Source organism: Salmo salar, chromosome ssa25, assembly GCF_905237065.1.
Source record: "Salmo salar chromosome ssa25, Ssal_v3.1, whole genome shotgun sequence".
Taxonomy (NCBI): Eukaryota; Metazoa; Chordata; class Actinopteri; order Salmoniformes; family Salmonidae; genus Salmo; species Salmo salar.
Genome location: NC_059466.1, coordinates 39418833 through 39563011, shown reverse-complemented (window position 1 = coordinate 39563011; position 144179 = coordinate 39418833). Strand labels below are relative to the sequence as shown.

The following is a 144179-nucleotide window of genomic DNA, read 5'->3' as shown; positions in this document are numbered from 1 at the left end:
GGGGGAGAGGCAAGCGCTCCTCCCTACAGGCTGACTGGCATGAGGAGGACTGGGTAAGGAGACATTGATCATTTTCTGTTCAACAATTGAGAATAACAATATTGTATAGAATGTACAGTCGTGGCCAAAAGTTTTGAGAATGACACAAATATACATTTTCACAAAGTTTGCTGCTTCAGTGTCTTTAGATATTTTTGTCAGATGTTACTATGGAATACTGAAGTATTCTCAATGGGATTAAGGTCTGGGGAGTTTCCTGGCCATGGACCCAAAATATCAATGTTTTGTTCCCCGAGCCACTTAGTCATCACTTTTGCCTTATGGCAAGGTGCTCCATCATGCTGGAAAAGGCATTGTTCGTCACCAAACTGTTCCTGGATGGTTGGGAGAAGTTGCTCTCGGAGGATGTGTTGGTACCATTCTTTATTCATGGCTGTGTTCTTAGGCAAAATTGTGAGTGAGCCCACTCCCTTGGCTGAGAAGCAACCCCACACATGAATGGTCTCAGGATGCTTTACTGTTGGCATGACACAGGACTGATGGTAGCGCTCACCTTGTCTTCTCCGGACAAGCTTTTTTCAGGATGCCCCAAACAATCGGAAAGGGGATTCATCAGAGAAAATAACTTTACCCCAGTCCTCAGCAGTCCAATCCCTGTACCTTTTGCAGAATATCAGTCTGTCCCTGATGTTTTTCCTGGAGAGAAGTGGATTCTTTGCTGCCCAACTTGACACCAGGCATCCTACCAAAAGTCTTTGCTTCACTGTGCGTGCAGATGCACTCACACCTGCCTGCTGCCATTCCTGAGCAAGCTCTGTACTGGTGGTGCCCCGATCCCGCAGCTGAATCAACTTTAGGAGACGGTCCTGGCGCTTGCTGGACATTCTTGGGCGCCCTGAAGCCTTCTTCACAACAATTCAACCGCTCTCCTTGAAGTTCTTGATGATTGGATAAATGGTTGATTTAGGTGCAATCTTACTGGCAGCAATATCCTTGCCTGTGAATCCCTTTTTTGTGCAAAGCAAGGATGACGGCACATGTTTCCTTGCAGGTAACCATGTTTGACAGAGGACGAACAATGATTCCAAACACCACCCTCCTTTTGAAGCTTCCAGTCTGTTATTCGAACTCAATCAGCATGACAGAGTGATCTCCAGCCTTGTCCTCGTCAACACTCACACCTGTGTTAACGAGAGAGTCACTGACATGATGTCAGCTGGTCCTTTTGTGGCAGGGCTGAAATACAGTGGATATGTTTTTGGGGGATTCAGTTTATTTGCATGGCAAAGAGGGACTTTGCAATTAATTGCAATTCATCTGATCACTCTTCATAACATTCGGGAGTATATGCAAATTGCCATCATACAAATTGAGGCAGCAGACTTTGTGAAAATTTGTGTCATTCTCAAAACTTTTGGCCACGACTGTATATGCAATGTTTTTTTCATATTTCATCCCTCTATCTTTTTGTCACGCTCTCCCTCCACCCGCCCCTCTGACCCACTTTCTCTACCCTCCAGGAGAAGGTGTGGTTAAATGTAGATAAGAGTCTGGACTGTGTGATCCAGAGGGTGGAAAGACTGCTGGCCAAAGACAGGCTGCAGAGTGACAGCAGCAGTGAGGATGTGTTCCTGGATGCTCAGCAGCTGACCAACGCCACTACTAAGAGAAGTAAACATACACATATGTTCACATGCTAGTAGAATGGATCTATTGAAGTGCAATAGGCTATTTAACTAGACATTGTTGCATCTCCTAATTTTCTAACTAACTGATTGAGGGAAGGTATTTCAGTTTTTTATTTGTAATGCATTTGCAAAAATGTCCAAAAACCTGTGTTTGGGAATGATTGATGGATGGGTGGATGGATGGGTGGGTGGGTGTTTGGGTGGGTGGCTAGTTGTTTGGGTGGATGGATGGATGGATGGGTGGGTGGGTGGGTGGGTGGGTGGCTAGTTGTTTGGGTGGATGGATGGATGGATGGATGGATGGATGGATGGATGGATGGATGGATGGATGGATGGATGGATGGATGGATGGATGGATGGATGGATGGGTGTTTGGGTGGGTGGCTAGTTGTTTGGGAAGATGGATGGATGGATGGATGGATGGGTGGGTGTTTGGGTGGGTGTTTGGGTGGGTGGGTGGCTAGTTGTTTGGGTGGATGGATGGATGGATGGGTGGGTGGGTGGGTGGGTGGGTGGGTGGGTGGGTGGGTGGGTGGGTGGGTGGTATGTATTGGTTTAGAAGTTGAGGTTAGGGGATAAAAGGGAATGTGTGTGAATCCCATGAGGTATCCATGGAAACAGGGAAGCCTTCTGGATACACCCTGGATCGTCATCTTCATCACCTCTTCTTCCTCCATCATCATCATTGTCATCATTCCCTCATCTGAGCACCACATGTCAATCAAACCATGAAAGACAAAAGCACTGTAGGTTCATGGCCACTTTGACTGTTCTATACTGTAACATCATTCTTTAACTAGCAGACATAAACACTGGTGTTATAACACTGGTGTTATAACACTGGTGTTACAACACTGATGTCATAACACTGATGTTATAACACTGATGTTATAACACTGATGTTATGCTCTTCTCTCCCCTCTAGACAGCAACCCAGACATAGAAAAAGAAAAGCCCTGCCCAGGTAAGAGCAAGATTGTGTGTGTGTGTGTGTGTGTGTGTGTGTGTGTGTGTGTGTGTGTGTGTGTGTGTGTGTGTGTGTGTGTGTGTGTGTGTGTGTGTGTGTGTGTGTGTGTGTGTGTATACTGTATAACCTCTCTCCTGTCTGTACCAGGTGAATGGAGTGAGGCGCTGTACCCTCTCCTGACTACCCTGTCAGAGTGTGTGTCTCTGATGAGTGACAAGGCTAAGAAGTCCATGGTGTTCCTCCTAATGCAGGACAGTGCTCCCACCATCGCCATGAACCTCACGCTACAGTACAGAAGAGATGTGGTCTTCTGTCAGACGGTGGGTTTACATACACACACGCGCACTCGCGCGCACAGGTACACCCACGCGCAGGTACACACACATGCATGTGTGTGTACACACTCACACAACACCACTCTTGCACTGCAGCATAACTAGATGGATTTAATTGCTGTTCTATAATATACATTGTTATTGTATTGATCAATAACATTGTTATTATAGATGTTTGACAGATGATTATATAGATGATTATAGTTGTATAGGTTATTGACAGTTGTATTGGTGTTTTCCACTGTGTAGCTGTCAGCTCTGATCTGTGGCTTCGTCATCAAACTGAGGAACTGTCTCTGTGACGACGGCTTCCTCAGGCAGCTCCACACCATCGGCCTGCTGGTCCAGCATGAGGGCCTGCTTAGCACCTATGGTAACCTCCTGCCTGTGTGTGTGTGTGTGTGTGTGTGTGTGTGTGTGTGTGTGTGTGCGTGCGTTCTTGTGTTTTCTTTAATGAAAACACACACACACATGATTATGTTGATTTGAAACTCACTTTATTTATTTTTTTAATGACCACTGAAACCTACTCTGACCCCTTACTCTTAAATGATGACCACTGAAACCTACTCTGACCCCTTACTCTTAAATGATGACCACTGAAACCTACTGTGACCCCTTACTCTTAAATGATGACCACTGAAACCTACTCTGACCCCTTACTCTTAAATGATGACCACTGAAACCTACTGTGACCCCTTACTCTTAAATGATGACCACTGAAACCTACTGTGACCCCTTACTCTTAAATGATGACCACTGAAACCTACTCTGACCCCTTACTCTTAAATGATGACCACTGAAACCTACTCTGACCCCTTACTCTTAAATGATGACCACTGAAACCTACTCTGACCACTTATTCTCTTCAATCTTAAAGGGGATGAGCTGGCCATGTTGGAGGACATGAGTGTTGGCGTGATGGACCTGCGGAACGTCACCTTTAAAGTCACCCAGGCAACCTCGGTCTTCGGCCCAGACATGCTGCCTGTCATCACCGGGAACCGGGACGGCTTCAACGTCAGGGTTCCGTTACCAGCGCCGATGTTTGATGCGTTGCCGCGGGAGATCCAGAACGGCATGCTGCTGCGGGTGCAGCCTGTTCTCTTCAATGTGGGAATCAATGAACAGCAGACACTGGCAGAGAAGTGAGTGAACAAGAGAGGAGAGGGGAGGAAAGATGAGGAGAGGTGATGGAGGGAGGAGAGGTGATGGAGGGAGGAGAGGTGGAGGGGTGATGGAGGGTGGAGGGGTGATGGAGGGTGGAGGGGTGTTGGAGGGTGGAGGGAGGAGAGGTGATGGAGGTGATGGCGGGAGGAGAGTGGATGGAGGGAGGAGAGGTGATGGAGGGGTGGTGGAGGGAGGAGAGGTGATGGAGTGAGGAGAGGTGATGGAGTGAGGAGAGGTGATGGAGGGAGGAGAGTTGATTGAGGGAGGAGAGGTGATGGAGGGAGGAGAGGTGATGGACGGAGGGAGAGAGGAGTGGTGATAGAGGGAGGGAGGAGAGGTGATGGAGGGAGGAGAGGTGATGGAGAGGTGATGGAGGGAGGGAGTACCAGCAGCACAATGTAAGAGGGGTAGTCAAAAGGTGTGTTACCATGGCAACGGCAGCCAGCCGATATTTGTGGTGATACCATTTGATTGATGAAGGTTACCTCCAATAATCACGAGGCGCTTGTTATTGTGCCTTTTCTAAGCTTGTTTATTAGACATGCCAGTACAGACTAGAAATGACGTGTTTACAGCCAGTTTTAACAGAAACGATGAAGGAGACTGAGAGAACATTAGGCCTACTCCCTATAGATAGACTGTAAGAAATGCTGATGTGTTGTAGATTGTCTGTCTGTCTGTCTGTCTGTCTGTCTGTCTGTCTGTCTGTCTGTCTGTCTGTCTGTCTGTCTGTCTGTCTGTCTGTCTGTCTGTCTGTCTGTCTGTCTGTCTGTCTGTCTGTCTGTCTGTCTGTCTGTCTGTCTGTCTGTCTGTCTGTCTGTCTGTGTATCTATAGGTTTGGAGACACGTCTCTTCAGGAGGTGATAAACATGGAGAATATGGCTCGTCTCAGCTCCTACTACGACCAGTACAAAGAGGTCCTGCCTGAGGACTGTGAGTCATACACAACCTCATCTTAACCTCAACCCCTAATTAAGTGGTCAACAACCGGGTTCCTAAAATGTACGTCAGTGCAATAATCCTCTCTTCTCTCTCCTCTTCAGGCCTCCCTCGTACCCGTAGTCAGACCAGTCTGCCTGAGCTGCTGAAGCTGCTCGATCACAACATCAGTGCCAGGAAGAGCAAGAACGTAGAGATCCTGTGGCAGGCAGCGGAGGTAGAGACATTCTCCCCTTTTTCTCTCTCTCTCTCTACAAGATCCTATTTTCTAGCACTCTGAATGAGCTGAAGTCTTTGCCTGACTCTCTACTCTCACCCGTTCTCCTCTGCCCCCCCTTCTTTCTCTCTCTCTCCCTGTATCTCGCTCTCTCCCTCCCCAGGTGTGTCGGCGTCTGAACGGCATGCGTTTCACCAGCTGTAAGAGTGCTAAGGATCGTACAGCCATGTCTCTAACCCTGGAGCAGTGTCTGATACTCCAGCAGGAGCACGCCATGGCCCCACAGGTCTTCTTCCAGGCCCTCGACTGCATGCGCAGGTGAGCCAGCCACACAACTGCCTGAACAAAAAGAGACAAGACATTGTAACGTCTACCATGTAGAATTAGAAGAAAATAAAGAATTCTGTCCATGTTTATAACTTCATGTAATATAACTCCATCTCCATCTTATCTTTTAAACCCTCCCCCTATCCTCTCTCCTGGCCTCTTCCCTCCCCTCCCCCCTCTCCTTCTCTCTCCTCTCCTCTCCTCCCCCTCTCATTCTCTCCACCCTCCTCTCCTTCTCTCTCCTCTCCTTCTCTCCGCTCCCCTCCCCCCTATTCTTCCCTCTACTCCCCCCTTCTTCCCTCCTTCTCTTTGCTCTCCTCTCCTCCTTCCGACAGTGAGGGCTGCAGACGAGAGAACACCATGAAGAATGTAGGATGTCGTAAATACGCCTTCAACTCCCTCCAGCTGAAGGCCTTTCCCAAACAGTACCGCCCCCCTGAGGGCACCTATGGGAAAGTAGATACCTGATTGGACAGCTGCCCATCTCTCGAAGTAGCCAATAGAAGGGGACAGAGACTAGACAATGTCAACGTCAACAACAACATAAAAGCAAAATAACTTAATGAAAGCAACCGACCACTTTATATAGTGCTGACTCACTGTTGATGTTATCTGTGGTAGATTGATAGCACTTCCCTCTCCTTTGGGATTAGAATCTCTGCGTTATGTCATGAGAATCACTACACGCACACAACAACAAGTTAAAAACAGCTTTTCAAATACATTGTCACAGATTGAATTGATGTAAAAGCCCTTTAATTCTAGAGCTGCTGTTTTAGTTGTATTTATCATGTGGCCTGGGTTCTTACCGCTGTCTCTCATGGAACTGTAAAGTGAAAATTAAACTTAAGTACATTTAAAGAGAACAAAACCTTTGTGTACAGAGCATCAATGTGTTATTTGCTCATGATTATACACAAGGATTAGATGTAGACACTTGTATCTATGATGTATGAAGACCTATCCCAAACGTATTTGATAATGCAGCTACTGGACAGGGTTAGTGCAAAATGGTGCACCACTATCCTGTGTTTTAGTTTTTCTACTGAGAGTCATACAGTTACAGTGGTCAAGGTTCATCTTTCCCTTGCCACTGCATGTTTATTTTATGTTTTATATCTTGTCATTGAGTGCATGGTACAATGCTCCACTATATTAGATGCAAGGATGGATGGGGTTCACACACAACAAAATGAATCCAAAAACAACTCAATTAAAATATATGCCCACATGCTTGTAGATTGTATTCAACTGAAAAATAACATGGTATCCAAATCTTGCACTCCCCGAACCCCTGTCTGTTCATAAAGTAATGTTTAGATACATGACCTAGATGGTAGGCATATTAACTTTAAATAAAACTATAGACTCAGCCAAACTATAACATATTAGCTTAGAGTAAGGAACAGTGTTATAAGAAATATTATGTCGGCAGCTTTTCTCTGCGAGTTTCATCTCATCTCTTTTAAGAATCCCAGAGGAATACTACAACACGGATAGAAGCTAACTCACTCTGACGCTGCAGAAGGCGCCTGGCTGACTGGAACACCACAGGAGCAACACCACAGGAGCAACACCACAGGAGCAACAAAACACTGCTTTATTATTTGTACAACCAATGGAGATAAATTGAAGTGTCTTACTGTTGAATACATTAGATAGAAAAGGCTCACATTAGTATTGTACTTTTGGATATAATGGACTGGTACATTGCATAGAAAGAAGTCTGTTTAAAATGGACAGTGTTGTGCGTTAAATTGTACTGTGAACCCCTCACTAGCTTCTGTTTCCTTGTTTATCTATGGCTTTTATTGCACATTACAGAGACAGTTTATTTTTATTTAGGAAAACATTTTTAAACGTTATTTTGCTGAATATTCTTGATGCTGATGCACTGAACATTTCTGAAAAAAGTTGCCAAAATGCTGCGCGTTTTATCCATTTAATTTTACATGTCATCTATTTTTCTTTGTATCTATTGAGCCACACACTTTCAGGTAAAAACATCTGTATCTGTACAGGTACAGGCTTTGCTGTAAAATGTGCTTTCGCCCTAAACTCTGTAACTTGAGCTATTAAAATATGAGCAGTAAACTGTTTCACCATATTCTGTGACATGTAAAGTATACCTCTGGTCTTTATATCCTGTCTGTCTGTGACATGTACAGTATACCTCTGGTCTTTATATCCTGTCTGTCTGTGACATGTAAAGTATACCTCTGGTCTTTATATCCTGTCTGTCTGTGACATGTAAAGTATACCTCTGGTCTTTATATCCTGTCTGTCTGTGACATGTAAAGTATACCTCTGGTCTTTATATCCTGGCTGTCTGTGACATGTACAGTATACCTCTGGTCTTTATATCCTGGCTGTCTGTGACATGTAAAGTATACCTCTGGTCTTTATATCCTGTCTGTCTGTGACATGTAAAGTATACCTCTGGTCTTTATATCCTGTCTGTCTGTGACATGTAAAGTATACCTCTGGTCTTTATATCCTGTCTGTCTGTGACATGTACAGTATACCTCTGGTCTTTATATCCTGTCTGTCTGTGACATGTAAAGTATACCTCTGGTCTTTATATCCTGGCTGTCTGTGACATGTACAGTATACCTCTGGTCTTTATATCCTGTCTGTCTGTGACATGTACAGTATACCTCTGGTCTTTATATCCTGTCTGTCTGTGACATGTAAAGTATACCTCTGGTCTTTATATCCTGTCTGTCTGTGACATGTACAGTATACCTCTGGTCTTTATATCCTGTCTGTCTGTGACATGTACAGTATACCTCTGGTCTTTATATCCTGTCTGTCTGTGACATGTAAAGTATACCTCTGGTCTTTATATCCTGTCTGTCTGTGACATGTAAAGTATACCTCTGGTCTTTATATCCTGTCTGTCTGTGACATGTAAAGTATACCTCTGGTCTTTATATCCTGGCTGTCTGTGACATGTACAGTATACCTCTGGTCTTTATATCCTGGCTGTCTGTGACATGTAAAGTATACCTCTGGTCTTTATATCCTGTCTGTCTGTGACATGTAAAGTATACCTCTGGTCTTTATATCCTGTCTGTCTGTGACATGTAAAGTATACCTCTGGTCTTTATATCCTGTCTGTCTGTGACATGTAAAGTATACCTCTGGTCTTTATATCCTGTCTGTCTGTGACATGTAAAGTATACCTCTGGTCTTTATATCCTGTCTGTCTGTGACATGTAAAGTATACCTCTGGTCTTTATATCCTGTCTGTCTGTGACATGTAAAGTATACCTCTGGTCTTTATATCCTGTCTGTCTGTGACATGTAAAGTATACCTCTGGTCTTTATATCCTGTCTGTCTGTGACATGTACAGTATACCTCTGCTTTATATCCTGTCTGTCTGTGACATGTAAAGTATACCTCTGGTCTTTATATCCTGTCTGTCTGTGACATGTAAAGTATACCTCTGGTCTTTATATCCTGTCTGTCTGTGACATGTAAAGTATACCTCTGGTCTTTATATCCTGTCTGTCTGTGACATGTAAAGTATACCTCTGGTCTTTATATCCTGTCTGTCTGTGACATGTAAAGTATACCTCTGGTCTTTATATCCTGTCTGTCTGTGACATGTAAAGTATACCTCTGGTCTTTATATCCTGTCTGTCTGTGACATGTACAGTATACCTCTGCTTTATATCCTGTCTGTCTGTGACATGTAAAGTATACCTCTGGTCTTTATATCCTGTCTGTCTGTGACATGTAAAGTATACCTCTGGTCTTTATATCCTGTCTGTCTGTGACATGTAAAGTATACCTCTGGTCTTTATATCCTGTCTGTCTGTGACATGTAAAGTATACCTCTGGTCTTTATATCCTGTCTGTCTGTGACATGTAAAGTATACCTCTGGTCCTCATATCCTGTCTGTCTGTGACATGTACAGTATACCTCTGGTCTTTATATCCTGTCTGTCTGTGACATGTAAAGTATACCTCTGGTCTTTATATCCTGTCTGTCTGTGACATGTAAAGTATACCTCTGGTCTTTATATCCTGTCTGTCTGTGACATGTAAAGTATACCTCTGGTCTTTATATCCTGTCTGTCTGTGACATGTAAAGTATACCTCTGGTCTTTATATCCTGTCTGTCTGTGACATGTAAAGTATACCTCTGGTCTTTATATCCTGTCTGTCTGTGACATGTACAGTATACCTCTGGTCTTTATATCCTGTCTGTCTGTGACATGTAAGGTATACCTCTGGTCTTTATATCCTGTCTGTCTGTGACATGTAAGGTATACCTCTGGTCTTTATATCCTGTCTGTCTGTGACATGTACAGTATACCTCTGGTCTTTATATCCTGTCTGTGACATGTAAAGTATACCTCTGGTCTTTATATCCTGTCTGTCTGTGACATGTAAAGTATACCTCTGGTCTTTATATCCTGTCTGTCTGTGACATGTACAGTATACCTCTGGTCTTTATATCCTGTCTGTCTGTGACATGTACAGTATACCTCTGGTCTTTATATCCTGTCTGTCTGTGACATGTAAAGTATACCTCTGGTCTTTATATCCTGTCTGTCTGTGACATGTACAGTATACCTCTGGTCTTTATATCCTGTCTGTCTGTGACATGTAAAGTATACCTCTGGTCTTTATATCCTGGCTGTCTGTGACATGTACAGTATACCTCTGGTCTTTATATCCTGTCTGTCTGTGACATGTAAGGTATACCTCTGGTCTTTATATCCTGTCTGTCTGTGACATGTAAAGTATACCTCTGGTCTTTATATCCTGTCTGTCTGTGACATGTACAGTATACCTCTGGTCTTTATATCCTGTCTGTCTGTGACATGTAAAGTATACCTCTGGTCTTTATATCCTGTCTGTCTGTGACATGTAAAGTATACCTCTGGTCTTTATATCCTGTCTGTCTGTGACATGTAAAGTATACCTCTGGTCTTTATATCCTGTCTGTCTGTGACATGTAAAGTATACCTCTGGTCTTTATATCCTGGCTGTCTGTGACATGTAAAGTATACCTCTGGTCTTTATATCCTGTCTGTCTGTGACATGTACAGTATACCTCTGGTCTTTATATCCTGTCTGTCTGTGACATGTAAAGTATACCTCTGGTCTTTATATCCTGTCTGTCTGTGACATGTAAAGTATACCTCTGGTCTTTATATCCTGTCTGTCTGTGACATGTAAAGTATACCTCTGGTCTTTATATCCTGTCTGTCTGTGACATGTACAGTATACCTCTGGTCTTTATATCCTGTCTGTCTGTGACATGTACAGTATACCTCTGGTCTTTATATCCTGTCTGTCTGTGACATGTAAAGTATACCTCTGGTCTTTATATCCTGTCTGTCTGTGACATGTAAAGTATACCTCTGGTCTTTATATCCTGTCTGTCTGTGACATGTAAAGTATACCTCTGGTCTTTATATCCTGTCTGTCTGTGACATGTACAGTATACCTCTGGTCTTTTTATTCGGTCTGTCTGCCTGCATGCAGGGACGCACGTGCACACACACACACACACACACACACACACACACACACAATTCTAAATGATCTTGATAAGGCGTCTTTAAGACCTTGAACTGTCTTTCTTTCCCTTTTTAACCTGTCAGTCGCTTAGTAGGCTTAACTGCTTTAATTCAGCTGTTGCATAGCAAACAACGTTTTAAACAATGTTCTCTGATTTACTCCTGTAAAATAAGGAGCTCATGCATTGTAATATAATTATGCATTAGCCTATGTGTTTTATCCACTGGAGAGAGATAGATACATACAGTCTACTACTCAATGTGGAGGGCATGAGCGGCAACACCAAACACTGCCTCGCTCAAGCTTGACAAGCTCTACCGTCCGGCAAGGGCTTGGGAAGTAGCTACATTGTAGCCAATGTCAGGGTGACAGTCACCTTAAACACTCGCATACAACGCTCGAAGCAACAGTTCACCCGTTATGAATCATTTTTTAATAAAAAAATAAACAATTATCCGTTTAATAATTGTACATTTCAAATTATTTGTGTACAACTAACAGTGAAATAGGACTCACTCATCTGTCTCAACAACATAATTCAAAACTCAATGTAGACCTACTGTAGGTAGTTGAGTGGTAAGAAATGGAAGAAAACACCGCTCAATCAAAAATGACTATAGTAGAGCGCTTTCGACACAGCCACTCTTTTCCTTTTGACCCACGCACTCTCCCCATACTCCGTTCGACGTATTGGGTTGCAGCTACCACCTTCTCCAAACTACTCTGCGGACTGCAGCGCCACTGTTGCTGCAATTTGAGGACAGCACGTGCAATAGCGAATCTGCCTGCCTAAATATTCGCTGCCTCACTGGCGACAGTGGCGAGACAGCCCGGTAGTCGATCAATGCGATTATCAAGTTTGCATATTGGAGGAGCATTGGAGTGTGGTGCATATGTACGCTTTAAATTAATAACATAAATTTAAAGTGTAGGCTTGTGGACAGTCGACTATATCGGGGTAGTAGGCCTATGCCACAAATTCAAAGGCTGTATACAGTCGTGGCCAAAAGTTTTGAGAATGACACAAATATTAATTTTCACAAAGTTTGCTGCTTCAGTGTCTTTAGATATTTTTGTCAGATGTTACTATGGAATACTGAAGTATAATTACAAGCATTTCATAAGTGTCAAAGGCTTTTATTGACAATTACATGAAGTTGATGCAAAGAGTCAATATTTGCAGTGTTTACCCTTCTTTTTCAAGACCTCTGCAATCCGCCCTGGCATGCTGTCAATTAACTTGCCACATCCTGACTGATGGTAGCCCATTCTTGCATAATCAATGCTTGGAGTTTGTCAGAATTTGTGGGGTTTTGTTTGTCCACCTGCCTCTTGAGGATTTACCACAAGTTCTCAATGGGATTAAGGTCTGGGGAGTTTCCTGGCCATGGACCCAAAATATCGATGTTTTGTTCCCCGAGCCACTTAGTCATCACTTTTGCCTTATCACCAAACTGTTCCTGGATGGTTGGGAGAAGTTGCTCTCAGGATGTGTTGGTACCATTGTTTATTCATGGCTGTGTTCTTAGGCAAAATTGGCAGAGAAGCAACCCCACACATGAATGGTCTCAGGATGCTTTACTGTTGGCATGACACAGGACTGATCGTAGCGCTCACCTTGTCTTCTCCGGACATGCTTTTTTCCGGATGCCCCAAACAATCGTGAAGGGGATTCATCAGAGAAAATGACTTTACCCCAGTCCTCAGCAGTCCAATCCCTGTACCTTTTGCAGAATATCAGTCTGTCCCTGATGTTTTTCCTGGAGAGAAGTGGCTTCTTTGCTGCCCTTCTTGACACCAGGCCATCCTCCAAAAGTCTTTGCCTCACTGTGCATGCAGATGCACTCACACCTGCCTGCTGCCATTCCTGAGCAAGCTCTGTACTGGTGGTGCCCCGATCCCGCAGCTGAATCAACTTTAGGAGACGGTCCTGGCGCATGCTGGACTTTCTTGGGTGCCCTGAAGCCTTCTTCACAACAATTGAACCGCTCTCCTTGAAGTTCTTGACGATCCGATAAATGGTTGATTTAGGTGCAATCTTACTAGGAGCAATATCCTTGCCTGTGAAGCCCTTTTTGTGCAAAGCACGTGTTTCCTTGCAGGTAACCATGATTGACAGAGGAAGAACAATGATTCCAAGCACTACCCCTCCTTTTGAAGCTTCCAGTCTGTTTTTCGAACTCAATCAGCATGACAGAGTGATCTCCAGTCTTTTTCTTGTCAACACTCACACCTGTGTTAACGAGAGAATCACTGACATGATGTCAGCTGGTCCTTTTGTGGCAGGGCTGAAATGCAGTGGAAATGTTTTTGTGGGATTCAGTTAATTTGCATGGCAAAGAGGGACTTTACAATTCATCTGATCACTCTTCATAACATTCTGGAGTATATGCAAATTGCCATCATACAAACTGAGGCAGCGGACTTTGTGAAAATTAATATTTATGTCATTCTCAAAACTTTTGGCCATGACTGTACATTCTGCTGGTGCAGACTTTGTACATTCAGGGCACGTGCTGAGCTTTATTGCCTGTGACAGGTTGAATGCCACTACTGGTTTTATACACATTGGGCTCTCTTTTAAATAATATGGATGTGTTTACACAGTACAACTCTGTAGCTTATACCCAGATTAGTCTGCAGACTCCAAATCAGAATTGAAGCCAATCAGACTGTTCTGCGTGATCATTCAGTCACTGTTGGTCTCCTCTAGTTTATCATCACTGACCTCACAACTCCTGACTCTGGTGTCGAGTTGGGTAAATAAATCACAGTGTATAGAAGACCATACCTCAGTTACATTTTAGTAAAAAAAAAAATAAACATGACTACTTACACAACGACTTAAAGACGTGGTCCGGAACTTTGGCGACTACTAAGTATTTTTTAAATCTCCCGCTTTGGGCTGGATGTGTTAATGTGTTGTTCATTTCATGCATAATTTATGGGCAGAATGACTGTTTTACCTCAATTAGCCACGAAAGCTCCAGTTAGAAAGCTTTCTGGAAGCTGTGCCAATTTCCCTCCATTTTCCCACACTTTGGCCAGCATCCCAGCAATTCGAGTTCTAGCCAATGAGCTTCAGCCCCTCGCCATTTGAGTGACAGCTAGCAAGATGCACAAACAGCAGAATGAGAGAGAGCAATGAGGTGGTGCACATATGTGACGTAGTACGCAATTTTCGGGGACCACTTTTGGCTCATGGGTGCTACTTTCAGAAGTACTGGCTCAAAAGTATCCAAAAGTATTGGAGAATCTATTTAATTAAAGATTCATTTTAGGCAAAAATGGGGGAAAAGGGGCGGATCCTTAACATGTTTTAATGTATCACAGTGGCTAGGTTATATTTGATCTGTATCTGTGTTAATGTATCATAGTGGCTAGGTTATATTTGATCTGTCTCACCCTGTGTTAATGTATCATAGTGGCTAGGTTATATTTGATCTGTCTCTGTGTTAATGTATCATAGTGGCTAGGTTATATTTGATCTGTATCTGTGTTAATGTATCATAGTGGCTAGGTTATATTTGATCTGTCTCTGTGTTAATGTATCATAGTGGCTAGGTTATATTTGATCTGTATCTGTGTTAATGTATCATAGTGGCTAGGTTATATTTGATCTGTCTCACCCTGTGTTAATGTATCATAGTGGCTAGGTTATATTTGATCTGTATCTGTGTTAATGTATCATAGTGGCTAGGTTATATTTGATCTGTATCTGTGTTAATGTATCATAGTGGCTAGGTTATATTTGATCTGTCTCTGTGTTAATGTATCATAGTGGCTAGGTTATATTTGATCTGTATCTGTGTTAATGTATCACAGTGGCTAGGTTATATTTGATCTGTCTCACCCTGTGTTAATGTATCATAGTGGCTAGGTTATATTTGATCTGTCTCACCCTGTGTTAATGTATCACAGTGGCTAGGTTATATTTGATCTGTATCTGTGTTAATGTATCATAGTGGCTAGGTTATATTTGATCTGTCTCTGTGTTAATGTATCATAGTGGCTAGGTTATATTTGATCTGTCTCACCCTGTGTTAATGTATCATAGTGGCTAGGTTATATTTGATCTGTATCTGTGTTAATGTATCATAGTGGCGAGGTTATATTTGATCTGTCTCTGTGTTAATGTATCATAGTGGCTAGGTTATATTTGATCTGTCTCTGTGTTAATGTATCATAGTGGCTAGGTTATATTTGATCTGTATCTGTGTTAATGTATCATAGTGGCTAGGTAATATTTGATCTGTATCTGTGTTAATGTATCATAGTGGCGAGGTTATATTCGATCTGTATCTGTGTTAATGTATCATAGTGGCTAGGTTATATTTGATCTGTCTCTGTGTTAATGTATCACAGTGGCTAGGTTATATTTGATCTGTATCTGTGTTAATGTATCATAGTGGCTAGGTTATATTTGATCTGTCTCACCCTGTGTTAATGTATCATAGTGGCTAGGTTATATTTGATCTGTATCTGTGTTAATGTATCATAGTGGCTAGGTTATATTTGATCTGTATCTGTGTTAATGTATCATAGTGGCTAGGTTATATTTGATCTGTATCTGTGTTAATGTATCACAGTGGCTAGGTTATATTTGATCTGTCTCACCCTGTGTTAATGTATCATAGTGGCTAGGTTATATTTGATCTGTATCACCCTGTGTTAATGTATCACAGTGGCTAGGTTATATTTGATCTGTCTCACCCTGTGTTAATGTATCATAGTGGCTAGGTTATATTTGATCTGTATCTGTGTTAATGTATCATAGTGGCTAGGTTATATTTGATCTGTATCACTGTGTTAATGTATCACAGTGGCTAGGTTATATTTGATCTGTATCTGTGTTAATGTATCATAGTGGCTAGGTTATATTTGATCTGTCTCTGTGTTAATGTATCACAGTGGCTAGGTTATATTTGATCTGTCTCACCCTGTGTTAATGTATCATAGTGGCTAGGTTATATTTGATCTGTCTCACCCTGTGTTAATGTATCACAGTGGCTAGGTTATATTTGATCTGTCTCACCCTGTGTTAATGTATCACAGTGGCTAGGTTATATTTGATCTGTCTCACCCTGTGTTAATGTATCACAGTGGCTAGGTTATATTTGATCTGTCTCCGTGTTAATGTATCATAGTGGCTAGGTTATATTTGATCTGTATCTGTGTTAATGTATCATAGTGGCTAGGTTATATTTGATCTGTATCTGTGTTAATGTATCATAGTGGCTAGGTTATATTTGATCTGTATCTGTGTTAATGTATCATAGTGGCTAGGTTATATTTGATCTGTATCTGTGTTAATGTATCATAGTGGCTAGGTTATATTTGATCTGTATCTGTGTTAATGTATCATAGTGGCTAGGTTATATTTCATCTGTCTTACCCTGTGTTAATGTATCATAGTGGCTAGGTTATATTTGATCTGTATCTGTGTTAATGTATCACAGTGGCTAGGTTATATTTGATCTGTCTCACCCTGTGTTAATGTATCATAGTGGCTAGGTTATATTTGATCTGTATCTGTGTTAATGTATCATAGTGGCTAGGTTATATTTGATCTGTATCTGTGTTAATGTATCATAGTGGCTAGGTTATATTTGATCTGTATCTGTGTTAATGTATCATAGTGGCTAGGTTATATTTGATCTGTATCTGTGTTAATGTATCATAGTGGCTAGGTTATATTTGATCTGTATCTGTGTTAATGTATCATAGTGGCTAGGTTATATTTGATCTGTCTCTGTGTTAATGTATCACAGTGGCTAGGTTATATTTGATCTGTCTCACCCTGTGTTAATGTATCATAGTGGCTAGGTTATATTTGATCTGTATCTGTGTTAATGTATCATAGTGGCTAGGTTATATTTGATCTGTATCTGTGTTAATGTATCATAGTGGCTAGGTTATATTTGATCTGTATCTGTGTTAATGTATCATAGTGGCTAGGTTATATTTGATCTGTCTCACCCTGTGTTAATGTATCATAGTGGCTAGGTTATATTTGATCTGTCTTCTGTGTTAATGTATCATAGTGGCTAGGTTATATTTGATCTGTATCTGTGTTAATGTATCATAGTGGCTAGGTTATATTTGATCTGTATCTGTGTTAATGTATCATAGTGGCTAGGTTATATTTGATCTGTATCTGTGTTAATGTATCATAGTGGCTAGGTTATATTTGATCTGTATCTGTGTTAATGTATCACAGTGGCTAGGTTATATTTGATCTGTCTCACCCTGTGTTAATGTATCATAGTGGCTAGGTTATATTTGATCTGTCTCACCCTGTGTTAATGTATCACAGTGGCTAGGTTATATTTGATCTGTATCACCTGTGTTAATGTATCATAGTGGCTAGGTTATATTTGATCTGTCTCACTGTGTTAATGTATCACAGTGGCTAGGTTATATTTGATCTGTATCTGTGTTAATGTATCATAGTGGCTAGGTTATATTTGATCTGTATCTGTGTTAATGTATCATAGTGGCTAGGTTATATTTGATCTGTATCTGTGTTAATGTATCATAGTGGCTAGGTTATATTTGATCTGTATCTGTGTTAATGTATCATAGTGGCTAGGTTATATTTGATCTGTATCTGTGTTAATGTATCATAGTGGCTAGGTTATATTTGATCTGTATCTGTGTTAATGTATCATAGTGGCTAGGTTATATTTGATCTGTCTCAGTGTTAATGTATCATAGTGGCTAGGTTATATTTGATCTGTCTCACCCTGTGTTAATGTATCACAGTGGCTAGGTTATATTTGATCTGTCTCACCCTGTGTTAATGTATCATAGTGGCTAGGTTATATTTGATCTGTCTCACCCTGTGTTAATGTATCATAGTGGCTAGGTTATATTTGATCTGTCTCTGTGTTAATGTATCATAGTGGCTAGGTTATATTTGATCTGTATCTGTGTTAATGTATCATAGTGGCTAGGTTATATTTGATCTGTATCTGTGTTAATGTATCATAGTGGCTAGGTTATATTTGATCTGTATCTGTGTTAATGTATCATAGTCGCTAGGTTATATTTGATCTGTATCTGTGTTAATGTATCATAGTGGCTAGGTTATATTTGATCTGTCATCTGTGTTAATGTATCATAGTGGCTAGGTTATATTTGATCTGTATCTGTGTTAATGTATCATAGTGGCTAGGTTATATTTGATCTGTATACTGTGTTAATGTATCATAGTGGCTAGGTTATATTTGATCTGTATCTGTGTTAATGTATCATAGTGGCTAGGTTATATTTGATCTGTATCTGTGTTAATGTATCATAGTGGCTAGGTTATATTTGATCTGTATCTGTGTTAATGTATCATAGTGGCTAGGTTATATTTGATCTGTACTCTGTGTTAATGTATCATAGTGGCTAGGTTATATTTGATCTGTATCTGTGTTAATGTATCACAGTGGCTAGGTTATATTTGATCTGTATCTGTGTTAATGTATCATAGTGGCTAGGTTATATTTGATCTGTATCTGTGTTAATGTATCATAGTGGCTAGGTTATATTTGATCTGTATCTGTGTTAATGTATCATAGTGGCTAGGTTATATTTGATCTGTATCTGTGTTAATGTATCATAGTGGCTAGGTTATATTTGATCTGTATCTGTGTTAATGTATCATAGTGGCTAGGTTATATTTGATCTGTATATGTGTTAATGTATCATAGTGGCTAGGTTATATTTGATCTGTATCTGTGTTAATGTATCATAGTGGCTAGGTTATATTTGATCTGTATCTGTGTTAATGTATCATAGTGGCTAGGTTATATTTGATCTGTATCTGTGTTAATGTATCATAGTGGCTAGGTTATATTTGATCTGTATCTGTGTTAATGTATCACAGTGGCTAGGTTATATTTTATCTGTATTACCTGTGTTAATGTATCATAGTGGCTAGGTTATATTTGATCTGTATCTGTGTTAATGTATCATAGTGGCTAGGTTATATTTGATCTGTATCTGTGTTAATGTATCATAGTGGCTAGGTTATATTTGATCTGTATCTGTGTTAATGTATCATAGTGGCTAGGTTATATTTGATCTGTATCTGTGTTAATGTATCATAGTGGCTAGGTTATATTTGATCTGTCTCACCCTGTGTTAATGTATCATAGTGGCTAGGTTATATTTGATCTGTCTCACCCTGTGTTAATGTATCATAGTGGCTAGGTTATATTTGATCTGTCTCACCCTGTGTTAATGTATCATAGTGGCTAGGTTATATTTGATCTGTCTCACCCTGTGTTAATGTATCATAGTGGCTAGGTTATATTTGATCTGTCTCACCCTGTGTTAATGTATCATAGTGGCTAGGTTATATTTGATCTGTATCTGTGTTAATGTATCATAGTGGCTAGGTTATATTTGATCTGTATCTGTGTTAATGTATCATAGTGGCTAGGTTATATTTGATCTGTATCTGTGTTAATGTATCATAGTGGCTAGGTTATATTTGATCTGTATCTGTGTTAATGTATCATAGTGGCTAGGTTATATTTGATCTGTATCTGTGTTAATGTATCATAGTGGCTAGGTTATATTTGATCTGTATCTGTGTTAATGTATCATAGTGGCTAGGTTATATTTGATCTGTCTCACCCTGTGTTAATGTATCATAGTGGCTAGGTTATATTTGATCTGTATCTGTGTTAATGTATCATAGTGGCTAGGTTATATTTGATCTGTATCTGTGTTAATGTATCATAGTGGCTAGGTTATATTTGATCTGTATCTGTGTTAATGTATCATAGTGGCTAGGTTATATTTGATCTGTCTCACCCTGTGTTAATGTATCATAGTGGCTAGGTTATATTTGATCTGTCTCACCCTGTGTTAATGTATCATAGTGGCTAGGTTATATTTGATCTGTATCTGTGTTAATGTATCACAGTGGCTAGGTTATATTTGATCTGTATCTGTGTTAATGTATCATAGTGGCTAGGTTATATTTGATCTGTATCTGTGTTAATGTATCATAGTGGCTAGGTTATATTTGATCTGTCTCACCCTGTGTTAATGTATAATAGTGGCTAGGTTATATTTGATCTGTCTCTGTGTTAATGTATCATAGTGGCTAGGTTATATTTGATCTGTATCTGTGTTAATGTATCATAGTGGCTAGGTTATATTTGATCTGTATCTGTGTTAATGTATCATAGTGGCTAGGTTATATTTGATCTGTATCTGTGTTAATGTATCATAGTGGCTAGGTTATATTTGATCTGTATCTGTGTTAATGTATCATAGTGGCTAGGTTATATTTGATCTGTATCTGTGTTAATGTATCATAGTGGCTAGGTTATATTTGATCTGTCTCACCCTGTGTTAATGTATCATAGTGGCTAGGTTATATTTGATCTGTCTCACCCTGTGTTAATGTATCATAGTGGCTAGGTTATATTTGATCTGTATCTGTGTTAATGTATCATAGTGGCTAGGTTATATTTGATCTGTATCTGTGTTAATGTATCATAGTGGCTAGGTTATATTTGATCTGTATCTGTGTTAATGTATCATAGTGGCTAGGTTATATTTGATCTGTATCTGTGTTAATGTATCATAGTGGCTAGGTTATATTTGATCTGTATCCTGTGTTAATGTATCATAGTGGCTAGGTTATATTTGATCTGTATCTGTGTTAATGTATCATAGTGGCTAGGTTATATTTGATCTGTCTCACCCTGTGTTAATGTATCATAGTGGCTAGGTTATATTTGATCTGTATCTGTGTTAATGTATCATAGTGGCTAGGTTATATTTGATCTGTATCTGTGTTAATGTATCATAGTGGCTAGGTTATATTTGATCTGTATCTGTGTTAATGTATCATAGTGGCTAGGTTATATTTGATCTGTATCTGTGTTAATGTATCATAGTGGCTAGGTTATATTTGATCTGTCTCACCCTGTGTTAATGTATCATAGTGGCTAGGTTATATTTGATCTGTATCTGTGTTAATGTATCATAGTGGCTAGGTTATATTTGATCTGTATCTGTGTTAATGTATCATAGTGGCTAGGTTATATTTGATCTGTATCTGTGTTAATGTATCATAGTGGCTAGGTTATATTTGATCTGTCTCACCCTGTGTTAATGTATCATAGTGGCTAGGTTATATTTGATCTGTCTCACCCTGTGTTAATGTATCATAGTGGCTAGGTTATATTTGATCTGTATCTGTGTTAATGTATCATAGTGGCTAGGTTATATTTGATCTGTATCTGTGTTAATGTATCATAGTGGCTAGGTTATATTTGATCTGTATCTGTGTTAATGTATCATAGTGGCTAGGTTATATTTGATCTGTCTCACCCTGTGTTAATGTATCATAGTGGCTAGGTTATATTTGATCTGTATCTGTGTTAATGTATCATAGTGGCTAGGTTATATTTGATCTGTATCTGTGTTAATGTATCATAGTGGCTAGGTTATATTTGATCTGTATCTGTGTTAATGTATCATAGTGGCTAGGTTATATTTGATCTGTATCTGTGTTAATGTATCATAGTGGCTAGGTTATATTTGATCTGTATCTGTGTTAATGTATCATAGTGGCTAGGTTATATTTGATCTGTATCTGTGTTAATGTATCATAGTGGCTAGGTTATATTTGATCTGTATCTGTGTTAATGTATCATAGTGGCTAGGTTATATTTGATCTGTATCTGTGTTAATGTATCATAGTGGCTAGGTTATATTTGATCTGTATCTGTGTTAATGTATCATAGTGGCTAGGTTATATTTCATCTGTCTTACCCTGTGTTAATGTATCATAGTGGCTAGGTTATATTTGATCTGTATCTGTGTTAATGTATCATAGTGGCTAGGTTATATTTGATCTGTCTCACCCTGTGTTAATGTATCATAGTGGCTAGGTTATATTTGATCTGTCTCTGTGTTAATGTATCATAGTGGCTAGGTTATATTTGATCTGTCTCACCCTGTGTTAATGTATCATAGTGGCTAGGTTATATTTGATCTGTATCTGTGTTAATGTATCATAGTGGCTAGGTTATATTTGATCTGTATCTGTGTTAATGTATCATAGTGGCTAGGTTATATTTGATCTGTATCTGTGTTAATGTATCATAGTGGCTAGGTTATATTTGATCTGTATCTGTGTTAATGTATCATAGTGGCTAGGTTATATTTGATCTGTATCTGTGTTAATGTATCATAGTGGCTAGGTTATATTTGATCTGTATCTGTGTTAATGTATCATAGTGGCTAGGTTATATTTGATCTGTATCTGTGTTAATGTATCATAGTGGCTAGGTTATATTTGATCTGTATCTGTGTTAATGTATCATAGTGGCTAGGTTATATTTGATCTGTCTCACCTGTGTTAATGTATCATAGTGGCTAGGTTATATTTGATCTGTATCTGTGTTAATGTATCATAGTGGCTAGGTTATATTTGATCTGTATCTGTGTTAATGTATCATAGTGGCTAGGTTATATTTGATCTGTATCTGTGTTAATGTATCATAGTGGCTAGGTTATATTTGATCTGTCTATCTGTGTTAATGTATCATAGTGGCTAGGTTATATTTGATCTGTATCTGTGTTAATGTATCATAGTGGCTAGGTTATATTTGATCTGTCTCACCCTGTGTTAATGTATCATAGTGGCTAGGTTATATTTGATCTGTATCTGTGTTAATGTATCACAGTGGCTAGGTTATATTTTATCTGTCTTACCCTGTGTTAATGTATCATAGTGGCTAGGTTATATTTGATCTGTATCTGTGTTAATGTATCATAGTGGCTAGGTTATATTTGATCTGTCTCTGTGTTAATGTATCATAGTGGCTAGGTTATATTTGATCTGTATCACCTGTGTTAATGTATCATAGTGGCTAGGTTATATTTGATCTGTATCACCCTGTGTTAATGTATCATAGTGGCTAGGTTATATTTGATCTGTCTCACCCTGTGTTAATGTATCACAGTGGCTAGGTTATATTTGATCTGTCTCACCCTGTGTTAATGTATCACAGTGGCTAGGTTATATTTGATCTGTCTCTGTGTTAATGTATCATAGTGGCTAGGTTATATTTGATCTGTATCTGTGTTAATGTATCATAGTGGCTAGGTTATATTTGATCTGTATCTGTGTTAATGTATCATAGTGGCTAGGTTATATTTGATCTGTATCTGTGTTAATGTATCATAGTGGCTAGGTTATATTTGATCTGTATCTGTGTTAATGTATCATAGTGGCTAGGTTATATTTGATCTGTATCTGTGTTAATGTATCATAGTGGCTAGGTTATATTTCATCTGTCTTACCCTGTGTTAATGTATCATAGTGGCTAGGTTATATTTGATCTGTATCTGTGTTAATGTATCATAGTGGCTAGGTTATATTTGATCTGTCTCACCCTGTGTTAATGTATCATAGTGGCTAGGTTATATTTGATCTGTATCTGTGTTAATGTATCATAGTGGCTAGGTTATATTTGATCTGTATCTGTGTTAATGTATCATAGTGGCTAGGTTATATTTGATCTGTATCTGTGTTAATGTATCATAGTGGCTAGGTTATATTTGATCTGTATCTGTGTTAATGTATCATAGTGGCTAGGTTATATTTGATCTGTATCTGTGTTAATGTATCATAGTGGCTAGGTTATATTTGATCTGTATCTGTGTTAATGTATCACAGTGGCTAGGTTATATTTGATCTGTCTCACCCTGTGTTAATGTATCATAGTGGCTAGGTTATATTTGATCTGTATCTGTGTTAATGTATCATAGTGGCTAGGTTATATTTGATCTGTATCTGTGTTAATGTATCATAGTGGCTAGGTTATATTTGATCTGTATCTGTGTTAATGTATCATAGTGGCTAGGTTATATTTGATCTGTCTCACCCTGTGTTAATGTATCACAGTGGCTAGGTTATATTTTATCTGTCTTACCCTGTGTTAATGTATCATAGTGGCTAGGTTATATTTGATCTGTATCTGTGTTAATGTATCATAGTGGCTAGGTTATATTTGATCTGTATCTGTGTTAATGTATCATAGTGGCTAGGTTATATTTTATCTGTATCTGTGTTAATGTATCATAGTGGCTAGGTTATATTTGATCTGTATCTGTGTTAATGTATCATAGTGGCTAGGTTATATTTGATCTGTCTCACTGTGTTAATGTATCATAGTGGCTAGGTTATATTTGATCTGTCTCACCCTGTGTTAATGTATCACAGTGGCTAGGTTATATTTGATCTGTCTCACCCTGTGTTAATGTATCACAGTGGCTAGGTTATATTTGATCTGTCTCACCCTGTGTTAATGTATCATAGTGGCTAGGTTATATTTGATCTGTATCTGTGTTAATGTATCATAGTGGCTAGGTTATATTTGATCTGTATCTGTGTTAATGTATCATAGTGGCTAGGTTATATTTGATCTGTATCTGTGTTAATGTATCATAGTGGCTAGGTTATATTTGATCTGTATCTGTGTTAATGTATCATAGTGGCTAGGTTATATTTGATCTGTATCTGTGTTAATGTATCATAGTGGCTAGGTTATATTTGATCTGTATCTGTGTTAATGTATCATAGTGGCTAGGTTATATTTGATCTGTATCTGTGTTAATGTATCATAGTGGCTAGGTTATATTTGATCTGTATCACCCTGTGTTAATGTATCATAGTGGCTAGGTTATATTTGATCTGTATCTGTGTTAATGTATCATAGTGGCTAGGTTATATTTGATCTGTATCTGTGTTAATGTATCATAGTGGCTAGGTTATATTTGATCTGTATCTGTGTTAATGTATCATAGTGGCTAGGTTATATTTGATCTGTCTCACCCTGTGTTAATGTATCATAGTGGCTAGGTTATATTTGATCTGTCTCACCCTGTGTTAATGTATCATAGTGGCTAGGTTATATTTGATCTGTATCTGTGTTAATGTATCATAGTGGCTAGGTTATATTTGATCTGTATCTGTGTTAATGTATCATAGTGGCTAGGTTATATTTGATCTGTATCTGTGTTAATGTATCATAGTGGCTAGGTTATATTTGATCTGTCTTACCCTGTGTTAATGTATAATAGTGGCTAGGTTATATTTGATCTGTATCTGTGTTAATGTATCATAGTGGCTAGGTTATATTTGATCTGTATCTGTGTTAATGTATCATAGTGGCTAGGTTATATTTGATCTGTATCTGTGTTAATGTATCATAGTGGCTAGGTTATATTTGATCTGTATCTGTGTTAATGTATCATAGTGGCTAGGTTATATTTGATCTGTATCTGTGTTAATGTATCATAGTGGCTAGGTTATATTTGATCTGTATCTGTGTTAATGTATCATAGTGGCTAGGTTATATTTGATCTGTCTCACCCTGTGTTAATGTATCATAGTGGCTAGGTTATATTTGATCTGTCTACCTGTGTTAATGTATCATAGTGGCTAGGTTATATTTGATCTGTATCTGTGTTAATGTATCATAGTGGCTAGGTTATATTTGATCTGTATCTGTGTTAATGTATCATAGTGGCTAGGTTATATTTGATCTGTATCTGTGTTAATGTATCATAGTGGCTAGGTTATATTTGATCTGTATCTGTGTTAATGTATCATAGTGGCTAGGTTATATTTGATCTGTATACTGTGTTAATGTATCATAGTGGCTAGGTTATATTTGATCTGTATCTGTGTTAATGTATCACAGTGGCTAGGTTATATTTGATCTGTCTCACCCTGTGTTAATGTATCATAGTGGCTAGGTTATATTTGATCTGTATCTGTGTTAATGTATCATAGTGGCTAGGTTATATTTGATCTGTATCTGTGTTAATGTATCATAGTGGCTAGGTTATATTTGATCTGTATCTGTGTTAATGTATCATAGTGGCTAGGTTATATTTGATCTGTATCTGTGTTAATGTATCATAGTGGCTAGGTTATATTTGATCTGTCTCACTGTGTTAATGTATCATAGTGGCTAGGTTATATTTGATCTGTATCTGTGTTAATGTATCATAGTGGCTAGGTTATATTTGATCTGTATCTGTGTTAATGTATCATAGTGGCTAGGTTATATTTGATCTGTATCTGTGTTAATGTATCATAGTGGCTAGGTTATATTTGATCTGTCTCACCCTGTGTTAATGTATCATAGTGGCTAGGTTATATTTGATCTGTATCACCTGTGTTAATGTATCATAGTGGCTAGGTTATATTTGATCTGTATCTGTGTTAATGTATCATAGTGGCTAGGTTATATTTGATCTGTATCTGTGTTAATGTATCATAGTGGCTAGGTTATATTTGATCTGTATCTGTGTTAATGTATCATAGTGGCTAGGTTATATTTGATCTGTCTCACCCTGTGTTAATGTATCATAGTGGCTAGGTTATATTTGATCTGTATCTGTGTTAATGTATCATAGTGGCTAGGTTATATTTGATCTGTATCTGTGTTAATGTATCATAGTGGCTAGGTTATATTTGATCTGTATCTGTGTTAATGTATCATAGTGGCTAGGTTATATTTGATCTGTATCTGTGTTAATGTATCATAGTGGCTAGGTTATATTTGATCTGTATCTGTGTTAATGTACCATAGTGGCTAGGTTATATTTGATCTGTATCTGTGTTAATGTATCATAGTGGCTAGGTTATATTTGATCTGTATCTGTGTTAATGTATCATAGTGGCTAGGTTATATTTGATCTGTATCTGTGTTAATGTATCATAGTGGCTAGGTTATATTTGATCTGTATCTGTGTTAATGTATCATAGTGGCTAGGTTATATTTCATCTGTCTTACCCTGTGTTAATGTATCATAGTGGCTAGGTTATATTTGATCTGTATCTGTGTTAATGTATCACAGTGGCTAGGTTATATTTGATCTGTCTCACCCTGTGTTAATGTATCATAGTGGCTAGGTTATATTTGATCTGTATCTGTGTTAATGTATCATAGTGGCTAGGTTATATTTGATCTGTATCTGTGTTAATGTATCATAGTGGCTAGGTTATATTTGATCTGTATCTGTGTTAATGTATCATAGTGGCTAGGTTATATTTGATCTGTATCTGTGTTAATGTATCATAGTGGCTAGGTTATATTTGATCTGTCTCACCCTGTGTTAATGTATCATAGTGGCTAGGTTATATTTGATCTGTATCTGTGTTAATGTATCATAGTGGCTAGGTTATATTTGATCTGTATCTGTGTTAATGTATCATAGTGGCTAGGTTATATTTGATCTGTATCTGTGTTAATGTATCATAGTGGCTAGGTTATATTTGATCTGTATACTGTGTTAATGTATCATAGTGGCTAGGTTATATTTGATCTGTATCACTGTGTTAATGTATCATAGTGGCTAGGTTATATTTGATCTGTATCTGTGTTAATGTATCATAGTGGCTAGGTTATATTTGATCTGTATCTGTGTTAATGTATCATAGTGGCTAGGTTATATTTGATCTGTATCTGTGTTAATGTATCATAGTGGCTAGGTTATATTTGATCTGTATCACTGTGTTAATGTATCATAGTGGCTAGGTTATATTTGATCTGTATCTGTGTTAATGTATCATAGTGGCTAGGTTATATTTGATCTGTATCTGTGTTAATGTATCATAGTGGCTAGGTTATATTTGATCTGTATCTGTGTTAATGTATCATAGTGGCTAGGTTATATTTGATCTGTATCTGTGTTAATGTATCATAGTGGCTAGGTTATATTTGATCTGTATCTGTGTTAATGTATCATAGTGGCTAGGTTATATTTGATCTGTATCTGTGTTAATGTATCATAGTGGCTAGGTTATATTTGATCTGTCTCACCCTGTGTTAATGTATCATAGTGGCTAGGTTATATTTGATCTGTCTCACCCTGTGTTAATGTATCATAGTGGCTAGGTTATATTTGATCTGTATCTGTGTTAATGTATCATAGTGGCTAGGTTATATTTGATCTGTATCTGTGTTAATGTATCATAGTGGCTAGGTTATATTTGATCTGTCTCACCCTGTGTTAATGTATCATAGTGGCTAGGTTATATTTGATCTGTATCTGTGTTAATGTATCATAGTGGCTAGGTTATATTTGATCTGTATCTGTGTTAATGTATCATAGTGGCTAGGTTATATTTGATCTGTATCTGTGTTAATGTATCACAGTGGCTAGGTTATATTTGATCTGTCTCACCCTGTGTTAATGTATCATAGTGGCTAGGTTATATTTGATCTGTATCTGTGTTAATGTATCATAGTGGCTAGGTTATATTTGATCTGTATCTGTGTTAATGTATCATAGTGGCTAGGTTATATTTGATCTGTATCTGTGTTAATGTATCATAGTGGCTAGGTTATATTTGATCTGTATCTGTGTTAATGTATCATAGTGGCTAGGTTATATTTGATCTGTATCTGTGTTAATGTATCATAGTGGCTAGGTTATATTTGATCTGTATCTGTGTTAATGTATCATAGTGGCTAGGTTATATTTGATCTGTATCTGTGTTAATGTATCATAGTGGCTAGGTTATATTTGATCTGTATCTGTGTTAATGTATCATAGTGGCTAGGTTATATTTGATCTGTATCTGTGTTAATGTATCATAGTGGCTAGGTTATATTTGATCTGTCTACTGTGTTAATGTATCATAGTGGCTAGGTTATATTTGATCTGTATCTGTGTTAATGTATCACAGTGGCTAGGTTATATTTGATCTGTCTCACCCTGTGTTAATGTATCATAGTGGCTAGGTTATATTTGATCTGTATCTGTGTTAATGTATCATAGTGGCTAGGTTATATTTGATCTGTATCTGTGTTAATGTATCATAGTGGCTAGGTTATATTTGATCTGTATCTGTGTTAATGTATCATAGTGGCTAGGTTATATTTGATCTGTATCTGTGTTAATGTATCATAGTGGCTAGGTTATATTTGATCTGTCATCTGTGTTAATGTATCATAGTGGCTAGGTTATATTTGATCTGTATCTGTGTTAATGTATCATAGTGGCTAGGTTATATTTGATCTGTATCTGTGTTAATGTATCATAGTGGCTAGGTTATATTTGATCTGTATCTGTGTTAATGTATCATAGTGGCTAGGTTATATTTGATCTGTCTATCTGTGTTAATGTATCACAGTGGCTAGGTTATATTTGATCTGTATACCCTGTGTTAATGTATCATAGTGGCTAGGTTATATTTGATCTGTATCTGTGTTAATGTATCATAGTGGCTAGGTTATATTTGATCTGTATCTGTGTTAATGTATCATAGTGGCTAGGTTATATTTGATCTGTATCTGTGTTAATGTATCATAGTGGCTAGGTTATATTTGATCTGTCTCACCCTGTGTTAATGTATCATAGTGGCTAGGTTATATTTGATCTGTATCTGTGTTAATGTATCATAGTGGCTAGGTTATATTTGATCTGTATCTGTGTTAATGTATCATAGTGGCTAGGTTATATTTGATCTGTATCTGTGTTAATGTATCATAGTGGCTAGGTTATATTTGATCTGTATCTGTGTTAATGTATCATAGTGGCTAGGTTATATTTGATCTGTATCTGTGTTAATGTATCATAGTGGCTAGGTTATATTTGATCTGTATCTGTGTTAATGTATCATAGTGGCTAGGTTATATTTGATCTGTATCACCTGTGTTAATGTATCATAGTGGCTAGGTTATATTTGATCTGTATACCCTGTGTTAATGTATCATAGTGGCTAGGTTATATTTGATCTGTATCTGTGTTAATGTATCATAGTGGCTAGGTTATATTTGATCTGTATCTGTGTTAATGTATCATAGTGGCTAGGTTATATTTGATCTGTCTCACCCTGTGTTAATGTATCATAGTGGCTAGGTTATATTTGATCTGTATCTGTGTTAATGTATCATAGTGGCTAGGTTATATTTGATCTGTATCTGTGTTAATGTATCATAGTGGCTAGGTTATATTTGATCTGTATCTGTGTTAATGTATCATAGTGGCTAGGTTATATTTGATCTGTATCTGTGTTAATGTATCATAGTGGCTAGGTTATATTTGATCTGTATCTGTGTTAATGTATCATAGTGGCTAGGTTATATTTGATCTGTATCTGTGTTAATGTATCATAGTGGCTAGGTTATATTTGATCTGTCTCACCCTGTGTTAATGTATCATAGTGGCTAGGTTATATTTGATCTGTCTCACCCTGTGTTAATGTATCATAGTGGCTAGGTTATATTTGATCTGTATCTGTGTTAATGTATCATAGTGGCTAGGTTATATTTGATCTGTATCTGTGTTAATGTATCATAGTGGCTAGGTTATATTTGATCTGTCTCACCTGTGTTAATGTATCATAGTGGCTAGGTTATATTTGATCTGTATCTGTGTTAATGTATCATAGTGGCTAGGTTATATTTGATCTGTATCTGTGTTAATGTATCATAGTGGCTAGGTTATATTTGATCTGTATCTGTGTTAATGTATCATAGTGGCTAGGTTATATTTGATCTGTATACTGTGTTAATGTATCATAGTGGCTAGGTTATATTTGATCTGTATCTGTGTTAATGTATCATAGTGGCTAGGTTATATTTGATCTGTATCTGTGTTAATGTATCATAGTGGCTAGGTTATATTTGATCTGTATCTGTGTTAATGTATCATAGTGGCTAGGTTATATTTGATCTGTCTCAATCTGTGTTAATGTATCATAGTGGCTAGGTTATATTTGATCTGTATCTGTGTTAATGTATCATAGTGGCTAGGTTATATTTGATCTGTATCTGTGTTAATGTATCATAGTGGCTAGGTTATATTTGATCTGTATCTGTGTTAATGTATCATAGTGGCTAGGTTATATTTGATCTGTCTCACCCTGTGTTAATGTATCATAGTGGCTAGGTTATATTTGATCTGTATCTGTGTTAATGTATCATAGTGGCTAGGTTATATTTGATCTGTATCTGTGTTAATGTATCATAGTGGCTAGGTTATATTTGATCTGTATCTGTGTTAATGTATCATAGTGGCTAGGTTATATTTGATCTGTATCTGTGTTAATGTATCATAGTGGCTAGGTTATATTTGATCTGTCTACCCTGTGTTAATGTATCATAGTGGCTAGGTTATATTTGATCTGTATCTGTGTTAATGTATCATAGTGGCTAGGTTATATTTGATCTGTCTCACCCTGTGTTAATGTATCATAGTGGCTAGGTTATATTTGATCTGTATCTGTGTTAATGTATCACAGTGGCTAGGTTATATTTGATCTGTATCTGTGTTAATGTATCATAGTGGCTAGGTTATATTTGATCTGTATCTGTGTTAATGTATCATAGTGGCTAGGTTATATTTGATCTGTATCTGTGTTAATGTATCACAGTGGCTAGGTTATATTTGATCTGTCTCACCTGTGTTAATGTATCATAGTGGCTAGGTTATATTTGATCTGTATCTGTGTTAATGTATCATAGTGGCTAGGTTATATTTGATCTGTATCTGTGTTAATGTATCATAGTGGCTAGGTTATATTTGATCTGTATCTGTGTTAATGTATCATAGTGGCTAGGTTATATTTGATCTGTCTCACCCTGTGTTAATGTATCATAGTGGCTAGGTTATATTTGATCTGTCTCACCCTGTGTTAATGTATCATAGTGGCTAGGTTATATTTGATCTGTATCTGTGTTAATGTATCACAGTGGCTGGGTTATATTTGATCTGTATCTGTGTTAATGTATCATAGTGGCTAGGTTATATTTGATCTGTATCTGTGTTAATGTATCATAGTGGCTAGGTTATATTTGATCTGTCTCACCCTGTGTTAATGTATCATAGTGGCTAGGTTATATTTGATCTGTATCTGTGTTAATGTATCATAGTGGCTAGGTTATATTTGATCTGTATCTGTGTTAATGTATCATAGTGGCTAGGTTATATTTGATCTGTATCTGTGTTAATGTATCATAGTGGCTAGGTTATATTTGATCTGTATCTGTGTTAATGTATCATAGTGGCTAGGTTATATTTGATCTGTATCTGTGTTAATGTATCATAGTGGCTAGGTTATATTTGATCTGTATCTGTGTTAATGTATCATAGTGGCTAGGTTATATTTGATCTGTATCTGTGTTAATGTATCATAGTGGCTAGGTTATATTTGATCTGTATCTGTGTTAATGTATCATAGTGGCTAGGTTATATTTGATCTGTATCTGTGTTAATGTATCATAGTGGCTAGGTTATATTTGATCTGTCTTACCTGTGTTAATGTATCATAGTGGCTAGGTTATATTTGATCTGTATCTGTGTTAATGTATCACAGTGGCTAGGTTATATTTGATCTGTCTCACACTGTGTTAATGTATCATAGTGGCTAGGTTATATTTGATCTGTATCTGTGTTAATGTATCATAGTGGCTAGGTTATATTTGATCTGTCTCACCCTGTGTTAATGTATCATAGTGGCTAGGTTATATTTGATCTGTATCTGTGTTAATGTATCATAGTGGCTAGGTTATATTTGATCTGTATCTGTGTTAATGTATCATAGTGGCTAGGTTATATTTGATCTGTATCTGTGTTAATGTATCATAGTGGCTAGGTTATATTTGATCTGTATCTGTGTTAATGTATCATAGTGGCTAGGTTATATTTGATCTGTATCTGTGTTAATGTATCATAGTGGCTAGGTTATATTTGATCTGTATCTGTGTTAATGTATCATAGTGGCTAGGTTATATTTGATCTGTATCTGTGTTAATGTATCATAGTGGCTAGGTTATATTTGATCTGTATCTGTGTTAATGTATCATAGTGGCTAGGTTATATTTGATCTGTCTCACCCTGTGTTAATGTATCATAGTGGCTAGGTTATATTTGATCTGTATCTGTGTTAATGTATCATAGTGGCTAGGTTATATTTGATCTGTATCTGTGTTAATGTATCATAGTGGCTAGGTTATATTTGATCTGTATCTGTGTTAATGTATCATAGTGGCTAGGTTATATTTGATCTGTATCACTGTGTTAATGTATCATAGTGGCTAGGTTATATTTGATCTGTATCACTGTGTTAATGTATCATAGTGGCTAGGTTATATTTGATCTGTCTCACCCTGTGTTAATGTATCATAGTGGCTAGGTTATATTTGATCTGTATCTGTGTTAATGTATCATAGTGGCTAGGTTATATTTGATCTGTATCTGTGTTAATGTATCACAGTGGCTAGGTTATATTTGATCTGTATCTGTGTTAATGTATCATAGTGGCTAGGTTATATTTGATCTGTCTCAGTGTTAATGTATCACAGTGGCTAGGTTATATTTGATCTGTCTCACTGTGTTAATGTATCATAGTGGCTAGGTTATATTTGATCTGTCTCAGTGTTAATGTATCATAGTGGCTAGGTTATATTTGATCTGTCTCACCCTGTGTTAATGTATCACAGTGGCTAGGTTATATTTGATCTGTCTCACCCTGTGTTAATGTATCATAGTGGCTAGGTTATATTTGATCTGTATCTGTGTTAATGTATCATAGTGGCTAGGTTATATTTGATCTGTATCTGTGTTAATGTATCATAGTGGCTAGGTTATATTTGATCTGTATCTGTGTTAATGTATCATAGTGGCTAGGTTATATTTGATCTGTATCTGTGTTAATGTATCATAGTGGCTAGGTTATATTTGATCTGTATCTGTGTTAATGTATCATAGTGGCTAGGTTATATTTGATCTGTATCTGTGTTAATGTATCATAGTGGCTAGGTTATATTTGATCTGTCTCACCCTGTGTTAATGTATCATAGTGGCTAGGTTATATTTGATCTGTATCTGTGTTAATGTATCATAGTGGCTAGGTTATATTTGATCTGTATACTGTGTTAATGTATCATAGTGGCTAGGTTATATTTGATCTGTATCTGTGTTAATGTATCATAGTGGCTAGGTTATATTTGATCTGTATCTGTGTTAATGTATCATAGTGGCTAGGTTATATTTGATCTGTCTCTGTGTTAATGTATCATAGTGGCTAGGTTATATTTGATCTGTATCTGTGTTAATGTATCATAGTGGCTAGGTTATATTTGATCTGTATCTGTGTTAATGTATCATAGTGGCTAGGTTATATTTGATCTGTATCTGTGTTAATGTATCATAGTGGCTAGGTTATATTTGATCTGTATCACCTGTGTTAATGTATCATAGTGGCTAGGTTATATTTGATCTGTATCTGTGTTAATGTATCATAGTGGCTAGGTTATATTTGATCTGTATCTGTGTTAATGTATCATAGTGGCTAGGTTATATTTGATCTGTATCTGTGTTAATGTATCATAGTGGCTAGGTTATATTTGATCTGTATCACTGTGTTAATGTATCACAGTGGCTAGGTTATATTTTATCTGTCTTACCCTGTGTTAATGTATCATAGTGGCTAGGTTATATTTGATCTGTATCTGTGTTAATGTATCATAGTGGCTAGGTTATATTTGATCTGTATCTGTGTTAATGTATCATAGTGGCTAGGTTATATTTGATCTGTATCTGTGTTAATGTATCATAGTGGCTAGGTTATATTTGATCTGTATCTGTGTTAATGTATCATAGTGGCTAGGTTATATTTGATCTGTCTCACCCTGTGTTAATGTATCATAGTGGCTAGGTTATATTTGATCTGTCTCACCCTGTGTTAATGTATCACAGTGGCTAGGTTATATTTGATCTGTCTCACCCTGTGTTAATGTATCACAGTGGCTAGGTTATATTTGATCTGTCTCACCCTGTGTTAATGTATCACAGTGGCTAGGTTATATTTGATCTGTCTCTGTGTTAATGTATCATAGTGGCTAGGTTATATTTGATCTGTATCTGTGTTAATGTATCATAGTGGCTAGGTTATATTTGATCTGTATCTGTGTTAATGTATCATAGTGGCTAGGTTATATTTGATCTGTATCTGTGTTAATGTATCATAGTGGCTAGGTTATATTTGATCTGTATCTGTGTTAATGTATCATAGTGGCTAGGTTATATTTGATCTGTATCTGTGTTAATGTATCATAGTGGCTAGGTTATATTTGATCTGTATCTGTGTTAATGTATCACAGTGGCTAGGTTATATTTGATCTGTATCACCTGTGTTAATGTATCATAGTGGCTAGGTTATATTTGATCTGTATCTGTGTTAATGTATCATAGTGGCTAGGTTATATTTCATCTGTCTCTGTGTTAATGTATCATAGTGGCTAGGTTATATTTGATCTGTATCTGTGTTAATGTATCATAGTGGCTAGGTTATATTTGATCTGTATCACCCTGTGTTAATGTATCACAGTGGCTAGGTTATATTTGATCTGTCTCACCTGTGTTAATGTATCATAGTGGCTAGGTTATATTTGATCTGTATCTGTGTTAATGTATCATAGTGGCTAGGTTATATTTGATCTGTATCTGTGTTAATGTATCATAGTGGCTAGGTTATATTTGATCTGTATCTGTGTTAATGTATCATAGTGGCTAGGTTATATTTGATCTGTATCACTGTGTTAATGTATCATAGTGGCTAGGTTATATTTGATCTGTATCTGTGTTAATGTATCATAGTGGCTAGGTTATATTTGATCTGTATCTGTGTTAATGTATCATAGTGGCTAGGTTATATTTGATCTGTATCTGTGTTAATGTATCATAGTGGCTAGGTTATATTTGATCTGTATCTGTGTTAATGTATCATAGTGGCTAGGTTATATTTGATCTGTATCTGTGTTAATGTATCATAGTGGCTAGGTTATATTTGATCTGTATCTGTGTTAATGTATCATAGTGGCTAGGTTATATTTGATCTGTATCACCCTGTGTTAATGTATCATAGTGGCTAGGTTATATTTGATCTGTCTCACCCTGTGTTAATGTATCATAGTGGCTAGGTTATATTTGATCTGTATCTGTGTTAATGTATCATAGTGGCTAGGTTATATTTGATCTGTATCTGTGTTAATGTATCATAGTGGCTAGGTTATATTTGATCTGTATCTGTGTTAATGTATCATAGTGGCTAGGTTATATTTGATCTGTATCTGTGTTAATGTATCATAGTGGCTAGGTTATATTTGATCTGTATCCCTGTGTTAATGTATCATAGTGGCTAGGTTATATTTGATCTGTATCTGTGTTAATGTATCATAGTGGCTAGGTTATATTTGATCTGTATCACCCTGTGTTAATGTATCATAGTGGCTAGGTTATATTTGATCTGTATCTGTGTTAATGTATCATAGTGGCTAGGTTATATTTGATCTGTATCTGTGTTAATGTATCATAGTGGCTAGGTTATATTTGATCTGTATCTGTGTTAATGTATCATAGTGGCTAGGTTATATTTGATCTGTATCTGTGTTAATGTATCATAGTGGCTAGGTTATATTTGATCTGTCTCACCCTGTGTTAATGTATCATAGTGGCTAGGTTATATTTGATCTGTATCTGTGTTAATGTATCATAGTGGCTAGGTTATATTTGATCTGTATCTGTGTTAATGTATCATAGTGGCTAGGTTATATTTGATCTGTATCTGTGTTAATGTATCATAGTGGCTAGGTTATATTTGATCTGTCTCTGTGTTAATGTATCACAGTGGCTAGGTTATATTTGATCTGTCTCACTGTGTTAATGTATCATAGTGGCTAGGTTATATTTGATCTGTATCTGTGTTAATGTATCATAGTGGCTAGGTTATATTTGATCTGTATCTGTGTTAATGTATCATAGTGGCTAGGTTATATTTGATCTGTATCTGTGTTAATGTATCATAGTGGCTAGGTTATATTTGATCTGTATCACTGTGTTAATGTATCATAGTGGCTAGGTTATATTTGATCTGTATCTGTGTTAATGTATCATAGTGGCTAGGTTATATTTGATCTGTATCTGTGTTAATGTATCATAGTGGCTAGGTTATATTTGATCTGTATCTGTGTTAATGTATCATAGTGGCTAGGTTATATTTGATCTGTATCTGTGTTAATGTATCATAGTGGCTAGGTTATATTTGATCTGTATCTGTGTTAATGTATCATAGTGGCTAGGTTATATTTGATCTGTATCTGTGTTAATGTATCATAGTGGCTAGGTTATATTTGATCTGTATCTGTGTTAATGTATCATAGTGGCTAGGTTATATTTGATCTGTATCTGTGTTAATGTATCATAGTGGCTAGGTTATATTTGATCTGTATCTGTGTTAATGTATCATAGTGGCTAGGTTATATTTGATCTGTCTTACCCTGTGTTAATGTATCATAGTGGCTAGGTTATATTTGATCTGTATCTGTGTTAATGTATCATAGTGGCTAGGTTATATTTGATCTGTCTCACCCTGTGTTAATGTATCATAGTGGCTAGGTTATATTTGATCTGTATCTGTGTTAATGTATCACAGTGGCTAGGTTATATTTGATCTGTATCTGTGTTAATGTATCATAGTGGCTAGGTTATATTTGATCTGTATCTGTGTTAATGTATCATAGTGGCTAGGTTATATTTGATCTGTCTCTGTGTTAATGTATCACAGTGGCTAGGTTATATTTGATCTGTCTCACCCTGTGTTAATGTATCATAGTGGCTAGGTTATATTTGATCTGTATCTGTGTTAATGTATCATAGTGGCTAGGTTATATTTGATCTGTCTCTGTGTTAATGTATCATAGTGGCTAGGTTATATTTGATCTGTATCTGTGTTAATGTATCATAGTGGCTAGGTTATATTTGATCTGTATCTGTGTTAATGTATCATAGTGGCTAGGTTATATTTGATCTGTATCTGTGTTAATGTATCATAGTGGCTAGGTTATATTTGATCTGTATCTGTGTTAATGTATCATAGTGGCTAGGTTATATTTGATCTGTATCTGTGTTAATGTATCATAGTGGCTAGGTTATATTTGATCTGTATCTGTGTTAATGTATCATAGTGGCTAGGTTATATTTGATCTGTATCTGTGTTAATGTATCATAGTGGCTAGGTTATATTTGATCTGTATCTGTGTTAATGTATCATAGTGGCTAGGTTATATTTGATCTGTATCTGTGTTAATGTATCATAGTGGCTAGGTTATATTTGATCTGTCTCACCCTGTGTTAATGTATCATAGTGGCTAGGTTATATTTGATCTGTATCTGTGTTAATGTATCATAGTGGCTAGGTTATATTTGATCTGTCTCACTGTGTTAATGTATCATAGTGGCTAGGTTATATTTGATCTGTATCTGTGTTAATGTATCATAGTGGCTAGGTTATATTTGATCTGTCTCACCCTGTGTTAATGTATCATAGTGGCTAGGTTATATTTGATCTGTATCTGTGTTAATGTATCATAGTGGCTAGGTTATATTTGATCTGTATCTGTGTTAATGTATCATAGTGGCTAGGTTATATTTGATCTGTCTCTGTGTTAATGTATCACAGTGGCTAGGTTATATTTGATCTGTATCTGTGTTAATGTATCATAGTGGCTAGGTTATATTTGATCTGTATCTGTGTTAATGTATCATAGTGGCTAGGTTATATTTGATCTGTATCTGTGTTAATGTATCATAGTGGCTAGGTTATATTTGATCTGTATCCCTGTGTTAATGTATCATAGTGGCTAGGTTATATTTGATCTGTATCTGTGTTAATGTATCATAGTGGCTAGGTTATATTTGATCTGTATCACCTGTGTTAATGTATCATAGTGGCTAGGTTATATTTGATCTGTATCTGTGTTAATGTATCATAGTGGCTAGGTTATATTTGATCTGTATCTGTGTTAATGTATCATAGTGGCTAGGTTATATTTGATCTGTATCTGTGTTAATGTATCATAGTGGCTAGGTTATATTTGATCTGTCTACCTGTGTTAATGTATCATAGTGGCTAGGTTATATTTGATCTGTATACCTGTGTTAATGTATCATAGTGGCTAGGTTATATTTGATCTGTATCACTGTGTTAATGTATCATAGTGGCTAGGTTATATTTGATCTGTATCTGTGTTAATGTATCACAGTGGCTAGGTTATATTTGATCTGTCTACCTGTGTTAATGTATCATAGTGGCTAGGTTATATTTGATCTGTATCTGTGTTAATGTATCATAGTGGCTAGGTTATATTTGATCTGTATCTGTGTTAATGTATCACAGTGGCTAGGTTATATTTGATCTGTATACTGTGTTAATGTATCATAGTGGCTAGGTTATATTTGATCTGTATACTGTGTTAATGTATCATAGTGGCTAGGTTATATTTGATCTGTATCACCTGTGTTAATGTATCACAGTGGCTAGGTTATATTTGATCTGTATCACCCTGTGTTAATGTATCATAGTGGCTAGGTTATATTTGATCTGTATCTGTGTTAATGTATCATAGTGGCTAGGTTATATTTGATCTGTATCTGTGTTAATGTATCATAGTGGCTAGGTTATATTTGATCTGTATCTGTGTTAATGTATCATAGTGGCTAGGTTATATTTGATCTGTATCTGTGTTAATGTATCATAGTGGCTAGGTTATATTTGATCTGTATCTGTGTTAATGTATCATAGTGGCTAGGTTATATTTGATCTGTATCTGTGTTAATGTATCATAGTGGCTAGGTTATATTTGATCTGTCTTACTGTGTTAATGTATCATAGTGGCTAGGTTATATTTGATCTGTATCTGTGTTAATGTATCACAGTGGCTAGGTTATATTTGATCTGTCTCACCCTGTGTTAATGTATCATAGTGGCTAGGTTATATTTGATCTGTATCTGTGTTAATGTATCATAGTGGCTAGGTTATATTTGATCTGTATCTGTGTTAATGTATCATAGTGGCTAGGTTATATTTGATCTGTATCTGTGTTAATGTATCATAGTGGCTAGGTTATATTTGATCTGTATCTGTGTTAATGTATCATAGTGGCTAGGTTATATTTGATCTGTATCTGTGTTAATGTATCATAGTGGCTAGGTTATATTTGATCTGTATCTGTGTTAATGTATCATAGTGGCTAGGTTATATTTGATCTGTATCACCCTGTGTTAATGTATCATAGTGGCTAGGTTATATTTGATCTGTATCTGTGTTAATGTATCATAGTGGCTAGGTTATATTTGATCTGTATCTGTGTTAATGTATCATAGTGGCTAGGTTATATTTGATCTGTATCTGTGTTAATGTATCATAGTGGCTAGGTTATATTTGATCTGTATCTGTGGTTAATGTATCTCAGTGGCTAGGTTATATTTTGTCTGTCTTACCCTGTGTTAATGTATCATAGTGGCTAGGTTATATTTGATCTGTATCTGTGTTAATGTATCCGTGTGGCTAGGTTATATTTGATCTGTATCTGTGTTAATGTATCATAGTGGCTAGGTTATATTTGATCTGTATCTGTGTTAATGTATCATAGTGGCTAGGTTATATTTGATCTGTATCTGTGTTAATGTATCATAGTGGCTAGGTTATATTTGATCTGTCTCACCCTGTGTTAATGTATCATAGTGGCTAGGTTATATTTGATCTGTCTCACCCTGTGTTAATGTATCACAGTGGCTAGGTTATATTTGATCTGTCTCACCCTGTGTTAATGTATCACAGTGGCTAGGTTATATTTGATCTGTCTCACCCTGTGTTAATGTATCACAGTGGCTAGGTTATATTTGATCTGTCCCTGTGTTAATGTATCATAGTGGCTAGGTTATATTTGATCTGTATCTGTGTTAATGTATCATAGTGGCTAGGTTATATTTGATCTGTATCTGTGTTAATGTATCATAGTGGCTAGGTTATATTTGATCTGTATCTGTGTTAATGTATCATAGTGGCTAGGTTATATTTGATCTGTATCTGTGTTAATGTATCATAGTGGCTAGGTTATATTTGATCTGTATCTGTGTTAATGTATCATAGTGGCTAGGTTATATTTGATCTGTATCTGTGTTAATGTATCATAGTGGCTAGGTTATATTTGATCTGTCTCACCCTGTGTTAATGTATCATAGTGGCTAGGTTATATTTGATCTGTATCTGTGTTAATGTATCATAGTGGCTAGGTTATATTTGATCTGTATCTGTGTTAATGTATCATAGTGGCTAGGTTATATTTGATCTGTATCTGTGTTAATGTATCATAGTGGCTAGGTTATATTTGATCTGTCTCACCCTGTGTTAATGTATCACAGTGGCTAGGTTATATTTGATCTGTCTCACCCTGTGTTAATGTATCATAGTGGCTAGGTTATATTTGATCTGTATCTGTGTTAATGTATCATAGTGGCTAGGTTATATTTGATCTGTATCTGTGTTAATGTATCATAGTGGCTAGGTTATATTTGATCTGTATCTGTGTTAATGTATCATAGTGGCTAGGTTATATTTGATCTGTATACTGTGTTAATGTATCATAGTGGCTAGGTTATATTTGATCTGTATCTGTGTTAATGTATCATAGTGGCTAGGTTATATTTGATCTGTATCTGTGTTAATGTATCATAGTGGCTAGGTTATATTTGATCTGTATCTGTGTTAATGTATCATAGTGGCTAGGTTATATTTGATCTGTATCTGTGTTAATGTATCATAGTGGCTAGGTTATATTTGATCTGTATCTGTGTTAATGTATCATAGTGGCTAGGTTATATTTGATCTGTATCTGTGTTAATGTATCATAGTGGCTAGGTTATATTTGATCTGTATACTGTGTTAATGTATCATAGTGGCTAGGTTATATTTGATCTGTATACCTGTGTTAATGTATCATAGTGGCTAGGTTATATTTGATCTGTATCTGTGTTAATGTATCATAGTGGCTAGGTTATATTTGATCTGTATCTGTGTTAATGTATCATAGTGGCTAGGTTATATTTGATCTGTATCTGTGTTAATGTATCATAGTGGCTAGGTTATATTTGATCTGTATCTGTGTTAATGTATCATAGTGGCTAGGTTATATTTGATCTGTCTTACTGTGTTAATGTATCATAGTGGCTAGGTTATATTTGATCTGTATCTGTGTTAATGTATCATAGTGGCTAGGTTATATTTGATCTGTATCCTGTGTTAATGTATCATAGTGGCTAGGTTATATTTGATCTGTATCTGTGTTAATGTATCACAGTGGCTAGGTTATATTTGATCTGTATCTGTGTTAATGTATCATAGTGGCTAGGTTATATTTGATCTGTATCTGTGTTAATGTATCATAGTGGCTAGGTTATATTTGATCTGTATCTGTGTTAATGTATCATAGTGGCTAGGTTATATTTGATCTGTATACCTGTGTTAATGTATCATAGTGGCTAGGTTATATTTGATCTGTATCTGTGTTAATGTATCATAGTGGCTAGGTTATATTTGATCTGTATCCTGTGTTAATGTATCATAGTGGCTAGGTTATATTTGATCTGTATCTGTGTTAATGTATCATAGTGGCTAGGTTATATTTGATCTGTATCTGTGTTAATGTATCACAGTGGCTAGGTTATATTTGATCTGTCTCACCCTGTGTTAATGTATCATAGTGGCTAGGTTATATTTGATCTGTATCTGTGTTAATGTATCACAGTGGCTAGGTTATATTTGATCTGTATCTGTGTTAATGTATCATAGTGGCTAGGTTATATTTGATCTGTATCTGTGTTAATGTATCATAGTGGCTAGGTTATATTTGATCTGTCTATCTGTGTTAATGTATCATAGTGGCTAGGTTATATTTGATCTGTATCTGTGTTAATGTATCATAGTGGCTAGGTTATATTTGATCTGTATCTCTGTGTTAATGTATCATAGTGGCTAGGTTATATTTGATCTGTATCTGTGTTAATGTATCATAGTGGCTAGGTTATATTTGATCTGTATCTGTGTTAATGTATCATAGTGGCTAGGTTATATTTGATCTGTATCTGTGTTAATGTATCATAGTGGCTAGGTTATATTTGATCTGTATCTGTGTTAATGTATCATAGTGGCTAGGTTATATTTGATCTGTATCTGTGTTAATGTATCATAGTGGCTAGGTTATATTTGATCTGTATCTGTGTTAATGTATCATAGTGGCTAGGTTATATTTGATCTGTATCTGTGTTAATGTATCATAGTGGCTAGGTTATATTTGATCTGTCTACCTGTGTTAATGTATCATAGTGGTTAGGTTATATTTGATCTGTATCTGTGTTAATGTATCATAGTGGCTAGGTTATATTTGATCTGTCTCACCCTGTGTTAATGTATCATAGTGGCTAGGTTATATTTGATCTGTATCTGTGTTAATGTATCATAGTGGCTAGGTTATATTTGATCTGTATCTGTGTTAATGTATCATAGTGGCTAGGTTATATTTGATCTGTATCTGTGTTAATGTATCATAGTGGCTAGGTTATATTTGATCTGTATCTGTGTTAATGTATCATAGTGGCTAGGTTATATTTGATCTGTATCACCTGTGTTAATGTATCATAGTGGCTAGGTTATATTTGATCTGTATCTGTGTTAATGTATCATAGTGGCTAGGTTATATTTGATCTGTATCTGTGTTAATGTATCATAGTGGCTAGGTTATATTTGATCTGTCTCTGTGTTAATGTATCATAGTGGCTAGGTTATATTTGATCTGTCTCACCCTGTGTTAATGTATCATAGTGGCTAGGTTATATTTGATCTGTCTCACCCTGTGTTAATGTATCATAGTGGCTAGGTTATATTTGATCTGTATCTGTGTTAATGTATCATAGTGGCTAGGTTATATTTGATCTGTATCTGTGTTAATGTATCATAGTGGCTAGGTTATATTTGATCTGTATCTGTGTTAATGTATCATAGTGGCTAGGTTATATTTTATCTGTCTATCTGTGTTAATGTATCATAGTGGCTAGGTTATATTTGATCTGTATCTGTGTTAATGTATCATAGTGGCTAGGTTATATTTGATCTGTATCTGTGTTAATGTATCATAGTGGCTAGGTTATATTTGATCTGTATCTGTGTTAATGTATCATAGTGGCTAGGTTATATTTGATCTGTATCTGTGTTAATGTATCATAGTGGCTAGGTTATATTTGATCTGTATCTGTGTTAATGTATCATAGTGGCTAGGTTATATTTGATCTGTATCTGTGTTAATGTATCATAGTGGCTAGGTTATATTTGATCTGTCTCACCCTGTGTTAATGTATCATAGTGGCTAGGTTATATTTGATCTGTATACCCTGTGTTAATGTATCATAGTGGCTAGGTTATATTTGATCTGTATCTGTGTTAATGTATCACAGTGGCTAGGTTATATTTGATCTGTATCTGTGTTAATGTATCATAGTGGCTAGGTTATATTTGATCTGTCTCACCCTGTGTTAATGTATCATAGTGGCTAGGTTATATTTGATCTGTATCTGTGTTAATGTATCATAGTGGCTAGGTTATATTTGATCTGTATCTGTGTTAATGTATCATAGTGGCTAGGTTATATTTGATCTGTATCTGTGTTAATGTATCATAGTGGCTAGGTTATATTTGATCTGTCTATCTGTGTTAATGTATCATAGTGGCTAGGTTATATTTGATCTGTATCTGTGTTAATGTATCATAGTGGCTAGGTTATATTTGATCTGTATCTGTGTTAATGTATCATAGTGGCTAGGTTATATTTGATCTGTATCTGTGTTAATGTATCATAGTGGCTAGGTTATATTTGATCTGTATCTGTGTTAATGTATCATAGTGGCTAGGTTATATTTGATCTGTATCTGTGTTAATGTATCATAGTGGCTAGGTTATATTTGATCTGTATCTGTGTTAATGTATCATAGTGGCTAGGTTATATTTGATCTGTATCTGTGTTAATGTATCATAGTGGCTAGGTTATATTTGATCTGTATCTGTGTTAATGTATCATAGTGGCTAGGTTATATTTGATCTGTATCTGTGTTAATGTATCATAGTGGCTAGGTTATATTTGATCTGTCTTACCTGTGTTAATGTATCATAGTGGCTAGGTTATATTTGATCTGTATCTGTGTTAATGTATCACAGTGGCTAGGTTATATTTGATCTGTCTCACCTGTGTTAATGTATCATAGTGGCTAGGTTATATTTGATCTGTATCTGTGTTAATGTATCATAGTGGCTAGGTTATATTTGATCTGTATCTGTGTTAATGTATCATAGTGGCTAGGTTATATTTGATCTGTATCTGTGTTAATGTATCATAGTGGCTAGGTTATATTTGATCTGTATCTGTGTTAATGTATCATAGTGGCTAGGTTATATTTGATCTGTATCACCTGTGTTAATGTATCATAGTGGCTAGGTTATATTTGATCTGTATCTGTGTTAATGTATCATAGTGGCTAGGTTATATTTGATCTGTATACTGTGTTAATGTATCATAGTGGCTAGGTTATATTTGATCTGTATCTGTGTTAATGTATCATAGTGGCTAGGTTATATTTGATCTGTCTCACACTGTGTTAATGTATCACAGTGGCTAGGTTATATTTGATCTGTCTCACCCTGTGTTAATGTATCATAGTGGCTAGGTTATATTTGATCTGTATCTGTGTTAATGTATCATAGTGGCTAGGTTATATTTGATCTGTATCTGTGTTAATGTATCATAGTGGCTAGGTTATATTTGATCTGTATCTGTGTTAATGTATCATAGTGGCTAGGTTATATTTGATCTGTCTCACCCTGTGTTAATGTATCATAGTGGCTAGGTTATATTTGATCTGTATCTGTGTTAATGTATCATAGTGGCTAGGTTATATTTGATCTGTATCTGTGTTAATGTATCATAGTGGCTAGGTTATATTTGATCTGTATCTGTGTTAATGTATCATAGTGGCTAGGTTATATTTGATCTGTATCTGTGTTAATGTATCATAGTGGCTAGGTTATATTTGATCTGTCTCTGTGTTAATGTATCATAGTGGCTAGGTTATATTTGATCTGTATCTGTGTTAATGTATCATAGTGGCTAGGTTATATTTGATCTGTTCACCCTGTGTTAATGTATCATAGTGGCTAGGTTATATTTGATCTGTATCACCTGTGTTAATGTATCACAGTGGCTAGGTTATATTTGATCTGTATCTGTGTTAATGTATCACAGTGGCTAGGTTATATTTGATCTGTCTCCTGTGTTAATGTATCATAGTGGCTAGGTTATATTTGATCTGTATACCCTGTGTTAATGTATCATAGTGGCTAGGTTATATTTGATCTGTATCTGTGTTAATGTATCATAGTGGCTAGGTTATATTTGATCTGTCTCTGTGTTAATGTATCATAGTGGCTAGGTTATATTTGATCTGTATCTGTGTTAATGTATCATAGTGGCTAGGTTATATTTGATCTGTATCTGTGTTAATGTATCATAGTGGCTAGGTTATATTTGATCTGTATCTGTGTTAATGTATCATAGTGGCTAGGTTATATTTGATCTGTATCTGTGTTAATGTATCATAGTGGCTGGGTTATATTTGATCTGTCTCACTGTGTTAATGTATCACAGTGGCTAGGTTATATTTGATCTGTCTACCTGTGTTAATGTATCACAGTGGCTAGGTTATATTTGATCTGTATCTGTGTTAATGTATCACAGTGGCTAGGTTATCTTTGATCTGTCTCTGTGTTAATGTATCACAGTGGCTAGGTTATATTTGATCTGTCTCACCTGTGTTAATGTATCATAGTGGCTAGGTTATATTTGATCTGTATCTGTGTTAATGTATCATAGTGGCTAGGTTATATTTGATCTGTATCTGTGTTAATGTATCATAGTGGCTAGGTTATATTTGATCTGTATCTGTGTTAATGTATCATAGTGGCTAGGTTATATTTGATCTGTATCTGTGTTAATGTATCATAGTGGCTAGGTTATATTTGATCTGTATCTGTGTTAATGTATCATAGTGGCTAGGTTATATTTGATCTGTATCTGTGTTAATGTATCATAGTGGCTAGGTTATATTTGATCTGTCTCTGTGTTAATGTATCATAGTGGCTAGGTTATATTTGATCTGTCTCACTGTGTTAATGTATCATAGTGGCTAGGTTATATTTGATCTGTATCTGTGTTAATGTATCATAGTGGCTAGGTTATATTTGATCTGTATCTGTGTTAATGTATCATAGTGGCTAGGTTATATTTGATCTGTATCTGTGTTAATGTATCATAGTGGCTAGGTTATATTTGATCTGTCTCACCTGTGTTAATGTATCATAGTGGCTAGGTTATATTTGATCTGTATCTGTGTTAATGTATCATAGTGGCTAGGTTATATTTGATCTGTATCTGTGTTAATGTATCATAGTGGCTAGGTTATATTTGATCTGTATACTGTGTTAATGTATCATAGTGGCTAGGTTATATTTGATCTGTATCTGTGTTAATGTATCATAGTGGCTAGGTTATATTTGATCTGTCTCACCTGTGTTAATGTATCATAGTGGCTAGGTTATATTTGATCTGTCTACTCTGTGTTAATGTATCATAGTGGCTAGGTTATATTTGATCTGTATCTGTGTTAATGTATCATAGTGGCTAGGTTATATTTGATCTGTTCTGTGTTAATGTATCATAGTGGCTAGGTTATATTTGATCTGTATCTGTGTTAATGTATCATAGTGGCTAGGTTATATTCGATCTGTATCTGTGTTAATGTATCATAGTGGCTAGGTTATATTTGATCTGTCTTACCCTGTGTTAATGTATCATAGTGGCTAGGTTATATTTGATCTGTATCTGTGTTAATGTATCACAGTGGCTAGGTTATATTTTATCTGTCTTACCTGTGTTAATGTATCATAGTGGCTAGGTTATATTTGATCTGTATCTGTGTTAATGTATCATAGTGGCTAGGTTATATTTGATCTGTCTCTGTGTTAATGTATCATAGTGGCTAGGTTATATTTGATCTGTATCTGTGTTAATGTATCATAGTGGCTAGGTTATATTTGATCTGTATACTGTGTTAATGTATCATAGTGGCTAGGTTATATTTGATCTGTATCACTGTGTTAATGTATCATAGTGGCTAGGTTATATTTGATCTGTATCTGTGTTAATGTATCATAGTGGCTAGGTTATATTTGATCTGTATCTGTGTTAATGTATCATAGTGGCTAGGTTATATTTGATCTGTATCTGTGTTAATGTATCATAGTGGCTAGGTTATATTTGATCTGTCTCACTGTGTTAATGTATCATAGTGGCTAGGTTATATTTGATCTGTATACCTGTGTTAATGTATCATAGTGGCTAGGTTATATTTGATCTGTATCTGTGTTAATGTATCATAGTGGCTAGGTTATATTTGATCTGTATACCTGTGTTAATGTATCATAGTGGCTAGGTTATATTTGATCTGTATCTGTGTTAATGTATCATAGTGGCTAGGTTATATTTGATCTGTATCTGTGTTAATGTATCATAGTGGCTAGGTTATATTTGATCTGTATCTGTGTTAATGTATCATAGTGGCTAGGTTATATTTGATCTGTATCTGTGTTAATGTATCATAGTGGCTAGGTTATATTTGATCTGTATCTGTGTTAATGTATCATAGTGGCTAGGTTATATTTGATCTGTATACCTGTGTTAATGTATCATAGTGGCTAGGTTATATTTGATCTGTATCTGTGTTAATGTATCATAGTGGCTAGGTTATATTTGATCTGTATCTGTGTTAATGTATCATAGTGGCTAGGTTATATTTGATCTGTATCTGTGTTAATGTATCATAGTGGCTAGGTTATATTTGATCTGTATCTGTGTTAATGTATCATAGTGGCTAGGTTATATTTGATCTGTATCTGTGTTAATGTATCATAGTGGCTAGGTTATATTTGATCTGTATCTGTGTTAATGTATCATAGTGGCTAGGTTATATTTGATCTGTCTCACCCTGTGTTAATGTATCATAGTGGCTAGGTTATATTTGATCTGTATCTGTGTTAATGTATCATAGTGGCTAGGTTATATTTGATCTGTATCTGTGTTAATGTATCACAGTGGCTAGGTTATATTTGATCTGTCTCACCCTGTGTTAATGTATCACAGTGGCTAGGTTATATTTGATCTGTCTCACCCTGTGTTAATGTATCATAGTGGCTAGGTTATATTTGATCTGTATCTGTGTTAATGTATCATAGTGGCTAGGTTATATTTGATCTGTATCTGTGTTAATGTATCATAGTGGCTAGGTTATATTTGATCTGTATCTGTGTTAATGTATCATAGTGGCTAGGTTATATTTGATCTGTATCTGTGTTAATGTATCATAGTGGCTAGGTTATATTTGATCTGTATCTGTGTTAATGTATCATAGTGGCTAGGTTATATTTGATCTGTTATCTGTGTTAATGTATCATAGTGGCTAGGTTATATTTGATCTGTATCTGTGTTAATGTATCATAGTGGCTAGGTTATATTTGATCTGTATCTGTGTTAATGTATCATAGTGGCTAGGTTATATTTGATCTGTATCTGTGTTAATGTATCATAGTGGCTAGGTTATATTTGATCTGTATCTGTGTTAATGTATCACAGTGGCTAGGTTATATTTGATCTGTCTCACCCTGTGTTAATGTATCATAGTGGCTAGGTTATATTTGATCTGTATCTGTGTTAATGTATCATAGTGGCTAGGTTATATTTGATCTGTATCTGTGTTAATGTATCATAGTGGCTAGGTTATATTTGATCTGTATCTGTGTTAATGTATCATAGTGGCTAGGTTATATTTGATCTGTATACCTGTGTTAATGTATCATAGTGGCTAGGTTATATTTGATCTGTATCTGTGTTAATGTATCATAGTGGCTAGGTTATATTTGATCTGTATCTGTGTTAATGTATCATAGTGGCTAGGTTATATTTGATCTGTCTACTGTGTTAATGTATCATAGTGGCTAGGTTATATTTGATCTGTATCTGTGTTAATGTATCATAGTGGCTAGGTTATATTTGATCTGTATCTGTGTTAATGTATCATAGTGGCTAGGTTATATTTGATCTGTATCTGTGTTAATGTATCACAGTGGCTAGGTTATATTTGATCTGTCTCACCCTGTGTTAATGTATCATAGTGGCTAGGTTATATTTGATCTGTATCTGTGTTAATGTATCATAGTGGCTAGGTTATATTTGATCTGTATCTGTGTTAATGTATCATAGTGGCTAGGTTATATTTGATCTGTATCTGTGTTAATGTATCATAGTGGCTAGGTTATATTTGATCTGTCTCTGTGTTAATGTATCATAGTGGCTAGGTTATATTTGATCTGTATCTGTGTTAATGTATCATAGTGGCTAGGTTATATTTGATCTGTCTCTGTGTTAATGTATCATAGTGGCTAGGTTATATTTGATCTGTATCTGTGTTAATGTATCATAGTGGCTAGGTTATATTTGATCTGTATCTGTGTTAATGTATCATAGTGGCTAGGTTATATTTGATCTGTCTCACTGTGTTAATGTATCATAGTGGCTAGGTTATATTTGATCTGTATCTGTGTTAATGTATCATAGTGGCTAGGTTATATTTGATCTGTATCTGTGTTAATGTATCATAGTGGCTAGGTTATATTTGATCTGTCTCACCCTGTGTTAATGTATCATAGTGGCTAGGTTATATTTGATCTGTCTCACCCTGTGTTAATGTATCATAGTGGCTAGGTTATATTTGATCTGTATCTGTGTTAATGTATCATAGTGGCTAGGTTATATTTGATCTGTATCTGTGTTAATGTATCATAGTGGCTAGGTTATATTTGATCTGTATCTGTGTTAATGTATCATAGTGGCTAGGTTATATTTGATCTGTCTCTGTGTTAATGTATCATAGTGGCTAGGTTATATTTGATCTGTATCTGTGTTAATGTATCATAGTGGCTAGGTTATATTTGATCTGTCTCTGTGTTAATGTATCATAGTGGCTAGGTTATATTTGATCTGTATCTGTGTTAATGTATCATAGTGGCTAGGTTATATTTGATCTGTATCTGTGTTAATGTATCATAGTGGCTAGGTTATATTTGATCTGTATACCCTGTGTTAATGTATCATAGTGGCTAGGTTATATTTGATCTGTATCTGTGTTAATGTATCATAGTGGCTAGGTTATATTTGATCTGTATACCTGTGTTAATGTATCACAGTGGCTAGGTTATATTTGATCTGTATCTGTGTTAATGTATCACAGTGGCTAGGTTATATTTGATCTGTACTCTGTGTTAATGTATCATAGTGGCTAGGTTATATTTGATCTGTATCTGTGTTAATGTATCATAGTGGCTAGGTTATATTTGATCTGTATCTGTGTTAATGTATCATAGTGGCTAGGTTATATTTGATCTGTCTATCTGTGTTAATGTATCATAGTGGCTAGGTTATATTTGATCTGTCTCACCTGTGTTAATGTATCATAGTGGCTAGGTTATATTTGATCTGTCTCTGTGTTAATGTATCATAGTGGCTAGGTTATATTTGATCTGTATCTGTGTTAATGTATCATAGTGGCTAGGTTATATTTGATCTGTCTACCTGTGTTAATGTATCATAGTGGCTAGGTTATATTTGATCTGTATCTGTGTTAATGTATCATAGTGGCTAGGTTATATTTGATCTGTATCTGTGTTAATGTATCACAGTGGCTAGGTTATATTTGATCTGTATACCCTGTGTTAATGTATCATAGTGGCTAGGTTATATTTGATCTGTATCTGTGTTAATGTATCATAGTGGCTAGGTTATATTTGATCTGTATCTGTGTTAATGTATCATAGTGGCTAGGTTATATTTGATCTGTATCTGTGTTAATGTATCATAGTGGCTAGGTTATATTTGATCTGTCTACCCTGTGTTAATGTATCATAGTGGCTAGGTTATATTTGATCTGTATCTGTGTTAATGTATCATAGTGGCTAGGTTATATTTGATCTGTATCTGTGTTAATGTATCATAGTGGCTAGGTTATATTTGATCTGTATCTGTGTTAATGTATCATAGTGGCTAGGTTATATTTGATCTGTATCTGTGTTAATGTATCATAGTGGCTAGGTTATATTTGATCTGTATCTGTGTTAATGTATCATAGTGGCTAGGTTATATTTGATCTGTATCTGTGTTAATGTATCACAGTGGCTAGGTTATATTTGATCTGTCTCACCCTGTGTTAATGTATCATAGTGGCTAGGTTATATTTGATCTGTATCTGTGTTAATGTATCATAGTGGCTAGGTTATATTTGATCTGTATCTGTGTTAATGTATCATAGTGGCTAGGTTATATTTGATCTGTATCTGTGTTAATGTATCATAGTGGCTAGGTTATATTTGATCTGTATCTGTGTTAATGTATCATAGTGGCTAGGTTATATTTGATCTGTATCTGTGTTAATGTATCATAGTGGCTAGGTTATATTTGATCTGTATCTGTGTTAATGTATCATAGTGGCTAGGTTATATTTGATCTGTATCTGTGTTAATGTATCATAGTGGCTAGGTTATATTTGATCTGTCTCTGTGTTAATGTATCATAGTGGCTAGGTTATATTTGATCTGTCTCACCTGTGTTAATGTATCATAGTGGCTAGGTTATATTTGATCTGTCTCTGTGTTAATGTATCACAGTGGCTAGGTTATATTTGATCTGTATCTGTGTTAATGTATCATAGTGGCTAGGTTATATTTGATCTGTCTCACCCTGTGTTAATGTATCATAGTGGCTAGGTTATATTTGATCTGTATCTGTGTTAATGTATCATAGTGGCTAGGTTATATTTGATCTGTATCTGTGTTAATGTATCATAGTGGCTAGGTTATATTTGATCTGTATCTGTGTTAATGTATCATAGTGGCTAGGTTATATTTGATCTGTCTCACTGTGTTAATGTATCATAGTGGCTAGGTTATATTTGATCTGTATCTGTGTTAATGTATCATAGTGGCTAGGTTATATTTGATCTGTATCTGTGTTAATGTATCATAGTGGCTAGGTTATATTTGATCTGTCTACCTGTGTTAATGTATCATAGTGGCTAGGTTATATTTGATCTGTATCTGTGTTAATGTATCATAGTGGCTAGGTTATATTTGATCTGTATCTGTGTTAATGTATCACAGTGGCTAGGTTATATTTGATCTGTATCTGTGTTAATGTATCATAGTGGCTAGGTTATATTTGATCTGTATCTGTGTTAATGTATCATAGTGGCTAGGTTATATTTGATCTGTATCTGTGTTAATGTATCATAGTGGCTAGGTTATATTTGATCTGTATCTGTGTTAATGTATCATAGTGGCTAGGTTATATTTGATCTGTCTCTGTGTTAATGTATCATAGTGGCTAGGTTATATTTGATCTGTATCTGTGTTAATGTATCATAGTGGCTAGGTTATATTTGATCTGTATCTGTGTTAATGTATCATAGTGGCTAGGTTATATTTGATCTGTATCTGTGTTAATGTATCATAGTGGCTAGGTTATATTTGATCTGTCTCACCCTGTGTTAATGTATCATAGTGGCTAGGTTATATTTGATCTGTATCTGTGTTAATGTATCATAGTGGCTAGGTTATATTTGATCTGTCTCTGTGTTAATGTATCATAGTGGCTAGGTTATATTTGATCTGTATCTGTGTTAATGTATCATAGTGGCTAGGTTATATTTGATCTGTATCTGTGTTAATGTATCATAGTGGCTAGGTTATATTTGATCTGTATCCTGTGTTAATGTATCATAGTGGCTAGGTTATATTTGATCTGTATCTGTGTTAATGTATCATAGTGGCTAGGTTATATTTGATCTGTATCTGTGTTAATGTATCATAGTGGCTAGGTTATATTTGATCTGTCTTACACTGTGTTAATGTATCATAGTGGCTAGGTTATATTTGATCTGTATCTGTGTTAATGTATCATAGTGGCTAGGTTATATTTGATCTGTCTCACTGTGTTAATGTATCATAGTGGCTAGGTTATATTTGATCTGTATCTGTGTTAATGTATCATAGTGGCTAGGTTATATTTGATCTGTCTCACCCTGTGTTAATGTATCATAGTGGCTAGGTTATATTTGATCTGTCTCTGTGTTAATGTATCATAGTGGCTAGGTTATATTTGATCTGTATCTGTGTTAATGTATCATAGTGGCTAGGTTATATTTGATCTGTATCTGTGTTAATGTATCATAGTGGCTAGGTTATATTTGATCTGTATCTGTGTTAATGTATCATAGTGGCTAGGTTATATTTGATCTGTCTCTGTGTTAATGTATCATAGTGGCTAGGTTATATTTGATCTGTCTCTGTGTTAATGTATCATAGTGGCTAGGTTATATTTGATCTGTATCTGTGTTAATGTATCATAGTGGCTAGGTTATATTTGATCTGTATCTGTGTTAATGTATCACAGTGGCTAGGTTATATTTTATCTGTATTACCTGTGTTAATGTATCATAGTGGCTAGGTTATATTTGATCTGTATCTGTGTTAATGTATCATAGTGGCTAGGTTATATTTGATCTGTATCTGTGTTAATGTATCATAGTGGCTAGGTTATATTTGATCTGTATCTGTGTTAATGTATCACAGTGGCTAGGTTATATTTGATCTGTCTCACTGTGTTAATGTATCATAGTGGCTAGGTTATATTTGATCTGTATCTGTGTTAATGTATCACAGTGGCTAGGTTATATTTGATCTGTCTCACCCTGTGTTAATGTATCACAGTGGCTAGGTTATATTTGATCTGTATCTGTGTTAATGTATCATAGTGGCTAGGTTATATTTGATCTGTATCTGTGTTAATGTATCATAGTGGCTAGGTTATATTTGATCTGTATCTGTGTTAATGTATCATAGTGGCTAGGTTATATTTGATCTGTATCTGTGTTAATGTATCATAGTGGCTAGGTTATATTTGATCTGTATCTGTGTTAATGTATCATAGTGGCTAGGTTATATTTGATCTGTATCTGTGTTAATGTATCATAGTGGCTAGGTTATATTTGATCTGTATACCTGTGTTAATGTATCATAGTGGCTAGGTTATATTTGATCTGTATCTGTGTTAATGTATCATAGTGGCTAGGTTATATTTGATCTGTATCTGTGTTAATGTATCATAGTGGCTAGGTTATATTTGATCTGTATCTGTGTTAATGTATCACAGTGGCTAGGTTATATTTGATCTGTCTCACCCTGTGTTAATGTATCATAGTGGCTAGGTTATATTTGATCTGTCTCTGTGTTAATGTATCATAGTGGCTAGGTTATATTTGATCTGTATCTGTGTTAATGTATCATAGTGGCTAGGTTATATTTGATCTGTCTCTGTGTTAATGTATCATAGTGGCTAGGTTATATTTGATCTGTATCTGTGTTAATGTATCATAGTGGCTAGGTTATATTTGATCTGTATCTGTGTTAATGTATCATAGTGGCTAGGTTATATTTGATCTGTATCTGTGTTAATGTATCACAGTGGCTAGGTTATATTTGATCTGTCTCACCTGTGTTAATGTATCATAGTGGCTAGGTTATATTTGATCTGTATCTGTGTTAATGTATCATAGTGGCTAGGTTATATTTGATCTGTATCTGTGTTAATGTATCATAGTGGCTAGGTTATATTTGATCTGTATCTGTGTTAATGTATCATAGTGGCTAGGTTATATTTGATCTGTATACCCTGTGTTAATGTATCATAGTGGCTAGGTTATATTTGATCTGTATCTGTGTTAATGTATCATAGTGGCTGGGTTATATTTGATCTGTATCTGTGTTAATGTATCATAGTGGCTAGGTTATATTTGATCTGTCTCACCTGTGTTAATGTATCATAGTGGCTAGGTTATATTTGATCTGTATCTGTGTTAATGTATCATAGTGGCTAGGTTATATTTGATCTGTATCTGTGTTAATGTATCATAGTGGCTAGGTTATATTTGATCTGTCTCACCTGTGTTAATGTATCATAGTGGCTAGGTTATATTTGATCTGTCTACCTGTGTTAATGTATCATAGTGGCTAGGTTATATTTGATCTGTCTCTGTGTTAATGTATCATAGTGGCTAGGTTATATTTGATCTGTATCTGTGTTAATGTATCATAGTGGCTAGGTTATATTTGATCTGTATCTGTGTTAATGTATCATAGTGGCTAGGTTATATTTGATCTGTATCTGTGTTAATGTATCATAGTGGCTAGGTTATATTTGATCTGTATCTGTGTTAATGTATCATAGTGGCTAGGTTATATTTGATCTGTATCTGTGTTAATGTATCATAGTGGCTAGGTTATATTTGATCTGTATCTGTGTTAATGTATCACAGTGGCTAGGTTATATTTGATCTGTATCTGTGTTAATGTATCATAGTGGCTAGGTTATATTTGATCTGTATCTGTGTTAATGTATCACAGTGGCTAGGTTATATTTGATCTGTCTACCCTGTGTTAATGTATCATAGTGGCTAGGTTATATTTGATCTGTCTCTGTGTTAATGTATCATAGTGGCTAGGTTATATTTGATCTGTATCTGTGTTAATGTATCATAGTGGCTAGGTTATATTTGATCTGTCTCTGTGTTAATGTATCATAGTGGCTAGGTTATATTTGATCTGTATCTGTGTTAATGTATCATAGTGGCTAGGTTATATTTGATCTGTATCTGTGTTAATGTATCATAGTGGCTAGGTTATATTTTATCTGTCTTACCCTGTGTTAATGTATCATAGTGGCTAGGTTATATTTGATCTGTATCTGTGTTAATGTATCATAGTGGCTAGGTTATATTTGATCTGTATCTGTGTTAATGTATCATAGTGGCTAGGTTATATTTGATCTGTCTACCCTGTGTTAATGTATCATAGTGGCTAGGTTATATTTGATCTGTATACCTGTGTTAATGTATCATAGTGGCTAGGTTATATTTGATCTGTATCTGTGTTAATGTATCATAGTGGCTAGGTTATATTTGATCTGTATCTGTGTTAATGTATCATAGTGGCTAGGTTATATTTGATCTGTCTCACCCTGTGTTAATGTATCATAGTGGCTAGGTTATATTTGATCTGTATCTGTGTTAATGTATCATAGTGGCTAGGTTATATTTGATCTGTATCTGTGTTAATGTATCATAGTGGCTAGGTTATATTTGATCTGTATCTGTGTTAATGTATCATAGTGGCTAGGTTATATTTGATCTGTATCTGTGTTAATGTATCACAGTGGCTAGGTTATATTTGATCTGTATCTGTGTTAATGTATCATAGTGGCTAGGTTATATTTGATCTGTATCACCTGTGTTAATGTATCATAGTGGCTAGGTTATATTTGATCTGTCTCTGTGTTAATGTATCATAGTGGCTAGGTTATATTTGATCTGTATCTGTGTTAATGTATCACAGTGGCTAGGTTATATTTTATCTGTCTACCTGTGTTAATGTATCATAGTGGCTAGGTTATATTTGATCTGTATCTGTGTTAATGTATCATAGTGGCTAGGTTATATTTGATCTGTCTCACCCTGTGTTAATGTATCACAGTGGCTAGGTTATATTTGATCTGTATCTGTGTTAATGTATCACAGTGGCTAGGTTATATTTGATCTGTATCTGTGTTAATGTATCATAGTGGCGATGTTATATTTGATCTGTCTCTGTGTTAATGTATCATAGTGGCTAGGTTATATTTGATCTGTATCTGTGTTAATGTATCATAGTGGCTAGGTTATATTTGATCTGTCTCACCCTGTGTTAATGTATCATAGTGGCTAGGTTATATTTGATCTGTCTCACCCTGTGTTAATGTATCATAGTGGCTAGGTTATATTTGATCTGTATCTGTGTTAATGTATCATAGTGGCTAGGTTATATTTGATCTGTATCTGTGTTAATGTATCATAGTGGCTAGGTTATATTTGATCTGTATCTGTGTTAATGTATCATAGTGGCTAGGTTATATTTGATCTGTATCTGTGTTAATGTATCATAGTGGCTAGGTTATATTTGATCTGTATCTGTGTTAATGTATCATAGTGGCTAGGTTATATTTGATCTGTATCTGTGTTAATGTATCATAGTGGCTAGGTTATATTTGATCTGTCTCTGTGTTAATGTATCATAGTGGCTAGGTTATATTTGATCTGTATCTGTGTTAATGTATCATAGTGGCTAGGTTATATTTGATCTCTCTCACCCTGTGTTAATGTATCATAGTGGCTAGGTTATATTTGATCTGTCTCTGTGTTAATGTATCACAGTGGCTACATCCTGTGCATCACCTGTGTCCATGGCAACACCAATGTGGAGAAGGTGTGCAATAACACGCTGCGGGTGCTTCAAGCCTGTAACAGACTGGAGGTACATTGCCTTTGGAAAGTATTATTATTTTATCAAATTTTTTTCACCTTTATTTAACCAGGTAGGCTAGTTGAGAACAAGTTCTCGTTTACAGCTGCAACCTGGCCAAGATAAAGCAAAGCAGTGCAACAAAAAAATCTAAATACAGTGTGTGCAAATGGAGTAAGTAGGTAAGGCAATAAGTAAGCCATGTAGCGAAGTAATTAAAATTTAGCAAATGAACACTAGAGTGATAGATGTGCAGATGATGATGTGCAAGTAGAAATACTGGTGTGCAAAAGAGCAGAAAAAAACAATATGGGGATGAGGTAGGTAGATGTAACGATCGTCGTCGGGTGACGAGGAAGCGGACCAAAACGCAGCTGGGAGCGAACACATGTTTATTCTTTACACTGAAATAAAGACGTACACAAAATCAAGAAAAATGCCGTTACGTTAACTGCTCTTAACACAAAGAGGCAACACCCCACAAACAGCGTGGGGGAAAAGGAACTTAAATGTGATCCCAATCAGAGACAACTAGCGACAGCTGTCTCTGATTGGGAATCAACAGAACCCAACATAGAAATAAACCACATAGAGCTAACACAAGGCTATAACCCAAACATAGAAAACAAACCAAGGAAAATTACCCAACATGACACACCCTGACCCAAAATACCCGAGTTCACCTGGTCAGGGCGTGACAGTCCCCCCCCCCAACGGTGCGTACTCCCGGCGCACCAAACTTAAGTCTATTGGGGGGGGGACCCGGGTGGGCGCCTCACCCTCGGTGGAGGCTCTGGCCCCGGGCGTGTTCTTTCCCCCGCCTCCACCTTAGCCCTACCCCTCTGGCCCGGACTGAACCACTGTGGAGCGGCATGCTCAGGCTCTGGAGCGGAGCCGTCGACCGGAACAGGATTTGGCACCGGTGGACCGGACACGGGCCGTGCCGGACTGGGAACACGCACCACTGGCTTGGTGCGGGCAGCAGGAACGGGCCGGGCCGGACTGGGAACACGCACCACTGGCTTGGTGCGGGGAGCAGGAACGGGCCGGGCCGGACTGGGGACACGCACCACTGACTTGGTGCGGGGAGCAGGGACGGGCCGGACAGGACTGTGGACACGCACCGTGGGCTTGGTGCGGGGAACAGGAACGGGCCGGGTCGGACTGTGGACACGCACCGTGGGCTTGGTGCGGGGAACAGGGATGGGCCGGACAGGACTGGGGACATGCACCACTGACCTGGTGTGGGGAGCAGGGACAGGCCGGGCCGGACTGGGAACACTCACCACTGGCTTGGTGCGGGGAGCAGGAACGGGCCGGGCCGGACTGTGGACACGCACCGTGGGCTTGGTGCAGGGAACAGGAACGGGCTGGACAGGACTGTGGACACGCACCGTGGGCTTGGTGCGGGGAACAGGGATGGGCCGGACAGGACTGGGAACACGCACCACTGACCTGGTGCGGGGAGCAGGGACGGGCCGGACTGGGAACACGCACCACTGGCTTGGTGCGGGGAGCAGGGACGGGCCGGACAGGACTGTGGACACGCACCGTGGGCTTGGTGCGGGGAACAGGGATGGGCCGGACAGGACTGGGGACACGCACCACTGACCTGGTGCGGGGAGCAGGGACGGGCCGGGCCGGACTGGGAACACGCACCACTGGCTTGGTGCGGGGAGCAGGAACGGGCCGGGCCGGACTGGGGACACGCACCGCTGACTTGGTGCGGGGAGCAGGAACGAGCCGGCCCGGACTGGGGACACGCACCGCTGACTTGGTGCGGGGAGCAGGGACGGGCCGGGCCGGACTGGGAACACGCACCACTGGCTTGGTGCGGGGAGCAGGGACGGGCCGGACAGGACTGTGGACACGCACCGTGGGCTTGGTGCGGGGAACAGGAACGGGCCAGACAGGACTGTGAACACGCACTGGTGAACTAAAGCGTGGAGCCGGTTCAGCCACTCGTCCTGGCTGGATGCCCATCCTAGCACGGCATGTGCTGGGCATGTCCACCGGACGCACCGGGCTGTGCGGGCGCACTGGCGACACAGCGCGCAACTCCGCATCCCATGGCTCCTCCTCCAGATCTTCCCTCAGCAGGTCCTCAATCAACCGCCTCATCTCCGTCTCCTCCTCCGCCGTCATCCCCCACGAGAGCAGTGGTCTGGGCTCTTCCTCTGCCCTTCCGGACCACCCCATTAGCCCCCCCAAAAAAAATTATTGGGGGTGTCTTCGTCCACCGGCTGGCATCACCTCCTCGACCTGGGAATCCTTTCGCCAGGGTCCTTTCCCCGACAAGATCTCCTCTCAGGTCCAGAACTCCTTCCCCTCGCGAGCCCATCTCTCGCGCTCCTTTTCCTCCCGCTGCTTGGTCCTGGTTAGGTGGGGTGTTCTGTAACGATCGTCGTCGGGTGACGAGGAAGCGGACCAAAACGCAGCTGGGAGCAAACACATGTTTATTCTTTACACTGAAATAAACACGTACACAAAATCAAGAAAAATGCCGTTACGTTAACTGCTCTTAACACAAAGAGGCAACACCCCACAAACAGCGTAGGGGAAAGAGGAACTTAAATGTGATCCCAATCAGAGACAACTAGCGACAGCTGTCTCTGATTGGGAATCGACAGAACCCAACATAGAAGTAAACCACATAGAGCTAACACAAGGCTATAACCCAAACATAGAAAACAAACCAAGGAAAATTACCCAACATGACACACCCTGACCCAAAATACCCGAGTTCACCTGGTCAGGGCGTGACAGTAGATGGGCTATTTACAGACGGGCTGTGTACAGTTGCAGCAATAGGTGAGCTGCTCTGACAGCTGGTGCTTAAAGTTAGTGAGGGAGATATACGTCTCCAGCTTCAGTGTTCTTTGCAATTCGTTCCAGTCATTGGCAGCAGAGAACTGGAAGGAAAGACGGCCAACGTGGGTGTTGGCTTTGGGGATGACCAGTGAGATATACCTGCTGGAGCGCGTGCTACGGGTGGGTGTTGTTATCGTGATCAGTGAGCTGAGATAAGGCGGAGATTTACCTAGCAAAGACTTATAGATGACCTGGAGCCAGTGGGCCTGGCGATGAATATGTAGTGAGGGCCAGCCGACGAGAGCATACAGGTCGCAGTGGTGGGTAGTATATGGGGCTTTGGAGACAAAAAGGATGGCACTGTGATAGACTGCATCCAGTTTGTTGAGTAGAGTGTTGGAGGCTATTTTGTAAATTACATCGCCGAAGTCGAGGATCGGTAGGATAGTCAGTTTTACGAGGGTATGTTTGGCAGCATGAGTGAAGGACGCTTTGTTGCGAAATAGGAAGCCGATTCTAGATTTATTTTTGTATTGGAGATGCTTAATGTGAGTCTGGAAGGAGAGTTTACAGTCTAACAAGACACCTAAGTATTTGGAGTTGTCCACATATTCTAAGTCAGAACCGTCCAGAGAAGTGATGCTAGTCGGGCGGGTGCGGGCAGCGATCGGTTGAAGAGCATGCATTTAGTTTTACTAGAGTTTAAGAGCAGTTGGAGGCCACGGAAGGAGTGTTGTATGGCATTGAAGCTAGTTTGGAGGTTAGTTAACACAGTGTCCAAAGAAGGGCCAGAAGTATACAGAATGGTGTCGTCTGCGTAGAGGTGGATCAAAGAATCACCAGCAGCAAGAGCGACATCATTGATATATACAGAGAAGAGAGTCGGCCCAAGAAATGAACCCTGTGGCACACCCATAGAGACTGCCAGAGGTCCGGACAACAGGCCCTCCAATTTGACACACTGAACTCTATCAAGTATTCAGACCCCATGACGTTTTCCAAATGTTTTGCATTATAGCGTTTTTCTAACATGGATTAAATAAATACAAATCCTCAGCAATCTACACACAATGCCCCATAATGACAAAGCAAAAACAGGTTTTATACATTTTGGCAAATTTATTAAAAAAAAGAAAACCGGAAATTCCTTATGTACATAAGTATTCAGAGCCTTTGCTATGAGGCTCGATAATTGAGCTCAGGTGCATCCTGTTTCTATTGATCATCCTTGAGATGTTTCTACAACTTGATTGGAGTCCACATGTGGTAAATTCAATTGATTGGACATGATTTGGAAAGGCACATAAAATGCCTATAAAAGGTACCACAGTTGACAGTGGAAGGCTCTCCTCAGTAAAAGGCACATGACAGCCCGCTTGGATTTTGCCAAAAGCACCGGGCCCAGCCAGAGCCCGGACTTGAACCCGATCGAATATCTCTGGAGAGACCTGAAAATAGCTGTGCAACAACGCTCCCCATCCAACCTGACAGAGCTTGAGAGGATCTGCAAAGAAGAACTCCCCAAATCCAGGGTTGCCAAGCTTGTGGGGTTATATCCAAGAAGACTTGCGGCTGTAATCGAACTCCCCAAATCCAGGGTTGCCAAGCTTGTGGGGTTATATCCAAGAAGACTTGCGGCTGTAATCGAACTCCCCAAATCCAGGATTGCCAAGCTTGTGGGGTTATATCCAAGAAGACTTGCGGCTGTAATCGCTGCCAAAGGTGCTTCAACAAATTACTGAGTAAAGGGTCTGAAGACTAATGTAAATGTGATATTTCTGTAATTTTTTTATTATAAATTAGCAAAAATTTTACATTTTAGAATAAGGCTGTAACAAACTGTAGAAAAAGTCAACAGGTCTAAATACTTTCCAGAAGGTATACTGTATAGTGTGGTTGTGTTCAGTTCTTATATTGTTAAAAGGTAGATGATGTAAGTCCCTGGCAATGAGATTCATATTGTTTATTTAGATAAAATTGTGTAGGCAGCTTTTTCTCTGTAAACAAACACCCAAAGGAATGTGCTTCCACCATCACATGGTGCATAGAATATGATCACATGTTGTGAAAGGATGCTATGTAGTGTCTGTCCTCTCTGTCCTCCTCTCTCACAATACACTGTTGTTATCTCCGTCTCAGACACATAAAAGGATGCTATGTAGTGTCTGTCCTCTCTGTCCTCCTCTCTGACAATACACTGTTGTTATCTCCGTCTCAGACACATAAAAGGATGCTATGTAGTGTCTGTCCTCTCTGTCCTCCTCTCTCACAATACACTGTTGTTATCTCCGTCTCAGACACATAAAAGGATGCTATGTAGTGTCTGTCCTCTCTGTCCTCCTCTCTGACAATACACTGTTGTTATCTCCGTCTCAGACACATAAAAGGATGCTATGTAGTGTCTGTCCTCTCTGTCCTCCTCTCTGACAATACACTGTTGTTATCTCCGTCTCAGACACATGCCAGTGGAGCTCTACTCAATTAGAGCTCTGGAAAGGGATAACTGATTTGACGTGCTGTTCTATTGAATCTGTTTACAGACGTAGCAGAGTGAGCAAAGCAGAACTGTGGAGAGAGGTTGGAGTTTACACCAAACGTTGCCATGACAACAACAACGTTGTCGGTATAAGAAACCGATTGGCACCCAGATTTGTTTTTGCCCACTGACACAGGCCCGGGCTCTAAGATTGAATTCATATGAAGTGAAAGCGTCGAGGGAATACTATAATGTTCTAATTTGCGGGGTTCTGACCACTCTGTGTTCCGTGTTGTAGATCACCGTATTCTGAGGTGCTGCCAAGCTCATCCATGGGAATGTGGTCAGTGCGGGACACTTCCATGGCCCGGATGTTCTGAACCCAAACGTGAGAGAGCGAGCGAGAGATCTCTGGTGGCCATGGCTCCCCTCACCAACCTAGCTCTGGCTGTAAGGATGGAACCCTCCCTTCCCTGCCAACTCAAAGGCCTCTACATCATGGGAGACAACACAGAGTGTAAGGGCTATGATTTATTTGCTTCAGAAGATCAGCTTATCTGGTAAATGAATGGTAAGTATATAGATGAATGGGTGGATTGCCATAGACTTTAATGTGATGCCGGTGTTCTGCAGGTCTTTAGCCAGAGGAAACACCACAGTGTGTGCAGAGTTCAACTTCACCGCCATCACGGAAGCAGCTTACATCGTCCTGAATAAATGATAAAACACTACCAATACCTTCTACATTGTGATTGATATTTTTCTGTTCTGGTTCCACTCTATAGTCTTGGTGTGATGGCTGGCTGGCTCAGGAGTCAGAGAAGGCTTGCTTCATAGCCCGGATCTTCCGTAACACTATGGAGGAGTCCTACAGCGAGCGCTCCCAAGCGCAGATGGTTGACAGTATGGGACTTGTGTCATGTGACTCCTACGCTATGGAGGCGGCAATTGATGCCGCCTTCGTCACCGAGAGCGACCACATGGCATAGAGCTCCTGAACACGCTGGGCATGCTGAAGAGGACTCAAGGCCTTTGTCATGAGGAAGGTGAACATGGAGGTTTGAGCAGCTGATGAGCTAACCACTAAACTGTAGAACTAAACAAACAGCTGTTTGATGACAACTCTAACCTCATCCAGTCACCCCAAGACAATTACTGAAGCACACACCATAATCCCTCCTTAACAGAAACAATACAACAGTGGCTCTCACTTACACAGCTGATTAGAGAACAGAGACTCAACTGGTTAAAGAGATTGAACAGGACATTAAGCACTTACAAATTTGTAACATTTTGTATGAATTGGAATTCGTAACATAACATACGAATTGCAGGATTTTTTTTTTTTTTACAAAACCTCTCTACCATCACTTTAAGAAGGAACATGTATTCATGTCTTTGATCTTGGACAGAAAATATGTGGGTTCCTGAAATAGGGCCACACAGTGTATGACTGCTCAATACAAAGGGCAAATCTGGGCAAAATCTGTTGATGTCGATGTGCCCTTGAGCATAAACGATCATGCAAGAGGTTTCGCAATGATTTCTATGTCGATGATGTGAAAAATATTTGTTGGTCTGATGTGTGTAATGAGAAACATCTGGATGCTAAACTAAGCATTTATGAAATTGCTTCTTCCGGTTACTGACAGACATGCGCGGATGAAGAAACTGACTGTTAGATCTTCCAAATCTCCATGGGTAGATGATGAATTGAAAAACTGTATGGCTGAGAGGGATGAGGCAAAGGGAATAGCAGATAAGTCTGACAATACAGCAGACTGGGAAACATACAGTACATTGAGAAATTCAGTAACTAAACTAAACAAAAAGAAGAAACTATACTATAGCACAAACATGAATGATAGTAAAAAGCTCTGTAGTACATTAAATGAAATTCTAGGAAAAAAAGCAAACTCGGCTCCATCTTTCATTGAGACAGATAGCTTGTTCATAACAAAACCCTTTGATATTGCCATCCACTTGAGGTGAGTAAGACATGCAATCAACAAATGCTTAGCCTTCATATTTATGCATAATAGACCAAATAATGAAAGACAAGTAGTGTAGTTTTGACTTCCACAAAGTGGGTGTGGAAGAGGTGAAACAATTGTTGCTATCGATAAATAAGGACAAACCTCCTGGTACCGACAACCCGGATGATACATTGCTGAGGTTGGTAGCAGAATACATTGTGACTCCTGTTTCCCACGTCTTCAATTTAAGCCTAGAAGACAGTGTGCCCTCAGACATGGAGGGAGTCAAAGGTCATTCCACTAGCCAAGAATAGCAGAGCACCCTTTAATGGTTCAAACAGCCAACCAATCAGCCTGTTACAAGTGCTTAGCAAACTTTTGGGGAAAAATTGTGTTTGATCAGATAAAAAAATATTTTACAGAAAACAAATTAACAGACTTTCAGCATGCTTATAGGGAAGGGCACTCAATATGCTCAGCACTGACACAAATGACTGATCATTGGCTGAAAGAAATTGATAGTAAGAAGATTGTGAGAGCTGTTTTGTTTGACTTCAGTGCAGCTTTTGATGTCATTGATCATAACCTATTGCTGACTAAATGTATGTGTTATGGATTTGCATCCTCTGCCTTATTATGTATTGAGAGTTACCTATCTAATAGAACACAGAGTTACCTATCTAATAGAACACAGAGTTACCTATCTAATAGAACAGAGTTACCTATCTAATAGAACACAGAGTTACCTATCTAATAGAACAGTTACCTATCTAATAGAACACAGAGTTACCTATCTAATAGAACAGAGTTACCTATCTAATAGAACACAGAGTTACCTATCTAATAGAACAGAGTTACCTATCTAATAGAACACAGAGTTACCTATCTAATAGAACAGAGTTACCTATCTAATAGAACACAGAGTTACCTATCTAATAGAACACAGAGTTACCTATCTAATAGAACAGAGTTACCTATCTAATAGAACACAGAGTTACCTATCTAATAGAACACAGAGTTACCTATCTAATAGAACAGAGTTACCTATCTAATAGAACACAGAGTTACCTATCTAATAGAACAGAGTTACCTATCTAATAGAACACAGAGTTACCTATCTAATAGAACAGAGTTACCTATCTAATAGAACACAGAGTTACCTATCTAATAGAACACAGAGTTACCTATCTAATAGAACAGAGTTACCTATCTAATAGAACACAGAGTTACCTATCTAATAGAACACAGAGTTACCTATCTAATAGAACAGAGTTACCTATCTAATAGAACAGAGTTACCTATCTAATAGAACAGAGGTACCTATCTAATAGAACAGAGTTACCTATCTAATAGAACAGAGGTACCTGTCTAATAGAATACAGATGCTTTTCGTTAATAGAAGTCTCTCTCATGCAAATTCAGTTGAGTGTGGTGTACTGCAGGGCAGCCTGCTTGGGTCATTATTGTTTCCTGTTTTTACAAATTACCTTCCACTGACCTTGAATAAAGCCTATGTATCTATGTACGCTGATGACTCAACAGTATACACGTCGGCTGCAACAGTAAAATAAATAAATGAGACTTAACATAGAGCTCCAGGAAGCTTTAGAATGGGGAACTAGCAATAGGCTGGTGATAAATACCTCAAACTAAAAGCATCATTTTTGGGACAAATCACTCGCTCAACCCTAAACCTTGTTTAGATCTATTATTGAATAAAGTGGCTATTTTGCAAGGGGACTGTGGAAGAGGGGGACTGTGAAGAGACACAGCCATTTTATATATATTGCCATTTGCACTGTACTATGTATTAGACCTAGATATTGTGGGTATGTACTGATATGTAGGCTGTGTGACGTTTTAAATTGATGTATTTCAGTCCTTGACTAATAAAGTTAGTCAATATGTATTATGTCATGTTTCATGTGGACCCCAGGAAGAGTGGCTTACGCTTTTGCAGCGTCTAGTGGTGATCCTAATAAATACCAATACTTAAGTGCTTTCTCCATTTTTATGGAATGGTCTGCCTATCCATGTGAGAGAAGCAGACTCGGTCTCGACCTTTAAGTCTTTATTGAAGACTCATCCCTTCAGTAGGTCCGATGATTGAGTGTAGTCTGGCCCAGGAGGTGAACGGAAAGGCACTGGAGCAACGAACCGCCCTTGCCGTCTCTGCCTGGCTGGTTCCCCTCTTTCCACTGGGATTCTCTACCTCAAACCCAATTACAGGAGCTGAGTCACTGGCTTACTGGTGTTCTTCCATGCCGTCCCTAGGAGGGGTGCGTCACTTGAGTGGGTTGAGTCACTGACGTGATCTTCCTGTCCGGGTTGGCGGCCCCCCTCGGGTTCATGCCGTGGGGGAGATCTTCGTGGGCTATACTTGGCCTTGTCTCAGGATAGTAAGTTGGTGTTTGAAGATATCCCTCTAGTGGTGTGGAGGCTGTGCTTTGGCAAAGTCGGTGGGGTTATATCCTCCCTGTTTGGCCCTGTCCGGGGGTATCGTTGGACGGGGCCACAGTGTCTCCCAACCACTCCTGTCTCAGCCTCCAGTATTTATGCTGCAATAGTTTGTGTCGGGGGGTTAGGGTCAGTCTGTTATATCTGGAGTATTTCTCCTGTCTTATCCGGGGTCCTGTGTGAATTTAAGTATGCTCTCTCTAATTCTCTCTTTTTCTCTCTCCCTCTTTCTCTCGGAGGACCTGAGCCCTAGGACCATGCCTCAGGGCTACCTGGCCTGATGACTCCTTGCTGTCCCCAGTCCACCTGGCCGTGCTGCTGCTGCAGTTTCAACTGTTCTGCCTGCGTCTATGGAACCCTGACCTGTTCACCAGATGTGCTACCTTGTCCCAGACCTGCTGTTTTAAACTCTCTAGAGACAGCAGGAGCAGTAGAGATACTCTGAATGATCGGCTATGAAAAGCCAACTGACATTTACTCCTGAGGTGCTGACCTGTTGCACCCTGTACAACCACTGTGATTATTATTATTTGACCCTGCTGGTCATTTATGAACATTTGAACATCTTGGCCATGTTCTGTTATAATCTCCACCCGGCACAGCCAGAAGAGGACTGGCCACCCCTCGTAGCCTGGTTCCTCTCTAGGTTTCTTCCTAGGTTCCTGCCTTTCTAGGGAGTTTTTCCTAGCCACCGTGCTTCTACACCTGCATTGCTTGCTGTTTGGGGTTTTAGGCTGGGTTTCTGTACAGCACTTTGTGACATCAGCTGATGTAAGAAGGGCTTTATAAATACATTTGATTGATTAACCCTAAATGCAATATAAGTCGCTCTGGATAAGAGAGTATGCTAAATGAATAAAAAAAATTGTATTAGTGTACATAGAAATCTGAACGACCATTTTACCTATATTCATGAAGGAGTTTAAATACAAATATTACATAAGAAATTATATTAAATGTATGTCCCCATTTCTATTAATATTGCTGTCCACTCAGGTCTGTAAGAATGATACCGTGATGTATTTTTACTGTATTGTCAGTAAAAAAGAAAACTGGAATAAAATACATCTAATGTAATTTAAACTCATACCAGCAGTTGTGTGCATTGAAGACTCCATTATGACACAGTTTAAGCACATTTGCAAACACTTAATCTGTTCAATGACACATTTATTACATTTACTGTTCAAAACAGATGCCCAATTTAGCAGTCTGTCAATCATCAGAGCAGCCAAGGGGAGAGCTGACAGTCCTGCTTTAGAGTTCCTTGAAGTTCCCTCATTTCAGAACATGGAAGCAGAAGAGCAGCCCAGCATTCTTCCACACACTTCCAAGTGTCTATGGTTTGAATTGTGGTAGGCCTATTCACAGACTCACTCATCACTTCAGGAGGTAATAAGTCCAACATACCTATTTGAAGAGCATATATTTTCTCCACAGAACCACCTCAAGTGAAGTTAGCATAATAAAATACAACCCCCATTTGGACCCCTTTAAGTTAGTTTTGCTACTATTCACAATTAATCATTTCAGTGCTGCGAGTGCAGAGATTTTCAACTTTGGTCCATCAGTAGCCTTTCCTTCCCCTGAATCTGGACCGGTTATCTAACTGTTGAAATAGAGGGAAAGATCAGAAACAAGTCAGTTCCATAAGTAAGGATTTGCCAAGTGTTGAATAAATGTCATTGATGTCAGAGATGACTGGTGATCTCACCATGGATCTCTTGCACTCGAAGAAAGAGGTCTGCAGTGCTTTACAGTGGCCCTCCTTCAGACACTGACTGGGCATCTTCCCCTCCTGCAGGAATGGACAACATGGAGTTAGTCAAACACGTTTGTACCAAGACTGGTGTTTTGATATGTTATTGATCATTCTCACCGTTTACGTTGACCACACAACACATGCATTAATATCCAGGTGTAGAAAGCGCTGCACTTTTCTTTTTTAATGGAAGTGTGGCTCAACCAACCAACAAGCCATCATTTACAATTTAAGGTAGTCCTACGCTTTGAAATAAGGGATGTTATACAAGTAAAACTGTAAAGCATAATATTAGCTAGCAAACCATAACCTCAGATGAAAGGGGATATCCTTTTCCATAACGTTACCTTTACAACGCAGTCGTTTTGAAGGAGACATGCCTTGAAGTCCTCCCTGATTCCTGAGCATGCCCTGCCATCCTCCTCTTTGTCCTCGTAGAATTTAGGCATTGTGCTGCACTTACATTTACGACAATTACGCAAGAAATTTAGATTTAAAGAATATATTTAACTACAGTATGTTACATGAACGTTGTAATGCAAGCCACCATATTTGATTCGCAAAGTATCCTGGGAATACAAAAGTTGAACTATATGCATGCTGGGAGTGTTTGTAGTTTTTGTACGTTTCAGCGAAATTAGGAGATTTTTAACATGTACTTTTTCAAGTATACCGCTAGGTGCCACTCAAAGCTTATCTCTCAGCACAACATCAAAAGAAGCACGACGGCAAGGATGTTTCCATAGATCCTACAGCAACTCCAACATGTTGATGCCATCTCTTGATTTATTTTGAACCCAGCTGGTTGGCTCTATAGGAATGTGTGGCTGATGGAAATGAGGCGTTCTCCCATCAGACAGTGAATTATGTGAAATAATGAAACCAAGGCAGAAAACAGATGGGTGTGAATTGTATCAACAATTATGATTTATTTCAACGATGTCCATGTAAATCCATGTCAAAATCATCAGAGGCAGATATACTAACGTAGTGATGAAGGCACATGACCTGATGGGGAGAACAGAGAAGGTGGAAGCAGGCAGGGGTGGGGTGAGCCTGACTGTCTTAATAGTCTTGCTGTCTCTTATCTTTCATCTACCTCTAGGGTCTAGGCAAGCGACTCAATAATAGGCTAACCTCCATATTGCTTTTCTATACAATCTTAGATAAGCGTGGATGAAGGGCACAAAAAAAGGATGGAAGTAACCCCCATTAAACTAGTGAGAAACACAGTTTGTGTTCCCCTCTGCTCAAGCCGTCCTCCACCTTAAGAGGTTAATTCAGGAGGTTGCAAATCCTTCGCTAGAGCGTTGCAGATAGAAATGTAATGTATAGATCTGGCACGATTCCCATTTCTACACAGAGAATCATATCGGATCTACAGAATAGATTTCTATCTGAAGGTTCTAATCCGTTGCACTCTTTAAATAAAGGCCCAGGTGTGAGCGAGAGGGTCTGGTTTGACCAGGGGGCTCAGGGGAGGGGCCAGCTCCATTCAAAAAGTTGACCAATCAATCAATCACACAATAAATAAAGGACATTTACAGACAAGCAAACTTGGTACAAAGTGGCCTGCTTTCGAAAGTGTTGCCCAAATCCACCCCTAGTCTTTATCCTACCTAGGAGTTTTTATTTAAAGGATTGGGTAGGCACCAGCTTGCCCTCTGATAGTGTAGCTGGGATTTGTTCCTTATACTGTAGTTGTCCAACCCTACTAGATCAACATTAAGTGCTGTGATGTAGGGGCCGATTTAGAATTGGACATGCATGCACACACATCTTTGACATTTAAAATAGCACTCCCAATCAAACCGATCACAATCTTCTCTCACGTGGATGGACTTTTGATCAAAAACTAAATCTTCATAAAATCTCTTATTGTATAAACATTTCTCATGAAAAAAAAAAACATTTTGACCTATCCTGAACCTATGCATCAAAGAGCAATGCAAATTGCTTTTCTGTATAGCTACAATCAGAGTAGACAAGATGCTCCCCCAGGGGAGCGTGGCTGTCAGCATTACAGGAGGTTAATGTCACCTGAATTGGGGAGGACGGGCTCGTGGTAACGGCTGAAACGGAATTAGTGGAATGGCATCAAACATGGTTTCTAGCTGTTTGATACCATTCCATTTGCTCTGTTCCAGACATTATTGTGAGCCGTCCTCCCCTCAGCAGCCTCCACTGGTATGCATGCATCCGTCTGCAACTAGATGGCACATAGAATAAATGCAACATCCTGTCTAACCACTGCCAGCAGTCTCCAATTGAATGATTGGACAGAATCAGACATCACATGGGGTAGAACTCACTGATGATGTCAGAAGTGTAAAATGACATAACCAACGGGAGATGGTAAATGAAAGCCCAGCAAAAAAAAGAAAGAAAAAGAATGGAACATTCAAAACTGTAAGTTGAAAACTCAGTGCAACGTTCTAAATAGCATTTGATCATCTGTTCAATATATAAATTCATCAAAATAAAATGTAATGAAGTTAATGAATCCCCCATTGCTGATGGTAAACATGAGTCCCACTGTACAATTGGTGGCGAGTTATGGAGGAACCACTACCCCTGTCATCTGTAAATCCTGTATCACGTAATCAAATCCCTTCAAAAGAGTCAACATCCTCTATGTAGGGTAGAGGGAAGGGAGTGAATGAAGGGAAGTTCTGCTCCGGACTCATTATGGAGGAGCAGGACTTTATTAAGGCACATGGGTATGGATCTAGCACAACCTCAGCTAGGATCTCTGGCTTATGGCCTGTTCTGATGTCAGCTCTCCTTCATTTTAACTTGGACCATCTGAGAAATGTTATACAAAAACTGACTCTGGATCAGCAGTTAGATTCAGTTAGACCTCTATCTCAACCAACCAGAGGACAAGACAACATGGAATACCAAGCAGCTCGTTTCGGGAACAAAAAGAACACACAAACATCAACTACCGTAGCATAAACAATTTGTTTCTTTGAACCTCTTGTACAAATTAAAGATTTATTTTAAATAAATTAAGTCACCTTCATACGTCGTCATTGTCGTAGTAATAATAATAATAATAATAAAATGAATATAGCAATACATCCCTTCAGGTGAGCAAAGTCAAGGCCAAAGTCTGATTGGTTTACCACTTAAAGGACACTAGAGGTCTTTCAGACTGACTTCCTGTCAAACAGGAAGTAGAGAGATAGATGTGGTTTCCTTCAGTCACAAAGATTTTTCATGGAATAAAATGAAACCGCAGGAGGTTGGTGGCACTTAAATTGGGGAGGACGGGCTCATGATAATGACTGGAGTGGAATCAGTGGAATGGTATCAAATACATCAAACACATGGTTACCACATGGTTTCCATGTGCTTGATGCCATTCCAATTGCTCAATTCTAGCCATTATTATGAGCTGTCCTCCCCTCAGCAGCCTCCACTGGATGAAACTGCCCCAGACACAGATCTTAGGTAGGTTTCAGGTGTTTTACCCAGAATGGTTTGGGTTGAGACTTGAGCAAGGCAAGCTGATCCAAGATCTGCACCTATGGGTGACTTCTACCCAGGGCATAGTTTGGCAGACCTGTCACTTTAAAGATGGGGAACCACATTTAGTTTCTGCTTTGTTTGCCATCGTCATTGTAATCCCCTTCAAAAGAAGGAAGTAATAAAGGCAGTTATCTTCACCATAAGAAAGACTGACAACTTGTTTGTCTATTTATTACCTGCTGTTTACCTAAAACACACAACTCTGTGGAAAAGAACAAAAAGCAACAGGTTGTTGAGGCTGATGGAGCCATTCTTCAGTCACCAGCAGTGGGCTCTACTATGGCTCTAGTGAGTGCAATACCTCAGTGGAACAGATCAGAGAGGCGGAGATGAAGAGCACATGGAGCAGAGAGCAGCATGTACAACACCAGCGTCCTGGTGATATCAGCCTCTCAGATCAGCTGAGGTGTGTCTCTCCGAGTCACAAGCCATCGGCGTTACCTCGACAGTCAGAGCTGGAAACGGATTTCTTCCGGACACACCAAATTACTTCTGATATTTTATATCTGGCTCTTTTCTGTACAGTAGTATTCACATTCACGCAAAAAGAGAGTGAGAGAGCGAGGAAAGGATAGGCAGAAATAGAGAGAAAGCAATCGAGTGACAGCGCCCTTAGAAACCCTGAGAGGAGCGGCTCTGGTGCGCTCTGATGATGTCACTGTTGGTTGCTAGGTGGCAGAAGGCCCCTGGTCAGTCAGTTTTAGGTGCGTCTGCGAGCACCCCGGGGCCCAGGATTGATGTGGCCCCCTGCTTTATGTCAGCCTGCTCTCCTCTTTATGTGAATCTACAGGGAGACACACAGACACGTCACACACAGCTCTCGTTATACAGGATAACATTCCGCTGGGTAGAATATAAACATGACATAAAATATTAAAGGACAGATGATGGCGTGTGATTGGCTGACCTCGCTGAGGATGGCCCAGACAGCTGAGTCTTTGATGACAGAGAGACGCAGCGCCACCACTGGGTTGAAGGAGGTGTCTACAGCCCCCTCAGCCACACCCTTCTCAAACTGACCTAGAGAGAGGAGAGAGGAGAGGAGAGGAGAGGAGAGGAGAGGAGAGGAGAGGAGAGGAGAGGAGAGGAGAGGAGAGGAGAGAACGAGAGGAGAGAACAAGAGGGGAGAACGAGAGGAGAGAACGAGAGGAGAGGAGAGGAGAGGAGAGGAGAGGAGAGGAGAGGAGAGGAGAGGAGAGGAGAGGAGAGGAGAGGAGAGGAGAGAACGAGAGGAGAGAACGAGAGGGGAGAACGAGAGGAGAGAACGAGAGGAGAGGAGAGGAGAGGAGAGGAGAGGAGAGGAGAGGAGAGGAGAGGAGAGGAGAGGAGAGGAGAGAACGAGAGGAGAGAACGAGAGGAGAGAACGAGAGGAGAGAACGAGAGGAGAGAACGAGAGGAGAGGAGAGGAGAGGAGAGGAGAGATGTGATTGAGGACCTTTGGACAGGCAGTTTGTACACTGTGTATCAGTCTGTGGCAGGAACAATGAGACTGGGTAACCTGATCAGGCTGTGTATGTGTTCTAAGGTAACGGAATACGAGGGTTGGTACAGGGCCACTCACCGATTCTGTAGAAGCGGTCATCAGTTCGCTTGTATTTCTCTTTGGACTTCGGTCCAGTTTCCTTCAGACACAGACACATGTTGTGGTTATGTTGGTAATGTTATGCACACACTAGGTAGGTAGAGAGCCTTGTTAACACTAACATACAGTATAATGCACACCACAGGAGGTGGGTGGCTCCTTAATTGGGGAGGACGGGCTCATGGTAATGACTGGAGTGGAATTAGTGGAATGGTATCAAAGACATCAAACATAGAAACCATGTGTTTGATACCATTCTATTTACTCCGTTCCAGCCATTATTATGAGCCAGCCTCCCCGCAGCAGCCTCCCCTCAGCAGCCTCCCCGCAGCAGCCTCCCCGCAGCAGCCTCCCCTCAGCAGCCTCCCCGCAGCAGCCTCCCCGCAGCAGCCTCCCCGCAGCAGCCTCCCCTCAGCAGCCTCCCCTCAGCAGCCTCCCCGCAGCAGCCTCCCCGCAGCAGCCCCCCCGCAGCAGCCTCCCCGCAGCAGCCTCCCCGCAGCAGCCTCCCCTCAGCAGCCTCACAGTGCTTATCTCCCGCCTCTGGTAGTGATATTGAATGGAGCAGGCTGTGCTCATGATCCTGTCAATAACCAATCAATAACTGACAGACATTTTGAGTGATGGTGGATCAATAAACCAATCAGAAACAAGTGCCCTGACTATTGACATTATCATTATTGCACACTGTGTCGTCCAAATGTTGTCTTTGTGTTGTCTGAATGTTGTTTTCGCATTGTTGTATGTAGTGTTTGTGTTGTCTGAATGTTGTCTTTGCATTGTCTGAATGTTGTCTTTGCATTGTCTGAATGATGTCTTTGCATTGTCTGAATGTTGTCTTTGCATTGTCTGAATGTTGTCTTTGCATTGTCTGAATGATGTCTTTGCATTGTCTGAATGTTGTCTTTGCATTGTCTGAATGATGTCTTTGCATTGTCTGAATGATGTCTTTGCATTGTCTGAATGATGTCGTCTTACCGAGAAGGGCAGTATCTCTACAGTGGTGTTCTCTATCCTGTCCCCAGGGTGTTCCTGGTTCCCACTGCGGAACAGGAACCTGCCAATCACATAACATGTCACACCCATGAATATGCAAACTCACACCTTGCTTACACATGTAACACTGTCCTGTCACACACTTTGCTGTGCTTTCTGTAACGACACATCTGCCATGTTTAAACCAAGCCTGTGGTAGCGGTGGTGCACACACAGAGACCCTTCACACAGCTGATAATGAAATGTCATCCGTATAATGGTACCCTGGCTGACTAATTTGTGCAAATCAAGCCCAGACACAAACACGAGAGGTCACTGGCTGCGACAGACCGAAACAAAACACATGAAACAGAAACATAAATGGGACGAACTAAAAGCACGTATATCCTACCAACGGGACATTAAAAACGAATATCTTATGTTTCACTGTGTCGTGGCTGAACGACGACATTTATAACATACAGCTGGAAGGTTATACACTCCATCGGCAGGATAGAACAGCAGCCTCTGGTTAGACAAGGGGTGGCGGTCTCTAAGGAAGACTCAAGGTTTTGCTCATGATAAGCTGTAGACCACACTATCTACCTAGAGAGTTTTCATCTGTATTTTTTGTAGCTGTCTAAGACCGCACTCAATGAGGTGTATCCCGCCATAAGCAAACAGGAAAAGGTTCATCCAGAGGCGGCGCTCATAGTGGCCGGGGACTTTAATGCAGGGAAACTTAAATCAGTTTTACCTCATTTCTATCAGCATGTTAAATGTGCAACCAGAGGGAAATAAACTTGACCACAGAGATGCGTACAAAGCTCTCCCTCACCCTCCATTTGGCAAATCTGACCATAATTCTATCCTCCTGATTTCAGCTTACAAGCAAAAACTAAAGCAGGAAGCACCAGTGACTCGGTCAATAAAAAAAAGTGGTCAGATGAAGCAGATGCTAAACTACAGGACTGTTTTGTTAGCACAGACTGGAATATGTTCTGGGATTCTTCCGATGGCATTGAGGAGTACACCACATCAGTCACTGGCTTCAACAATAAGTGCATCGATGACGTCGTCCCCACAGTGACTGTACGTACATACCCCAATCAGAAGCCATAGATTACAGGCAACATCCGCACTGAGCTAAAAGGGTAGAGCTGCCGCTTTCAAGGAGCGGGACTCTAACCCGGAAGCTTATAAGAAATCCTGCTATGCTTCGAGGCAAGTAACACTGAAACATGCATGAGAGCATCAGCTGTTCCGGACGACTGTGATCACACTCTCCGCAGCCAATGTGAGTAAGACCTTTAAACAGTTCAACATTCACAAGGCCGCAGAACCAGACGGATTACCAGGACGTGTACTCCAAGCATGCGCTGACCAACTGGCAAGTGTCTTCACTGACATTTTCAACCTGTCCCTGTCCGAGTGTGTAATACCAACTTGTTTCAAGCAGACCACCATAGTCCCTGTGCCCAAGAACACTAAGGTAACCTGCCTAAATGACTACCGACCCGTAGCACTCACGTCTGTAGTTATGAAATGATTTGAAAGGCTGGTCATGGCTCACAACACCATTATCCCAGAAACCCTAGACCCACTCCAATTTGCATAACGGCCCAACAGATCCACAGATGATGCAATCTCTATTGCACTCCACACTGTCCTTTCCCACCTGGACAAAAGGAACACCTATGTGAGAATGATGTTCATTGACTACAGCTCAGCGTTCAACACCATAGTGATGAGCTTTGTGGGCACTAAGCCAAGGACCCTGGGACTAAACACCTCCCTATGCAACTGGATCCTGGACTTCCTGACGGGACGCCCCCAGGTGGTAAGGGTAGGTAACAACACATCCGCCACGCTGATCCTCAACACGGGGGCCCCTCAGGAGTGTGTGCTTAGTTCCCTCCTGTACTCCCTGTTCACTCATGACTGTACGGTCAGGCATGACTCCAACACCATCATTAAGTTTGCAGATGGTAGGCCTGATCACCGACAACAACGAGACAGCCTATAGGGAGGAGGTCAGAGACCTGACTGTGTGGTGCAAGGACAACAACTTCCCCCTCAACGTGATCAAGACAAAGGAGATTACTGTGGACTACAGGAAAAGGAGGACCGAGCATGCCCACATTCTCATTGACGGGGCTGTAGTGGAGCAGATTGAGAGCTTCAAGTTGCTTGGCGTTCACATCACCAACAAACTAACATGGTCCAAGCACACAAAGACAGTCGTGAAGAGGGCACAACAAAACCTATTCCCCCTCAGGAGACTGAAAAGATTTGGCATGGGTCCTCAGATCCTCAAAAGGTTCTGCAGCTGCACCATTAAGAGCATCCTGATGGGTTGCATCACTGCCTGGTATGTGCGTACGACCCATTACATCACCGGGGCCAAACTTCCTGCCATCGAGGACCTCTATACCAGACAGTGTCAGAGGAAGGCCCTAAAAATTGTTTAAGACTCCAACCACCCTAGTCATAGACTGTTCTCTCTAGGTCCAAGAGGCTTCTAAACAGCTTCTACCCCCAAGCCATAAGACTCCTGAACATCTAATCAAATGGCTACCCAGACTATTTGTATTGCCCCCCCACCCTCTTATATGCTGCTGCTACTCTCTGTTATTATCTATGCATAGTCACTTTAATAACTCTACCAACATGTAGGGCTCCAGCGGTCTGGCGCAGCGGTCTGGCGCAGCGGTCTAAGGCATTGCATCTTAGTGCTTGAGGCGTCACTACAGACACCCTGGTTCAAATCCAGGCTGTATCACAACCGGCCGTGATTGGGAGTCCCATTGGGCAGCGCACAATTGGTTCGGGTTTGGCCGTCATTGTAAATAAGAATTTGTTCTTAACTGACTTGCCTAGTTAAATAAAGGTTTTACTTTTTTTTTACATATTACCTCGACTAACCGGTGTCACCGCACATTCGCACATTGACTCTGTACCAGTACCCCCTGTATATAGCCTCGCTATTGTTATTTTACTGCTGCTCTTTAATTATTTGTTATTTTTATTTTGGTATTTTCTCAAAACTGCATTGTTGGTTTAGCATTTCACTCTTGTATTCGGCGCATGTGACAAATAAAATGTTGATTTGATACACATGAAACAGAAACACTACACATGAAACAGAAACACTACACATGAAACAGAAACACTACACATGAAACAGAAACACTACACATGAAACAGAAACACTACACATGAAACAGAAACACTACACATGAAACAGAAACACTACACATGAAACAGAAACACTACACATGAAACAGAAACACTACACATGAAACAGAAACACTACACATGAAACAGAATGATGAGTTGGTCTCTTTTCCCTCTTAGTCAATCACCCTGAAGCTCCCTGACTTCTCTAACACCTCTATAGCCTCTTTCTACTCATCCATTCCATCCACATCACCTCATCTCTGTCTCCTTCCTCCACCACCTCGCTTTCTTAGTGCTTTCTTTCTTTCTCCCTCCAACCCTTTCCACTCTTTCTTTCTGTGAATCACCCAGGGTGTCCTGGGAGTTCTTATTTTAGAACATCCTCATTAGCAGACACTGAGCCCCAGAAAGGCACGCTTAAGCTTGTGGAAGAGGAAGATTGTGTGTATGGCACGACATCCCTTTTCCCTCAGAAATGCACACACACAGCTCACTCTCCCTCCTTACCTCTCTATGTTGATGGGCTTGTCAAACTTGAAGAGGACGTAGTCTCCAGCAGTAGGATTGATAGCCCAGAAGAAGTCTTCTCCCAGGTAGGTCTTCTCCAAAGTGTGGCCCTGGTACACCTGCACAGCACAGCACAGCACAGCGCAGCACAGCACAGCACAGCACAGCGGAGCACAGCACAGCAGTCAGCTGAATGCATTCAAAACATCTCAGTATACTTCACAAATAACTATATCAAACAATAATATCGTACTACCTTACATTTTGAAATAAAAAGCCAATGGTGAAACAGGCTTTAAAAGAATATATATTTTTCAACTCATAAGAAGGTAAAGCCAGAAAGGTGTCTGTGAGGGTGATTTAAAGGTGCTGTACCTTGAGAGATGTGGACACCTCAGCAGGCGGGTTCACGTGGATCTTATGGAGCAGGGGCTTCAGGAAGTCCTTATCCTAAACAGGAAGTGGAAGTGAGACAGCAGCATATATGACCGGAAGTGGTCATACCAGGGGGAAGTGAGCATGGCCTAGTATGGAGGATTGAGGAGATATTTGGGTACATGGAGGTGGTGTTTGGACATATGGTAAAAGGCTGATGCAGAGAGAGTGATCTTGGGTGAGACGGAGGGTGCTAGAGAGAGGATGAGAGGTTTGGGACCCACAGTGAGTTTCTGGATCTTTCCGGCCAGAGAGGAGTGCAGCCCCACATGTTGAAAAAGAGAGGGCCTGAACCGCACACGCAGACTCGACTTCTGCCTCTCACAATGCTTCTGCAGGAAGAAAGGGTAGATGGTGAAAAAAAGTTGAAGATACCCCCTCCCCACACACAGTTTCTACGTACCGCGTCTTTCTCTGGGTTACACACTTTGACCCAGAGGATGTGGTCCAGTAGCCAATCAATGGGCTTCTCCTTATAGAACATGAGGATAAACTCTACTATGAGGTTGAGATCTGGAGCCTGGAACATCTTACCTGAGAGAGGGAGGGAGACAGAGGAGAGGTCGATGGGGAGAGAGAGGGAGAGGAGAAGGAGGAGGGAGTGAAACAGGGAGAGGGGGTGGTTGGGGGATCGATAGCGAGATGGAGAGTGGAAGACAGCGCATAGAAGTTGTATGTTAAGTGGGACGGCCACTCAAACCTTTGTTTTTTTACACTCTAAAAGCCTCCTGATGTTTGCTGACGTTCCGTAATTTTAGCTGACAGTCAGTGTTCGTTAATAACCCCATGGAGTCTAAGGGTCTAGGTTTCTACTAAGCTAACATATGGAATTGTTTTAATATGGTCATACAAAGCTATTTGATTATTTGATGAAACATTGAATTTGGCCTTACTGCTATTAGCCCATAGAAACACATTGAATAACATATTCATCCATGGGGAAAAAAACGATAGTCAAATTTTTTTTTGAAGTGTCAGCCCATATCTGAGATATATACCAAATCTCAGGAAATTATTTTTATGATTTTTTGTGGTGCCATTTCCTGGTTGCAAATATTCTAATAGTTCACCTAATTTCAATTTATGTGACAAAACAAGCAGTCGTGTAGATAATCATTGTACCGTCGAAACCGCTATGAAATATATTTTCCATAACCAAAAATATTGTATTTTCAGCTGTTTGAAGCTGGTGTACAAAGACAAATAAGGGAAAGGGGATACCTAGTCAGCTGTACAACCTTGTCAGCTCAGGGATTTGATCCAGCAACCTTTCGGTTACTGGCCCAACGCTCTACCCACTAGGCTACCTGCCAAGCTTCTTAGACTTGCTTTCAATGAGAATACAGATCTTTATAACTCAGACTTCTATGTGAATTTTGTCAGGATGCCCAAAAAGATAGATATTGCAGCTTTCACCCCTTTTTTTTACGTTGGCACTGAGGTACTGCCATGAATATTTTTAACTGGTACCGGGTTAGTTTCAGACCAGCTTTGTGAGGCTTGTGGGTGTCGTAGGGCAAAACAACGTGTTCGTAATCGTCTCTGCTTTCGATGGTGATGTCATTCGTTTACAGCATGAACCATTCGGACAGTACAGACATTTCGTTAGAAGGCCGATTTTCAAAATGGCTCCTGGTTTGACAAACACTGTAGCGCTGTAGCTCTGCCACCTTCCACCACATATGCGGAAGGCCGACATCGGCGCATGCAGTGGATGGAGACGCAGCCCATGCAAAGAAAGGGTTGCTAAATGTTCAGACTGTGCACGTGTGTGTGTACATGTGTGTGTGTTCATGTGCGTTACCGATGAAGCCGAGTTGGGAGAACTCAAGGATCATCCAGTCCTCAGAGGAGAGCTGTAGCGCAAAGTTCTTCATGGTGGCAAAGTAGTTTGGTTTGGCCACAATGTCATCCTCCAACTGAGGTGAAGGTGGTGTGGTGAGGGAGAAAGAGTGACTGGTGAGGTGAGAGGCTTGCAGGGGTACAGCTGACAAACATAACACCATACAAGTCCCTCTCACTGAGCTAAGCTTGTGCATAGCGGCTACAGAAACACTGGCTGTGTACAGTGCATTCAGAAAGTATTCAGACTTTTTTCAAATTCTCTTACGTTAAAGCCAAAAAATATAAAAAAAATCCCCCCTCATAAAATCGACACACAATACCCCATAATGACAAACCAAAAACAGTTATTTTGAAATTATTGTAAATGTATTAAAAATGAAAAACTGAAATATTACATTTACATAAGTATTCAGACCCTTTACTCAGTACTTTGTTGAAACACCTTTGGCAGCGATTACAGCCTTGAGTCTTCTTGGGTATGATGCTACAAGCTTGGCACATTTGGGGAGTTTCTCCCATTCTTCTCTGCAGATCCTATCAAGCTGTCAGGTTGGATGGGGAGCGTTGCTGCACAGCTACTTTCAGGTCTCTCCAGAGATGTTTGATCAGGTTCAAGTCCGGGCTCTGGTTGGGCCACTCAAGGACATTCAGAGACTTGTCCCGAAGCCACTCCTACGTTGTCTTGGCTGTGTGCTTAGGGTCGTTGTCCTTCGACCCAGTTGGAGGTCCGCTCTGGAGCAGGTTTTCATCAAGGATCTCTATGTAGTTGGCTCTGTTCATCTTTCCCATGATCCTGACTCCCAGTCCCTGCTGCTGAAAAACATCCCCACAGCATGATGCTGCCACTACCATGCTTCACTGTAGGGATGGTGCCAGGTTTCCTCTACATTTACATTTTAGTCATTTAGCAGACGCTCTTATCCAGAGTGACTTACAGTAGTGAATGCATACATTTCATACATCTTTTTTATTTATTTTTTATTTTATTTTAGTAATTTTTTGTACTGGCCCCCCCCGTGGGAATCTAACCCACAACCCTGGCATTGCACACACCATGCTGGTGTTGCAAACACCATGCTCTACCAACTGAGCCACAGGGAAAAGCCACTCTAGACATGATGCTTGGCATTCAGGCCAAAAAGTTCAATCTTGGTTTCATCTGACCAGAGAATCTTGTTTGTCATGGTCTGAGAGTCCTTTAGGTGCCTTTTGGCAAACTCCAAGCGGTCTGTTGTGCCTTTTACTGAGGAGTGGCTTCCATCTGGCCACTCTACCTTAAAAGGCATGATTAGTGGAGTGCTGCAGAGATGGTTGTCCTTCTAGAAGGTTCTTCCATCTCCACAGAGGAACTCTGGAGCTCTGTCAGAATGACCATCGGGTTCTTGGTCACCTCCCTGACCAAGGCCCTTCTCCCGCGATTGCTCAGTTTGGCCAGGCGGCCAGCTCTAGGAAGAGTCTTGGTGGTTCCAAACTTCTTCCATTTAACAATGATAGAGGCCACTGTGTTCTTGGGGACCTTCAATGCTGCAGACATTTTTTGGTACCCATCCCCAGATCTGTGCCTCGACACAAATCTTGTCTCTGAGCTCTACAGACAATTCCTTCGACCTCAAGGCTTGGTTTTTGCTGTGACATGCACTGTCAACTGCTATATAGACAGGTGTGTGCCTTTCCAAATCATGTCCAATCAATTGAATTTACCACAGGTGGACTCCAATCAAGTTGTAGAAACATCTCAAGGATGATCAATGGAAACAGGATGCACCTGAGCTCAATTTCGAGTCTCATAGAAAAGGGGTATTTCTGTTTTTAATTTCTTTGCTAAAAAAAAATCTAAAAACATAGTGTGTAGATTGATTATGATATATATTTTTTCTGTAATGTAACAAAATGTGGAAAAAGTCAAGGGGTCTGAATACTTTCTGAATGTACTGTACATAAGGTCTATGGCCTACAACAGTAAAGTCAACTACACAGTGTTAATGACAGAAGTCAGTACCTCTGTCATCCCCTGGTGACAACGTCAACACAGAATGGAACATTAAAACATCAACCACAACACAAACAAACAAACAAACAAACAAAGGACAGATGGGGTTAACAGAAGATGAGATGTGGTAGCTCATTATATCTATGTATGCTTGCTGTCTATGGGAATGAGGGAGGGATCAGCAGGTGGTATGATATAACAGACAGAACAACCAGTAAAGTATCACAGTAGCTCTGATCTTCACAAGGAGGAGAAAATACTGCCCAAATCTGACAAAAGAGCAGGCAACTCCATCTCTCTCCGCCATGCTCTTCTGACCCACACACAATTGCAAATGGCCTTGTTTGATGTAAAGAACATGCCCAAATTGGGCATGTATTGTTCCAAACTGCAGACTCATCACTGTTTCCGTGGTAACGCATCCTCTGATGCTGAAGTAAGTGTGTGTGTGTGTGTGTGTGTGTGTTGGTACTAGGTGTACTACAACTCTGCCCCAGACACATACTGCTCCTGCCGGGCACATTCTAACATGTTGCCATGGGAACGCAGTTTTAATAGGGCTAGGGGCGGAATGTGTGTGTGTTCCAAGAACGTACATACCTGGACATAGTAGACTCCTTTGCTCACAGCATACATCATGAGGAAGGAATAGTCCAGATTCTGCTTGGTCCGCCATCTACAACACACACACACGATTAGGAATCATTTCCTCCTACCCTGTTGCTAAATGACTGATGCATGGTGGCTGGAGGGAGCAGGTGTACACATCACTGCCTGACAGCAGGTGTTGAGGCTGGCACACACACACACAGCAGGTGGGCAGTAGGTACAGTCAATTCCTGCTGTAAGTGGCTCTAATGAGCTCTGTTCACCATGCACTCAGAGGCGTGCACACACACACACACACACACAGTTGTGTTAATCTTTCCACCTTTCCAGCAGCAGGGAGTCCAGGGGGCTTCTCATTAATATTCAATAAGCCCCCTGAAAAAGAATAGTGCTTACAAAGGGCAACACACAACAGGCACACATCAGACTAAGTTCAAACACTGTGAAAGAGAGAGAGAGAGAGAGAGAGAGAGAGAGAGAGAGAGAGAGAACGAACATCAACACATTTCTGATGTGAGGGCAGTGGGAAGAATAAAGGCCTGTGAAGAATAGTAGGATGAATAAAGGCTTCTCTAACCCAGAGCGACTTCCAGTTAGTGCATTCAGCGAGGTGGGACAACCACATATCTCAGTCATAGTAGCTACATGTTCCTCAATAATGCAGTTATCAGCAAAGTCACAGCTACTAAGGGGGAAAAGTGTGAGCGTTAGTTCAGGAAAGGCAAGTGTTTTTGTTGGGGGGGGGTTGGATGTGTGGTTGATGAGGGTTTATGTGGGGGGGGCTGTGGGATTATTTAAGATACTCTTTGAAGAGGTAGGGTTTCAGATGTTTTGGGAAGATGGGCAGGGTCTCTGCTGTCCTAGCTTCAGGGTGAAGCTGGTTCCACCATTGGGGTGCCAGGACAGAGAAGAGCTTGGACGGGGCAGAGCGGGAGATGTCTACTCGTAGGGTGGGAGAGCCAACAGACCAGAGGTGGCAGAACGTCTTCTTGGGTTGGGGTGTAGGGTTTGAGCATAGTCTTAAGGTTCCTCTTCCTGCCCCATAGGCAAGTCTTGTAGTGGATGCAAGCTTCTGACTGGAAGTCAGTGGAGTTTGCGGCGGAGCGGGGTGACTTGGGAAAACTGAACACCAGGCGGGCTGCGGAGTTCTGGATAAATTGCAGGGATTTGATGGCACAAGCCGGGAGCCCAGCCAACAGCGAGATGGAGTAGTCCAGATGGAAGCTGCACCACTTCCTGTGGGACCTGCACCACTTCCTGTGTGACGTAGCGTCGTACTCTACGGATGTTGTAGAGCATGAACCTACAGAAGCGAGTCACTGCTGTGATGTTTGCAGAGAACGACAAGGTGTTGTCCAGGGTCACATCAAGGTTCTTTGCACTCTGGGAGGGGGACACAGGCCTTCAGTGGGAGGAAGAGCAGCTCCGTCCTGTCAAGGTTGAGCTTGAGGTGGTGGGCCGTCATCTAAGCTGAGATATCTGCAGGCACATAGTGATAGGTGTTGCCACCTGGGTGTCAGAAGGGTGGAAAAAGAAAAGTAGTTGAGTGTCATCCAGATAGCAATGATAGGAGAGACCAAGTGAGGATATAATGGAGCCAAGTGACTTGGTGTATAGAGAGAAGAGGAGAGGGCCTAGAACCGAGCCCTGGGGGACACCAGTACTGAGAATACGTCGAAACTTAGTCAGATGAAGAGAGAGCAGCTGGAGTAGCAGGGTTTTCTGGGGTGATCCATGTCTCCGTCAGGGCCAAAAAGTCTAGGGACTGAAGGGCAGTATAGGCTGAGATGAACTCAGCGTTCTTGACCGCAGATCAGCAGTTCCAGGAATTCCACATGGGTTGTGCACGCAGGGCACATTAAATTAGAAGGGTTGCAGCCAAGGGGTGGGGAGAATCTGTAAATCCTACAGTGACAGGAGCGAACAGGTACAGAAAACACACACATACTTGACTAAAGAACTACAAAAATGCTAAATGAGATAATCCGAAAACAACTAGGTAAGATACTTAATTGAGAGAGTGGTGTGGACCCTTAAAAAGTAGATGGCCCTAGACAGTACTAAACAACAAGACGAAAATGATATTTATCACTCCTGGAGATATCAGGAGTCCTCTAACTATAGAATGAAGCAGGTAGCCTAGTGGTTAGAGTGTTGGGCCAATAACCGAAAGGTTGCAAGATCAAATCCCCAAGCGGACAAGGTAAAAACCTGTCGTTCTGCCCCTGAACAAGGCAGTTAACCCACTGTTCCTAGGCCGTCATTGTAAATAAGAATTTGTTCTTAACTGACTTGCCTTTTTAAAGAAATAAAAATCCCACTGAGCACACACACGCTGTCAGATGTGTGGTCGCGTTGGATGAACACTGATTCTCACGGGACACAGAGTGATGGAGTGTGAGGGAGGGAGAGACAGAGGGAGAGAAAGCCGGAGAAAACAGAGGGAGAGAGAACAAATTAAAGCGATAAACCATTTCTAGAAGAGCGAGAGAGAAGGGATGATATGATAACATCAATCAGACAGAGGGAGGGGTGTGCAGAGGAAAGCGGTAGAGATAAAACAGAGCGAGGAGGGAGAGAGCGAAAAGAAGGAGGTGGAAGAGAGAAGAAGAGAAAGGAAAAGAGAGTAAGAAAGAAAGATATAATTAGAAAGCGAGAGTAGTGTTGTCACGATACCAGCACTTTGATACCGATACCAGGTTTAGTATCACAATACTCGATACACGATACCAGGGCAAAAGAATAAGGCATATTAGCCAGTCACAAAATGGCACTTGATCAAGACTGATAAACCCAGCTACTGCTCTGTTCAATCGTTGGCCCTTTTTTGAGTTCAATATCATTACATTTGAAATGTTTTAAATACATTTTAAAAATCAGAGACAGCCATGTATGCATTAATGAATAAATGAAAGAAATCATACAATCAATTCGCCTTAGATTTGACCAATGTAACTGCATAACGGTAATCATTTATTTGAATAGTAAACCTCTTGATAAACTGGGTGGAGCCTAGGCCTAACCACAGTACCGCTGAATAGAAGTGTGTGCATGAATTGTGGTATTTGAACCATTTTTCATGTTCTCGAAAAAAGTACAGAAGTTTAAGAGAAAGATGTTCAAACAGCAGAGAATGTAGGAGTGAGGGAAAAGGGGAGGGTGGGAGAGAGAGGGAAGAATGCAATCGACCTTGAGCTCACTTTGAGGGATGCCTGTGGAATACTGAGTACCTGGCCCACTCCTCCATCCCGCTCATCCCCCTCTCCTCTCCTCTCCTCTCCTCTCCTCTCCTCTCCTCTCCTCTCCTCTCCTCTCCTCTCCTCTCCTCTCCTCTCCTCTCCTCTCCTCTCCTCTCCTCTCCTCGCCATCCTGTCACTAGCAATGCCCAACGGACATGACACATCCACGAACAACAGCCAGAACAAAGTCATTTTCAATGGGGCGTGAGCAGTGGAGCTGGGCTGGAGAGGTGCCAAAGTGGCGGAGTGGGGGCGTTATTTGAAAGTTTCCCAATGTTTGTCACCAATTGAAGATGAAAGGCGGAGAAACTTCCTGTGATTGTTTAGATTCCAACAGGGCTCTAGGCTGAAAGGGACAGAGGAGATGACAGGGCTCCAGACTGAACGGGACAGAGGAGATGACAGGGCTCCAGGCTGAAAGGGACAGAGGAGATGACAGGGCTCCAGACTGAACGGGACAGAGGAGATGACAGGGCTCCAGGCTGAAAGGGACAGAGGAGATGACAGGGCTCCAGACTGAAAGGGACAGAGGAGATGACAGGGCTCCAGACTGAAAGGGACAGAGGAGATGACAGGGCTCCAGGCTGAAAGGGACAGAGGAGATGACAGGGCTCCAGGCTGAAAGGGACAGAGGAGATGACAGGGCTTCAGACTGAAAGGGACAGAGGAGATGACAGGGCTCCAGGCTGAAAGGGACAGAGGAGATGACAGGGCTCCAGACTGAAAGGGACAGAGGAGATGACAGGGCTCTAGGCTGAAAGGGACAGAGGAGATGACAGGGCTCCAGACTGAAAGGGACAGAGGAGATGACAGGGCTCCAGACTGAACGGGACAGAGGAGATGACAGGGCTCCAGACTGAAAGGGACAGAGGAGATGACAGGGCTCCAGGCTGAAAGGGACAGAGGAGATGACAGGGCTCCAGGCTGAACGGGACAGAGGAGATGACAGGGCTCCAGGCTGAAAGGGACAGAGGAGATGACAGGGCTCCAGACTGAACGGGACAGAGGAGATGACAGGGCTCCAGGCTGAACGGGACAGAGGAGATGACAGTGCTCCAGACTGAAAGGGACAGAGGAGATGACAGGGCTCCAGGCTGAAAGGGACAGAGGAGATGACAGGGCTCCAGACTGAAAGGGACAGAGGAGATGACAGGGCTCCAGGCTGAAAGGGACAGAGGAGATGACAGGGCTCCAGACTGAAGGGGACAGAGGAGATGACAGGGCTCCAGGCTGAAAGGGACAGAGGAGATGACAGGGCTCCAGGCTGAAAGGGACAGAGGAGATGACAGGGCTCCAGGCTGAACGGGACAGAGGAGATGACAGGGCTCCAGGCTGAAAGGGACAGAGGAGATGACAGGGCTCCAGACTGAAAGGGACAGAGGAGATGACAGGGCTCTAGGCTGAAAGGGACAGAGGAGATGACAGGGCTCCAGGCTGAAGAGGACAGAGGAGATGACAGGGCTCTAGGCTGAAAGGGACAGAGGAGATGACAGGGCTCCAGGCTGAAAGGGACAGAGGAGATGACAGGGCTCCAGGCTGAAGAGGACAGAGGAGATGACAGGGCTCCAGGCTGAAAGGGACAGAGGAGATGACAGGGCTCCAGACTGAAAGGGACAGAGGAGATGACAGGGCTCCAGGCTGAAAGGGACAGAGGAGATGACAGGGCTCCAGGCTGAAAGGGACAGAGGAGATGACAGGGCTCCAGACTGAAAGGGACAGAGGAGATGACAGGGCTCCAGGCTGAAAGGGACAGAGGAGATGACAGGGCTCCAGACTGAAAGGGACAGAGGAGATGACAGGGCTCCAGGCTGAAAGGGACAGAGGAGATGACAGGGCTCCAGGCTGAAAGGGACAGAGGAGATGACAGGGCTCCAGACTGAAAGGGACAGAGGAGATGACAGGGCTCCAGGCTGAAAGGGACAGAGGAGATGACAGGGCTCCAGACTGAAAGGGACAGAGGAGATGACAGGGCTCCAGGCTGAAAGGGACAGAGGAGATGACAGGGCTCCAGGCTGAAAGGGACAGAGGAGATGACAGGGCTCCAGGCTGAACGGGACAGAGGAGATGACAGGGCTCCAGGCTGAAAGGGACAGAGGAGATGACAGGGCTCCAGACTGAAAGGGACAGAGGAGATGACAGGGCTCCAGGCTGAAGAGGACAGAGGAGATGACAGGGCTCCAGACTGAAAGGGACAGAGGAGATGACAGGGCTCCAGACTGAAAGGGACAGAGGAGATGACAGGGCTCCAGGCTGAAAGGGACAGAGGAGATGACAGGGCTCCAGACTGAAAGGGACAGAGGAGATGACAGGGCTCCAGACTGAAAGGGACAGAGGAGATGACAGTGCTCCAGACTGAAAGGGACAGAGGAGATGACAGTGCTCCAGACTGAAAGGGACAGAGGAGATGACAGGGCTCCAGGCTGAAAGGGACAGAGGAGATGACAGGGCTCCAGGCTGAAAGGGACAGAGGAGATGACAGGGCTCCAGGCTGAAGAGGACAGAGGAGATGACAGGGCTCCAGGCTGAACGGGACAGAGGAGATGACAGGGCTCCAGGCTGAAAGGGACAGAGGAGATGACAGGGCTCCAGGCTGAAGAGGACAGAGGAGATGACAGGGCTCCAGGCTGAACGGGACAGAGGAGATGACAGGGCTCCAGGCTGAAGGGGACAGAGGAGATGACAGGGCTCCAGGCTGAAGAGGACAGAGGAGATGACAGGGCTCCAGGCTGAAAGGGACAGAGGAGATGACAGTGCTCCAGGCTGAAAGGGACAGAGGAGATGACAGGGCTCCAGGCTGAAGGGGACAGAGGAGATGACAGGGCTCCAGGCTGAAAGGGACAGAGGAGATGACAGGGCTCCAGACTGAAAGGGACAGAGGAGATGACAGGGCTCCAGGCTGAAAGGGACAGAGGAGATGACAGGGCTCCAGGCTGAAAGGGACAGAGGAGATGACAGGGCTCCAGGCTGAAGGGGACAGAGGAGATGACAGTGCTCCAGACTGAAAGGGACAGAGGAGATGACAGGGCTCCAGACTGAACGGGACAGAGGAGATGACAGGGCTCCAGGCTGAAAGGGACAGAGGAGATGACAGGGCTCCAGACTGAACGGGACAGCCCTCTAGTGGTGTGGGGGCTGTGCTTTGGCAAAGTGGGTGGGGTTATATCCTGCCTGTTTGGCCCTGTCCGGGGGTATCATCGGATGGGGCCACAGTGTCTTCTGATCCCTCCTGTCTCAGCCTCCAGTATTTATGCTGCAGTAGTTTATGTGTCGGGGGGCTAGGGTCAGTCTGTTACATCTGGAGTATTTCTCTTGTCTTATCCGGTGTCCTGTGTGAATTTAAATATGCTCTCTCTAATTCTCTCTTTCTCTCTTTCTGTCTTTCTCTCGGAGGACCTGAGCCCTAGGACCATGCCTCAGGACTACCTGGTATGATGACTCCTTGCTGTCCCCAGTCCACCTGGCCGTGCTGCTGCTCCAGTTTCAACTGTTCTGCCTGCGGCTATGGAACCCTGACCTGTTCACCGGACGTGCTTGTTGCACCCTCGACAACTACTATGATTATTATTATTTGACCATGCTGGTCATTTATGAACATTTTAACATTTTAACATTTTGACCATGTTCTGTTATAATATCCACCCTGCACAGCCAGAAGAGGACTGGCCACCCCTCATAGCCTGGTTCCTCTCAAGGTTTCTTCCTAGGTTTTTGGCCTTTCTAGGGAGTTTTTCCTAGGGAGTTTTTCCTAGCCACCGTGCTTCTTTCACATGCTTTGCTTGCTGTTTGGGGTTTTAGGCTGGGTTTCTGTACAGCACTTTGAGAATATCAGCTGATGTACGAAGGGCTATATAAAAATACATTTGATTTGATTTGATTTGACAGAGGAGATGACAGGGCTCCAGACTGAACGGGACAGAGGAGATGACAGGGCTCCAGGCTGAAAGGGACAGAGGAGATGACAGGGCTCCAGGCTCCCGCTGTTGTCCCTGCCTGTCTGTCTGTGTTGATGGGGACGGCTGCTGTAATGAGCGAGACTCACCTCCTCATAGTAAAACATTTCAAACTGAAATGTTAGTGTCAGCAGTGCCACCAGGGAGAAATGTAAGTCTGGAGCCCTGTTCAAATGTGGTGTGTTTTACTGGGTGTTTCCCCTCACCTGACCCTCTCTCTGGAGTCTCCGAAGGTCTCTTTGAGGTCTTTGAGATCAGGGTAGTAGCTGGCAGGAGGAGAGATCACCTCCAACAGGCCTGAACTGAACTCTGTAGAAAACCTGGGATAGACAGACACACACACACACACACACACACACACACACACACACACACACACATTTTTTAATTCTCCTTCTGTTCTCTTTAAACCGTCAGGGGAATTATCAGACAGGAAACAGTCATCACAAAGACAGGAAGCTGTGTGAAGTTAGGGACAGGAAGTGAGGTCACTCACTCTTTCTCCAGTCCGGTCACCACGCTTTGGACGTATTCTGTGTCCGTCTACAGAGACAGAAAATAATGTTATTATTTGTATGTCACAATGTGTGTGTGTGTGTGTGTGTGTGTGTGTGTGTGTGTGTGTGTGTGTGTGTGTCAGGGATTTGGGCACATTTAAAAAAAATTAAAAGCAGAATAATGGAATGAGCTACACTACCGTTCAAAAGTTTGGGGTCACTTAGAAATGTCCTTGTTTTTGCAAGAAAAGCACATTTTTTGTCCATTAAAATAACATCAAATTGATCAGAATGACAGTGTATACATTATTAATGTTGTAAATGACTATTGTAGCTAGAACAGGCAGATTTTTTATGGAATATCTACATAGGCGTACAGAGGCCCATTATCAGCAACCATCACTGATGTGTTCCAATGGCACGTTGTGTTAGCTAATCCAAGTCTGTTGCATCAGTGTCACTGTTTTGATGTAGCCTAGGTCTACTGGTTGTAGGAATCTGTGATCTATCGTCCCACAACTGTCCCAGAGTCTGTTTGGAATAGGCTATTTCATTCTCGCAGAGAACGACAAGCTGACCAATTTAATAGGTACACTTTTATACTATGGGGGATAGTAGATTGACATACGCTACTGATTTTGCTGTTTGTTACTGGTATTGTTGGCTGAGGAAAAGTAAATGTGGCAGTTATTCTAACATCTTAAAGACAAATTACCATAATCTCAATGTGATTTGTATTTCTGAGCACCGTGGGTGGACGCCTTAATCAGGTTACGCACCCAATGCATATTGGGACGGTAAATTTCTCTCTTTTTTGAATGTGAGAAACCCTGGTGGATGTGTGTGTGTGTGTGTGTGTGTGTGTGTGTGTGTGGTGTGTTTCCCCCCACCTCTCCTACAAAGACGATGATGACACAGTCATGTCTCTCCTCAGGTGAGAGCTTGTTGATGAGCGAGTGCAGCGTCTCAGCCAGGTACGACTTCACTTTACGCTTTACGGTAGGAATACCCATCACCATGGAGACTGGGGGAGATGAAATGACCCAGGTAAAAACAGAGTCAGACCATAGAGGAAGAAACACAAAAACACACAGGCTGAGAACTGAACGTGTTAAATGTAGTAACTAAGTTGCTTTGTATTTCAAGAAAACAAAAATTTTCAATGAATGGAAGGCAGAAGTTTAACTGAGGAAAAGGTAGGAGAGGGAGAGAGAGAAAGAGAGAGACTGGTGGGAGGGAGAAAGAAAAGACGAAAGAAAGGGAGGGAGGGGAGAGGGAGGGAAAGAGTTGGGGGGAGAGAGCACAAGAGAGAGAAAGAGAGCGAGCGAGAGAGAGAGAAAGAAAGAGAGAGGGAGGGGAGAGAGAAATCCTCTGCATTATCATTAATAGCAGACTCCTACATTTCCTCAGTGAAAACAATGTACTGAGCAAATATCAAATCGCCATTTTACCTAATTACCATACGACAAAGCACGTATTCACCCTGCACTCCCTAATTGACAAACAAAGAAACCAAAACAAAGGCATAGTCTTCTCATGCTTTGTTGATTTCAAAAATGCCTTTGACTCAATTTGGCATGAGGGTCTGCTATACAAATTGTTGGAAAGTGGTGTTGTGGGAAAAAGATACAACGTTAGAAAATCAATGTACACAAACAACAAGTGTGCGGTTAAAATTGGCAAAAACACACATTTATTTCTACAGGGCCGTGGGGTGAGACAGGGATGCAGCTTAAGCCCCACCCTCTTCAACATATATATATCAACGAATTGGTGAGGGCACTAGAACAGTCTGCAGCACCCGTCCTCACTCTATTAGAATCTGAAGTCAAATGTGACCCGATTCAGGAAACTAGGCGTATGTCGCAAGTCACGACTTCACAGGAGAGCCTTTTGAACGTAAAAAATATGTTTATCAAAATGCGTTTTTTTGCAAAAATGCCTTCTCGAACATGTGAACTTTCATGTGCCTTAATATCAAACGTGTATGTCATCTGTAAATACGAATACAATTGTTATATTACGAGCCTAATTGGTTTAGCCACAGAGAAAGGCAGCAACCTTCCTGCTAGCCATGATTGGCTGAAATAATGAGTGGGCTGGACATGCAGAGAGATGAGTTTGGATTGGTCTGCGGTGTTCCTTCTTGGGGTCTATGAAATGAGCTGCTCATAATGCCTAGATAATCCTTTCTACTGCATTTTTTTTTTTTTTTTTACTTTAGCCATGGAGAACTGCAAATATGTTGCTACTGCTCTCAATAACATTGCTGCCCTGAATTTATCAGGCACTATCGACAAAGGTCAATGGGAAAAAGTTGTGATGGACTACTTTCTGGACGACAAATGCTGACTCTCTCTCTCAATCTGAAAATAACACGTTTTGAAATCAGTGGAAAACAACGGGCCAAACAAGCTGTGCAAACTAAACGGAAACAGCACAGAGGATGTCTGATAAAAGGGGTTGCAGTCTGCCATGAAGCTTTCATCCATGTACACAGGTAAGAATCTAGCTACAGATTCAGATATTATACCTTTCTAATTTTGTCAGAAAGTTGTTTTCATTGCAAGCTAAAGCTTGCTGTTAGCTAGCCAGCTGGAGTTCGGTGGCTGGCTTGCTAACTAACATTAAACCTAACGTTATTTGGTTGCTATGACAACTGGTTTGTATTGCTAGTAATGTTACTCTATGGATTGGGAGTATAGTTCATTTTTTAACTAGCTAACGTTAACGTGACATGTCTAAACAAAAGATCCCAAGTTAAAGCTTGCTGTTAGCTTGCTAACGTTAGCTGAGTGGCTGGCTTGCTAGCTAACATTAAGTTATGTGTATGAGGTGTATGTAACGTTAGTGATGTTTTCTCAGAATGCCATTATGCATTGCTAGTTATAGCCTAATGTTAGGTAGCTAACATTGAACCTATTGGTTAGCTTTAGCTAGATATGACAATCGGTTTGCATTGCTAGTTAAAGCTTGTTGTTAGCTAGCCAGCTGACATTAGATGGCTGGCTAGCTACAGTAGCTAACATTACCTGTATGAACTGTGTGTAGTGATGTTCTCTCAGAATGCCATTTTGCATCGATTATATAATAATACATCTGGAATGTGTCTTTCAGCATTAATCAGTAGAACACGCCTGACTCTAATCCACCAGTCATCAAACAGAGAGCTGGCCCAAGCAAAGGCAGCAGCTAGTCGTCAACTACATGCACCATTTCCTCACCAACTACGGAGTTGGGAAAATACGTGTGGACCTGAATTGTGATAACTGCAGTGGACAAAACAAGAACAAGTTTGTGCTCTGGTATTGTGGCTGGTGGACCATGCACAAGCTCTACCACAATCTGGACCTTCACTTCCTGATCACAGGCCACACCAAGTTTGCCTCCGACTGGTTCTTCGGCCTCATCAAGCAGCCCTTCAGAAAGACCAGAGTGAACACTTTATCTGAGATTGCTGGTGTTGTGAAGGAGAGCACTGTGACAGGGGTCAACATCCCACAGCTGGTTGGACTGGAGGACGGTAGGATGCTGGTGGAAAGCTATGGCTGGCAACAACACCTGACTCTGTACTTCAGGCAGCTGCCACAGATCAAGCAGTACCAACACTTCAGGTAAAAAATCATGTTCATTATGAGGTTATTCTTATCTAAACTTGAGAGGTGAATTGATGTTGTGCAGGGTTGTAATGTCTTCAGATTTTTTGTTGTTCTGTTTTACAGCTTCGATGCTCTTGAGCCTGGTGTTGTCGCCAAGGAGCGTTCAGACTGTCTGGACCAGGTTTCAGCTGCTGCGCAACGCTGACATCCTTCCTCCCATAGATGGTCTGCCTGTACAAGCACCACTTGGACTGGACACGGCTAGACAAATATTTTTGAGAAGATCAGGGAGTTTTGCGACGAAGAGGCTATGGACATCACATGCCCTGCACCAAAGTCAAGGGTAGGACAGAAACAGACTCTCCGAATATAGATTCCCTTGTTCATGTGTGGTTTGGATGGACCAGTCATCATCCCTATCTGCAGTGCCTCTATTCACATGACTCTCTCCTAACACACACACCATACGCTGCTGCTACTATTGTTTATCCTGCTGCTCAGCCACTTTACACCTGATTGTATGCATATCACTGATATCGTTATTGATATTGTTCTTGTACATACTATATATGCTATTTATATTGACACTATTTCTGATATTACTGCTATGCAAGTAACCATTTAGCTGTACCGTTTACATCTTCTGTAGAGACCATCCTCTTAGCAAGACTTAGCAAAATATTGATATATAAAATGAATATTGAGGTGTAGTCATAACGTGATTTTGTGACATACCACAACAATATCATGTGACCGTATCAAGTGTCCACCACATAAATATGGCGCATGCATCTGTTTATGTACAGTACTGAACATTTTTAATCACTCAGGTTGCATGGCCTTAACTTACGTATGGAATACTATGTGATAAGTGCATGTGTAACAGTATAAAGTATGCTAATGTAGAGGTGTGAAGGCATTTTGGCAGTGGTGTAAAGTACTTAAGTAAAAATACTTTCAATGACTACTTAAGTAGTTTTTTTGTGGTAACTGTACATGACTATTTATATTTTTGGCAACTTTCACTTCACTACATTCGTTAAAAAAATTAATGTAATTTTTACTCCATACATTTTCCTTGTCACCCAAAAGTACTTGTTACATTTTGACAGGAAAATTGTCCAATTCACACACTTATCAAGAGAACATCCCTGGTCATCCCTACTGCCTCTGATCTTGCAGACTCACTAAACACAAATGGTTCGTTTGTAAATTATGACTGAGTGTCTGGCTCTCCGTCCCCCCCCCCCCCCAAAAAAATAAATAATAATAATAATAAATATATATATATTTAATATAAGGAATTTGAAATGATTTATACTTTTATTCAAATATTACTTTTTCCACCACTAGATGTGGCTGGGGGTTCTAGCATTTCTTTCACATGACCCATCAATTTAGACAAGTGTGTCTGGGTAAGCATCATTAATATTTATTAAATCTTTTTTTCTGGACACTTTGTTTACCTGGAACTTTTCCTTATTGTAGGCTACTACCACTTTTAGTCTAATCTTTAATTACACTACTCAATGTTTAGCACATGACCTCACATGTGAATCATAAAGAGATGGGTGGGGCAAAGGCTTAAGAGGGTGTGAACAATGCTGAATGGGTGGAGACAAAGAGGTCTCTAGTAGGTACCAAAACATTCAAAGGCCGTTTTCTCAAAAGTGAGTTTACAAGTGTATCAACTTTCAAAGTAGAAATACTTTCCCATTGTTCCTCAAAAATGCTGTGTATGATATACCATTTTGTACTCTACTTTTATCCACTGTAAAAAAAAATGTAAAAAATATTTCAAATGTTGCTACATAAGACGGAATCCAGGTTGTGAGTCACTGTCTACTGATGACCTGGTGCTTCTGTCACCAACCAAGGAGGGCCTACAGCAGCACCTAGATATTCTGCACAGATTCTGTCAGACCTGGGCCCTGATAGTACATCTCAGTAAGTCAAAAATAATGGTGTTCCAAAAAAGGTCCAGTTGCCAGGACCACAAATACAAATTCTATCTAGACACCGTTTCCCTAGAGCACACAAAAAAACTATACATACCTCGGCCTAAACATCAGCGCCACAAGTAACTTCCACAAAGCTGTGAACGATCTGAGAGACAAGGCAAGAAGCCATCAAAAGAAACAAAAAATTTGACATACCAATTAGGATCTGGCCAAAAATACTTAAATCAGTTATAGAACCCATTGCCCTTTATGGTTGTAAGGTCCGCTCACCAACCAAGAATTCACAAAATGGGACAAACACCAAATTGAGACTCTGCATGCAGAAAACACCAAATAATGCATGCAGACCAGAATTAGGCCGATACCCGCTAATGATCAAAATCCAGAATTGAGCCGTTAAATTCTACAACCACCTAAAAGGAAGCGATTCCAAAATCTTCCATAACAAAGTCATCACCTACAGAGAGATGAACCTGGAGAAGAGCCCCCTAAGCAAGCTGGTCATGGCACTCTGTTCACAAACACAAACAGACCCCACAGAGCCCCAGGACAGCAACACAATTAGACCCAACCAAATCATGAGAAAACAAAAAGATAATTACTTTACACATTGGAAAGAACAAACACCATTGTAAATACAACCCATATTTATGTTTATTTATTTTCCCTTTTGTACTTTAACTATTTGTACATCATTACAACACTGTATATATACACACACAATATGACATTTTACATTTCTTTATTATTTTGGAACTTTGTGAGTTTAATGTTTACTGTACATTTTTATTGTTCATTTCACTTTTATTTATTATCTACTTCACTTGTTTTAGCCAATGTTAACATGTTTCCCATGCCAATAAAGCCCTTAAATTGAAATTGAATTGAGAGAGAGAGAGAGAGAGAGAGAGGTGAGACAGCAGCTATTGTTATACTCCTGGCTCTCAGTTGTATTCTGTGTCCTGAAGGGAGAGAGTAGAATAGGGAATACAGACAGACTATTATCTTCCTTAGAGGGGGTGATCCCCTGAAAACCACACCACACTGAAATACTAAACACATATCCCTCCATTTGTCCCACACTGACACAATAGGCCCAGGGATCTCTTTCACTGGGGAACAGCGTGTGTGTTGGTGTGGCATAGTATACTAGTACTACGGTCATATCGCAGTACCAAAACGTCATGATACCAACATTCTAGAATACCGTAGAACCTAACAGTAGTATCATATGAAATTGTACTAATTATCAGGGTAATAACTCGACGGACAATACGAAAGCTTAAAGAAAGTTTAAACAAAGATCCCAAAGGATCGAACAACTGAACAGACAAGGACATGGTTCCACCCGTGGTAGTATACATACCCCACTTTGGGTGGAGTCTCCTCCTTATCGCTAAACATTGCATCCTTATTGCTAGGCTGGGAGCTGAGTGATATGGGCCTTAAACGGTTCCTCCCCTTATCAGTACTGCCACATGTGACCATTTCCGCTGCACTCAGCCCCTCCAAAGCTTCATTATGGCCCCCCTCATGTCGCTATTATACCTAATGATTAACAATAGTTAAAGCTCAGAAATACAAACCCATCACTACGACATTTCTACCATTCTAAACAACCCGCTGGCACCTGTTAGAAAAATGTTTATGAAGTCAGTTTTGCAACTAGTCTCATGTATGCGCCAGTTCCATAAAGTCCACTTCACTTTCATGTGCATATGACGTGTGGCAGCCGTAGCCTGCCGGCCGTAGCCCGCCAGCCGTAACCCGCCAGCCGTAACCCGCCAGCCGTAGCCCGCCAGCCGTAACCCGCCAGCCGTAACCCGCCAGCCGTAACCCGCCAGCCGTAGCCCGCCAGCCGTACCCCGCCAGCCGTAGCCCGCCAGCCGTACCCCCTTCCAGACACCACTCACCTGCTTCTCTCCGTCCCTCTTCTTGCATCCGTTTTTACAATGTCATTTAGCCGTGACAGCCAGGGGCGATGCAGAACCTGGTCAGTCTTCTGTTCTTACATTTGATACATTGGAGCAGCGTGCAGAGCGAGAAAAGTTGATACCAGGGATGAAAGTATACAATGTATAACCAAGAATACACTGTACTCAGTACAGGCCAGTCTGATAGGCTTTGGAAATTCACCGTCACGCAGAGAGGAAACCCTGTTTACAAGAGGCATGTCTGCAGCTTTACAGGAAAGAAACGGCTCGTCTCTATCTCAAACGGTTAAAAATATGACCCATATTACCAGAAATACCTTTTGTTCTTTCTGCACGATGTCGCGCGCATTTGATTTCATTTCACAAACCAGGGGGCCTTTTTTAAACTAAATCCGGACACTAATTATTGGTTTGATAACAAACAACTTTGTTCAGTCATGTTACCTAGCTAGCTAACAACCTGGTAACCTGACAGTAGGTCTAAGAAAATGTGCTACTCATGAGATGTATCAAAGGTAGGATTCATATAGGCCTAATGGAAACCTAAAGTATAAAAAAATACTATTTTTGGTGCTCCTTACATTCTGTTTGGTGCCTAACGCTTTTAAAGTTGGGAACAGTGTGTATGTGTTTGGGAGAAAGAGAGGGAGAGTCTGTCTTTATGAGGGAGAGTGTGTGTCTTAACTGAACAGTAAAGGTGGTTTCATGCAGTGTTTTCTCCTTATTGACACAATGACAAGCAGATCATTATGCACATATATTTCTTCGCTCCCTCCCTATCTTTATCTTAGACCGGAGACGTTTGTCTTTCAAAATATTCAAATTAGAGGGCAGAAAAACAGGAAAATATTTGCATATATTTGCTTTGCCCCCCCCCCCCCCCCAAAAAAATATCCAACCACACCAGGAGTGAGAGAACAACGGAGTGTGTGTGTGTGTGTGTGTGTGTGTTTTTAATCTCTTATGGGGCTAGCTCTAGAGACAAACATTGGAAAACATGGGGGAAGAGGGAGGCACAATAAACAGACTGAAAGAGAGTGAATGAATGAGTGAAGGGGGAGAGAGAGAATGAAAGTGTCAGAATGGTGGCGTGTGATCTGTGCAGCGTGGAGAATCGGTCCTCGGTTTGCTTTGTGTCTCTCCACCCAGCACAGAGACACACAGAACCAGGAAAGTAGGTCGAGGATGAAAGGAGAGAAAAAGAGAGATAGAGAAAGAAAAGAACAAATAAAAGAGGCAGAGAGAACTTCTGGAAGTGTAATGTTTGATTGTTTATTTCACTTTTGTTTATCTAGTTCACTTGCTTTGGCAATGTAAACATATGTTTCCCATGCCAATAAAGCCCTTAAATTGAAATTGAATTGAGAGGGAGAAAAAAGGGAGATCGTGACAGACAGACTGATGATGGAGGGATGGAGAGTGTGACCGAGAGAGGGGGGAGGGAGACAGTGAGACAGAAAATACAAGAAGCTAAAGGGAGGGGGAGAGACTTCTTATGCCATCACTGAACCCCTTCATCCCCCTCAGAAAATAACCCTGATTATCACACCCACCTGTGCCTCTGACAGACAAGTAAATGGTGATTGGTGATCTGACGTCCGCACAGAGACGGAACGGACCGACTGACGTGTGTGTGTGTGTGTATAGAAAGGCCTAGTAGAGATAGAGAAGAGTATTGTGTGTGAGTTTAGATCCTAAGACTCTCAGACATCAGATTCGGTACCAGTAGTGCTGAATGGACCTGAATGCTATCAGCTCCCCTTGCTATCTGCTAGCTAGGCTAGTGCATAACACTCAAATATAAGGCTACATGGCAATCCCATCTGTTTATACCAGGGGTTTTCAACCAGTCCTTGTCCAGGGAGCCCTTCCCAGGCAAACCGGCAACCCAGGGACCCCCATCACAGGTCACGTCTTGTCATCAGGTGAATGATAATGGCAAGAAGAAGTAATCAACATTTCAAAACACATTTTTGCAAAGAGCAGCTGTTTAGCTGGTTAAACAAAAGTTAGCCATGTGTTGGCAAAAATTAATGTCCAAGTCACAAGAAAGCTTTCCAGCAGCCACTTGTCTCGCTGGTAGCCTATTCGCAGGTGCTTTTCAAAGTCTATGGGGCATTTCCATGATAATGGAATAACACTAAGACTCAGATTTTTTATTTAAACAAAATGTATACCAAACAAAAACCATTGATTTCAAACCCTAGAACTCTATGCACAAGGACTGCTTTTAAAAGGTCCAATGCAGCCATTTTAATCTCAACATCAAATCATTTCTGGGTAACAATTAAGTAACTTAATGTAATTGTTTACAATTAAAATGGTCAAAAAGAAACAAAAATCGCTTTTTAGCAAAGAGTAATTTCTCAAGCAAGAATTTAGATAAAACTGTCTAGGAGAGGGGACACCTGAAAACTAGCGGATATTGGCAGAGAGGCTTGGAACCCTTTCTTACTGGTCTATTAACTCATTTATTGCCAGGTGATGTCACCAAGCAGGTCAAAACTCCATCCCACCACAACAGGCTGAAATTTCAGGCGGTCTTTTCAAACAGCTCTTGCACTAAAAGGGCATTATCATCATTTTTACAATTTCACAGTATCATTCCAACCTCAGTGTTGAAATATATTTAAAATACAGCAAATTATGTTTTTGACTGCACTGGGCCTTAAAAAATTTACACAGAACATTTGACAAAAACAAATTTACATGAAGAACAGCTCAGATACAAAGTTTGATAACAGAATTATGGTAAAATCTCACTCAGTTTTATTCTGTTGACAAACTTTGCATCTGCACAGTATTTCCAATAAATGTCAAAGTAATAATTGTGCATAGAGTTGAATGCTTTTTTAAAACTTTGAATTCAATGGTTTTTGTTTGGCATACATTTCTAGTGAAAATCAGTCACAGCGTAATTCCATTAACGTGGTATGTCAGATGCTCTAGTGAGCGTAATTGGCTACGATGAGTATAATTTTCTCAAAACTAGGAGTTGAGAAATAAAATTGACATCATTAGAAAGAAGGTGTTCTCCTCTTTTCAAATGTTGTTGCTAGCAATATTAATAAAAACATAAAACATTTTTCCCACTTTGTAAAAAATAAATAAAACTATAAATATAGTGCATTCGGAAAGTATTCAGACCCCTTGACTTTTTCCAAATTTTCTTACGTTACAGCCTTATTATAAAATGGATTAAATTAATTGTTTATCCTCATCAATCTACCCACAATACCCCATAATGACAAAGCAAAAACAGGTTTTAGACTTTTTTTGCAAACGTAATAAAAAAAAATGTAAAAAAAACTGAAATACCTTATTTACATAAGCATTCAGACCCTTTTCGATGAGACTCAAAATTGAGCTCAGGTGCATCCTGTTTCCATTGATCATCCTTGAGATGTTTCTACAACTTGATTGAAGTCCACCTGTAGTAAATTAAATTGATTGGACATGATTTGGAAAGGCACACACCTGTCTATATAAGGTCCCACAGTTGACAGTGCATGTCAGAGCAAAAACCAAGCCATGAGGTCGAAGGAATTGTCTGTAGAGCACAGAGACAGGATTGTGTCGGGGTACAGATCTGGGGAAGGATACCAAAAACATTTCTGCTGCATTGAAGGTCCCCAAGAACACAGTGGCCTCCATCATTCTTAAAATGGAAGAAGTTTGGAACCACCAAGACTCTTCTTAGAGCTGGCCGCCCGGCCAAACTGAGCAATGGGGGAGAAGGGCCTTGGTCAGGGAGGTGACCAAGATGATGGTCCCTCTGACAGAGCTCCAGAATTCCTCTGTGGAGATGGAAGAACCTTCCAGAAGGACAACCATCTCTGCAGCACTCGACCAATCAGGCCTTTATGGTAGAGTGGCCAGATGGAAGCCACTCCCTCAGTAAAAGGCACTTGACAGCCAACTTGGAGTTTGCAAAAAGGCACCTAAAGACTCTCAGATCATGAGAATCAAGACTATCTGGTCTGATGAAACCAAGATTCAACACTTTGGCCTGAATGCCAAGCGTCACGTCTGGGGAAACCTGGCACCATCCCTACGGTGAAGCATGGTGGTGGCAACATCATGCGGTGGGGGTGTTTTTCAGCGGCAGGGACTGGGAGACTAGTCAAGATCGAGGCAAAGATGAACGGAGCAAAGAACAGAGAGATCCTTGATGAAAACCTGGTCCAAAGCGCTCAGAACCTCAGACTGGGGCGAAGGTTCACCTTCCAACAGAACAATGACCCTAAGCACACAGCTAAGACAACGCAGGAGTGGCTTCGGGACAAGTCTCTGAATGTCCTTTGAGTGGCCCAGCCAGAGCCCGGACTTGAACCAGATCTAACATCTCTGGAGAGACCTGAAAATAGCTGTGCAGAAACGCTCCCCATCCAACCTGACAGAGCTTGAGCGGATCTGCAGAGAAGAACGGGAAAAACTCCCCAAATACAAGAAGACTCAAGGCTGTAATCGCTGCCTAAGGTGCTTCAACAAAGTACTGTGCAAAGGATCTGAATACTTATGTAAATGTGATTTCAGTTTTTTATTTGTAACAAATTTGCAAAAAGATTCTAAAAACCTGTTTTTGCTTTGTCATTATGGGGTATTGTATGTAGATTGATGAGGGGGAAAAACTAATTTAATCCATTTTAGAATATGGCTGTAAAGTAACAAAATGTGGAAGAAGTCAAAGGGTCTGAATACTTTCCAAATGCACTGTATATATTTTCGGACCCCCTGGGCCCGTGGAACCCTGGTTAAATACCCCTGGTTGAATACCACTGGTTTACACCACTCATTCCCAAACTATTATATGAAAATAGAACATACAAACCGTAGACAAATTGACAAAAAAAAGCGGAATTAATATGAATAGATACAGTAAGTCATTATGTTCCCTATGAGTCATAAAAGACAGGCTGGGGAGAGAAATCCCTCCTACTCCATCTTTCTACTTTCCTTTTTTTAACTCCATCTCTCGCTCCGCATTCGTTCAGTAACCCCCTGCTCACTCTGAAGGTGGTGGGCAGGCAGAAGCATGCGTGATGTCCCAATTTACACTGCTATAAATAAATAACCCTAACAGAGAGACAGAGGGAGAGAGTGAGATGAGAGAGACATGAGAGAGAGATGAGAGAGAGATGAGGGAAAGTGAGAGTGAGAAAGTGCTCTTGATCCTAAACCAAGTAATTATCACTAGTCTCATCTTAACCCAGAGGCTTGTTATCAGTCACTAGTCTCATCTTAACCCAGAGGCTTGTTATCAGTCACTAGTCTCATCTTAACCCAGAGGCTTGTTATCAGTCACTAGTCTCATCTTAACCCAGAGGCTTGTTATCAGTCACTAGCCTCATCTTAACCCAGAGGCTTGTTATCAGTCACTTGCCTCATCTTAACCCAGAGGCTTGTTATCAGTCACTAGCCTCATCTTAACCCAGAGGCTTGTTATCAGTCACTAGCCTCATCTTAACCCAGAGGCTTGTTATCAGTCACTAGTCTCATCTTAACCCAGAGGCTTGTTATCAGTCACTAGTCTCATCTTAACCCAGAGGCTTGTTATCAGTCACTAGTCTCATCTTAACCCAGAGGCTTGTTATCAGTCACTAGCCTCATCTTAACCCAGAGGCTTGTTATCAGTCACTTGCCTCATCTTAACCCAGAGGCTTGTTATCAGTCACTAGTCTCATCTTAACCCAGAGGCTTGTTATCAGTCACTAGCCTCATCTTAACCCAGAGGCTTGTTATCAGTCACTAGCCTCATCTTAACCCAGAGGCTTGTTATCAGTCACTAGCCTCATCTTAACCCAGAGGCTTGTTATCAGTCACTAGCCTCATCTTACCCCAGAGGCTTGTTATCAGTCACTAGCCTCATCTTAACCCAGAGGCTTGTTATCAGTCACTAGCCTCATCTTAACCCAGAGGCTTGTTATCAGTCACTAGTCTCATCTTAACCCAGAGGCTTGTTATCAGTCACTAGTCTCATCTTAACCCAGAGGCTTGTTATCAGTCACTAGCATCATCTTAACCCAGAGGCTTGTTATCAGTCACTAGCCTCATCTTAACCCAGAGGCTTGTTATCAGTCACTAGTCTCATCTTAACCCAGAGGCTTGTTATCAGTCACTAGTCTCATCTTAACCCAGAGGCTTGTTATCAGTCACTAGTCTCATCTTAACCCAGAGGCTTGTCAGTAGAGCAGTACAACAACAACGTGTCCATGCAGTAAGACCACCCCTCTCTCTCCCACACCACACCCAAACAACTCTGAGGCTAAACTAAATGAAGGGCAACAAAGGAGAAGGCATCATCTGTCTACAGAAGCCTCATCAGAGGATCAGAGCCTCTACCTCCAAGACAAACCTGACATAGAGCCTTGAAAGACCACGTCGACGGGTAACACACAGGTAACACACACACGCACATACAGAAAAATGAGAAATTGTTGTTTTCTTCTGTCTTTGTCTCTGGGTCCATCTGGAAAAACCTCATACTGATGGGTCACTGGGCTTTGATGAGACGAGAGAGAGGGGACACAGTGTTGTGTGTTTGTTCCAAACTGCCAATCTGTGTTCTCTACCTTTTATAATATGGTCTGTCCTCCCTAAAGCCTTTATAATATGGTCTGTCCTCCCTAAAGCCTTTATAATATGGTCTGTCCTCCCTAAAGCCTTTATAATATGGTCTGTCCTCCCTAAAGCCTTTATAATATGGTCTGTCCTCCCTAAAGCCTTTATAATATGGTCTGTCCTCCCTAAAGCCTTTATAATATGGTCTGTCCTCCCTAAAGCCTTTATAATATGGTCTGTCCTCCCTAAAGCCTGTCTAGTCACTGGGAAGTCCCCAATTTTTAACACTCTCCTCACCTTACCTTACTTCCCAGTCCTTGACCCGGCTCATCCTCCTAAACCCTGTCTAACACACAAGCCACACACAAAAACACCCACCCCGCCCATAATCATCTTAAAGGGTAGTACGCATTGGTTTTTACTCACCAAAGTAACAACACAGTGTGGTCAAAGACTTAGTAACTTAGTTATAGGTAACCAGATCGTGACTACAACTACAAACATATTTATGTTTTAGCGGGTTTTTGTTTTTTTACATATATTAATTAACTTATTTCAGGATATCTTCGGAACTACCCACAATGCATGATTTCTCGACGTCATATGGAGAACCGGTGCTACCGAGCTAGTTCCAGCTGGCTAACGTCAGCTACTATCCATGCTAGCATGTAATTACATTCCAAACCAAGTGCTGGCGCTGGTGAGCTACCATGTACATCCACGAAGAAGAAACCATATAACTTCATGCGCGTTTGGTAGTCGAGCGAGCACTGTAGCAGTTTTCTGTTGTTCGTCGTTGGTGCAGTAATACCCACAAGGACGGTGTAACGACTCATTTGTGGCCCAAAAACGAGAAGCTAGCTTTGAGTTTGGACCCGTTTGTATTGGAAGCGAGCGGATTGGGGGATTGAGACAGTGAGCACGTCTACTGTATGTGGTGCTCATTTCAACCCAGAGGACTTCGATGGCTTAGTATGTATAACCAGCGGAATGCAGGATTCGGTACGAGACTGATTGAAACCAGGTGCTGTGCCGAGTGTGAAGCCTGCAACCTGTATTTCCTACTGACCTACCGGTACATCACGAGTGTCAGCAGTGATGGAGGTAAATCGGGTAAATTCTGTGTGGATTTACCTCACTATATCACTATTGGATTAGCTGACTCTCCCTCGGCCGGTGAAACGGCCTCTCCTTGGCTCTTCTGTGACTTTGGTAGTTAACTCAGCTGTCAATCGGTAATTCTCCGCTCTCTCTAATTTCTATCTGCTGGATTTTTATTGTTGTTTTTGTTGTTGTGTTCTGTTGGTTGGGACCTGTGCTACACTAGTTGTTTCCTTGGCTCACTACTTAGCTATGTTGACCGTGGTGGTTGGCTAACTAGGCTAGTTAGTAGGTTAAAATGAACTTAAAGCCTCCGGAATGGCGCAGCGATGTCCGGGGTAGGGGAGGGTTTGGCCGGCCAGGACGTCCTTGTCTCATTATGCTCTAGCGACTCCTTCTGGTGGGCCATGCACCTGCAAACTGACTTCGGTCATCAGTTGGACGGTGTTTCCTCCGACACATTGGTGCGGCTGACTTCCTGGTTAAGCCAGCAGTGTGTCAAGAAGCAGTGCGGCTTGGCAGGGTTGTGTTTCGGGAGGACGCATGGCTCTCGACCTTCGCCTATCCCGAGTCCGTACGGGAGTTGCAGCGATAAGACAAGACTAACTACCAATTGGATACCACAAAATTGGGGACAAAAAGGGGTAAAAGTAACAACAACTTTAGCTGGCTGGCTAACTGCATATACTCGTAACATTATTTGATAACTATGTATTTCCAAAACTTTGGTTTACTTTAATGTAGCTGTAAGCTAGGTGAAGATTGCAACTGGCTGACTCATGCAGTGCTAACGTAACGTTAGCAGGCTGGTCGGGGTAACGTTAGCAGGCTGGTCGGGGTAACGTTAGCAGGCTGGTCGGGGTAACGTTAGCAGGCTGGTCGGGCTGTGTGGGACAATAGGGGACTGAGTGAGATTGGAGCCTAGCTTGGCCTCCCAGCTACAATGGAGGGACTAATCGCTCATATCTATGCCTGAAGTAACACACACACACACACACACACACAACTGTGCTGTGAGCTCAAAGGTCCTGATGGAAGGCTGTGTAACACAACCTTACACGCTAGAGCAGAGAGAACACGCTAGCCTACAACAGCCATAGCGAACACGCTAGCCTAGAACAGCCATAGAGAACACACAAGCCTAGAACAGCCATAGAGAACACACAAGCCTAGAACAGCCATAGAGAACACACAGGCCTAGAACAGCCATAGAGAACACACAGGCCTAGAACAGCCATAGAGAACACACAGGCCTAGAACAGCCAGAGAACACACAGGCCTAGAACAGCCATAGAGAACACACAAGCCTAGAACAGGGCTAACAATACATGTATCAGCCAGGCCACAGGCCACGTAAGAACTGTTATGACAAAAGAAGCATGGACTGAGAGGGCGGGAAACAGAGGCAGTGTGTGCGTGCTTGCCTGTATGCGTGTGTGTTTCTCACCTCCGGTACGGCCCAGGCCGACATGGACAGCGGGGTGCAGGCTGCCCTCATTTTTGAGCAGGTGAGGCAGGTGGTGGTAGATGTTTGGCACCTGGAGAGGCTTCCTACTGGCCAGCTCCTTCAGCAGCTTCTGGGTCTCATCTGATAGAGATACAGGAAGGAATCAGAGTTACAACTGGCAGAATGGTTGAGAAAAGGGGACCATCGCACTCTCCCAGAAGCTTGGCTGTTGTGTTAAACCCACAAATTCAGACAAATAAAAAGGGTAATGGGTCTGCACTCAAAAAGATGGCGCATAAAGCTTACTTCATTTTTAAAATGTTTTATTATTTTCACCGCATTGCGTAAACAGACATTATGGCTTTGCAGCCTTCTTCAGTGTGTAGGTACAATTTTATTCGAATTCAAAAGAGCATTTGTAAAGAACAACTGATGAGTAGCTGGTGCTTCAAAATCAGGGTTGACATTCATCTGCCAATCAGGGATGTGGCTTTTCTGGTCTACCTGTATACAAGTTAGTTACAAAGAAATACAGAATTATAGGGTATGAGAGCGGGCACGAAGGGCAATTCATGAATCAATTGACTTACAGTAACAGTCAAAAGTTTGGACACCTGCTCATTCAAGGGTTTTTCTTTATTTTTACTATTTCTACATTGTAGAATAATAGTGAAGACATCAAAACTATGAAATAACATATATGGAATTATGTAGTAACCCCCCAAAAAGTTTTAAACAAATTCTTCAAAGTAGCCACCCTTTGCCTTGATGACAGCTTTGCAGACTCTTGGCATTCTCTCAACCAGCTTCACCTGGAATGCTTTTCCAACAGTCTTGACGGAGTTCCCACATATGTTGAGCACTTGTTTGCTGCTTTTCTTTCACTCTGAGGTCCAACTCATCCCAAACCATCTCAATTGGATGGAGGTCGGTTGATTGAAGGCCAGGTCATCTGATGCAGTACTCCATCACTCTCCTTGGTCAAATAGTCCTTACACAACCTGGAGGTGTGTTGGGTCATTGTCCTGTTGAAAAACAAATGATAGTCCCACTAAGCGCAAACCAGATGGGATGGTGCATCTCTGCAGAATGCTGTGGTAGCCATGCTGGTTAAGTGTGCCTTGAATTCTAAATAAATCAGAGACCGCTTTGCTGGTGACAGTGTCACCAGCAAAGCTCCCCCACACCTCCTCCTCCATGCTTCACGGTGGGAACCACACATGCGGAGATCATCCGTTCACCTACTCTGCGTCTCACAAAGACTTGGCGGTTAGAACCGAAAATCTCAAATTTGGACTCATCAGACCAAAGGCCAGATTTCCACCGGGTCTAATGTCCATTGCTCGTGTTTCTTGGCCCAAGCAAGTCTCTTCTTCTTATTGGTGTCCTTTGGTAGTCGTTTCTTTGCAGCAATTCAACCATGAAGGCCTGATTCACGCAGTCTCCTGTGAACAGTTGATGTTGAGATGTGTCTGTTACTTGAACTCTGAAGCATTTATTTGGGCTGCAATTTCTGAGGCTCGTAACTCTAATGAACTTATCGTCTGCAGCAGAGGTACTCTGGGTCTCCCTTTCCTGTGGCGGTGCTCATGAGAGCCAGTTTCATCATAGCACTTGATGGTTTTTGTGACTGCACTTGAAGAAACTTTCAAAGGTCTTGAAATGTTCAGGATTGACTGACCTTCATGTCTTAAAGTAATGATGGAGTGTCATTTATCTTGGCTTATTTGAGCTATTCTTGCCATAATATGGACTTGGTATTTTACCAAATAGGGCTATCTTCTGTATACCACCCCTACCTTGTCACAACACAACTGACTGGCTCAAACGCATTAAGGAGGAAATAAATTCCACAAATTGACAAAGTATACCTGTACATTGAAATTCATTCCAGGTGACTACCTCATGAGTAGGTGTCCAAACTTTTGACTGGTACTGTAGGTGTCTGCTCACTTGGATACATTATATCATTACATGAGATAGCTTACTACAAAGGGTATCAGCCTCAGTTGTTCATAAATATGTGGGACCGACTCAAACGATTTGCAAAATCTGCTATGGACAGTCTTCTTGTTTAACAGTGTAAAATGTGGCCTATAGGAATGAGGTGAAATCTAGTTCTTCGTTTAAACCATGTGGAGATACAGAATTTAATTCATACATGTATATCCACGTCTTCTCTTTGGAGTCATTTGTTGTCGTAATCACCTCCGGTTGAGAATCAGTCATTATAGAATTTGCAGAATGTTTGAGAAAAAACGGAATCATAGAAGCAGAACGAGTAGAACAATTCCATTCAGAGCAAAGTCCCGGGTGGAGGGGAGGAGTAGAGCATGATGTTAATTCAAGTCTAGCATGACTAAAGGCCTGGTTAGGATGGAGATGGTCTGAAGCCTGAGAGCAGCAGTAAGACTAAGGGGGAAGGCACTATTAGATAGGAGGAGAACTGAATGATCCAGTCTATTATCTCTTCTACATTAATGGCAGAGTTCCCAAAGGGGGGATTCAGCTTGAATGGGTCTTTATGTGTGTGTATATTGTGATCGGTAACCTGAGAGGCTAGTAAATGTAGATCCATCCTGGGTGTGTGTCGGGCGTGTGTAGATCCATCCTGGGTGTGTGTCGGGCGTGTGTAGATCCATCCTGGATGTGTGTAGATCCATCCTGGATGTGTGTTGGGCGTGTGTAGATCCATCCTGGATGGATGTGTGTCGGGCGTGTGTAGATCCATCCTGGATGTGTGTCGGGCGTGTGTAGATCAATCCTGGGTGTGTGTAGATCTATCCTGGATGTGTGTCGGGCGTGTGTAGATCCATCCTGGATGTGTGTCGGGCGTGTGTAGATCAATCCTGGGTGTGTGTAGATCTATCCTGGATGTGTGTCGGGCGTGTGTAGATCCATCCTGGGTGTGTGTCGGGCGTGTGTAGATCCATCCTGGGTGTGTGTTGGGCGTGTGTAGATCCATCCTGGGTGTGTGTCGGGCGTGTGTAGATCCATCCTGGATGTGTGTCGGGCGTGTGTAGATCCATCCTGGGTGTGTGTAGATCCATCCTGGATGGATGTGTGTCGGGCGTGTGTAGATCCATCCTGGATGTGTGTTGGGCGTGTGTAGATCCATCCTGGATGTGTGTTGGGCGTGTGTAGATCCATCCTGGATGTGTGTTGGGCGTGTGTAGATCCATCCTGGGTGTGTGTAGATCCATCCTGGATGGATGTGTGTCGGGCGTGTGTAGATCCATCCTGGGTGTGTGTCGGGCGTGTGTAGATCCATCCTGGGTGTGTGTCGGGCGTGTGTAGATCCATCCTGGATGTGTGTCGGGCGTGTGTAGATCCATCCTGGATGGGTGTGTGTCGGGCGTGTGGAGATCCATCCTGGATGGGTGTGTGTAGATCCATCCTGGATGGATGGGTGTGTGTCGGGCGTGTGTAGATCCATCCTGGATGGATGGGTGTGTGTCGGCTGTGTGTAGATCCATCCTGGATGGGTGGGTGTGTGTCGGCTGTGTGTAGATCCATCCTGGATGGGTGTGTGTGTCGGGCGTGTGTAGATCCATCCTGGATGGGTGTGTGTCGGGTGTGTGTAGATCCATCCTGGGTGTGTGTAGATCCATCCTGGGTGTGTGTCGGGTGTGTGTAGATCCATCCTGGGTGTGTGTCGGGTGTGTGTAGATCCATCCTGGATGGGTGTGTGTCGGGTGTGTGTAGATCCATCCTGGATGGATGTGTGTTGGGCGTGTGTAGATCCATCCTGGATGGATGTGTGTTGGGCGTGTGTAGATCCATCCTGGATGGGTGTGTGTCGGGTGTGTGTAGATCCATCCTGGGTGTGTGTCGGGTGTGTGTAGATCCATCCTGGGTGTGTGTAGATCCATCCTGGATGGATGTGTGTCGGGCGTGTGTAGATCCATCATGGATGGATGGATTTGTCTCTGTGTGTGTGCGTGTGCGTGTGCGTGTGTGTGTGTGTGTGTGTGTGTGTGTGTGTGTGTGTGTGTACCTGAGAAGTTGGTGAGAGCATTCTTGCTGCTGTTGGTCTCTGCAATGGCCCGTCTGAATTGCTCCAGGATGTTGTTGAGCTCTGAGGATCGTTGTAGGGTCCGGTGCTCAGCCACACGGAGGCGCTCTTTCAGGGCATGGAACTCCCTCTGGTACGCTACCAACCTCTCTATAGGGATGGAGAGAGAGGGGGGTTAGATCTTCTGCTCATTAGTCCAACACTGTGTCCCAGTGTAGGCTAATAGTCATGTAACACCTTCTAATACAAAATAGAATATGAAGTGCTCTTAGAACCTTCCAAACTGTTCTGTGAGCGGGCAGTACGCTTCTCCCTTAGCAGTGCTTAAAACAACAACCAATACAAGCAATAAACCCTGTGACAAAAGATCGCTCTGAGACCCAATCTGGCTCTGCTTCAGGCAGGCATACTCCATTTTCTAGATTGAAAACACACATAGCTATTGAGTTGTTAAAAGTGTCTGTTGTTATGGATGACTCTGCTCCTAAACCACTTCCCCCTTGAGGATAACATGTTTACAACAAACAAACAAAGAGCTCTCTCCCTCTCTCCCCAGGACTAGAGCAGGTGGGGGAGGGGTGGAGAGGAACCTTGGGTCAATAGAAGAATTGTCATCCTCAGTGCAGTTACAACCACTCCCTCTCTTCTTCTGTCTTTTCTAGTCCCCTTATCGCCTGTTTCCTCTACCTCCTTGTCATCTCTTACACCCTACCTGTCTCTTTCCTCTTCCTTTGGTCACTCATCCTCTCATTCCTTCCTCCCTCTACACACCCCTCCCCCATTCCGTCCCCCCTCCTTTACCTCTTCTCCTCACTGTATTTCCCGTACACTCCTCCCTTCCTCGACCCTTCCTCTAATACTCTCTACATCCCCCTTCTCTCCAGTGCCATCCTGTCATAATTGTCAGTGTGATTCATGTAAAGGTGGTTGATTTATTCATGGTAGGTAGTGATGAGGGTGGGATGGGGCAGGACAGGGTCACTGACAAGCCTCAAACTGTCCTTACACACACACACACACACACACACACTTGCTTATTATTCTTTCCACCAGCATCCCACTTGACCCAACGCTCTTTCCACCAGCATCCCACTTAACCCAACGCTCTTTCCACCAGCATCCCACTTAACCCAACGCTCTTTCCACCAGCATCCCACTTGACCCAACGCTCTTTCCACCAGCATCCCACTTGACCCAACGCTCTTTCCACCAGCATCCCACTTGACCCAGCGCTCTTTCCACCAGCATCCCACTTGACCCAGCGCTCTTTCCACCAGCATCCCACTTGACCCAGCGCTCTTTCCACCAGCATCCCACTTGACCCAGCGCTCTTTCCACCAGCATCCCACTTGACCCAACGCTCTTTCCACCAGCATCCCACTTGACCCAACGCTCTTTCCACCAGCATCCCACTTGACCCAACGCTCTTTCCACCAGCATCCCACTTGACCCAACGCTCTTTCCACCAGCATCCCACTTGACCCAACGCTCTTTCCACCAGCATCCCACTTGACCCAACGCTCTTTCCACCAGCATCCCACTTGACCCAACGCTCTTTCCACCAGCATCCCACTTGACCCAACGCTCTTTCCACCAGCATCCCACTTGACCCAACGCTCTTTCCACCAGCATCCCACTTGACCCAACGCTCTTTCCACCAGCATCCCACTTGACCCAACGCTCTTTCCACCAGCATCCCACTTGACCCAACGCTCTTTCCACCAGCATCCCACTTGACCCAACGCTCTTTCCACCAGCATCCCACTTGACCCAACGCTCTTTCCACCAGCATCCCACTTGACCCAACGCTCTTTCCACCAGCATCCCACTTGACCCAACGCTCTTTCCACCAGCATCCCACTTGACCCAACGCTCTTTCCACCAGCATCCCACTTGACCCAACGCTCTTTCCACCAGCATCCCACTTGACCCAACGCTCTTTCCACCAGCATCCCACTTAACCCAACGCTCTTTCCACCAGCATCCCACTTAACCCAACGCTCTTTCCACCAGCATCCCACTTGACCCAGCGCTCTTGTCACCAGCATCCCACTTGACCCAGCGCTCTTTCCACCAGCATCCCACTTAACCCAACGCTCTTTCCACCAGCATCCCACTTGACCCAACGCTCTTTCCACCAGCATCCCACTTAACCCAATGCTCTTTCCACCAGCATCCCACTTAACCCAACGCTCTTTCCACCAGAATAGAGTCACACAATAATAACATTGCAGCACAACACACCGACTAATGACATTGTTCGCTTGCATGCTGTGTGTGTCGTTTCACACCCATACTCAACCCACGATATCCAGTCTCACACCCATACTCAACCCACGATATCCAGTCTCACACCCATACTCAACCCACAATATCCAGTCTCACACCCATACTCAACCCACGATATCCAGTCTCACACCCATACTCAACCCACAATATCCAGTCTCACACCCATACTCAACCCACAATATCCAGTCTCACAATATCCAGTCTCACACCCATACTCAACCCACAATATCCAGTCTCACACCCATACTCAGCCCACGATATCCAGTCTCACACCCATACTCAGCCCACAATATCCAGTCTCACACCCATACTCAGCCCACAATATCCAGTCTCACACCCATACTCAACCCACAATATCCAGTCTCACACCCATATTCAACCCACAATATCCAGTCTCACACCCAAACTCAGCCCACAATATCCAGTTTCACACCCATACTCAACCCACGATATCCAGTCTCACAATATCCAGTCTCACACCTATACTCAACCCACAATATCCAGTCTCACACCCATATTCAACCCACAATATCCAGTCTCACACCTAAACTCAACCCACAATATCCAGTCTCACACCCATACTCAACCCACGATATCCAGTCTCACACCCATACTCAGCCCACAATATCCAGTCTCACACCCATACTCAGCCCACGATATCCAGTCTCACACCCATACTCAGCCCACAATATCCAGTCTCACACCCATACTCAACCCACGATATCCAGTCTCACACCCATACTCAGCCCACAATATCCAGTCTCACACCCATACTCAACCCACGATATCCAGTCTCACAATATCCAGTCTCACACCCATACTCAACCCACAATATCCAGTCTCACACCAATGCTCAGCCCACAATATCCAGTCTCACACCCATACTCAACCCACAATATCCAGTCTCACACCCATACTCAACCCACAATATCCAGTCTCACACCCATATTCAACCCACAATATCCAGTCTCACACCCATACTCAACCCACAATATCCAGTCTCACACCCATACTCAACCCACAATATCCAGTCTCACACCCATATTCAACCCACAATATCCAGTCTCACACCCAAACTCAACCCACAATATCCAGTCTCACACCCATACTCAACCCACGATATCCAGTCTCACACCCATACTCAGCCCACAATATCCAGTCTCACACCCATACTCAACCCACAATATCCAGTCTCACACCCATACTCAACCCACAATATCCAGTCTCACACCCATACTCAACCCACAATATCCCCTCCCACACTAACACTCAGTCACCGATTCATGCAGCTGACGGTGTGATCATGACTGTTAATAAGGGACAGTATTAGTGTGTATGTGTTGCAATATTTATGTGGATGTGGGTGGCTGAGTTAACTTCCTACTGAAATGTTCTCTTTTACCCTCTACCCCCTTCTCTCTCGCCCTCTCCATCCTCCCTCTTTCTTTTAGCGTCCTCTGGAGAACCAGGCATCTCTGCAAAAGGCAATACCCTGTATAGGGGTAGGGGACTGGAACAATTCCCATACAACATGTTAAGACGGGCACAATCAAAATAAATCAAGACATTCATTAGAGGTTTGTTTGCTGTGTCATACACAATTAGAGTGAAAATGGAGAATGTGTGTGTGATGCTGAGAGCATGTGTGGAGAGAGAAATAAAGAGAGAGGATAGAATGATTGGCAGAACAGAACAGAGAAGAGCAGTCACATCAAATTGTCTCAAAGCCACTGATCCCCAGGGGTCTCATTAACTGTGCGAACAAACAAAATATGCCCCAAAACATAGTTGAATTTGGAAGTTTACATACACTTAGGCTGGAGTCATTAGAACTCGTTTTTCAACCACTCCACAAATTTCTTGTTAACAAACTATAGTTTTGGCAAGTCGGATAGGACATCTACTTTGTGAATGACAAGTCATTTTTCCAACAATTGTTTACAGACAGATTATTTCACTTATAATTCACTGTATCACAATTCCAGTGGGTCAGAAGTTTACATACACTAAGTTGACTGTGCCTTTAAACAGCTTGGAAAATTCCAGAAAATGATGTATACCTGTGGATGTATTTCAAGGCCTACCTTCAAACTCAGTGCCTCTTTGCTTGACATCATGGGAAAATCAAAAGAAAATCAGCCAAGACCTCAGAAAAAAAATTGTAGGCCTCCACAAGTCTGGTTGATCCTTGGGAGCATTTTACAAACGTCTGAGAGTACCACATTCATCTGTACAAACAATAGTACGCAAGTATAAACACCATGGGACCATGCAGCCATCATACCACTCAGGAAGGAGACGCGTTCTGTCTCCTAGAGATGAACGTACTTTGGTGCGAAAAGTGCAAATCAATCCCAGAACAACAGCAAAGGACCTTGTGAAGATGCTGGAGGAAACAGGTACAAAAGTATCTATATCCACAGTAAAACGAGTCCTATATCAACATAACCTGAAAGGCCGCTCAGCAAGGAAGAAGCCACTGCTCCAAAACCGCCATAAAAAAAGCCAGAATATGGTTTGCAACTACACATGGCGACAAATATCGTACTTTTTGGAGAAATGTCCTCTTGTCTGATGAAACAAAAATAGAACTGTTTGGCCATAATGACCATCGTTATGTTTGGAGGAAAAAGGGGGAGGCTTGCAAGCCGAAGAACACCATCCGAACCGTGAAGCACGGGGGTGGCAGCATCATGTTGTGGGGGAGCTTTGCTGCAGGAGGGACTGGTGCACTTCACAAAATAGATGGCATCATGAGGGAGCAAAATTATGTGGATATATTGAAGCAACATCTCAAGACATCAGTCAGGAAGTTAAAGCTTGGTCGCAAATGGGTCTTCCAAATGGACAATGACCCCAAGCATATTTCCAAAGTTGTGGCAAAATGGCTTAAGGACAACAAAGTCAAGGTATTGGAGTGGCCATCACAAAGCCCTGACCTCAATCCCATAGAACATTTGTGGGCAGAACTGAAAAGGCGTGTGCGAGCAAGAAGGCCTACAAACCTGACTCAGTTACACCAGCTCTGTCAGGAGGAATGGGCCAAAATTCACACAACTTATTGTGGGAAGCTTGTGGAAGGCTACCTAAAACGTTTGACCCAAGTTAAACAATTTAAAGGCAATGCTACCAAATACTAATTGAGTGTATGTAAACTTCTGACCCACTGGGAATGTGATGAAATAAATAAAAGCTGAAATAAATCATTCTCTCTACTATTATTCTGACATTTCACATTCTTAAAATAAAGTGGTGATCCTAACTGACCTACGACAGGAAATTTTTACTAGGATTAAATGTCAGGAATTGTGAAAAAGAGTTTAAATGTATTTGGCTAAGGTGTATGTAAACTTCCGACTTCAACTGTACCTTTGTTTTCATGCAGAAATTGGCATTTATGAAAACTGAACTTGACATGAGAATGTGCTTATCCTCCCCAAACTTTAGACCACGAGGATCAGTTTCTAGTGGCTGAAGTCTTGCATAGCAAGAAAGTAACAGTAGACTAGTAGTAGCCTTGTGCAGGAATATGTCCCTCTTATTCATAACAAAAAAACAGGTAGCTAAATATAACAAGATGCACTCATTTGCTGTTAGTGAGAAGAGCAAGAATCTAATTTATATTTTAATTAAAAAAAAAAAATAGGCATGTTTACTCTTATCCATGTTATTTCCATCACCATTGGAGAATAAATTCCTCACCTTTTCTGACTGTGATGGTTTTCTACTTGTGAAATAGCCTATAGGCCTACATGTTAGGATAGGCTACCATTCCTCCCATCTCTCATTTGATTGGAGCCACTTCGCAGGAGTAAATAGATAAGCTGTTTCAAGCAGCCTATTTTGTTCTGTGTGATCCGATCCGAAGTGCAGTTTAATAGTAGAACAGATGGTTCACTTTTTGTAAACTATGTAATTTCAAATTTCTCAAGTAGACAATATTTCATATATAAACATCATCTATATACCATAACCATTGCAGAATAAATTACTCACCTTTTCTGGCCATGATCAGTTCATATTCCCTAAGTAGCCATATAACAAATGAACATGCGCATCTCTGATTTAGCTGGACCTATTAAGTTACTAGAATGTCTACTTTTAGCTCTATGCAGACGACAGGGGGTGCGGTTTATAACAGAGTAGAATTTAACAGGTGAACAGACAGTTGATCTGTTGCATTGTAGTGTGTAGGGCACCACTGAAAGAAGTAAACTACAGTACAGAGTAGACAATGTCTCACTGGAAAAATTGAATGCAAAACATTATTGCATTCAAACGATCTGTTTCCAGGTCCACAATGATTTGCAATTGTGTTTGTCTTTCAGAAATGGTCAGATACTGGAAAAGAAAACATTCTGCCAACACCTCAAAAAGACATTTGATCAAGGTGAACTTGCTATTTCCTTTCGATACGGTCTTTGCCTAATTTCAGTACTTCCAAAGTATACAGCAAATAAGGACGTTATTGCGGAGTTATAATGATCGTTCACGCCCCCACCATTTTACCAAAGGTCTGATTTATAACGGGAAACATCTTCATGTTTGGTGTGCCCAGCCCTAGTTGGTGTAATGTTCTCTCATGTCATCATGCCAAACCCCACTGCCCTTTCAAGGCTGGCACACACACACACACACACACCTCCTCCTCAGCATCCCTCTGTCTGTCCCTGCTCCTTCTCCTCATCCTGCTCTCTCTGTCCCTGTCCTTACTCTATCTGCAGTGCATTTAGAAAGTATTCAAACCCCTTTGCTTTTTCTACATTTTGTTATGTTACAGCCTTATTCTAAAAATGTTTTTAATTGTTTTCCCCCTCAATCTACACACAATACCCCATAATGACAAAGCAAAAACATTTATTTTTTGCAAATGTATTAAAAATAAAAAACTGAAATATTACATTTACGTAAGTATTCAGACCCTTTACTCAGTACTTTGTTGAATCACCTTTGGCAGCGATTAAAGTCTAGCGTCTGCTTGGGTATGACGCTACAAGTCTGGCACACCTGTATTTGGGGAGTTTCTCCCATTCTTCTCTGCAGATCCTCTCAAGCTCTGTCAGGTTGGATGGGGCACGTCGCTGCACAGCGATTTTCAGGTCTCTCCAGAGTTGTTCAATCATGTTCAAGTCCAGGCTCCGGCTGGGCCACTCAAGGACATTCAGAGACTTGTCCTGAAGCCACTACTGCATAACATTGGCTGTGTGTCCTGTTGGAAGGTGAACCTTCGCCCCTGAGGTCCTGAGCGTTCTGGAGCAGTTTTTCTTCAATGATCTCTCTGTACTTTCCTCCGTGTCTCTCTTTCTTTCTCCTCTCTACTCCTCCCTCTTTTGATAAACAAGCAGTCATTTTGTTGTTAGTCCTCTAGCGACCGTATTAAGTTTCTAATCAATAACCTTTACCGTGTGTGTATCCTGTGTTATCATTTAGTTAGTAAATAAACAATTAAATCAACGTGTGGTACAGAATGATCAGTAAAGCTGGGCTTTGTGCAGATGCAAGGAGTATGCGACATTCAGAATTGAGACTGATATGCAGTAATGATAAATAAATGACTTATCAATAGATATCAGTAATGATAAATAAATGACTGTTATCAATAGATATCAGTAATGATAAATAAATGACTGTTATCAATAGATATCTTATATCATCTAGAGTTTAATTCAGGAGATGGTAACTCGTTAAACTTATTCCGTGGTGTCCCAAATCCTAATAGTTAATTGTTACATGATTAATTTAATAGAGTAACAATTAAACATAGTTAGTTGATTCGATACATAAGTCATCAGATTAATGAAAGTCACATCATGACACCTGTCTCGGAGCTCTATGTACAAATTCCTCCGACCTCATGGCTTGATTTTTGCTCTGACATGCACTGTCAACTGTGGGACCTTATGTAGACACGCGTGTGCCTTTCCAAATCATGTCCAATCAATAGAATTTACCACAGGTTGTCACGGATTCCCCCGGTGCTGCTGCTCATTCCGTTCACTACCCCCTATTACGTATTCCTGCGCCAGTCTCCAATCATGCACCTCAGCTCAATTTCGACTCTCATAGCAAAGGGTCTGAATACTTATGTAAATAAGCTATTTCTATATTTAATACATTTGAAACATTTTCTAAAAACCTGTTTGTCATTATGGGGTATTGTCTGTAGATTGAGGGGGGGATTTTTTATTTTTTTAATCCATTTTAGAATAAGGCTGTAACGTAACAAAATGTGGAAAAAGTCAAGGGGTCTGAATACTTTCCGAATGCCCTTCCAAAACCCCTTTTCTCCATCCACAAACACAGGCTACACAGACCAATGGACTTATGCTTCAACAGATGAGCATGACCCAGTCACAACCATGAGAATGATAGAGGAAATGACACCACCCTATGAGGCATGGCTAGGGCTGTTGTAGTGACTGTATTACTGCCACACCAGCAGTCACTGTAATCTCATTTTATGCACTCCGAACACGCTAATGACCGTCAGGTCGCTAATGGTCTGGTACTCAGGGCTCTATCGTCCCTCTAACCACTCTGACAGTAATACAAATGCAATTAAAAATCAAAATCAAACATTTATTATCAAAACAGTACCGTGCTTCAAATATATCTATTTTTTTTTAAGTCTAATTTTTTTAATATTTTTCCGCCTCACTGTGATGATTAATTTCAAGAAAGAAGTTCAACAAAAGGTTGAGTGGAAAACATGGTCATTGTGGATGTTGTTTCAAAGTCTAACACAACAAAATGGGCTGCTCTTTCTAAGGTGATTCACTCAAAACACCATACGCATATTAGAATGCATGAACCTATACACAAGACCAAGCCCAAAATGTAACAAATTTTCCTTCAAATAATTATTGTGCCGTTATACAATACATCGCCTACCTCATATTACACACAGCAGAAAAACCTAAAACAAAACTGATTTAAGATGTCTTTGGTACATGATTGGCCTAGCCCAGTGGTTCCCAAACTTTTTACAGTCCCGTACCCCTTCAAACATTCAATCTCCAGCTGCATACCCCCTCTAGCACCAGGGTCAGCGCACTCTCAAATGTTGTTTTTTGCCATCATTGTAAGCCTGCCACACACACACACACACACACACACACACACACACACACACACACACACACACACACTATACGATATGTTTAATAAACATAAGAATGATTGTGAGTTTGTCACAACCCGACTCGTGGGAAGTGACAAAGAGCTCTTATAGGACCAGGGCACAAATAATAATCAATACATTTTGCTCTTTATTAAACCATCTTACATATAAAACCTTATTTGTTCATTGAAAATTGTGAATAACTCACCACAGGTTAATGAGAAGGGTGTGCTTGAAAGGATGCACATAACTCTGCAATGTTGTGTTGTATTGGAGAGAGTCTCAGTCTTAAATCATTTTCCATACACAGTCTGTGCCTGTATTTAGTTGTTTTCATGCTAGTGAGGGCCGAGAATACACTCTCAGATAGGTACTAGGTTGCAAAGGGTATCAGTGTCTTAACAGCGCAATTTGCCAAGGCAGGATACTCTGAGCGCAGCCCAATCCAGAAATCTGGCAGTGGCTTCTGATTAAATTCCATTTTCACAGAACCGCTTGTTGCATTTTCGATAAAGGTCTCTTGTTCAGATATCGGTAAGTGGACTGGAGGCAGGGCATGAAAGGGATAACGAATCCAGTTGTTTGTGTCATTCGTTTCAGGAAAGTACCTGCCTACCCAACTCACTCAGGTGCTTCGCTATATAACATTTTACATTGTCCATAAGCTTGAGTTCATTTGCATACAAAAAAGAAATAATACAATGATGGAAAGACCTGTGTGGTGTCCTTGTTATTGCAGACAGAGAAGAGCTCCAACTTTTTAAATCAGCCTCAATTTTGTCCCGCACATTGAATATAGTTGCGGAGAGTCTCTGTAATCCTAGATTCATATCATTCAGGAGAGAAAAAACGTCACCCAGACAGGCCAGTCATGTCAGAAACTCGTCATCATGCAAGCGGTCAGACAAGTGAAAATTATGGTCAGTAAAGATAACTTTAAGCTCGTCTCTCAATTAAAAAAAAACGTGTCAATACTTTGCCCCTTGATAACCTGCGCACTTCTGTAAAAGTGTTACATGGTCGCTGCCCATATCATTGCATGGTGCAGAGAATACACGAGTTCAGGGGCCTTGCTTTAACAAAGTGAACCATTTTCACTGTAGTGTCCAAAACATATTTCAAGCTGTCAGGCATTCCCTTGGCAGCAAGAGCCTCTCGGTGGATGCTGCAGTGTACCCAAGTGGCGTCGGGAGAAACTGCTTGCATGCACTTTACCACTCCACTATGTCTCCCTGTCATGGCTTTTGCACCATCAGTACAGATACCAAACACAACTTGACCACCAAAGTCCATTTGATGTCACAAAGCTGTCCAGTACTTAAAAAATATCCTCTCATGTTGTCCTGGTTTCCAGTGGTTTGCAGAAGAGGATGTCTTTCTTAATTGACCCCCCAGAAACGTAACAGACATATACCAGGAGCTGTGCCAGGCCCGCCACGTCTGTTGACTCATCCAGCTGTAACACATAGAATTCACTGGCTTGTATGTGAAGCAATAATTGTTTCAAAACATCTCCTGCCATGTCACTGATGTGTTGTGAAACTGTTGTTTGATAAAGAGATTGTCTGTATAGTTTTTTTGGCCCAATCCCCCAGCATTGTCTCAGTCATATCTGCAGCAGCAGGAAGAAGTCCTCCACAATAGTATGGTGCGTGCCTGTCCTAGACACTCGGTAGCTCACCATATAAGATGTTTCTAGTCCCTTCTTATTAATGGTATCTGTTGCTTTTTATACACGTCTTACTAATTGAAAGTCGTCTTAATTCTCACTCAAACTCCTGTGGCTTATATTCCAAACTGGCATGTTTTGTATCTAAATGTCTGCTCAACAGTGAAGGTTTCATGGAGTTGTGAGATAGTACTTTTACACATATAACACACTGTGGCTGAGGAAAGGCACTACTCCCAATATAAGTGAAACCCCAAATCAATGTAGTTCTCATCATATTTGTGCATCTTCGATGGTCCACCGTCCCTGTCTTTTGTTTGGTGCTTTCCCGGGTAAAGGGGCAGTAGCTCTTCGGCTGCATCAGATTCACAACTGTCAGTGTCCATGCTAGCTGGGCTAACAACACATGTAGAATTACTGATGTTAAGCATTGGATGTGCTTGTGGAAGCAGAACAACTTGTGTCGTCGACAGGTAGTAGCAGTACTACCAGTAGAGCTGGTATGTGTCTCTATGGATGCCGGCCTTACTTTTTTTTAACCATTTATCAATTTTCGAGCAAACGGAATGAGCAGCAGCTACATACGGGGTGGAATTCCTGCGAGAGAGTAACGGTTAATGTGATTGGATGTTAATTATTTGACTAGGCTACCTGTATTTGACATTGTGTTTTTATTTCACTGAACACTAGATGGTTTAATTTTATTTTTGGCAGTGAAACGAGGCTACTCAGGTGAGGAAAAAAACTCCCCTAAATGTATAGCCCCGTTGGAAAATATAAATGGACTGTTTGAAAATGTGAAGAATAAAAGTGTGTGTGTGTGTATATATATATATATAAGTGAATCACTTTTTTATTCGGCGTACCCCCGACGGCATTGCGCGTCCCCCCGTAGGCCAGTTTGGGAATACCTGGTCTAGCCTATACTCCAAAATTAAACACATTTTAGTAATGGCCTCTGAGTCTGGACTGTATTATTACGCATACTGGATGGACTGGTTACCTTATGCCATGCTCCAAACTCTTTATACAAGAGTCTGGGAGAGAACGTATAGGCCTAGGCGATGATGTTGCTTCACTGATTATGCAAGACGGTTTACAGTTAGCCTACAATTATAGTACATTTGTATTTGATTTTGAATGGCCTAGTAATAGGACATTTTTTATATTTTCATAATTAATAGGCTGTCGTGCGTTTCAATCTCCTCTCGCTCCTTCATTCCTTTCTCGAGCGCACAAAGAGGGGTTGTCAACAGTTTAATGACATTGTTTTGTTGTGAAAACATGTTACTATTGATGTTCCTGAACAGATTTCCCTTGGTTTCACTGGGTAGCTGCAGGAACAGAGTTGGAGAGCCCATGGCATACAGAGTTTGGGTGGGATATCACCTGTTACGCAGCAAGAGGCTACATGCTCCTCAAACAGTGGTTGATGCGTGGAGTGAAATAACCAGAGTAGCCTACCCAGCATGATTGAGAACGAACCAGCAGGAAAGTGGCCTCCATTCACTATTAGAGTGCATATGGATGACATGTCTTTTTGTCCCTGCCCCTGTTCCTGCCCCTGTTCCTGCTCCTGCCCCTGTTCCTGCTCCTGCCCCTGTTCCTGCCCCTGTTCCTGTCCCTGTTCCTGTTCCTGCCCCTGCTCCTGCCCCTGCCCCTGTTCCTGCTCCTGCCCCTGTCCCTGTCCCTGCTCCTGCCCCTGTTCCTGCCCCTGCCCCTGTTCCTGCCCCTGCCCCTGTTCCTGCCCCTGTTCCTGCCCCTGTTCCTGCCCCTGTTCCTGCCCCTGTTCCTGCCCCTGTTCCTGCCCCTGTTCCTCTTCCTGCCCCTGTTCCTCTTCCTGCCCCCGTTCCTGTCCCTGTTCCTGTTCCTGCCCCTGCCCCTGTTCCTCTTCCTGCCCCTGTTCCTCTTCCTGCCCCTGTGATAATGGGCCATTATAAATCAAAACAAATTGTACATATTAGTAAAGACCAGATTAAATTGACAATAATCTGCTGAGTGAAAATATGAGCACTTGAGAGAACAGCGGGTGGAGCCTGAGGCAAGGAAGAGAGAGCCAGCTTTATTTGTGACTTTCTCAAATCATCAATATCCTTTAGTCGCATCATGCAGCCCATATATGTCTTGATTTCTAAGACATTCTAAGGTTTGTATCATTCACAACTAAAGCTGCCAAATAACTCTAAATCTAGCATATAGGACCTGTTTCAAATGATCACTTTTACGCTCAACGTGCCACTTCAAATGCACACTTGCTCTGAAATGGGAAAAATATTGATATTTTATTGAGCTAAGTTCAATATCAGTGCCTTCTGTAACTATTGGGACAGTGAGTTTTCTTTGACTCTGTACTCCAGCACTTGGGATTTGAAACGATATAAATGACTGACGTTAAAGTGCAGACTGTCAGCTTAAAATTTGAGGGTATTTTCATCCATATCGGGTGAAGCGTTTACATCCCCCTCATTTTAGGGGACCAAAAGTACTGGGACAAATTCACTTAAATGCATATTAGAGTATGTAAAAGTTTAGTATTTGGTCCCATATTCCTAGCACGCAATGATTACATAAAGCGTGTGACTCCAAACTTGTTGGATGCATTTGCCGTTTGTTTAGGTTGTGTTTCAGATTATTTTGTGCCCAATAGAAATGAATGGTAAATAATGTTACTTTGGAGTCACTTTTATTGTAAATAGGAATAGAATACATTTAGAAACATTTCAACATGAATGTGGATGCTACTAGGGCTGGGCGATATATCGAATTCATAAAAATAAAAATAAAGTTATAATTGCGCCATATTCCATATGCCTGTATCGGAAGAATCATGGTTTTGTTATTTTTGGTTTTCATGAGCGTTTATGTCTGCTTGTTCTCATGTTGTATTTTTGTTCTCGTCTCCTTCACTCCTCTGTGCACCTTCCCATTTACACCAGAGATCTTTGTATAATAACGAGATGCACGTCTCCGCCCAAATAATGGGAGTCGTTGTCCCAAAGGCAGGAAGGCAGGCGACAAGCTTAGATCCGGTTTCAACTCGCTATTTGCATTTGAGCTTCGGTCCAACAGAATCGGTGATATGGACACCAAAACACATTGACATTATTTTACTGAAATAGAGGAGAAATTAACTTGTCTAACAATACCCTTTTATGTCTCAACTCCTAAAATGACTGCAAAGCAGACTACTAAAACGAGAGCATAAATTAACATTGATTCTGGAAAATGCTCAGTTTGTCGCGCACGGCATTGGCATACCACTAGCAGCATTTTAACCAAAGACTGTTATACTAGCTGTCTAGTCTGCGTTTTAGAAATGTGCAATAAGCATAAAACATAATTATAAGGAATTGGCAACTCGTTCTCATTCTGAGAAACAAGGTAGGCCACTTGATTTCAACATCTGAACCAAGTGGACAGGCTAACATGCTTTTCAAACAGTTGGAGACAAACAGAAGGGTGTGTTCATAACAACTCAACCGTTCAACCTTGTTAGCAAATAGAGCGAAGTTGGCTAAACTTGAAATATAAAGATTAGCTGGCTAATCACTAGCACGAGGGCTTGAGAGACTGTTGAGACCTGTGTTCATTTTTTATAGCCAAACGCCTGCTACAAGACATTAGCTATTATTAGTGAATGTGCATTATGCAGGTTCTAGATAAATATGTAACAAAGGTCATTTTCATAGACTTGAAAGCCAGATCATTGCAAATAAAAAAAGCAGGTTAATCTATTTAGATAAATAATTAAATGATTAGTGGGTCTTATGGTTGTGGAAGTCTTCTGTTCAGCCTAGGTATAACTTCACAAGCCCTGAATTCATTACATTGTTGCTGACTGTTTGAAATGCAGTGCATGGCCTGGTGCATAGCCAGATCACATACAGTAGGCCAACCCACATTCAGTTCTTCTGAAATACATTTTCTTCATATCATGTTTCTTTAGACCTGACTAAAATAAATATTGGATTTATTGTGATAGTTTTTTATGTAGATGTTCCAACTGCACACACTAGCTTTTTTTGGTGGAGGCCTGGAGATGCTAAATGTGTTTCTATTAATTAACGGTCAGAAGACCAGCCGTCTTCTGCATGACAACATTTCATGACTGCCACCGTCCGAGTCAAGGCAGGTCCATAATGCTAACGTTGTAAGATCACAGACAGACAGACATGACTGCCACCGTCCGAGTCAAGGCAGGTCCATAATGCTAACGTTGTAACATCACAGACAGACAGACATGACTGCCACCGTCCGAGTCAAGGCAGGTCCATAATGCTAACGTTGTAACATCACAGACAGACAGACATGACTGCCACCGTCCGAGTCAAGGCAGGTCCATAATGCTAACGTTGTAACATCACAGACAGACAGACAGACAGACAGACAGACAGACAGACAGACAGACAGACAGACAGACAGACAGACAGACAGACAGACAGAGACAGACAGACAGACAGACAGACAGACAGACAGACACAGAAGTTTGGCGAAGAGACAGCAGTAGGAACCATGTCGACATTTCAGTCAAGCAACAGCCTTAAAGAAAATAGGTTGTGTGAATGGTATGTGTGGTCCATAGTGGACAAGAACAACCATAAGACTGTGACAACGGTCCTGTTTCCTCCCTAATCAGGATTTTGAATGTGGGGGCGGATGAGAACGGGAGAAGGGATGAATGAAGTAGTGTGCAGCAGACGAAGACACTCAGCCTGGGAAGAGGAAGGAAAAAGTGCAGCGTTAGTTAACTGACTTAATGGAGGACAGACTGTATAAGTCTGTTCATTAAGAGGAGGAGGTAGACCTACATCTGGGATAGTGTGTGTGTGTGTTAGGGCTGCCACAATTACTGCATAACCCACGGTTATGGATGGACAACATGGAATTACTGCCATAACACACACACACACACACACACACACACATACATACATACATACATATATATATACACACATACATACACATATATTTTTTTTAAATGCTATTTGAACGGTTATTGCGGTGACTGCAATCATTTGGCTGGCCAATTACAGTCATCCAAAATTACATGATCGCCACAGCCCTAGTGTGTGTACGTGTGTGTGTGTACGTACTGTGTGTACTGTGTGTGTGTACGTACTGTGTGTGCGTGCTCGTACTGTGTACTGTGTGCATGCTCGTACTGTGCACTGTGTGTGCTCGTACTGTGTGTGTGCTCTTACTGTGTGCGTGCTCGTACTGTGTACTGTGTGCGTGCTCGTACTGTGTACCCTTATCCTGAAGAGCAGGGCACAAACACTTCACCAGAGTTTCAGGGCGAAGGGTTTTGTCAGCACTCTCTCCCTCCCCCTCTTCCCCCCTCAATCCTTCCCTCCCCGGCTTCTCTCCCTCCCTTCTATAATCTGGGCCCTTGGCTTCGCCTCCCTCTGTCTTTCTCTCCCTTTGGCCCCATTACAAGCATCTGGCTGAGAGAGTCCCTATCTCTCAGCGTCAGAAAATATCACCACACAACCCATAGCAACACACACACACACACACACAGCACAAAAGAGATAGAGATATATACAGGCTTTTCCTTATTCTATCTCCGTCCCTCTCTCTCTCTCTCTCTCGCTCTCATTCTGTCTCCCTCTCTCTACGGGCATCAGAATTCCCCTCTTATCTTCAGAGTCAGTAGCATTCGTTTGTCATAATAACACCTTTCTCCAGCTATTTTGGGACCATTGTGTTTGCCATGAACAGACAAAGGAACGACAGACCAGAGCTGAGAGGAGAAACATGCCCACGGACGGAAAGAGAGAAAATGGAAGGAAGTGTTAGAGGAGAGAATGGAGGTAGAACTGGAGGGAGGGATTTATTTTAACCTCAACTGTGTTGATTAGCCAAATAGTAATGTCTCCTTCCATTACGTTTTACTGAAAGCAGCCAACTCTCACCACAGATATCAGCACTTAGACTTCTGTTCCATTGAGCAGTTGTTGTTCCATAGGTTCTGCACTGACCTCCATTAGCAAGGTCTGGTCAATAGAGAGTAGCACACTGCTGGGAGGATACTTCAGTCGGAGATCTTGCTGCCCTACATTCCGAGATCTCACAGATTGAGAAGTGCACATTCTTGTGGGTCATTCAGTAGGCTGCTTGGCCATTTAGAAAGCTGATTCTCAGAGCCCTTATTCAGTCATGTGACGAGACGGCAATAAATTGATAGGTCGGATTACTCAATAATGCGAAAACAACTGTTTGCAATTATGACACACACAAAATCAACGGTTACACACAAACACACTCAAGTCTCTTAAATGCAGAGCCACCTTACACAATCCAAGAAACATAGGTCTAAAGCCACAGAGACAGACACAGTTAGCATCTAGGCCTATCCACACCATTCCCACAGTGTTCTCTGCATGCCCACTAACACTGAGCTTTCAAATACTTCACTTTCAGAGTGACTCACTGCCTGAGGCTAAGTAGACTAAACACCCACACGGAAACGAGAATTAAAGAAAGTAGGACCCAGAGTGAAAGAGAGGGGAGACGATGAAATACACTAGATAGAGAGAGGTGACGATCAGAGACCCCGAGAGAGGTGACGATCAGAGACCCCGAGAGAGGTGACGATCAGAGACCCCGAGAGAGGTGACGATCAGAGACCCCGAGAGAGGTGACGATCAGAGACCCCGAGAGAGGTGACGATCAGAGACCCCGAGAGAGGTGACGATCAGAGACCCCGAGAGAGGTGACGATCAGAGACCCCGAGAGAGGTGACGATCAGAGACCCCGAGAGAGGGGACGATCAGAGACCCCGCGAGAGGGGACGATCAGAGACCCCGCGAGAGGGGACGATCAGAGACCCCGCGAGAGGGGACGATCAGAGACCCCGAGAGAGGGGACGATCAGAGACCCCGAGAGAGGTGACGATCAGAGACCCCGAGAGAGGGGACGATCAGAGACCCCGAGAGAGGGGACGATCAGAGACCCCGAGAGAGGGGACGATCAGAGACCCCGAGAGAGGTGACGATCAGAGACCCCGCGAGAGGGGACGATCAGAGACCCCGAGAGAGGGGACGATCAGAGACCCCGAGAGAGGGGACGATCAGAGACCCCGAGAGAGGTGACGATCAGAGACCCCGAGAGAGGGGACGATCAGAGACCCCGAGAGAGGTGACGAGAAAGACAAGCAAAAGAGGGCAAGACTAGAGAAAAAAAGAAGAAAGAGGGATATAGAGACAGAAAGACAGGGGAGTGGTTGTGAGAGGAAGTGATGAATTGTAAAACAAGCTCTTCAGGCTTAATCAGTGTTTATCTGATCTAATGTATACCAGGGAGAGACGCAAGCTATGGTACAGCCAATCAGTGTTTATCTAACCTAATGTATACCAGGGAGAGACAAGATCAGTAACATCCCAGGGAGGGAGCGGTAACCGGGAGGTTAAACAACACTTGGCTATCGTGCCCAGACAACACACTGGTCTGAATGTGAGAAACACAAGAGACACTTATCCATAGCCAGCAAAACTCTGCTTAGCTATGGAGTCTGACTGACTGTTGGGCCAGTGGGAGCAGCCAATGAGTGTCTATGAATACAAAGTATTGTGCCACACTACTCTGCTCTGTAACTCCCCCTGGAAGGTGTCCGTCTGTCTGTGTTCCTCCTCCTAACGCAGACACAAACAGAACACTAAACCCAAACATGCACAAGGCTAGGTGTAAACATCACTAAACCCACACATGCACAAGGCTGGGTGTGTAAACATCACTAAACCCACACATGCACAAGGCTGGGTGTGTAAACATCACTAAACCCACACATGCACAAGGCTGGGTGTAAACATCACTAAACCCACACATGCACAAGGCTGGGTGCTTGAGTGGAGGAAGAATGCATGCAGTGCCATTTGGCAAATCTGACCATAATTCTATCCTGCTGATTCCTGCTTACATGCAAACACTCGAAACAGGAAGTACTAGTGACAAGCTCAATACGGAAGTGGTCCGATGAAGCGGACGCTATGCTAAAGTAATGTTTTGCTAGCACAGACTGGAATATGTTCCGGGATTCATCCGATGACTTGGAGCAGTTTACCACATCAGTCACCGGCATCCTTAATAAGTGCATCGATGACGGTGTACCCACAGTGACCGTACATATCCTAACCAGAAGCCATGGATTACAGGCAACATCCAGTTCGGGCTAAAGGCTAGAGCTGCCGCTTTCAAGGAGGGGGACACTAACCCGGACGCTTATTATAAATCATGCTATGCCACACGACGAACCATTAAACAAGCAAAGCAACAACACAGGACTAAGACCGACTAACTACACCGGCACTGACGCTCGTCGGCTGTGGCTGGGCTTGCCAACTATGACAGATTAAAGGGAAGCCCAGCCGTGAGCTGCTCAATGACAAGCCTACCAGATGAACTGAGAGCCTTTTATGCTCGCTTCAAGGCAGGCAACACTGAACCATGCATGAGAACACCAGCTGTTCCGGACGACTGCATGATCACGCTCTCCGTGCTGATGCAAGTAAGACCTTTAAACAGGTCAACATTCTCAAGGCCGCAGGGCCAGACGGATTACCAGGACATGTACTGCGACCATGCGTTGACCAAATGGCAAGCGTCTTCACTGACATTTTCAACCTCTCCCTGACCGTCTGTAATACCTACATGTTTCAAGCAGACCACCATAGTCCCTGTGCCCAAGAGCATCAAAGTAACCTGTCTAAATTACTATCTCCCCATAGCACTCAAATCAAAACCATTATCCCAGACACCCTGGACCCACTCCAATTTGCATACCGTCCCAACAGATCCACAGATGACGCAATCTCTATTGCACTCCACACTGCTCTTTCCCACTTGGACAAAATAAACACCTACATGAGAATGCTGATCATTGACTACAGCTCAGCGTTCAACACCATAGTGCCCTCAAAGCTCATCACTAAGCTAAGGACCCTGGGACTGAACACTTCCATCTGAAACTGTATCCTGAACTTCTTGACGAGACCCCCCAGGTGGTAAGGGTAGGCAACAACACATCCAACACGCTGACCCTCCTGTACTCCCTGTTCACCCACGACTGCGATCTGCGCACGACTCCAACACCATCATTAAGTTTTCGGACAACACAAATGTGGTAGGCCTGATCACTGACAACGATGAGACAGCCTATAGTGAGGAGGTCAGAGAACTGGCAGTGTGGTGCCAGGATAACCTCTCCCTCAATGTCAGCAAGACAAAAGGAGTTGATCGTGGACTACAGGAAACAGAGGGCTGAGCTCGCCCCCATTCACATCGACAGGGCTGAAGGGGAGCGGGTCGAGAGCTTCAAGTTCCTAGGTGTCCACATTACTAAGGACCTATCATAGTCCAAACACACCAACACAGTCATGAAGAGGCCACAACAACGCCTCTTCCCCCTCAGGAGGCTGAAAAGATTTGGCATGGGGCCCTCAGATCCTCAGTAAGTTCTACAGCTCTACCATTGAGAGCATCTCGACTGGCTGCATCACAGCTTGGTATGGCAACTGCTTGGCATACAACAGTTTACACCCAAAAACAATTTCATCAATTTTAGAATAAGGCTGTAACAAAATGTGGAAAAGGTCAAGGGGTATGAATACTTTCCGAAAGCCAAGTTATTATTACTCATTGTGCATCTATTATTATGCATTTGACTTTTCTATTATTTGTCTATTTTCTTTCTCTGCATTGTTGGGAAGGGCCTGTAAGTAAGCATTTCACTTTTAGTCCACATCTGTTGTTTACGAAACATGTGACAAATAAATGTGAGTTTCACAATCCTTCCTCCAGTTTTAGGAATTAACGATGACAGACAGAAATGTTAGATCATGCAGTGCAAGAGCAAGGCCTATTCCTGGGTGTCTCTCGTTCCCTTTTCGTTCTTTTCATTTGTGAGGATTTCTGATTTCAGTATGTGTGTGGCAGGGTTTCCGTTAGCTGGCAATTAATTTAAAAAAATGAAAAGCCTACAAATAAAACTGTTGACCAGCGAAGAAAATATCTTTGCAAAAGAAGGCTTTTTATTAATTAATGGAAATACATATGACCGTCATGCTTACCGGTCTATAGGTACATTTGCATAATTTTGTGGAATTAAAATTGTCATCTGTGTATTTCCATCAGTCATGTGTTTTATTTATCCAACACAACTAATACACAAGCGCACAGCTTATTTTGAGTTGATTTATCCTGTAGCTCCTCGGCGGGTTGCTGCTGAAGTAAAACATGCTTTTATAAGCCAATTCATTGCACAACAATTCTAAATGCAATCACCTATTAAAAACTGTTTTGGTGCACGATTAAAAAGAGCTACTATTTTTATTTCTCAACTGGTAATTGAAGCAAGCCTCCCATTCACCATTCAAGTGCAGGCAACAGGCTATCAGCGTGTCACCCACCACTTTACAATGTGAGCTGGAGGCTGTACTCATTCTGAAAATATACTTAAAAATGTTTGAAACCTTGAATGTTTTATTTCATGTTATGAGGCAGGTCTTATCTTGCTTCAAAGTAGCCTATAGGCTTATTCCAACATTGGAAACGTAGAGGCAATTAAATAGGCGGCTTGTGAGTTAAGTTTGGGGAAGCTTATAATTTATCCGACCATTTCTATTGTCTGAGTGCCAGTTGATTTTAATATGCGTATTTTCGTGGAACAGTTTAATTTCAATAATAATATTTTAGTTTCTCAAAATCATTGTCATGTGGTTAATCATAAAAATCTGAATTAAAATGATAAAAACCTAAAAGTTGAAAGTCAACTAATGTGAGCTCACCAGCCGCTGCCTTATGGACACAATGATACGCCGTGATTCATTGGCGGTGTAATGGGAATTTTTATGTTTGTGCTTATAACACATTTCTGTGTTCTATTCATGTGCTGTTCTATAAACCAATCTCTGTGTTCATGCACGTGGCTGACTGTACAAATCACCTATCAGTAGCTGCAATTTGGCAGTACGCCCAGACGTTGTTTTGAGAACAAGAAAGATATTTCAGTTTCAATGTCTCAGCTTAGAGAGAGGAGAAGCCTCGTGAGGTTTTGGTCTGTCACATGTTAAGAACCAGTATTGGTCGGTCACATGAATGAAACAAAATGGTAATGATTAATTAATTATGCTAAATCATGCAAATAACATGTCTGTGTATAGCCGTATAAGAACACTGCTGGGTCTGCCCAGGGAGAGCTCCTGATTGACGTGTACTATGGTGCATTGAGTTGGTTGGAACCTCTCCAGCACGCTGACAATAAACAATGATTAATTTAAGATCGACTTTGAGTGTCCCTGTGTACGAACATTTCCACGACAACGGCTAAAGAAATGAGTGCATGGAACTCATAGCCTATAGGCCAATGCAGCAGTAGGCCTACAACTTCCATTGCTCTTTCACACTGAGGATTGGTGGTTAGAGGGGGAGATTGTTGGAAAGATTCTTCAAATAGCTTACTGTGAGGAACTATAGTTCATATATTATAATTCACAATGGATGTTAAAAAAAACACTTGCCTACATTTATGCGCAGCAGGCCGGGTACTTCTATGCGTGCTCAGGCGCACACGTTCCCTCAACATTATCAGGACAGAGAAACCAGACATGCTCGGGCGCTCACGCTCCCTCAACATTATCAGGACAGAGAAACCAGACATGCTCAGGCGCACACGTTCCCTCAACATTATCAGGACAGAGAAACCAGACATGCCCGGGCGCACACGTTCCCTCAACATTATCAGGACAGAGAAACCAGACATGCTCGGGCGCTCACGCTCCCTCAACATTATCAGGACAGAGAAACCAGACATGCTCGGGCGCACACGTTCCCTCAACATTATCAGGACAGAGAAACCAGACATGCTCGGGCGCTCCCTCAACATTATCAGGACAGAGAAACCAGACATGCTGGGGCGCTCCCTCAACATTATCAGGACAGAGAAACCAGACACATGGAGCACTCCAACATTAGACTATTTTATTTTACAAATCTCGTAAATTATGGTTATGAAATAAACCAAAACTTGTTTCTCACAAATGTAGCAGGTCATGAACTCTGCAAACGTTTCCACTTCAAGAATTAGAACGGTAAATTACTGTAATTAATACTAGGGCTGTTGCGGTGACCATATTACCATCATGACTGCAGTCAAATTCCATGTGACCGTTGAGTCACGGTAATCTCCTCTTATGCACTCTGGACTTGCCTTTGTAGTACCCAACTTGCTAACAAAAATCAGGTCCTAATGGCCTGGTCCTCAGGGTTCTATTGTCCCTCTAACAGGGGTGGGCAACTCCAGTCCTCGAGGGCCTGATTGGTGTCACAGTTTTGCCCCAGCTAACACACCTGACTCCAATAATCACCTAATCATGATCTTCAGTTTAGAATACAATTTGATTAATCAGCTGTGTTTGCTAGGGATGGAGGGAAAAAAAGGGGGGGGGGGGGGACTGGAGTGCCCACCCCTGGTCTAACCACTGACATCAATGGAAATACAATCGAAAATCACATCAAAACACTTATCATAACAGTAGGCCTATCATATTTTAAAACTCACCTCACTGTGATGATCAATTTGAAGAAAGTTCAACAGCAGGTTGAAACAGTGTAAAACATGGTTGTTGTAGATGTTGTTTCAAAGCCTTACAACGAAATGGACAGCGCTTCCTAAAGGTGATGATTCATTCAAAACAGCCAAATGCATATTAGAGCTTATGCATAGGCTTATGAGCCCAAGCCCCAATTTCTTGGGGGGGGGGAATTAAAATGATGATTGTGTCGTTATACAATATATAGCCTACCGCATATTACGTATTTCAGTAATCACCTCTGAGTGTGGACTGTTATTATGCATACTGGATGGACTGGTTACCATATGCTACACTCCAAAATGTCTATCCATGAGTCTGGGAGAGAACGTATAGCCCTAGGCGATGCTGTTGGTATGTGCAGGGCTGCTTACAGTTAGCCTACAATTACTGAATTTGTTTTGGATTTTCAATAGCCTAGTAATAGGGCATTTTTTTCTATTGTCATAACCAAGTGACATTACCTTCAGCTTTACAGAATATCTCACCACTATGCGTTTCATTCTCCTCCTCTCTCTCCCCGCAGACGGGCTGTCAACAGTTTAGCAAAATATGTTTTGTTGCATAAACATGTTACTATTGGTGTTCCCGTACAGATTTCACTTGGTTTCCCAAATTAAGCACTGGGTAGCTGCAGGAACAGGGTTGGAGAGCCCATGGCATACAGAGTTTGGGCAGAATATCACCTGTCTGGCAGCGAGAGCATGCTCCTCAAACAGGAATATCACCTGTCTGGCAGCGAAAGCATGCTCCTCAAACAGGAATATCACCTGTCTGGCAGCGAGAGCATGCTCCTCAAACAGGAATATCACCTGTCTGGCAGCGAAAGCATGCTCCTCAAACAGGAATATCACCTGTCTGGCAGCGAAAGCATGCTCCTCAAACAGGAATATCACCTGTCTGGCAGCGAAAGCATGCTCCTCAAACAGGAATTTCACCTGCCTGGCAGCGAAAGCATGCTCCTCAAACAGGAATATCACCTGTCTGGCAGCGAGAGCATGCTCCTCAAACAGGAATATCACCTGTCTGGCAGCGAAAGCATGCTCCTCAAACAGGAATATCACCTGTCTGGCAGCGAAAGCATGCTCCTCAAACAGGAATATCACCTGTCTGGCAGCGAAAGCATGCTCCTCAAACAGGAATATCACCTGTCTGGCAGCGAGAGCATGCTCCTCAAACAGGAATATCACCTGTCTGGCAGCGAAAGCATGCTCCTCAAACAGGAATATCACCTGTCTGGCAGCGAAAGCATGCTCCTCAAACAGGAATATCACCTGTCTGGCAGCGAAAGCATGCTCCTCAAACAGGAATATCACCTGTCTGGCAGCGAAAGCATGCTCCTCAAACAGGAATTTCACCTGCCTGGCAGCGAAAGCATGCTCCTCAAACAGGAATATCACCTGTCTGGCAGCGAGAGCATGCTCCTCAAACAGGAATATCACCTGTCTGGCAGCGAAAGCATGCTCCTCAAACAGGAATATCACCTGTCTGGCAGCGAGAGCATGCTCCTCAAACAGGAATATCACCTGTCTGGCAGCGAAAGCATGCTCCTCAAACAGGAATTTCACCTGCCTGGCAGCGAGAGCATGCAGTGTTCTTCAATTTATTTCTCAGCTGCACATATTAACTTCTATGGGCTACGTGGGACGCTAGCATCCCACCTGCGGGACACAGCCACTGAAATATCAGGGCGGAAAATTCAAAAACAACAAAATGTCATAATTCAACTTTCTCAAACATACAACTATTTTACACCATTTTAAAGATACACGTCTCCTTGATGTAACCACATTGTCCGATTTCAAAAAGGCTTTACAGCGAAAGCAAAACATTAGATTATGTTAGGAGAGTACATAGACAAAAATAATCACACAGCCATTTTCCAAGCAAGGACATGTGTCAATAAAACCCAAAACACAGCTAAATGAAGCACTAACCTTTGACGATCTTCATCAGATGACACTCCTAGGACATTATGTTATACAATACATGTATGTTTTGTTCGATAAAGTTCATATTTATATCCAAAAACAGCATTTTATATTGGCGCGTGATGTTCAGAAAATGTATTCCCACCAAAACGTCCGGTGAATGTGCACATCAATTTACAAAAATACTCATCATAAACATTGACAAAATATATAACAATTATTTAAAGAATTATAGATGGACTACCCCTGGATGCAACCGCTGTGTCAGATTTTAAAATAGCTTTACGGAGAAAGCACATTTTTCAATATTCTGAGTACATAGCTCAGCCATCACGGTGAGCTATTCAGACACCCGCCAAGTTCGGGGCAACCTAAACTCAGAATTAGTATTAGAAATATTCTCTTCCCTTTGCTGATCTTCGTCAGAATGCACTCCCAGGACTGCTACTTCCACAAGAAATGTTGTTTTTGTTCGAAATAATCCATATTTATGTACAAATACCTCCGTTTTGTTCGTGCGTACAGATCACTTATCAAAAGGCATAACGCGCGAGCGTGGAACGAGAGACGAAAAGTCAAAATGTTCCATTACCGTACTTAGAAGCATGTCAAACGCGGTTTAAAATCAATCTTTAGGGTATTTTTTACGTAAAATTGCGATAATATTTCAACCGGACAATAGCATAATCATTCAAGAAGAAAAAGAAGGAACGGCGTGCTTGCGTGACCGCGCATATCCAATCCCTTTGTTGCCAGGCAGACCACTCAGTAACTGAGCTCCTATTATCTGCCCAGTGACAGGAGAATGCTCAAACCACTTTCTGAAGGCTTTAGACAGCCAATGGAAGCCTTAGGAAGTGCAACGTCACCCCACAGACACTGTAGCTTCTATAGAGAACCAAAAGAAGAACTACAATTCTCTGACTTTCTACTTCCTGCTTGGAATTTTCTCTGTTTTTTGCCTGCCATATGAGTTCTGTTATACTCACAGACACCATTCAAACAGTTTTAGAAACTTCAGAGTGTTTTCTATCTAAATCTACTAATAATATGCATATTCTAGTTTCTGGGCCAGAGTAGTAACCTGTTTAAATTGGGTACGTTTTTCATCTGGCCGTGAAAATACTGCCCCCTAGCCCAGACAGGTTAATCTCACGCTATAAAACCCAAGTAGCCTACAAAACAGTGTAAACCGATGACAGGGTTTTTCCCCCTTTGTCCCTGTTCATTTGATAATGGGCCATTCTAAATCTAAACTAATTTTACATATTAGTAAAGACCAGATTAAATTGAGAATAGTCTGATGGGTGAAAATATGATCACTTGATGAGAGAACAACTGTGCAGCCTGAGGCAAGGAACACAGAGCACAAGCTTTTTTTGCTACTTTCTCAAATCATCAATAGCCTTTAGTTGCACCATGCAGCCCAGTGGTTAGAGTGTTGGGCCAGCGAGTAACCGAAAGGTTGCTGGATTGAATCCCTGAGCTGACAAGGTAAAAAAAAAAGTCGTTCTGCCCCTGAACAAGGCAGTTAACCCACTGTTCCCCAGTAGGCCGTCATTGTAAATAAGAATTTGTTCTTAACTGATTTGCCTAGTTAAATAAAGGTAAGATAAACAGCCTAATCACATGCCTTGGCTTAGAATTGATCTAAAAGACACAATTATTTACACTCTGCAGATAACAAACCACAGATAGGAGCCAGATGTATAAATGAAGCATCCTTTCAGAAAATTTCACTAAGCACCAAATATGGTTCAACGCGAAAAGATAGAAGAAAGAAACAGGATGAAAAAGAAAAACCAGTTGGTTTCTTATCAACAAACTAGGACTACATTTTTAGTGCACAAGTGTATGTAAATGTTATTGTAATCGATAACTAGACGGGTCGAACTGGGGAATTATTGACTGTCGAACTGTCAAAATACACGAGCAAGAGGATCGATCTTGTCCTCATCTCGCACGGCTGTGGATTTACATAGCTTTACTGTATCTGGCTTCGGTACCTGCTATCATCAGACATCCGGATGATATCATTCTTATGGAAAGCCATGTTTAACTGTGACAGTGTAGGGCTGGTTGCCATATATAACCAGTACACATAATAGCCCTCTTCTATGTAGCTGTCTGTGTCAGTATCCCAACGTCCAGGTTTGAAGATAAAGCTTCATAGTCAGCCAACAAAACAACTCATATTTAGTGTCTCTCTGTCACTGCATTAAGTCCTCCATAGCTCAGTTGGTAGAGCATGGTGAATGTAACGCCAGGGCAGTGGCACCGATTCCCAGGACAACCCATATGGAAAATGTAAGCGTCTGCTAAATGGCATAGCTAGCTATATAGTTAGAAAATATTAGCTTTCTGTCCATCAACCAGTCATAACAAATAGCTGTCAAGCCCGTTTGCTGGCTAGCCAACTGGAAATTCTTATGCCAGAAATCGAGTGGTAGTACACCATAGCTGCTGACAACCGACTTTGCTTACTTACCTTTGCCATTTTGCCAGGATGTGTACCAAGACAGGCTGAGAAACGACGTGAAGAAAATTATCGCAGTAGCAACCGTTCCATTTCTGAGCCTCATCTCATTTCAGCGATTCTCTCCACGAAGCGTGGGGACCGGAGGCTGCCGTGCCTCTCGCCCTCGGGGTTGTCAGTCCAGGCGGAGGCGCGTGATTACGGTCGCCCAACTCGGGTAGTACTGGGGGGACGTTGGAAGGAAGCGAGGAGGTTTGAGAAGCTAGCTAACTGGAAATGGGAATGGACGTCTTTCTCTGTCCCCGTCTGCCGTGACGAGTCCTCCGCGTCGTCTCCGTGAGTGACTGATGATCTCTCCTCTCGCTCTATGGTGGATGATGATGATTTCTCTCTCGCTTGAGGGTGGTAAATCACGAGGCAGTTCTTCCTTTTTTAAATGTGAGCATGGTCGGGCGGTGCTATTATTCCCCTCCACTCACTGCACAAAGTGATTAGGATAACTGAAAGGTCCTGTACAGAAGTGTTGACACGGCTCCTTAATGTTCTGCACTCGGATGATTCTGGGGACAGCAAGAGCAAACCGAAATCAACTGGTTTGACAAGAGAACCTCTGCATGAACTAGATATGTATTTTCAGCTGATCAAAGTTAGCAAGCAGCAACCACTGACGTGCTGATGTAAGTTATAAGGTAGAAAAACAAGTAACTAGCTACCTGACACATTCAGCAGATGGAGTGTAGAGGATAGTCTTTGCTGGGAACCAGTCCAAGTTGTGGATGTGCTTCTTCATATACCTAAGCGTAGCTAGTTATCATACCCCCTCGCAAGATAAGGTTAAAGAGATTCATTAAAATATTTAACTACACTAGTGGCTGGCAGGCTACATATAGCTAGCTTCACAGTTGGATACCTGTCTTCTGATTAGACTCCCACGCTGGCTGATTAGCTAGCTAGCTATACTGCTGCACAGCACACACACAACACGCTCGCTCGCGACTTGTTCCGTTGACTCTTCAGCATAAAATTAGCTAGTTTGACAGCAGGTTCCGACCCTACTGTTATGCTTGTTTATACTGAGCTGCACTGGGGTCAGAACGCAATCATGGAAAACGTACCACAATGCAGGGGTTGGGTCTTTGCATGTAAAAACATATATGTGTCAAATAAGCTTGTTGACCAATCAGGATCTGAATATGACTGTACATTGTACAATAATGTAACACATTCATAAATGTTTTATGTAGATATTACACATTGATTACAATCACTTATATTTCATGTCACAGCGATTCACCGAGACCTATACTATGATGCTGGTAAAGTTGTCTTGCGCACCTACTGCAGGAGGCAGACACACTTCCCCAAGCTCTGGGACAAGGCTGATCAGAAAAAAAGCTAGCTAGCTGATGGATCCAAACAATGTTCTCCCACAAAAAAACATAGCAAAACAACATGTATATAGCTAGGTGTCATCATCTGAAATAACCCTAATTTATAAGACAGTTTTTGTATTTGGTTGATGATGGTCGGACCCGGCCAGATGAAGCTAGCTAGCTGCTTATAATGTTAGCTTGGGGAAACAAGGATAGATAGCTGGCTATCTTGTTAGTTTGTTATCTAGCTAGCTAGTTAATTACATAAATTTAAGTTTGACCAAGCTAAAGCTAGCTCGCTAGCTACCCCAGAAGTGCTAATAACATTTGGATCAAAGATATTTGTGATTGTCATACTGCAAACCGAAGTCAACGTAGTAGGGAGACAGCCTACCTCAAGTTTCCAAACGGTCATTAATGTTGACAAAATGCTTGATTATTATTCTGTATTTTGACTAACTAGGAGGAATCAGGTGCAACTGCTTGGTATGTGGCTGGCAGGCAGAAGCATCAGGATCACCATCCTTTCTCCCTACCTATGCGATGGTTGCATGTCTGGGAGAATGCTAAAATGTTTGATCCTGCTCCCTCAAATGCTCATTGACGTTTTTCCATTCGGTCGAACAAATAATGGCTTACCAACAAGGTATTGTAAACACGTTGTGGCCGATGTTTGTGCTTTTTTGCAGACTTAAATATTTTTTATTTAAACAGCTTTGACAGTGCTACTGACTGTAGTGGTGGCGCTTGGCTTGCGCATGCAATTCAGCACACACATTCTATAATAGAATGATATTAGCGGTGGCTACTGCTAACTAGCATGAGTACAAAAAGGGCAGTTTTCCAGCAAACCTTGCAGTACTTCAATCTTCTTGATGTATCAGTGTGGATAAAGGTAAAATTTGAAGTACAGTGGCAAATCCCAGTTAGCAATGAGTACTTGGGAGGCCGGCGTCCCGCCACAGAGGCCGTGCTGCAACTTTAAAAAAAATATATAATAATCCTCACACAGCCTCACCTGCCCAGTCGGAGGAAAGACACTTTTTCAGCATAAAGTCAGTGGCATGCCTACTCTGTCGCCAACATTTAAAAAAACTTATGATTTTTATTATTTAAGGTACATTGGATGCCATCTCCATTGGGAAAGGTACTGCAAATGATTGTGTGTGCAAAATATCAGATAACGTGGGCCAGTCCTGTTCACCTGGATCCACTGGTGACGACAAATCAAATCCAGCCAAATAAAATGTTATTGCTATGTATTTTCAGGCTTCTCACAGTGCAACGGTGACAAAAGTGACAGTAATCAAATAAGTAACATAGGAAAGCAATCAAATTAGTGATATTGTAATTATATAACATACTAATATAAAAATACTAAATAAACAAAATCAGGTACAACAGGCAGCAGATAAAATAAACCTTTATTTATTATTGCCTATAGGGATATAGTAGGCTATGGACATTGTTTGCCCATGTGCATAGTGAGTGGAATAAGTAGAGCAGTTGCAGCATATCAATCATATGACTGCTACAAGACCATGGTGCTTGCCTACGGAGCTGTGAGGGGAGCGGCACCTCCGTACCTTCAGGCTCTGATCAGTCCCTACACCCAAAGAAGGGCACTGCGTTCATCCACCTCTGGCCTGCTGGCCCCCCTACCTCTGCGGAAGCACAGTTCCCGCTCAGCCC

General features: G+C 41.2%; 3 protein-coding genes across 13 annotated transcripts in view; 1 reads left to right on the top strand and 2 right to left on the bottom strand.

Annotated features, from left to right (window-relative positions):
- The window catches only part of inpp4aa (inositol polyphosphate-4-phosphatase type I Aa), a 45497-nt gene extending 37739 nt beyond the window's left edge, over nt 1-7758 (top strand). For 5 of the 10 annotated variants that reach the window (XM_045707516.1, XM_045707519.1, XM_045707518.1 and 2 more), the window contains 11 exons: nt 1-53; nt 1521-1671; nt 2294-2434; nt 2614-2652; nt 2803-2975; nt 3240-3363; nt 3871-4138; nt 4825-5093; nt 5204-5316; nt 5480-5634; nt 5979-7758. The exon at nt 1-53 is cut by the window's left edge and continues 253 nt beyond it. In XM_045707516.1, coding sequence (XP_045563472.1) covers nt 1-53; nt 1521-1671; nt 2294-2434; nt 2614-2652; nt 2803-2975; nt 3240-3363; nt 3871-4138; nt 4825-5093; nt 5204-5316; nt 5480-5634; nt 5979-6111 — 1619 coding nt within the window. In that variant the 3' untranslated portion in view covers nt 6112-7758. The remainder of the gene's footprint in view (nt 54-1520; nt 1672-2293; nt 2435-2613; nt 2653-2802; nt 2976-3239; nt 3364-3870; nt 4139-4824; nt 5094-5203; nt 5317-5479; nt 5635-5978) is intronic. The other 5 variants (XM_045707523.1, XM_045707522.1, XM_045707524.1 and 2 more) reach the window with 2 other exon arrangements.
- A 61714-nt stretch (nt 7759-69472) lies between these two features.
- coa5 (cytochrome C oxidase assembly factor 5) lies at nt 69473-70694 on the bottom strand. The gene is made up of 3 exons (XM_014174318.2): nt 70429-70694; nt 70034-70117; nt 69473-69928 (listed from the first exon to the last, which is right to left on the bottom strand). The coding sequence occupies exons 1-3, from the start codon at nt 70528-70530 to the stop codon at nt 69887-69889; spliced, it is 228 nt and encodes a 75-aa protein (XP_014029793.1). The 5' UTR covers nt 70531-70694; the 3' UTR covers nt 69473-69886.
- Nucleotides 70695-70980: 286 nt separating this feature from the next.
- Nucleotides 70981-142143, bottom strand: LOC106586781 (alpha-1,3-mannosyl-glycoprotein 4-beta-N-acetylglucosaminyltransferase A). Of its 2 annotated transcripts, XM_014174400.2 has the most exons (17): nt 141828-142143; nt 141127-141674; nt 113022-113189; nt 109025-109165; nt 93312-93445; nt 92421-92467; nt 92131-92244; nt 84727-84802; nt 82096-82210; nt 80695-80825; nt 80516-80623; nt 80232-80306; nt 79857-79975; nt 76173-76251; nt 75177-75237; nt 74523-74635; nt 70981-74399 (listed from the first exon to the last, which is right to left on the bottom strand). In XM_014174400.2, the coding sequence occupies exons 2-17, from the start codon at nt 141218-141220 to the stop codon at nt 74373-74375; spliced, it is 1602 nt and encodes a 533-aa protein (XP_014029875.1). In that variant the 5' UTR covers nt 141221-141674; nt 141828-142143; the 3' UTR covers nt 70981-74372. The 2 variants fall into 2 exon arrangements, with proteins under 2 accessions (XP_014029875.1, XP_045563820.1); XM_045707864.1 differs by lacking the exons at nt 109025-109165; nt 113022-113189; nt 141127-141674; nt 141828-142143 and adding an exon at nt 99895-100752.
- Between the last annotated feature and the right edge of the window lie 2036 nt (nt 142144-144179).

What these genes read in the sequence shown, in the direction of transcription:
- coa5 (XM_014174318.2), bottom strand. Translation starts at nt 70,530, where the DNA reads ATGCCTAAATTCTACGAGGACAAAGAGGAGGATGGCAGGGCATGCTCA. An exon ending in AAAACGACTGCGTTGTAAAG is followed by an intron (nt 70,118 to 70,428) that starts GTAACGTTATGG and finishes CCATTCCTGCAG; the next exon opens with GAGGGGAAGATGCCCAGTCA. An exon ending in TCGAGTGCAAGAGATCCATG is followed by an intron (nt 69,929 to 70,033) that starts GTGAGATCACCA and finishes CTATTTCAACAG; the next exon opens with TTAGATAACCGGTCCAGATT.
- LOC106586781 (XM_014174400.2), bottom strand. Translation starts at nt 141,220, where the DNA reads ATGAGGCTCAGAAATGGAACGGTTGCTACTGCGATAATTTTCTTCACG. An exon ending in TGCTCTCACCAACTTCTCAG is followed by an intron (nt 109,166 to 113,021) that starts GTACACACACAC and finishes TATCTCTATCAG; the next exon opens with ATGAGACCCAGAAGCTGCTG. An exon ending in GTGACCGGACTGGAGAAAGA is followed by an intron (nt 92,245 to 92,420) that starts GTGAGTGACCTC and finishes TGTCTATCCCAG; the next exon opens with GTTTTCTACAGAGTTCAGTT.